The sequence below is a fragment of the Phoenix dactylifera genome, chromosome 6 (genome assembly GCF_051530095.1).
Source record: "Phoenix dactylifera cultivar Ajwa chromosome 6, Ajwa_hap1_PhDact_Kaust_v1.1, whole genome shotgun sequence".
NCBI classification, from domain to species: Eukaryota; Viridiplantae; Streptophyta; class Magnoliopsida; order Arecales; family Arecaceae; genus Phoenix; species Phoenix dactylifera.
Window position 1 is genome coordinate 27,524,900 of NC_143195.1, and position 141,718 is coordinate 27,666,617.

Below are 141,718 nucleotides of genomic sequence, written 5' to 3' on the forward strand. Positions count from 1 at the left end.
ATTGAAAATAATGAATGGATGATAGAGATATTATGATATCACCGTTGCTTTACTTGAAAATAATGAATCAATGATAGAGATTTTACGATATTGACTTACATAGGAAAAGAAATATGACTATTGCTCAAGCACATTCACATTAGGGTTTAGTGATGAAAAATCATATTACAACATAAGAAACAAAGAAACAGGAAAAAAAAAAGACAATATACTGAATTGCATTGTCTAATTGTCCAAATACATCACTTTACATCATGATAATGACTTCATCAAAAAATACATCAAGATAATGGGAGCCAGTTTATATTATACCCTTTGTATGAGTGCTTAATTATGCCAAATTACTGATAGGTCTCGATATCTTGACCATGAGGAGAACCATGATTATAGGTTTTTGGCACAAAAAAAAATGAATTCCACTTCTCTGCACTTCAAGTAATTTTCTTCATTCGGAGTCAATGAAATTTTATACCAAGCAGTTATCCACTTTTGCAATATTTTGGTACCTCCCAAGATTCAAGTACCAAAATCAGAAGGACCTGCTAGATGTGGTCCAACTTGGAGAGCTTACGCTTACTATAATCACTATAATTATTGGAAGGAAGATGTTCTTCTAATGGAGCTAAGTTTCAATGATGCTCTTTATCTGCTAAGGAGACAATAGTCTTAGGTGGCATCCTTCCTCACTGAACTGAAGATACTCCTTTGAATCCCAACAGGGAATATTGAGGATTTTGGTCAGATAATTAATATGTCATGGATCAGTGCAGATACTTAGTTGAAGCAGGGCAGGTTAGCATGGGTAGTTTTGTTAAAGTCTGCTACAAATTGGAATAGTAGGATGCCATCAATAGACAGCTTGATTTGAACATGGCAGATGATGCAAGTCAGCTATGAGTGGACTCAAGGTGCAATGATCATCAGTCATGTGCGATACATGGATGCTATCCTGTTCAAGTGAAAAATCTCATTTCCATACTTGGTGTTCTTCATTGAAGTAGTTAGGGTTTAGGTGCAGCATAGTATCTACTTAAGCGAAAAACCATCAGAATGCACTAGTATGAAGGTTTGTGGGCTCTCATAATGGTGTTCTTCCAACCAAAGCAAAAGCATGAAAGCAATGAAAATGAAAAGCAATTTTGGACTGAGTCACCAACATTGGACTATAACTTTTAGAAATAATTTATATATAATTTTAGAAACTAGTAACTAACATGCAATGGACATCTGAAAAGATACCAACTAAATACCATTATTCATGACTCGAATATAAATATATATTTTATTAAATATCAGCTTTATTATCTTATTCTTAATTTATCTCTATTAAATAATCAACAAAGTATTATTCAGTTGCCAACATCACCTTTTCTTTTTTTTGATACAGAAACATCACCTATTCTCTTTAGCAAGATGACAGAAAGGTTCAGTTAAAAAAGTAGGAACATAGAAAAGGAAAGCAGATTAAAAGCTATCTTTTAGTATAAATCAAAATGTTTGAATAGTTGGTAGAAAGATACTAATAGATGTTAAATGTGATGTATGAACATGAGATGGATTTTATCGGATTTGTTTCCTCAATAATTCTATGCAACTACAGAAGATTAAAATTTAATAATTCTCTAATAACATTTGAAAGATATGTTAAAATAGATGAAATTCATATATATATATATATATATATATATATATATATATATATATATATACACACACACCACCTTTTTGCTTCAAACAAGATGATAGAAAAGTTTATTTAAAAAAGTGGGATCATAGAAAGGAAAGTGGACAAAAATTATTTTTTATATAGAAATCGAGATGATTGATTTACTAGTAAATGATACTAGCTGATGTTAAATATGACATTGAAATATGAGATATTTTATCAAATTTCTTTCCTATATAATTCTATATATATATATATATATATATATATGTTAAAATTTAAAATTATTACAGAAAATCAAAGCCTATAAAATTACTTTTGGCATATAAATCAATCATGCGGGATCACTAGTAAATATATAAAATTATTTTTCTATATATAAATCAATCAAGATGATAAAATAGTTTATTTAAAAATATGCGATCATAAAAAACAAAAGCATATAAAATAACTTTTTGTACATAAATCAATCAAATCTAACAATTTTTACGTCCATCCCATTTATTTAAAAATATGCTAACTATCTCACATGCACTTTTTTCTATTTTTTTTACTGACTTCTTTCATAAAACTCGTAAATAAAGTAGATTCTATCTTTTTCTCTAATTTTGAATGGGACCCTACCGTTCGCTCTCTTTTCATATTGGACTTTATCACTTGCTCTCTCTCCTTTCTTATCTTGGATTTGCATGCCCAACTGCTAGTCTAATAATAAACAAAAAAAATTCCCAAAAAAATAAAGTTCATACATATGATATATTAAGATATAAGATTATCTTCTTTCTCTACTGTGCAATGTGCATGGACTAAGAGATCAAACAAGGACCAATCAAAAAGAGAGATCAAACAAAGATACTATTGTACGGAACAGCCAGCGGGGGGTAAGCTCACATGGCTGTGAGTGGAATAGTCCAACTTCGGAGCTAAATACATGGAGCCAAAGAGAGGAAGGCAAGCTCTTGAGTTCAGTTATCCCACACAGCAAGTCAGCAACGTTACATGCTTGATGGCTCTGCAGCGTACAGTTTCCTCTTATGGCAGCTGATTAGATTGAGGTTCCCCCCAGTACATGACGACTATCTTCCTTTCCGTTAACATACGTTCCATTACTAAATTCCGAAATTTTTGGATCATTGCTTCTCATCTTCTTTCTTCCATTTTCTCTTTTTTTTTCCATTTGAAGAGGCTTAGGGGTCATTTTACAGGGATGTGGACACTAGAGCTGCAACAAAGCTGTTGCTCTGCTTTGATTTAACTGGGGGGCATCTTTGTTCCCTCGAGGGACCTCTTACTGTTGTTGATTTTGAGTTTCTGGATTCCTGGATTTGTTATAAAGGAAGCTCATGTTCTTTGATTGGAGATAATGTGCATGCAAGCTATTGTGTTGGTATCGGTTTTTATGCTTCTGTATGGCATTTTTCTTTATGTTGCAGGACTCGTTTTTTTTTTCTTTCTAAATTTATTATTTTTACCTCTGTTCTTCAACTGAAGGAGTTCTGGCTTCTCCATTTTGCAGGAAGATGGAAATGGAAGTAGCCGCTGGAGCTCTTCATGATCTTTGAGACTTCCCCTTTGATAGCTCTCTACCTGTCATCACCTTCTCTTGTTTGTGGGTGGTAATTGTTTTGAGCATAATGATGGGGGTTCCACTTTCATGAAGTAACTGCTAGAATTTTGAACTTTCTTTGTTATCTATTCTTCCTTTTGTTGGTGTGCCAAACCAGGATTTCCTGAATCAAAGATTTTGTTTTGATCTTAAGGTCATGAAAGCACCTGGTCTTCTGTCGCACGTAGAGGGTGTGCTGAAGTTGTTGCTTTCTTTTTTTTATCACTAGAAGTTGCAGAAATTGCTTTCAGTCTGTTGCTATAGATTTGGAGGAGGTTAGCCTTCTGGAATCATAGAAATGGCCTTGGGAGGTGCTGTAAAAGTAGTCTTAGGCTCCGTGGCCTTCGGAATTTTCTGGGTCTTAGCTGTTTTCCCTGCAGTTCCCTTCCTACCAATTGGGAGGACTGCAGGCTCTCTCCTTGGTGCCATCCTCATGGTCATCTTCCGAGTTATATCGCCCGATGAAGCTTATGACGCGATCGATCTTCCAATTCTTGGCCTCCTCTTTGGAACCATGGTCGTCAGCGTCTTCCTTGAAAGAGCTGACATGTTCAAGTATCTGGGCAAATTGCTCTCATGGAAGAGTAGAGGTGGCAAAGATTTGCTCTTTCGAATTTGTCTCATCTCAGCCATAGCAAGTGCTCTTTTCACCAATGACACCTGCTGCGTCGTCCTCACTGAGTTCATACTAAAGGTTGCGAGGCAGAACAATCTTCCACCGCAACCTTTTCTTCTAGCCCTTGCTTCCAGTGCAAACATTGGATCTGCGGCAACTCCGATTGGTAACCCACAAAATCTAGTCATAGCTGTTCAGAGTGGAATCTCCTTTGAACGGTTCCTGTTAGGGGTCCTTCCGGCAATGATCGCTGGAATACTTGTGAATGCCGCCATCCTGATGGCCTACTTTTGGAAGATATTGTCTCTAGAGAAGGATGAAGAAGTGGCGTCGGTGGCAGGAGATGTGGTGGTGGATGATGATGTGAATTTGCACCGGTTTTCACCGGCGACAATGTCGCATGTTACTTCCATGAATTCTCAGGAGCTTGGTTCAGCGGTCGATCCTGTGCGCGCTCTCGGTCTTAGAAGTAGGGCTAATAGCGTCGATATCGACATGCCCGCTGCCTGGAGTGGTGGAATTGAGTCCATGAGAACCTCAAATGCATCAAGGGAAGTGGCAGAGGGTGCTGGAATTTCTGTGAGTAGGGATGAAGCTGTGATCTCAAGGAGTGTAGTGAGAGGTATTAACAATCTGAGAAGTAGTCCAAGAGGAGATGCTTCAGTCCAATCTTCAGATGAGGAGGGCTCAATCAAGACATGGAAGAGACTCTGGTGGAAGACAGGTGTCTATATTGTGACTGTTGGAATGCTTATTGCTCTTTTGATGGGGCTTAACATGTCATGGAGTGCAATTACTGCTGCTCTTGCTCTTGTGGTACTCGATTTCAAGGATGCGCGCCCTTGCCTGGAGAAGGTAATTTATGCGTTTGCCCATGTTTTAATCTCCTGCAACAAATTTTATCCTGGGAAGATGAAGGAGGATGCTGCTGTTACAGCATGCTCTGCTTCATGAACATGATTCTAATATTGAAGAAGTCGAAATCTTTTTCGTCAACTATCGATGTAGTGGTGTTTCCTTGTGAATAGCTCAATTGCTGAACTGATCATCTATTCCTTTTGTGATAAGCAGGTTTCATACTCCTTGTTGATATTCTTTTGTGGGATGTTCATAACTGTTGATGGATTTAACAAAACTGGCATACCTAGTGCTCTATGGGAATTTGTTGAACCACATGCTCGTATTGACAGTGCTCATGGTGTTGCACTGCTCACTCTGGTGATTCTTATCCTCTCAAATGTTGCCTCCAACGTGCCCACTGGTAAGTCCTCCTCAGCTCAATCACATAAGGATTTTTGGTGATCAGAAAGTTTGACTGGGCAACAGTTTGATCAGCCTTCTCAGGTGTTTATGAACTGCTTTTTTTAATTGTGTTACTTATACTGGAACATGTGTTTACCTTGCTTGTGTTCCCTTTATTTTGTTACTATATGATAAAAGACAAATGCATCAAAAGCCTAAATGGATTATGTTGGCTCTTGATATTCTTCAATGTTATCAAAAGCCTAGTTCTTCTTTTAATTGAGTTTTCAGAGTCATCTTTTATAATTTGTATCATTTTTCTAGGTTTTTTGTTTTCCATTCTCTGTCCTAAATAGTCCTTGGTGAGGTGATGAGGGAACAAAAGTACAAGGCAGGGTGGCTATGTGGAGCAACAAATTTTTAAGTCAATATGTAGACGGTGATATCATATGGACTTAGTAGTACAAAATAGGTGAGCACTAAGATACAAAACTATCTCAAGCTTCAAGTTAAAACATAAGGAGAAGGAAAAAAGTGGAGAATCTGGAACCAGGGGTAGTTAGGTTTTGTCAAACGACTTAAAAGTATGGACGAATAGATAGCCTTCAAATTGGATGGATTAAGGTCGAATCTTTCTGAGGATGGAAGGCTCTATAATGTTATGAATTTCAATTTTTCTACTAACTTATAGAAAAAGATCAGAAAGATTATCATTTAGTGAGGACTGTGTGAATGTATGATGAAGATGATGGATATTACCTCGTTAGGAATTCTCTAACTGATAGTCATGTTTTAGGCTGCATCCTCAGTGCTGATGGCTCCATGAAATCATCAATATGAAAAGGAAAAGTGAAGACATGATTGAGTGTTATAGACCCCTGTCATTTGCTACATAGAAAAAGAGAAACCAAGATATTATAATTTTTAATTTCAGTCAAGACAAGGCAGTCAAAAATCACTTGCACCTTTCTTCTTGAAGTTATAAGATGTCTCATAAAGGTATGATCAACATGTTTTAGTAGAAGTTTGTGGTTGTAGATGAATATAGGTAATTTTGACTAAGGAATGCGGAACCATCTTGAACCGTCCTAAACCGTCCAGTTCGTGGCATACCGAGCCGTGCTGGTGGCGGACCGAGATGGTTCGAGCATTCAAAACAAGAAACCGGTGAAGGAGAGGGAGAGGGAGAAGGAAAGAAAGGAAAAGTTAGAGAAGGGGGGAGGGAGGGCCACCAGAGAGCTATGAGGCCGCTGGAGGGCCAAAGGAGGGGCTCTGCCTTCCGAATGTTCAAAATAGGAGTCCATCGGACCCTTTTTTTCATTTTGCAAACCTTAAGTGAAGTTGGCATTAGAATCCAGGCCAAACCGGTCGCCGGCCGGTACATTCCAGTTTGGCGAACCTTGATATTATAGAATGCATTAGACTGTAGTAACAACCAATACATGATATATGGTGGTTGTATCACATAGCATGAGGCTAATAACAATTTGTGCCATATAACATGGTATGGTAGGAACTGTTCCTCCTTGCATCAAGACGCACATTGCGGCAAAGGACATGGTTTTATCTAGGAGTGAATGGAGAATCCAGATTCACAAAACCAACTCCAATAAAGAGGTAAAGTTCACAGGACTAACCCCAAGTACATGAAAGTTGGAAAGCTGATCATAGTTATACTGTGCTTATGATATCTAATTATGAAGTCACCGAACAGGTAGTGATTTCAAGCTTGTCATACAATGCTAAGTAGCAACTATAAAATCTATGGATGTCTTTTTTGACAAACAGTATAGAATTTTTCAATCCTTTGGCATGTGAACTAGCTCTTACTTAGCAGCAGGCCACTACAGCAAGTCAGCATATTCATATGTTTGTCATTCTGAAATAATCTGGCTAAAGGTAAATATTCGGAATTCTGAAAAAGTCTGACAAATTCATCAAAAGTTCGGATAAACAAAATTATGAATGAAATAACAAAATTAAAAAAAATATAAGCATTTTAAAATATTTGTTTTCTTATTTCCTTTTTGAAACTAAAGAAAGAGGGTAAAACCCACTTGGATTTGTTAGATATCAAAATTACAAGCTAGAAACAGAGAACAGAATCTGATTGGGAGAAGCTCCTGAAGGCCAACAGAACAAAGCCTACTTCTAATTACAAATTTAGGGAAGAAACATAGAGAAACTTTGAGAATTTTCCTATTCCCTAGGCTGGACCAGGAGAGAAGCATCACTTCAGATTTCCTAGGAACATCCTCCAGACAACAACATTTCTGCATGAAAATTCTATGATTTCTTTCATTTCATATGACAGCAAATTGCCATATTAAGGTGATCTCATGCAAGTATCCGATGTCTGGCTATATGCTTCTTCCTCCAAATTGTCCACATGGATTTTAAAGTAGCTTGTCATGAGTAATGTTAACTTTTGCAAGAACAAAAATCAAACTTCCTTGGTAAAACGGTAATGGAGGAAAAGGTGATCATCTGTCTCTCCAGTGTTATTACAAAGGATGCAAGTACTGGAGACCTGCATGCCTTTCTTGATAAGCTTCACCTTAGTGTACAGTTTATCATAGTTTATCTGACCTTGCACATTAAGTTCCCTTCTAGGAAAAACCTCTATACAAACTGTCAATCTTCTTAATAACCATTTGAAATCATGAAAATAGATATAATAGGTGGGAAACATTTAGGTCACTGCATTAAGCATGGTCCATCTACCAGCAAAGGATAGAGATTTGCTTTCCACATGTCTAGTTTCCTGATAAGAAACCTCCATTCCTTGTTTAGCTGTCAATCTACCAAATGTCATTCCAGATAGGTAATAGGTAAGTTGATGATCTAGCACTGAAGGGTCCGAGCAGTCGTCAGATGTTGGTCTGGGTTTCTACCAAGGATCACCATAGCACTCTTGGAGATGGCAAGTGCAGAAATCATGTTAAAACCCAAGAACAATCTTTATTACTAATAGTTGCTCTGCAAAAAATCATCGTAACATCAGCGTATTGGAGGATAGTACCTTGCTCCTGATCTTCTGACATGCTTAACCCTTCATAAGCTTTTATGATGTTTGCTTATTTAAACAAATATAGGAAAGGCAAGAATAACAAATGATAGCAAAAATTGTCTAGGACTTCGACCAGTCTCCCTTATGAATGGGTGGAAAAAAAAAATACTCCTCTTGCCCCAACCTGCAGGAGAGCACCAGTTTGCCTTTATCAGAGGTAGACAGATTCATGATAGCTTCGTGATCGTGCAGGAAACACTGAATTACTGAAAATTCAAGGTCAACCAGGCATCCTCTGTAAGATAGACTTTCAGAAGGCATACAATCAAGTGGATTGGAGTTTTCTGTTTCACCAGAATTGTTCAAAAACATTGATCTAGGGAAGCTTTAACAAATTCACCTTTACAAAATTTGTTCAACAATGGTTTAGGTTAGTATATGATTGATCTAACCGCATGTAATACCTGCCTTGTTGAAGAATGTTGACAATGGGGATATTGGGGCAGTATTCCCTGAACTTACTAATGATCCTTCATATGAGTATGAGAATGTCCAAAGTCTAGATTGTCCTCCCAAGTAATATTAGCTATACATGGTTAGTCTCCACACTCCTCTCTCTCTCTCTCTCTCTCACTCACTCACTCACTCGCGCATGCTCGCACGTGCATGTAAATGATGCCAGCTATTTCTTGTTCCCCCGACAATGACTTTGAGTTAGCATCATGTAATTCCTCAAAGATAAATGAATTTTGATGTATTTTGCTAGTGAATGTAGATATAATGTGTTACACACGCATATTTAACATTTTAAAGTCAATGTAACGTTATTCTGTATCATGATAACTGTGTGGAATTGGAAGCTGTAACTCATTGCTTAGCATCTTCAATCTATGGATGACAATGACCTTTAGATATATAAAATACCAATTAGACCTCATTATTCTTTTGGAAAGAAGCGTGCTTTGATCTTGTGATCAACTTGCTAGATTTCATGGTATAAAGATCTTCAAAGATATGAAGATTCATCAAGGTTGCCCAAAATAACTCTTAAAAGATCTTACACCCTCCTCCTTATGCGTTAACTCTTAAAAATAAAGTCCGAACTTTTCAAATATTGTCTTTCCTCCAACACCTTCTTTGAATTATATGGCTGTAGTGCATGGTGAAGAATTTCTTGATCAATGGCACAAAAATGAGTGCTGCTCCAAAACACAAAAGATATAATAACATGCCTTTGTGACAATATCATGTTTAAGGAATCGATTGAAGAAGATGCATTTTTTGTGATATTTGGTGATGCAATGATAAAGCATAATCCAAAATGCATGTAGATTTTTTACTTCTCCATGCATGGTTTTCAATAGTGCTCCTCTTCTGCTTGTTCCAGTGCTTCTTCTTGGAGCAAGGGTGGCAGCATCAGCAAAACTTACATCGCCTGATGAGGAGACCAAGGCTTGGCTTATACTTGCATGGGTTAGCACGGTGGCCGGAAACCTCTCTTTGTTGGGTTCTGCTGCGAATCTTATTGTCTGTGAACAGGCCAGGCGTGCCCAGCCTTTTGGCTACAACCTCTCTTTCTTCAGCCACCTACGCTTTGGGGTCCCATCAACCCTCATTGTCACTGCAATCGGCTTGCTCCTTATCATGAGTTACTGAAAAGTCCGATTGAGAGCCATTCAGAGAACAAGTTTTTGTAACATAGAGTTACAGAGGTTCAACATATGCAGCATTTAGCGATTTCTATTGTTACATTGTCATGAGTGAATAATGGGGAAGCCTGTTGTACTAGAGCTGTGCGTTTCTTTTGATGATGAGCCATTACTTTTGCTACAATGTACAAATCAATAGTGGGGAAATAAATCCTACGAGCTGGTGATTTCTTTTATGTGTACAACAAAAGGAGTTTGGATAGCCTCAATAGGATAAATTATTTCAGCTTTTTTTGGTGATCATTTAGCCCAAATTAGCTCGTGCAGTATCTAAGTTTACAGGGATGGAGCCAACAATCTATTCCAGGTCTATTATTGGTGGCGGAGCTTCAAAGAAGACAGTCCACAGTAAGTGTTGAGGAAGGAGCAAACAAAGTATAGGGGAATTTATGTTTCAAGGTATGCTAATCCTGAAAGGAAGAGTAGAGAAGGAAAAAAGAGAGTCTTGCATAGAATCGATCCATGCAATGTTGTTTGGGGATCTTATTGTCCCTCAATTCTAGATGTATATCCAAAATCTTCATAACATTTATATATATAGACCAAAATTCTGTTATATATTTAGAGAAAGTTGCAGAGCATGTACTTTATTATAGTCTTAATATTTTTCAAACTCTTGCCCAATGGAACTCCTATATTCCTAAAATAATTTCCCCCCTTCAACAATGTATCTAGGGAAAGTAACATGCACCAAGTTCCTCCTCTAGGAGAATTACTGCTAGTAGATAGCCTACTGCCATTTGAAGCTAGCTAATCCATTAGTGGTAGTGTTGCTCTTTTCTCCTTTCTTCTCTCCATGGGGATGAGAAGGAGAGCAGGCCATTAGACCTGGCTAGATACGGATGTGCCACTAGTGTCTGAATCAGAAAAGGGATAGATAGCAGTTGATCTTATTATCTTTACCTTCAAGGATCTTCTCTACTGGGGTGTTGCTTTAGGAAGCAATGACTAAGACCTATGAGTGACAAACTATGAACTAGGAATCAAAAATGCTAAGGATAAATTGAAAGGTAAATTGATAAAAGAAAACTAGTAATTGATTCAATTGGTGGATGAAGGGTCCCTTCTCAAGAGTATCTTTTCATATTTATACCTATTCTTCTTAACTTTTGGACACTTGTCTTCTACTATAATCAGCCATACTTATAATCAGGCTGTGCCCGCTACCTGTGGAACTCAGCCTAAGCCTAAGGCAATAACTTGACGTAGTTCAACTAACTCCTTTTAAGCATGTTTCGATCTATCTTGCATGGTACCTAGTCGAGACTTAATCGGCCTACCATTATCCTTCGACCCTCATGTCTGATTATGTGTCACCATCTTAGCTGATCTCCAGCTATCTCCCGGTTAATGACTTCCACATTTGTTTTGCCATATCAAATTCGACCCTTTTAGCCTACTTCTAATTGCTGAAACCAGTTCCTCATTATTATCCAGTCTCTTTGAATGCTACATGGTGCCTTTAGGCTCCCATTATATGTCAGGATGTAGTGTAAACAGGTATGTTGTATGGGTGTTGTTGCATCCACAGGCCTCAACCATGGTAGCCTTGAGCAGGGCAATTGCATGGATGCTTCCTAACTATATCAGTTACATTCACAATATAGAATCTATAGTTTCAGAATTTCTCCAAAGTCAGTACTGGTGCTCAGAGGGAAATGTCATCTGGAACATGAAGAATGACTAAGGTGTTTACTGCATGGAATATTTTAATTGCGGATTTCTAAGATGTAGAGAATAGGCTGTTTGGATTTGAGAAAATGTGGACCCTCAGGAAGGATCTTGATGAGGTTGTGATAGGTAGTTGAAGAGGTCAGGTAGACGGTGGTTCGGTGGCTAGGATCGATACTAGCTCAAAATTTGAAGAGTATTCGCTAAACTCAGGATATAGCACAGGAATGCGTTGGTGGGGTGAATGTTAGAAAGAAAAACTTTGTTAGATACAGTTGATGCCATTGGCAAGGTTGAAGAGGTCATGTGGAGCTAAAGATCCCGAGAATTGTGGTTGAAGGAGGGTGACAAAAATACTTCCTTTTTCCATATGGTTGCTAATGGAAGACAAAGGCAAAATCTGACTCGGATGATAGAACTGAATGGCTAGTAGGTAACTGATCCAAAGTTGATTCAAGAAACTTTTCTGTTTCCATCTCCTGCAGTTGTTTCAAGAGATGTTTAGGGCACATTGTGGTTGATTGGCAGCCTTCTCCTTTTATATTAGAGATATTGGGAGTTGGTGAAAGGAAACTTGTGCCGGCCTGCATATGAGTTTAGAAGGTTGGTGCAGACTAAGATATGCCACCCTTGTTCTTATCTCCAAGGAGGATGCTTCTTGTGTCAGAGGACTACAGGTCCATCTGTTTTCTTAATAGGCCTTCCAGAATCTTGGCAGAGCTGTTTGTCAATAGATGAAAGCAAGCAGTTGCTGATTTAGAAAGGGATGTTTAAAATGCTTTTATTAAGGATCAATATTGTCACGCCTCAGACCCTCATCCGGATCGGTCATATGATATGGCCGCATGAACTATAGAGTAGTATCTTAAAGATCATACAAGGCCTAAGATGAACAGATTTTTCAATTAACTCTAAAAATTTATATCAACTGATAATAGCCAAATAATCCAGCTAAATAAATCCACTATGATCAAATGATCCGACTTATTCAATGACAAAATTTTTCAATATTCATTTGTATAAGAAAATAAACTAGCTAGCTAATAAATCCATAACTCGAACTCCATGCCCAACCCAATCGAGACTATGTATCCTACGACTCTGAAAGAAAAAGAGTAAATGGTGTGAACTTTACAACCCAGTAAAAATTCCCCCACACTCACACCAATATAGATAAAGTAAATTTAAAATAAAGATTAGCCGTAAAACATATCAAAATGCAGGAAAAAATTATAAAACCTCATACCAACTATTCAGCATAGCTCAAAAAAATTCATATAAATATGCACACACAAATGTAGGTCATCAAGCATACATCTCATTCAAGAAAATATATCAGATATATCATTAATTTAAAACTTTTGTTTAAAGTGGTTTCATATATCTTATTTTACATTACTATCCAGATTTCTAATCAATAATTATCTTTTCGTCATGCTTTGGCCCATGACCAGCAAACCACAATCTCATGTTTCAGCCTGCAGCAGCAAATCATAATATCCACGCTTCGGCCCGTGGTTGCAGACTATAATATCCATGCTTCAGCTTGTGGGGACAAATTAAAGTGCCATAATTGGGCCCATGACCAACAATCCATAAAACCTACGCGTCGACCGTGACATCAAACCAAAATGTCACGATTCAGCCCGTGATTAGCAATCCATAACATAGCTAATCCAAATCCTTTTACTTAGTAATCAAATTTTTCAATTTCATCTATGCTATAGAAAATATAATTTCATATTATATTTCTTGCCAAATTCAAAACAACCAGCATTATATTCCAAACAATCAAAATCATGTCCTAAGCAACCAAAATCGCCAATATTTGATGCGTCTATACAATAAAGAAATAGATATTTATATATTCATATTAGAAATCAATCAACAATTAGGCGGCAAATGATGCAAAATACACAATCATCAACATGTGTTACAAAATACATATTATCTATCTAGGTGAATATATACGAGAATTCTTACCGCTAACACTGACAATTTCAAGTATAGCGAACACCGATCCACTTCACCAAAGGAGGGTCAGAGGATGGTGACTTTGATGAACTATCAACTGCAATCGCCACCACTCAAATACCTCTAATTGATAAGGAGCTTTGTGGGATAGAATGGGAGCTAGTTATTGAGTGGTAATTGCAGAGATCGGCTAGATGGAGGAGCTGGTTGCCATTGTATGGAGTTGGTACTTCTCCAATCCATCCTCTCCAACCCTTCTAATTTATTTCATGTCTTTCTTTCTATGTAAGATCAGGCTTTGAAGAGATTAGGTTCTATCGATCATGACTTCTTCTATCATGTCCTTATTTCTAATTTTCTTAGAAGAAAAATTCAAGAAGTGTTTCAACTTTGCAATGATATCAAACTCCCCCAGTCCCCTTTACATAATATGCAGTTGAGCCTAATTGTTTGGTAGGATTTATGTTTTAATCACAACAACATAGAATTTTATGACAAAATATTTCAAGGAAAAGTCAGCCCTTACTTGGTGGTCCTGCTTGTTATATGAGACATGTTACCACGTTCCATGATGAGTAATGCTAGAGGTGTCAAGTGTCATGCACACGAAAAACCCCACAATGTAGCACAGGGGGGTCTTCGTAAATTGCAATAATTAGTGTGATCTGTGGGAATTCATTGAACTCTAATTCACCAGAAAGATACTCCTAACATATAGCAGATGTACTCTGGCACTTATATTTAGTTTTGCAATGGCGAAGTCATTGGACTGCAGATTGTCTTGACTGCCAGGGAAGCAATTGAAGATATATTACGGCCTGTACAAACTCTTTATCAAGCTAGCTTCAAGGCATAATAATGCCTGTCATTGCAGAAAGCATTCATTGAACAAACATTGAGGTTATCGTCCATAAAATAATTGAACAGAATGTCAACTGACAACAGAGCTGAGCTTCTAGCTAGAGTTATCACAGTACAGCTTCCAAACTGACTGGGCACAAATTGAACTAAAATGCCAGCCCTTAAAAAGTATGGGTCATCTTATTGTACAGTTCATGGCTAGACAAATAATTACAGCTAAATCCACAGTAGTAACTTTAATTTGCTGATTTCGGGAAAGTCTCATTTCTCAAAAAAAAAAAAAAAAAAAAAAATCTGCAAATTCTCATCTCCAAAGCCAAGCCCAGAAAACCGAGTACTTCCATTTTATTTCAATTTCAGTTGGAGGTCATTAAAATACATAGATAACTAACTACATAAAGAGACAATATAACCGAACAAGAGCAAATTAATTCTATAGATAAGAGGTTCTGCCACCATTTTCTTTTAGCTGCTTCAAAGTTCACCTGTTCCCAGAGGCCGCCTTGAGGTGTCGCCTGAAGCCCAAGCTTGGTAGTCCTTAACAAGCTGATTGGACACAGTTCAGTATCGCCATTAGATTTCTAGTACACTTAAACGATAATGAGGTGGAAAAATGTTGCAGCAACTTCGTTACCAGTATCACTTAAGAGTTTAGACACCTGATATATTGAGAACCATCAAATATGAAGTAGATAGTTCGACTACAACTGAGGAGCTACTAAGGCAGCAGAAACTGATTTTAACAAATATATAGATAAATTAACCTTTAGTAATTGCCAGGTCAGACAAGTTCAGTTTTGGCTGAATATAATTTAAATAACAACAAAAGGATTTCTCAAAAAAGGAATACCATATCACGCAAAAGATTCAGAACAATATGAAGAAAATAGACAAGTTTTGAGTCTTTCATATTTAGTGATTTGTGTTCTAGGTGACATGGATGGGAAGCTAGCTCTATCTCATTTAGTAATAGTGTTTTTTTTCTTAATAACGATATGCTGCAGTTATAATTGTTTAACATTCAGGCAAATTTCACAAATGGTCATTAATAGGAAAATTTCCAACAATGAGTGTCAGATCTATTTAATCACCAATGATATCGTATGCAGATCTAAAAGCAGTGCATCTTGGTAACTACTGCAAGTAATCATGTCCTAAAATCATCAATGAAACAAATTATAACGAGATCACATCACTAGAAAGACATGATGTAGAGTAATTATGCGATTGAAACCTTGCAAAGATAGAGCAATCTAATGATAAAAAATGATAAAGGAAGGTCTTGGTGTGGTAAAGAAGAATCATTTGATTTTGATATCCATCTACATCAGTGTATAAACAGTACACAAATGGAAAGAAGAGTTGCACAAGAGTGTCTTTTCACCACAGAAACACAGTCCTAACATCACCATGATTGCAAGAGGGTGTGATAGGGGCAGAACTAGGATATTTACCTTACAGGGGTTAGAAAGATATTACACATAGTCATTGCCTAATATCAGTAATCTGGTGAGAAAGGAAGAGACAGACCATGATCAGAAGATTTCAGACTATGACATTTATTGACTATTCTATTAATGCTCATCATTTATTATTAATATTATGAAAGGAATGTGTGTATTTTTTTTATTCTAATTTTACTGAGAAGTGCAAATGTGGATCACAATATCATGAAGATCAAGGTCATATTGTAAATCATAGATGGGGCTCGATCGGATCAGATCAGATCGGAGATTCTAAGATTTCTTCCAATTTCTTCAAGCAATAATTAGAAAGGGTTAAACTATATGACAAGAAACATGATTAAACATTAATGCGAATGAATAATAAAAATAAATCACCATGTCAGGACATAAGAAGTTCACTTTTCAACAAACATAAGCTCACAAAGAATTTGCTCAAGAAAAAAAAAAAACCATATTTAATTATTTAATACAGCTATATGCCACCATATATGTTCACATAGTATCTAAATTTGTCCCAGAAAATGTATACATGCGCATAGGCTTGCAAAACAAAGAAAACCATACATGATATGTTCCCCACTATCACCACCAGCACCATCATCATCAAAACTGATATGAAATTGCCTCCTTTGCTTGAACAAAAATTTCTTCATCATCTACTATTTGAAATGTAATGCAGCACTTTGATAATAAGTTTTCTTGCCCCTACTAGCAAATTAATTTTACTTTTAATATAACCAACAAAGCATGTTTTGCTCCTCCAAATGCATCAATTCTCATTTGGCTTAGAAGATTTTAGAAGGAATTGGATTTTTAATAGCAGTAGAAGAGAGGCAAAAATTAACCCCATGTCTTGGCTCCAAAAGAACTAAATCTTTTCATTACTCTTAAAAGTTGAAAATTCCAAGGAGATAGCTGAGTTTATGTTTTGGGAGCCTAATAATGATCAATTGGTTATTGTAAGAGTGGAGATGAATTTGTAAAAGTCAAGAGATGAATGGATCTTTGATGATGGCAATCGAAATGTTTCAATATGTAACTCTATGACCTTTATTTGGATCTTACAATCCAAAGGATTGTACAATCCCCAAACCAGATCTTATAGTACATAATGTGGTTCCCACAATCCAAATTCATCCCATCCAAGGATCCTATCTGCACCCCTGATGGCAATTTTTGATTCAAATGGGGTGTAAGATCCATATAACAATGATGGATTATGTCATTTTGAAAAGTAACATATGGCAAATGAGAAACATACCTCCGTATCATGTTCTTACTTGTCTGGCATGGTATATGTCATAGAGCACAGACTGATACAGTGTGATATTAATCCTTGATGTGTTCAAAAGGGAGGTTTTGAGGAAGGGTAAAAGAATGAAACTTTCTAAACAGAATGGGAAATGACAAGGAAAATGGCATCATAACTCTTGTTTTGTTTTTCATAGTGGCTCTTCATAGGTACGCCTTTGAGTGCTTTCTAAAATCTCTTTCGGCTGATCCTTACAGTCTCCAGCAGGTATTTTACTTGGTTTTTTCAGTAACTTCCTGATGTCATTTCTTAATTAATTACTATGTTGTGTTCTTTACAAAGGCTTTATGATCTTCAGAAAACAAGTGGTTTTTTCACCGAAAAAAAAGTAGCTTTCCTACCTGAAGGGGTTACATTTTCCAATAGGGAAAGTCTTGTAGAGGCCCAAACTTATCCACCTATTTCAATGAAGCAAAATCTTTTGGCCCCTTTATCTTATGGATGTAAGCGAATTCAGGAAGAGGCATGCAGAAGTCCTCTTTTCACTTGGTTTGTGACCTTTTTGATTTTTTCCCACATTTTCTTATTTGTTTGCAGAACCATGGTGATTCTTGGATGTGACTGGAGCTAGAAGCAATGGCATGAAAGGAGTAGAAAACTATTGGACAGACATCACATTTCTTCAGACAATATATGTAAAGCCAAACTTCCAGTTAGTGGCTTGTGCTGCATTCTTTTAAGAACCATATGAGGATGTGCAACAAACAATTAACAGAACTTCAACTGACCTGCCTCAAAAATCGTGGAAGCATTATTCTTAACAACTGTTCAAGGACCTGGGTGCCAGTGGATTCAATCACTTCCACTGGTATAGCTCGAAATGCAAAAGGAATTTCAATAGAGACCTGAGTATCAAGACATTTATAACACGAGTTCAGAGTATAAATCTCGATGATGGATAATGATAAAAGTCAAAGTGATTGGGAAACCTCGATGGTTGTATCTGTTGTAATCCCCTGCATTCCCGAGTTTCGCATACCACCATTGCAGGAAACTCTATTCACCATCGAAGCTGCATTTCCCATACCAAATCAATGTCAAAGGAGTCCTGAAAAGGAATTGAATAGTTCAACTCAGATTTAAAGCTTATAAACTTTATTCAGAACATGATAAATCAAACACGAAAAAGAAATGTTCAGATTCACATAAATTGGCAGTAAGATATTTCCAAAACAAATTATTTCTAACATATGACTTCTGGCTTCCTTTTAATATGTAGACAACTAAACAACATTATCTTATAGTTTAAGTCTCTGTTAAAGCAAAATATCACCCTTAAACCCAACCAGAAACTTCTAATATTACTAAATCATTTATGTAACAATCCCTAAGTTGCCACAAAAAACTGCTGATTTTTCAACTAAACTTGGGAAGATATAGGATTGTAGATAGAGTTCTCGATTGGAAAGCTTCAGTCCCCATCCAATAGACTTAAGCTTACCCTTTCTGATGCTTAGATATATTTTGCATTTTTCTTCTCTTCAATCTTGTCGCATGACCATGCAGATATTCTCAATCTAATTTGGCTAACATAGATATTCAATTGGATCAAGAGAGACATTGATGATATAAAGAAACCATATGAAATTTACCAAAATAAAACTTCCAGTTTAAGTATTTCAATAATGATAAAGTCAATGACCAATTTGAAAATGTGCAGCAACTACAGCACAACCCACAATAAAAAAAGGAACAATAACCATGAACTCCAGCATGTAGCTTAAAATAATATATATACTATAAGGGTCTCTTTAAAACTATAGCTGCAGTAAGCAAAGAAAAAAATTAGGAGATAACTGATTTCACCTACCACATAATGGCAGTTCAGAGAAATGATGATATAGAAACATTTATAGAAAAACTATCTGTGAATAAGCAAACAAATAATTATCTTCCTCAACAAGATAATGAGTTATTCTATCCAAATGAGCCAAAGTAAGTAAAATCATATTTTTACATATTCACAGTTGTAGTAGAACTAATACAACCATAAAAAAACCAAAAAGCAATCGATGAAGTGAGAGCTAAACAACAGAGCATTTATAGAGGAGGTGCAACAAACTAATAAAAAAACCTAAAAGCAAGAGATGAAGTGAGAGCTAAAAGACACAGCACGTATAGAGGAGGCACAACAAAAAGGATCATTAGACCCTTTGGGAATCAGCTTGGGCACCTCAGGAAGGGTCTAGACTTTAAATAAGGTTTGGAAGCAAGATCAACCACATTTGAGATAAAATTGTGCATCAAAATTTCCGAAGGCCATAACTTCCTCATACGGCGTCCAACTTTAGTGCTTTTTGTTTGAAATTCAGTGCTTCTGTGAGATCTACAAGGGTGCGACTTACCCCAAGGGGTTCGTGGCACCGTGATGAAATAGGAGTTTGATGATATTTGGGCTTCGACACAGGCCAATCAAAGTACAAATTTTCATTTCGTTTAAAACTTTAACTGGATGTATCTCCTAATACGGAGTTAGGCAACATGGCAAAGAAAATAGTTGATGCAGGACTCCAGATCTAGATCAAAATTAATTTTTAATTTGACATATTTTTTCATCCTAGTAACTTACTATTTTGTAAAAAAATTATCTTGTAACTATAAAAAAAAATCCAACTCAAACTAGGGACTCGGTCCCCACTAGTATAAAATGAGGTGTTGCAAATCAGCTATATCGTATGAAATGCAAAAAGAGTCTAGAGCCCTACTTTCCCCACTCCATTATTTTATTAATTATTTTTCTTGAAAGGTTCTAAATGAGCAGATAGGAAGAATGCTTCCTTCTCTCTCTAATCAGATCAAGAAACTCCCATGATTGTCTTGGACTCAAGACGATGCAATGCAGCTCAGCTGGCTGACCAGCTGAATCAATGCAACAAGTGCATGTCTATTTAGCAATATGGATGTTGATGCAGCATACTAAACCTATATATGCTCAACTATCCAACTTATCATGAATTATCATCACCAATAAAATCCTCAGCGATCCAACTAAAGAATCACAATTGCATCTCATTTATAGCTAAAAACATTAACCTATCAATTTAGGCCACCTATCCAAGCCCAACCTACTAAACTATTGGTCATCCAATCCCCAATTCATCAGCTTCTCTAATGTGGCCCTTCAACTTCCAAGCTTGGTTACTCCTTCCATTACTCCCTAGAAAATGAAAATTTTAACTAGAAAATGAAAAATTAACTATCACAGACTTTCTTCCTAGCTAAATTAGATATGGACTTCAACATTCTGATACATGAAGATATTTTGGTTTTCTAAAGCATCTAACAAGCCTAAAAAATTTTGACTGCACTGCAACTCCATAAATAGTGAAACAAAATGCAACATGCATCTTGCGGTACCGTGATTTTAATTGTTTTCGGCTTTAGCTGAAGTGGATTTGAGCAATCCTTGCGAACAAAGGATTGAGTGATCAGCCAAATTCTAATCCAGGAAGGCCCAAGTGTTTCCTGGATTCACTTTAAATCACATCCAATTGTTATGCAATAATAGGCAGGTCTGCATATAGCATGCCACGAAGTTCCAACTTTGTAGAGATTATCTTAATTAATTATAGGACAAGAGGCATGAACACTCGAATGGAATCTTAAAACTTGATTTAATTGTAAAATGCATGCTGTCTTCACAACACAATTATTGAATATTTATTAGTTGCAATGATATATGATCATGTTTCCATAATCCTGTTTCAGAATCAATGGGATCAAGTTTGATGTTTTATATAATTGGGATTTGACATGCCTATCAAATGTGGTTGAACATATTAAGAATTCAGCCTAGGTCATCATGATAGTCGACTTTGCCAATCAACCTGCTTTAATAACATCTGACTTTGACATCCAGTTCATGCTGTTATTGGCTCGCACTGCTCAGTCTCATAGAGATTTTTTACTTGGTTAACACTATCAATCAAATGGTTTATTCTGATGGTAGCAGCTCTATTTGAGGCTTCTTGCTGCAAGCAGACTTTGTATGTTCTCATATTTATCCTATTGCATAACAACTAAGAAGCAACGATATGGATAAGGATATTCATACAACATGACATGGATACAGTGATATATAATCTTGAGAAGTATGATACAACAACAAATAAATACATAATACACATGTACAAAGCAAAGAGGGTTTCAAATTAACATAGTCTCTACTTTATATGGTAGCATTGACGTCTATAAAATCCATCATTCAATTATTTAAATCAATAGACCATAATCCATCCTTCATACAGTAATATTGACATCACAAACTCCAAAACTCAACATTAATCGTTAAATGCAGAGTCCTTTTTAAATCTCAAAAAATAGGATACTTGAAAAAAGTATCTGACATTTATCCTAAAAGTATCCCAGAGGCATCTATCTGATGATGACCCAGATTGCAACTTGATTCACATGGTATCCAAACACGGGCATTCACAAATAAATTTATTCTAAAACTGATCCAAACTAAAGAAAGAAAAGAATATATTCAACAAGAAGAGGTGTCACCGTACCTGAGAATTTCTCATTCTGAGCTTCCACAAGCGGCGAACCCTCCAGCTGCCACCCATGCAAAACAATAAGAACCACAATCACAGAGAGAGAGAGAGAGAGAGAGAGAGAGAGAGAGAGAGAGAGAGCAAAAAAACAAGAGAAAGAAGACGGTAAATTTGAATTACCTTGCAGGACAAGAGCCTGATGCAGCAACCATTTGGCTCCTCGTCGACCCGGACAACAAGAACAGGACAGACCTCGAAGGCAAAGAACTTGATGCGGTACACGTAGCAGCGGAAGGTGTTATCATCCACGCGTTCGATCCGTTCCGCGTCCAGCACCGAGTACTGGCTCGCCGGTAGGCTCATGTACTCCACTGCGAAGTGTTTTTTTTTCTCTCTATTTTACTTTCCGAGAAGAAGAGTGTAAGGAAAAAGGAAGGAAGCTGGAAGGTACAGAGGACTTAATTACCGAGAGGGCGCTGGAGCTGCTGGACGGAGGTGGACTCGGAGCGCTTGGCGACGAAGCGGGCTTTGGGGGCGGAGGAGACGGCGGAGGCGAACATGGGACCGGGGCGGGGGGAGATCCGGTGGCGTTTAATGGAGGGATGAGGGGCAGGGGTCAGGCGCACCGGAGAAGGAGAGTGGAGCGCCATTAAGAAGAGCAGAGGAGGTGCGAAAGAGAGAGGATAAGAGGGGAAGAATTATAGGAGAGTCTTTTTTTTTTTTGGGTCAAATGGAGAGTCTTTTTATGTCCTGGTTGTTGTGCAAGGGAACAGCTGTTACCGCAGCCGGGAGGAATCTTTGGATCCAAGACGTAAAGCTGGGCCCACCAGATGCTCGCATGAGGGCATAGATTCTCCACGAATTATGCTGCTCTTTTTTTTTTTTTTTAAGTCAAATCCGCATTTCATTTTATATAAGTATAATGTGAGTAAAATTACAATAGGCGTGGGATGCAAGCTAAGCTTGTCCAATAACTTTTCCAAAATGCCGGACAACATAAGAGACGACTTAGTCTGTTACATTATTCGCCTCCTAATGCACATGCGCTATCTGGCAGGAGGTCAACTCCCGCACCAATCTACGGATGTCCCGTATCAACGGGTAATTATTCCGTATCTATCCATTCTCCAGTCAATCATCATGGAGGAGCCACTCTCAAGAAATAGGCTGTCGACTATCAGCATCCATCTCGTATACAAAATACTCCAGGTTGTCCGTAGCTCCGCTCCACTACAGTCATGCTCTCTAGCTGCAATAACTCTGCCATCATGGTTCCTGATTACAAAACCCATGCCCCCAAAGACACTATTCTAGTGCCTTCATCAAAATTTACGTTAAGATAACCAATAGGTGGCAGTACCTAATTACGAGGATAGCTTCGCACAACAGAGAGCTACTATGCCTGGATAGCCGCCACGTTATCCAATTACGAGGATGGACAGCCATCAAATAGATAGCTAATGCATGCTATATACAACGCACTGTGGATGCCATACACCTTGTTATGTTTAATTGTCATCCCTCTCTATAATCAAATGATATACTATCTATCCAAAATTATACGGTTCTCTATGGTAGTAGCTGCAAAAAATTCGACATCCTTGGATTAAATCTTACGAAGATATTGCTGGCTGCGGATTGTTGGAGTAGCAAGTAGCCAAGTAATATGGAGAGAAAGAGACTAGATGCTGCATGCGTGGATTAATTCTGCAGGTAATAAGATGAAAATTTGCAATTTTACTTCCTTATTTATGGTGGAAAATTTATCCGATAAAGAGGAAGATTCATAATTTGCAGGAGGGAAGACAAAAAAAAAGGCTAAGAGTTAGTTAAAAAGGCAGAAAAAAAATCGACTAACATAAAAAATTCACAAATGAAAGACGTGAGTTGTGATGAAGCAGCAGTAAGGCCAAATAAATAAAAAGTGGGTGTCAACCAAACTGTCTTCCAGTGTGGGTGTAGATGTGATTTTTTGTCTACTGCTGATTGACATCAGCTGAAGCCTCCTTGGATTTGGAAAGAAATATCTTCTCATGAGGCTGAAGCACAATCATATCACCATCATACACCTTATTTGAAGCTCAGAGCTTGTACCTTATATACCTTATAGATCACAGCTAATTAAGTGATCTGAATGCAACTGCCAAACCAAATTAAAAGAACTAAATCCCATGATCATAGCATATCCAGGTGACCATTACAGGATGCAGTATTCTTTAGAATGCAGCTAAAAGTAAGATTACTACCAGCATATATAGGATGGCATATACCAGAGCTATCCAACAGAAACAGAAGAACCTCCATTCCTATAATGTGATTCACCCAAGGTGCTATGACATTGACAGTACCTATAATCATCAACATGATCACACAGAGTCATGTAATTTTATCGTAATCTATGGCTACGGACCCATTAGGTACAAGGAATCCACTTAATTATGCCCTAGAGGACAGTATGAAATGTCAACAACTTGAATAACCATGCTTGTTGGTCGCACAGGTTAATAGATACAGAAATTTAAAAAAATACTCTAGTTCTCTTATTTTTATGCTTGATTAATTACCGATGGATATGGTTAATTGTGAGTCATTTTATGTTAATGTATATGTTAATTGGGATATTTCTGAGTGCTACAAACAACAGTCATTGGAACTTGTGCATCGGAAGGCTTAAATATCCCTCTCAGCATGATCGATAAGCATGATCGATGTGGCTTTTGATTCTCTAACAGTCGTTACATACATTAAAAAAGAAAGAAAAAAAAAAGTTCAAACAATCCACTTGAAGCTAAACAAACCAGTTTGAACTAGCAAACTATGCTCAAAATTAGTTTTAAGTTGAGCCAAAAATTGATCCAACTCAATCCAGACTCAACTTGATAAAGTCTGAATATATTTAAAAATAATTTATGTGAATAAATATCAGACCATTAAATTAAGATTTTAATTAGCAATTTTAAAAGTTTTTGAATCAATTAAATGTTAATGCAATCTTGAAGTAAGCTTTTCAAGCTTGAATTTAATTTCAAACCAATCTTAATTAGGTCCAAGCTTAATCAAGATCGACCCAATTATACTCATAGCTTGGATTGTCAATTATGGGAATAAAAAAATAGCTATTGTAACGTTGGTAACAGGCAAGGGTATTCCCACATATTGTAATTTAAATTTGCCAATCAATGTCATAACTTACTTGCAAGATTTACTAATCACTGTGTTGTAATTTAAATTAGCGATCGAGGAGACGTCCCTACAACCTCTAGTTGGCGCAATCTACATGAATGTAAATCCTCTACAATTCTAGTTGTACAAACTTCTACAATCTAGGTATAAGCGTTGAATTTGCAACTCATACTTACAACAGATACAGAATTTAAAGTGGAGAAAAATCATAGTAACATGCTTTGAAATATATCAAAATTTGTCATCTGCTGGAGTCATGAGCAAACTTGACAGGTCACCCAAATACCATAGACACCACCCTAGTGATAGAAATTTGAACAATCCAAAACTCTGACAAGTTCTCATCTGCTGAATATTAAAGAACACCTTGCTGAACAAATAGATGATTATCATCAGGACTTTTAGAAACCAACTAGCTACCAATTGAGCATGATCTCATTCTTGTGGACTCAATTTGTTAAAAGGGCTAGGCATGGAATTTTCATGGTGTAGGAACAACATATGTATATGTGGATGGTCAGGAATACAAATAAAATGGTGATTCAGTTTGCACTAGATCCCTCACCTATAAATCTACATCAAATGCTTCTCTCAATAACGCTCTTTCTCACCACGGACCCTTCGCTGGTTCCTGTCCTTTTGAACTCTTTCATCTTGCTCATTAGCATCCCCTGCAGAAATGAAAAGTCTTTCTACCACATGAAACCAGAATACTCTTATTCACTTCACTTTGTGAGACTGGAGTGATGCTACCGTGACCCGCCATCAACCTTGATAGTCTGATAGATAAACCAAGCAATCACATCCAATTATACATGGCATTGCATATAATGAAAAGCCTAGAGCTGATCATAGCCTAGACCTCAAACCTAAACTATATTCATTTTTAGTCAGACTTTAGGCCAAGCTTTTAAAAATTTGATATTTTTTATGCTCAAGCCCGACCTATGATTAGCTCTAAAAGAGACATCAGAAACTGTATCATTTCGCAAATGGGATGTGCTTGGACAAACAATGTTGAGAATTCTGCGTACACAACATTACTTCTATCGGCACATCTCTAAAGATATTGTTGCCCAAAGTGATGCCTTACAGGCTAAATCAAAAATCTTAATGTAAAGTGGTTTGGGGTTGTCCTTTTGGTATTCACCACCTTACTTCGCATGAATCCACCATTGGATTGCCCACTGGTAGATTTATGCAGTGGATGATCCAATGGGGGATTCACGAGGTAAAGATACAACCTCTTATCACTCAAAACTTGTAAGTTTCTGGCTTCACACGTTTTGATTGATTGAAGAGGAACCATGGCTGAAAAAGAAAATTTACCCATTTCCCATAAACACCAGTACTTGCATCACAGTGGCATGAATGCCCAAACCTAATCGGGTGCGTGCTACGCTGCCGCCAATGGTGGGTGTACTTGTAGCCTTTCGGGCCGGCCGACCAACGGCATGGTATCTCCCTGCCAATAAAAAGGTGCAACGTGAAGTGATAGGAAGGAATGAATCAAAGGACAAACAGGCTGACGGTAACATTTAGAGTTCAAAGATTACAAACACAATCCCAAAAAATTGATATGAGACTAATCATGTCACAGAAATACACTTCCTTGGGGAAAAAAAATAATTGAGTACAAATCCAAACCAGACCCAACCCCAACAAGCTCCCCGCCCCGCCCCCCCCCCCCCCCCCTCCAATTCACAGTAGCCGTTAGATCCCTGTGATGCCCTGGCCTTCGCGAGCAGATTGACCTAAACCGGTTCCCCATAATTCCTGCTAGGTTCTTGTGACTCAGGACATAAATCAAACACTTCCGGAATATTAAAACTTGTTCCTTTTTCGAGGAAAAAGGAACAATTATAGTAGCATTTCTTGAAGTTTTCTTCACATGAAATCCTTTTCACGTCAATTTCTTAGGAGGCACCTGATTGATTATTTTTCATGATAAAAACCATTATCATCCAGAAACAAAAAAAAAGGTAACGTCCACCGACTAATAAAGAGTAGGGAAAAGAGACATTTTTTAGAGGGAAAACAGCCATGTAGTGACATCCGTAGTCACAGTCAGCCCGCTATGGCAGTCACAGAGATTAACATTTCCACAAACACAAGAAGAGCAGCAGAAGGGAAGAAATGAGATGGAGGGTAGGATGAGGAGTAAACCCTAAGGAAAAGGAGGAGCGATCGGAGGAAGGAAAGGGGATGAGGCGACTTGGTCTTCACTTGTGTATCATCTGGGCGGCGGCAGCGGCGGCGGCCTGGTTCTCCTGCTGCTGCTGGTAGTTGAGGGGCCTCCGGAAGAGCATGATGTGCGGCTCCGGGCGGTGGATCGCGTAGTGCACCCAACCCCGGCTCTGCTGCACCCCGATCGCTCGCCACTCGTTCTGATCAATCGATTCCACCCATAAAACCCAGCATGGGCAAGGTCAGTGCCACTTGATCCAAGTGGCCAATAGATTTCGGAGAAAAAAGGGCAAAAAACAAAAGAAATCCTACGATCGGGGTGGAGATTGGATATGGATTACCTCGGACAGGAGGCGGTTCTTGGGGAGCAACTTCGCCACTTCAGGAGGGAGAACCACGTGCCTGCGATCAAAGAACGACATGCATCGAGAAGATTACGAGAAAGAAATGGATCTTTTGGAACCTCTAGTGTTTTAGTGGTACTAGAAAGAAGAGATAAAGGAGGAGATAGCGGGGGAAAGAGGGGACCTGTATTCATAGGTATCGTCGAAGTACTTCTCCGAATACTGGATCTGGCCCATTGCTCTCTTCTCCTCGATCAAATCTCTCTGAAAAAATTAAGGAAAAAAAAGAGCAAAAAATCAGATCGAATCCATCGTACTCCAATCAAAATCAGAATAGGAAATTAAAAAAATGGAATTACGAGCACGAAAGGAGATGCCCAAACCCTAGAAGCGTATCAGAGACCCGAGAAGGAGAGGGCGGACGCTCCGTTTAACGGGAGTGGGGCTCTGTTTTTGCTCCTGGTCTGTGAATAGGGATGGGATATTTAAGGGCTGTGATTTGACGTTGACGGGTCCCGTGGGCGGCCGGCTTTGGGAAAAAAAAATATAGCGAGCGGCATTTTGAAATTTGAAGTCGCGCTGCGGAGTAGCCAGGTTACAGTGTACCTGCCACACACGGTGACTCCTCTAGTCCTCTGGTAACGGTAAACAATTAATTGGTGGATGGGTCTGCTACAAGCCTACAATGTGACCCAACTTCAGATCGAATGGGCTTGGTTGAACCATAGAACCATATCCTAATCCATCCCTAAGAACTTGAACCCATACTGGACCTAAACTCAGATTTCCCTGTTAATGGCTCCGATTTGGGTCTATATTTTAGACCTAAAGTCAATTTGGGTTTATGCGCGGGTCCAATTGGGAAAATGAACTCAAATAGATCCGCTTGCGGAAATAATCAGCTGGGATGTGCATTGACATAATCATAATTTTCCATGTCTCTCGTTGTATTCTTTGCACATATTGAATACTGGGATCGACAATAAAAACATGTCATCATAACATAGTCAATCATTGGATTTATTTTTAGAGTGATAGGCACCATTTTAAAAGCAACAAAATGCACCCGAAAAGGATTTTTTTCTCTATTTTTTTTTTTTTTTGGCTCTCAACTGTGTGATGATGCTTGATTTACACTTTGGAGATATGTTTTGTGGTGTAAATCAATTTAATAGAGCACTTCATTAACATCAAAAAGTTCATCTAATCCTTTGTAATGATTAAAATAACCTAATAATAAAAATGTGGGAGGGGAAAGGAAGATGGTTATACAGATTAAGAGAAAGTTGTTCAAAAATCTACATTGCAGTCTTTGATTCAAAAATTCATTATCCCCAATCCCCTCTTCTAGTTGGATTTGGATCTGTCAAGACTCTTACTGTACCTAACTAGCAAGATAACCTGCGCTTCCGCGGCGAATTTTGATTACAATGTAATAAAAAGAAAAGAAAAGAAAAGTTAAATATTTTGCTTATTTTTTTAACCATAATAAAGAAGTTATTTTGTGTTCAATCAAGGAGCTTACATTGATTTTATTCTTAATCTGCCGTGGCCTCTCTGTTTGAATTGCAAAAGGAGAAGAGGTGATTAAATGAGATTTTTACTATAACACTTAGGATTTGGTGATGGAACATGAACAGAGAAAGATGAAAACCTCCCAGAAAAAAAGAGTGCAGTAACAAAAGCAAATGCTAATGGTCAAAGTATATTACTAGCTTGTGCTTGGTGATATTTTTAGGGGGTGTTTGGTAACCCCAATAGGATCACCATGGTGATCTAAAATCCCTGGTGATCCGAATACTGGAGTGAATTGATCCCTAGTGATCTAAGATCAATGTGTTGGTAGGCCATGGTCCAGTGATTAAAAATTCCTGAGTATCCATGAGTAATTGTTTGGTATGGTACGGGAATCCAAAATCACTGACCACATAATACCACAAATACCCCTGATATATCTTAGATGAATTTTTTATTTATTTTTAATTCTCATGAATTAAAAATGTAAGTCAATATGCTAATTTCTATAATAGCTCCATAATTTTGTCATATATTCTACTTTTAGTAGCCCTTATCATATATTTATTAATCATATAAAATATATTATAATAAAATATTAATATATTTATCAATATATTAATTATTAATATATTCTATAAAAATATATTTATTACGCCTATAAATTATTAATCTTATAAAAATATGTTATTTTTCATTATAGAATTAATATTTTTATTTATACTTATAATGGATTTTTTAATACTAATAATTATTTTGATTAGAAAAATAAGGTAAATAGGAGTAATATAGTAATATATTAAATATTTTCATTATATAAATATAAAATATAATAATATATTTCTACTATAATTTAAAATTATCCTTCCAAACGCGGTGATTTCATCACCTCCATCCACATCATTCTTGATCCCGGGACAATCACCCCATACCAAACGCCCCCTTATAGGCATGCTTTCTCCAAAAAGTTCAGATTTAACTTGTTTTTCAGAAGCTGAAATAGGAACATTTTTTTTTTGTGACGAGCATTTATTAAACATTTAGTAAAAATTACAAAGTGATAAGTGCTTGTTAAGGAATTAAAATTCAAGTTATTCAAAAAAATCTAAATTGCAAATTTTATAGGGAAAGGAAGGAGAAAGAAATGTTTGAATAATACAAAAAATCATGAAAATTTTTTAAGAATAAGCATGGACTGCAGTTCAATAATTTCTTATTAGACATGTACAAATTTTTTTTAATCTTTATTTTGATATATATTTAGTAAAAGGATACCTCCAAGGAAGAACTAGGCTACTGGATGTGCAGCTGTGATCCAGAGATCTTACCTCTATATAAAAAATAAAGCTCAGCTCTTTTTTTATATAGATAATTCATAAGCATAATATTAGTAAATTTTGCACAAATTTGTGACATAACTTTACTCCTTACCAAGGCTTTTTCTTTGTTTATTTTGGTTTTGATTTAGAAACATCATTACAGTTTGGTCATTAATGCCCTAATTTTTTTTGTTCGTACATGGATTCTCGTAGGAATAAACCGATGCAGGGTTTGTTTGGATAATTCTATACAAACCAACAAATAGAGAAGGCCTATTTCACAATATTCATAGAATTTTTTTTTAAAGTAGGCCGACCTCAATTGTTTAGAAGATATATGTTAAATGGCCAAATTCAATTTCTACAAGAGTTTCAGTTTAATCGTACAATTTTTTTTTAATAGATCCAGCGGTCTATGCCTTCACGACCCTACCATCAGGTCATTCAGTCGGGCCGAGTGGCCTTCAGACTGCATCCGAACCCGCTTTTGGGACGGACCGGGGTAAGTTTTGTCACGGTCTCACGGATCATGGGATTTCCTGCCCGTCACAATTCATTAGGGTTTGCGCGGGTGGGTTTGTTCACGGGTCGGGTCTAATTGGGTCGGATAATTTGTTCTCAATCTCCTGTCCGACCCGTTATTTATACCACCATGGGCTCATCCTTTCCCAATTGATCTCTCTCCTCTCCCCTCCTTCCGCTATAAGGAGCCCTAAAGCGGTGGAAAGAAGGGCGAGAAGGAAGCGGTCGACCGGCGGTCCTGGACTTCGCCGGAGGTGGAGGACTCGACGCCCTACCGGTCAGTGATCAGGTAAGCGCTAGCGGTTTCCTACCCTCTTATTTTTTTCCTTCCCCATATCGTTTCCCCTCTTTTTTATGTTTTTGCTTTTTTATTTTGGATTCAATAAATAAGTTTTCTTCAGTTATTTTTGATAAGATCATTTACTTCTTGCACTTGAAGGGGTTTTGTTAATTCAGCTAATCTAGTAGAATCATTGCAGCGAATAAAACTCTTCGGGGAAAAAAATAATTCAGTCTAAGGTTTGATGAAGAAACATAAAGAACAATTTAACGAAGAAAATGATCAATGGTGATTAGAAAACAAACTGAAGATGCCTGTTTTCTAATCCCATCGAAGATGTTGAAGGTTTAATAAGTTTCTAAAAGAGAACCTTTTTGAATAAGTTGTACTCTTCCAAAGAATTTTTTTTTGACGTGCTTTCTCCAAGCATGCAATTCTACTTGGAAAACAGATTCAGAAATTATACTCTATGGCTTTCTGAAGGTATGACTGTATGGAACTTAAAAATGAACTTGTAAGATCAAATCTGCTCCTCATTCTACCATGACTCCTTAAAACAAAGTTGAAGTTGACGCCAGTGTTAACCAATGTAGGGACTCATGTTTCAGCTTGCATAATATGTATATGAATGAAGGAATATAAAAGGATCCACTAGTGCATCAATGAGTTTGAAAGAAGTGTTAGATTTTTGCACAAAAGCACGAAACAAACTGGTGGCAAGTTTTGCTACTGGTTCTCTAATCTTGCAATCTCATCTTTTCTTGATTGTCCCCATCAGTATGTGTCATATTGGCCAAGTTCTTGCGGCATGCTCTAGGCATTTTGCAGTCAATTATGTTCGACTGGTTGAACTTTCTGGGGCAGCTTGGGAAGGTCTAAAGACTGCTAAGTAGGCTTTTCGAGTATCCAATAGTTAGAGTGAAGGTGGTTCTTGTTGCTGTTGTGTCTTGGATCCATGGGCCTCATGATAATCATGGATCGGACAGCCCTATGATATTCAATATAAGCACTATTGTCAACTCATGTGATTCATTCACAGCTTCCCATGCCAGCAGAAAGGGGAAATCGATCAGCAGAACGGCTGTCTGTTTGTGGAATATCATTAAGAGCTAATGAGAATGGGATTTGAATCTTCCTCTGTTATTGAGAATTTTGGCAAATATTTGGCTGTGATGTGTGTTTGTCTTCTTGTTATACTTGGAGGGTCTTAGCCTCTCCTTGCTAGCAAAAGAATAGTAGATAATTGCAAGTGGTGTATGAGCCGTCCAATTGAAATTATTTGGTTTCACCCCTTTGCTGGATTATCCATGCTAACTTCATTGTGGCATGACCACGGTTTTTCTCTTTAGCTATTGTTTGTGAGCTTTGGCAATTTGTCACTCTTCTTTTCTATTTATCTTTCCAAATGTAGTCTAATCTTTGATGTTCATTATTATTATTGCGTTTTATGATCCATAACTGAGCATGATTCATGACTTCCTCTTTGCAGCAGTTTAAAGATTTCTCAGCATGTCTTGGTGCACTATTGAATCTGATCCTGGTAGGTTGTACATATCAACTTTATTTTTGATATTGATGTTTTATTTTTGAGTCTTCTTATTATTTTGTAAATTTGAATTCAAGCAGCAATTCTTTCTAAGATTTGGAGCTATTATTTTCCTTCTGGCAATATTTCTTTTCTCAAATATTTTTCCAAGAGTAATTGCAACTTAGAAATATTACATATGAAAACCTAAGTAAAACCCTGTTTGTCATGGCAAATTTGTTCCATTTGATGAAAACAAGAAAATGCACAGTTTTTTTTTGTCAGCTAATAGTGTTAAAATTCTGAGGTTGACAGGTGGAATCTTGATTTTGTCATGAGGTTAATATACATCTCTATTGTTGCCAGGGTCAAAGCCACTTTCTAGTGTGGAGATCCTATAGTATGATTGTTTTTTTGTTATCCTGTAGAACTATCCAGATGAAAATTATATAACAGAATTAGAATCAAATAGATGAAGTGTTGAGGTGCCTTGAGGGTGTCATGTGATTGGTGTATGCCATGACGCTTCAAGGGAAAACTTTATGAAATGGAAAAATAGCAATTGATGTATGCCATGAAGCTTCAAGGGAACACTTTATCTGATGGCAAAATAGCCCATAATATTACATTGTTCATATATTTGTGCAATAAAATAGATCCAAACTTAAGATGATCGTGGCAGAGAAAAGAATGTGGTGATGGATTGATGCAAAATTAGGACAGATGGAGTAAAGAATGAGTTCTCTAAAGGAAGTGCAGGGACTTCACCAATTAGATAACCAAGTTATCATCTAACTAAGACGGAACAAGCATGTGACTTATAGATCTAAGGATGGTTTGGTAAGGAAAGTGAAGTTCGCCTCGTCGTTAGGATATAAAGTATTTAAAATTATATGGATGGGAGTTGAGAAAAATGGATTGGAAAGCTTGCTTAGAATCGATGTAACCATGAATTATTGGTGAAGGATTCATATTCTGAAAGATGTTTCCGAATAGTTCAGACTAATCTTGAAGGCCAATGTTTTCATTATTCTATTGTATGGTTACATATTGTGTGATATTAGCCTGGTATATCTATTTTCAAGATTCTCATCCAGTAACCTTGGTTTTTATCTTAACGGTGAGCTGGGAGGAGGGTTTGGAAGCCCTGTTGTGCGTTGCAATGCATTTGGTCAATGCATGTCGATCAATCCAACACAATATTGTATAACACATTTAGAGGTTTGGGATCTTAATAATTTCTTTTAACTCCCAAATGACCTGAAATAAATGTACAATCATAAGATCAGTCATTCCTCATTGAATCTATGACTATAGGATTGAATTAGGCAATAATATAAAAGATATTCAAGTGAAATAGGTTTCTTTTAATTAATACGTAAAATGTAATTTGGGGGAATCTTTAAACCATATCATAGTGTCTCATGTTTATGGATACGATAATAAATGCTTTTGACTAAGGTTGACATTTGATTAAAAGTAATCTCAAAAACATGCTTCCATAAAAATGGTAGACATAAATATAACCTTGATAAGATGGTAGCTGATGTCTTTATTATATATTAGAAAGTTCATAGTCACAATCATTGTCGGTCCCAAAGTGCAAGTAAAAGGCGAATCTTGAAATAAGGTTGTCAAACTATGAAATATATCCTACTTTGATTTTTGTTAGTGTTTGGGAGTTCCTTAAGCATTGTGTAGCAGTTTAATTTGATTGTGTTGCAAAATCAGCACGACTGACTTGTGCACCCCCATGTAGTGCTTCAATTACTTATACCAGTACATATGAGAAGTGGAGGAGTGTATAGATTGTCCCTGGCAAATGATGGCATGCATCTGCAACTGATAATGGAAATAAACATGCAACAGATGGCTAGATTTAGGATACCTAATAAACAATGTGTTGTCCTGGTGCTTGATTGGAGTTATGAAAGAGGTACGAGGCTACAAATGAAATGAAGTACCACAGGTCAAAATAATATGTATGCAGAAGAAGACTTGGAATGTATGAGTTTAGATTGAGGAAGTGAATATGAAATGGTGAAAAGGAGATTACTTGCACGCTTATAAGAAAGCAAATGGGAGGGAATCTTAAGGATATTGGTGATAGCTACAACTTTATATGGCTGGAAGCGTAATATGAGACATTAGTTAAAGATGCAAAAAGGCCAAATGTATAGTTATAAACAGGAAAAATAATTAGACTAATAGCCCATTGCTGTTAGGCATGGAAATTGTTAATGCAATGCTTATGTACCATGTGCACAAGTAATTCAAGAAGGAAATGGATGGGCCATTGCAAGGCAGTCTAAAAGGAGAAAGGATATCTGTAGGCTGTGACTTCTTTGGTTCTTTAGGGAGCAGTAAGTAAGGATAGGGCAGGGTTTGATCATTATCAAAATGGGAAAAGAATAGCAGAGGGTATGTGTGTAAGTTTCCAGCAATTGACTTATAACAGGAGATTAAAATGCATTTTGTGAGAAGAGAAATGAGAAAATAGTTTTACTTTGAAGAGTGGATAGAGCATGTTAGAAATATAATATGTTCAAATCCAAAATAGATATATCATGTAAAGAATATACGGTGATGCCAATAGAATGTCATCCTGCACAACATTGCATAATATAAATGAATATGCATGCTAGATCTTGAAAAAGAGAAATGAAATTGTAACATGCTTTATAATGAGGTGGGAACAATGTAACATTCTCTAGAGAAAAAAAATAAGGAGAAGAATTAGAACTTGAGAATTGATCCAATTGCCACATGGTATTAGATGGCATATCTTTTTAAGATGATTTGAAGAGTTCATGGAGACAATAAAGACAAAGAATATACATGTTGAGAAATTTGATGGTGGAAAAGTAAATTTGAGAACTTGATCTTAAAAACACTCTTCCTCGTATATATGGCAAAAGTAAATGATACTTGGGACTTTGAACAATTTTAATAGTAAGGAATGATGCAAAAGACATAGTAAGATTAAATTCTTATATATATGATAGGTGAGATGCAGAATGACAGGAGAGCCACGTCATTATCTTGGGAAGTGCATGGTAGAGTTCTGCAAGAGGCAATTTGGTGGGCATGAAGTGGGAAAAAGGTTTTAAGAAGGTATAATGACTTGCTAACACCAAGTAAAAAGTAACTGTCAGAAGTGTAAATATTAGCTGAAGCCAGGAAAGCAAAATTCTTATTCAATGGACCCACACCAATGACTTGTATTAAGCTCATACTCTTTTGGGCTTGTAACAAACAACTCAACTATTGGTATCTAGGAGGTTTCATGGTTTATGTTATTTGAAAATGTTATGGTGTTAATTAGATAAGGTCCCGATAGGTTGCCAAACTAGAATTATGGCGGAAAAGCTTGGCAGGTTGTGGATCTGAAATATAGCAGAACTAAAATTAATATATGGAACGCATTTTTACTGGCAATGATAATGAACTAGTGCCCTAAATAGAATGCATTTTTAGTGCAACCACAAGGTCCACAACTAACAGATCTTTTATTGGGACTTTATCTCAACTTATATTTAAATTATCTTTGGTCGCCCCTGCTTCTTTCCTAGCCCTTTGATGCCAAGCTAAGCACATCCATGCCACAACCTCCTCACTTTGTTACATGTGCCCATTTGATCTCGATTCGCTACCACTTGTTCTCAATTAGTGCGACCATATGCTTACACTGGTTTAGTCATCCTTCATCTCGTTCTTCATAGTTTCACCTGAATTCCTTCTCTGAGAATCTCCTTTTATGTGACTGGATCCTGATCCTCTTTATATCCCAAGATCTGGACCCCACAATGTTGCAGGCTCCCATTCAACCTCTACATAGTCAAGAGGCTTATGGTTATTAAACTACAATGCAAAGACAACCAAGTCTGACAATGTTATACTTTTTCTAGTTCTGTCTCTTTCTTTGCCTCTGTTTCTTAATTTTACTGGTTGCGTTTGCTGATGGTGGATGATCAATATCACCAAGTTGGCAACCACTTATGAAGAAAAGAGGTTTAGAATATGAAATTAATCTTGCTCAGGTGTCCTGACTTTTCAAGATGTTTGGATGAAACTATACTGAAACAGTTAAAGGATTAACATCAATGGAGTTTATAGTTCTCTAGGCATAGGTTCTCTATTCACTTGAATGATTCAATGACAGAAAAAATTCAAGTACTAGGATGTAAATCTGTTGTATGGCATCCATAGGTGCAATTGCTTGTTTCCCAAATTCATCATAGTTATTTTCGATGAGCTTTGGTTGGCTCACTGTGTAGCATACAGTTGCAGCCTTATTTTTATTGACAATACTATGGGAGTTGTTAGTTCGGTCTTTCAAATTTGCAGACTCCATCATCACAAGTTTATGGAAAAGTCGTGTATTGTTGTGAGAGTAGTATGACGAGCATGTGGCTTGATAGGAATATCATGATGTTCTGCTCTTGAGAGATTAAAAATAAAAAAAGTTGCAGTCACCTAAGTAACAAAATAAATGATAGTGAATCCAGATGCATTTCGACCTATTCCATTAAAATGCTGCAATTTCGAAATCTTGTTAGTTAATCTTTTGCATAATATCTCAATTACGAGCAAATGGTCGTATGATTTTGTTTTAACTAATAAGTCTATTACATTTTCCAGGTGTTTTTACTGAACTGATACAACAGATGCAAGTAAAAGGTGTTCAGGCAAGTTCATTACTGCCCTCTGTATTAGGTGCTTTTGTTTTAAATTATTTCAAAAAATTGGTGTTTGATTATCTAATAGTGCTTGATCGGAAATAAATATTCTGCATCATATTTAGTTATTAACATCAAGAACTGATTGCATCATGGTAATGAGCTCCCTTAGTTGTTACTGATGTTATAGTTGTTAGTTGTTGTCAGGTGTTTTGTAAGTAATCCAAAAGCATGGACCCTGGTAGTAGTTATTCGCTTATAATGCATGGAGTGGGTGGCAAGCATTATTTCATCTGCTTTTAAGTTCCTTTTAGCCTTATAAAAATAATTAAAGATCAAATGGGATCTTTGAGATGCCAATTTTTAGCTGAATGTTTGATTAAAATCCTGTTGTTTAGTCCCCAATAATGTAGATATCACTTATTGTGAGAGCCTAGGAGTACTGCCTGACTGTGCTGACTTGAAACCATATTACAATCTTAATGTGCAGAATTTGTTAATCTTATACAGGTCTGGATGGTTAGGATTATCAGCAAGTTCTAAAAAAATGACTGGTGGATATTTCAAAAACCTAGGTTTCGATGCATGGCATAAAATGGAGTACACTGTGCCCTTTTTTCCTTTGGATAACAAATAGAGTCGTCGTCGTCATCATTATCATCATCATTATTTTTAAAAATGCATGTGGTGTTATAACAAGGTGAACAATTTGCACCTGGTAACTTTGATTTGCCTGTTTTGTTGCTGGGGTGCTAATGAATAATTTCAGTGTGTGAATGATTCTGCTAAAATTTTTTTGAAACAATCTCTTCCAAATTATAAGGCTGTTTACCTAAATATATTTAATTCCCATGTGCTTTAAGGAGACAAGGGGCATCTGTGTAATTTAACTATGACATTGCTTTTGTTATCATTACTCATTTAATGCATTGTAAATTAGAAAATGTCTTTTCTTAAAATGGTTCTGAATTATTAGGAATGGCACTCAGGTAACCTGCATGCTATATATGTATATATGTATTTGAATTTAGACACATCTATTAACTTTACTTTCTGTATTCAAGTATGATAGGTTACTGTTTGGGACCTTTTAAGACCGACTCTGATTTGACACTGGTGACTAACTTTGAATACAGTTATTGATTCTTTGCCAATGAAACTTTGGGCAACTGACAGGATGAAAAGGGAACTTTGGACAATCTGCCAGGCTAAATGGGTTCAATCTGGAAGGCCAGCCTACCATCGTTATTGCAGATTAAGTTCCTGCAGGTGTAGCAAGTGCTCTGAGATCCTGCTAGGTTGAGAAAGTGGCTTTTGAAAATAATTTTAACTATAAATAATAGATGTGTTAACTCCTTGACATAACTAAATCATGTCAAACAAGTGAAAGGAAGCAATGCCCTCGAAGAGAGGGCAAACTAAAAACATGTGTCTAGTAGTTTGTGGACAAGAATCAGGATATCGAAATTATTTAAGTTATGCAAAAATTATTATTCTATTGAAGATTAAAGAACTTCTAGAGATAACTCCAACTATGAGATTTGAGATTTAATGCTAGCCCTCTTTTCTGCCGGGTTCTGAGTCTTCTGAAGCTGTTCCACTTCATCAATCATATCTGTTATCCATGTCATAAGCTTGACGGTGTCAGAGAGGAGAACTATCTTAGACTGCAAGTAGAATAATGTATCTGAAAAACTTACAAGGCCGTGCAATCCAGTATAAGGGTTACAAACCAATGTTTGCAATACTCTGAAAAGTTAACATTATTTTGTTTATAAGTCTATCTTAGAAATCATACTGAGTACATACACCATTCCATCAACACAAGAGTAAATATCAGATTCCTGATTTCAAATCATTTATTTGCTAACTGTAGCTATATTCCTTAAGATCTGCTTTGTTTCTTAACATATTTTTTTTTTCTTTAAAAATTTCTAATGTGATGATTGTTAACAATGATTGATTATTTGTTGTCTTTAAGTATGTCAGTTTTAGGCAGAAAATGAGTTCAGCGGTAGTGGTATCTGTATGAAAAAGTGATAAGAGTTAGGGTGGATGTTGAAAGATGTAATATGTTGAGAGAGCATCTCATTATCCTTGCTAGAACCTTACACGTCATGCATCTGAAAGGCCCCATGTTTTGGACCTACAGTCCCATGCTTAGACTGAATGTCAGGGGAAAAGAAGTGGCTCCGTGTAACACAAAGATTGGGCCTGGAGGGGCATTTTTGGAATGGGAAAAGTGGAATCAAAGTCACAGAGGTGGAGATGTGGAAGTAATTTGAAGTCTGCAGCGTGAGTGGAGGTTGCGTATAAAAAGCAAGGTGGAGACACGTTGGCCACACCCCCGGCCTTTACGTTATACATAGTAGCAATTTTCTGAGCTTTGTTCCCTTAAAAAACTAGTTTGGCTATGAATCATGAAACATATACATGGATCCCTGGATTAATCAAACAGATGATAAACTAAATCAACATTTACATGGTTTGTTGCTTGTTTTCTTATTTATCTTCGAGTCAAATGTTTTATATAGTGTTCAACCTCAGTTTTTTTTTCCTTCTCCTTTTTAACTATAAAACCTCGAGCATTTTGGTGGGTCTAGTTTTTTGGCAATAGCTGTTGCAACTCTTTCAACATGGTTTATTTTGCTTTGCATTGGAAGCTTAATTTTGAAATTCTTTTGTCATTGAGCTTTCAACCATGGGTAGACATAAGTTGGTAAAACACTCAGGTAAAAATTGTCAAGGATGCGATTCTATCTTGAGGTTCATAATTGTTGAACTTTTAGTGGCTGTCTTTGTGTTCGTTTTGACCATTACTTGATTTATCACTGCAACATGTTTGCTATGGACGCTTCCTGATCCCTTACGAACTTCACAACTTTGATGGCTGCAATCTGTTTGCTGATTTTATATTATACTAAAACTTGATTCCTGTATTTATTTATTGATTTATTTCTTTTTCGACTATTAGGTGGAGGAATTGTATTCACTGGACCTTGACTTTCTGAACAATCTACGGTTTGTAATTGTTCCAGTGCCATGTTATTTCTGTTTATTATAATTTTATTTGTTCTCTCAATACAGTTGGTTGAATTGCTGTAATTTCTTGCAGGCCGGTCTATGGGCTGATATTCCTTTTCAAATGGCGACCTGGCGAAAAAGATGATCGGGTCGTAATAAAGGATCCAAACCCAAATCTATTTTTCGCCAGCCAGGTTAGCAGCATTAATCATTAGTTGCCATTTGGCTATCTGCTAATTACGCCCGTGTGTTATTTGGCTGATTTAGTCTGCCTTCAGGTTATTAACAATGCTTGTGCAACTCAAGCAATCCTTTCTATTCTGATGAACTGTCCAGACATCGATATTGGCCCAGAACTGTCGGTGTTAAAAGAATTCACCAAGAATTTTCCACCAGAACTCAAAGGCCTGGCTATCAACAACAGTGAAGCTATTCGAGCAGCACACAACAGCTTTGCAAGGCCTGAGCCTTTTGTCCCTGAAGAGCAGAAAGCTGCAGGGAAAGACGATGATGTCTACCATTTCATAAGTTACATACCTGTGGATGGAGTTCTGTATGAGCTTGATGGGCTGAAGGAAGGCCCTATCAGCCTTGGGCAATGCCCTGGTGGAGAAGGAGACATGGATTGGCTACGGATGGTGCAACCAGTGATACAGGAACGGATTGATCGATACTCTCAAAATGAGATAAGATTCAATCTTATGGCGATTATAAAGAATAGGAAGGAGTTGTATACAGCTGAACTTAAGGAGCTCCAGAAGAAGAGGGAGCATCTTCTGCAGCAATTGAATGATCATATGATTACAGGTAACAAGCAAAACCCTGCTGTCGAGGCAATAAATAAAGCACTTGCGGAGGTGGCCTCTGGGATAGAAAATGCAACCGAGAAGATACTAATGGAGGAGGAGAAGTTCAAGAAATGGAAAACAGAAAACATACGGAGGAAACACAATTACATTCCGTTCTTATTCAACTTTCTGAAGCTTCTTGCAGAGAAGAAACAATTGAAACCTCTGATTGAGAAGGCGAAGCAAAACTCATGTAGTCCTAGATGAACATTTTGCGATGTGGGATTCTCCAGATGACAAAGTGTTACTAATGGTTGCTAGGAAAGTTGTACCAGTGTCTCCTTTTTTTTTGTTGTGCAGTCTTATGGTAAAGGTTCGAGATTGCAGGATATTCATGTTCGAACATTTATTTATCTACTCAGAGAACTAAATCACTTTGTGTTCATGGCAAATTGTGGTCTATGAACTTGGTTAAGCCATTCCAAGTTGATTCCAGGAGCTTCTGAAACTGGTATTAATGTATACTACCTAATGGAACCCCGCCAAAACCGTTACAATGACCATTGTTTGATATGGAAATTCTTTCATTTGGAGCCTCATATACAAGAAGTACATTTCAAAATATTTTACATGCTCATAAATGCAAAGGTTGTCATGTGTGCTTCGCAACTTGTACATTTTCTTCCTATAATGAATCACAAATAAAGAATAGCTTACTATCAGGTAGGCCATAAAGGTTATTATTATGTGCAGATTTATTATTTTTTTTTTGGGAAAGGACTCACTGTCGAAGTTGATTTTTTTCAGTGAAATAGCCTTGATCTAGGGCATGGTAGTGGTGTGAAACCAAGTTTTAGTTCTGGCGGCCCTGCCAAATATGGAGCAAATTAGGAGGACGGCCAATGTTCTACTTTATAAATCAGCCATTGCCAATGAATATGAAAGTGCTCTCGGGCAATGGTTACGGCTGTTTGGGCCACCATACTGGAAACTAATGATCAACCATTTTCCATGATTTGCAGTAATTCTCTAGCGTACCAACTCCCTTTAGCCATGAGGGCAATGAATTTACTAGTCCCTCTAGTGATATCAGCCCCCTTGAGCCATGAGGGTAATGAATCCTTTACGTGCACAGAATAGTCTTCCCGTGCAGTACTTTGATGAATTGGATGAGGGCGAGAGGTTTGTTGAAAATATACATTGATTTTGTCACTTAAATTGCCCTTGTTTATTCTGGAATTGTAGTTGGGATGGTCCCACCTCTTGTCATTGTTGGGTATTTTGAAAATAATAGAAGATTAATGTTTTATTTTAGAACTCAAATAGGTGGCCGGTTGGCTTGTCAAATAAATCCGTTTACAATTTTAAATTCAAAATCCTCATGTATATTTTTTTGAAAAAAACGTGTATTTTATGTCTGTTGAGAAAAGAAAGCGTCTATCATAAAAACAATAACCACACTATAAATAGCTAATTAAACTTTCCGTATCAGAATACAACACACTATAACACAACTCTATCAAATTAACTTCATTCTCTAGACACTGATGAATGTTCATTGGTTTGACCTGTTAGTGTAGAATGTGAGCTAACATTAGGCTTCATTGTATCCTAAAGGCTTATCGCATATTCCTCTTGCATATTTGATTGGTGGGGGAAAATAAAGCCTTAAGAAAAGTGGCCGTGCTACACATTTTGAAGCCATCCTTCTTTTTGAGTTTTCCATTTTTCTCCCCTTTTTGTTCCAACAATCTTAAGGCTTTATTTTATGTTGCAACAAATGATGTTTGTTACACTTTGAGAGATAGCTGCAAACTTCCTCAAATTGGAATGTTTTGATGGAGGAAATTTTGAGGTGGCAAAAAAAGATACACTTCCTCCTTACAAATCTCAAAGTTGTTTATGCCCTCAACGCACTAAGGCTATATAAGGACAAAATTGTAGTAGAAACTCGTACCAGACAGAAGTGGGATAATGATGACTACCTGAATGAAATATTGAATGTGCTCTTTGATGCTTACTAGAAAGTGGCTACTGCAAAAGAATTATGGGAGAAGCTTGAATGAAGATACATGTCAAATGATGCAACCAGCAAGATGTTCCTTGTTAGCAAATTTAATAATTATAAGATGGTTGATGATAGATTTGTTATGGAACAATTATATGAGATAGAGAGCATTTTTAATGGTTATAAGTTGCATAGCAAACGTATGGATGAAATCATAATGGTGTCCTCTATTATTGACAAACTTCCTCCATCATGGAAAGACTTTAAAAGAAGTCCAAAGCATAAGAAAGAGGATATCTCTTTTGAGGATTTCGTCAACCATCTTCGTATTGAGGAGGAATACCGTAAACAAGATGAAAACGGAGCAAAATGCTCATCTTACCAAAGTCCACGTGGTGGAGGAAAATTAGTTAAGCAAACCTAAAAGAGCTTATTAATCTACTACTACTCACAAAAACAAAAAGAAGAAGAAAGGTGAATGCTTTTATTGTGGAAAACTTGGACACTATGAGGCACAATGTCGTCTTCCGAAAAAGAAGGGTGTACCGGCAACAAAAGTAAACTTTGATGCAACGATATCAGAAATCAATGCTCTTGAAGATGATGGAGCTTGGTGGATTTGTTCTGGCACAACCAGTCGCATATGCAAGGATAAGAATCTGTTCAAGAAATATGAACTAGTAAAAGGCGAAAGTGTTCTTTATAGTTCACTATACATGTCGAGGAAAAAGGAATCGTACAACTTGAATTTACATCTAGAAAAATATTACTCTCAATGATGTGTATTATATACTAGAAGTTAGGAAAAATCTTGTATGTGATAGTGTTCTTAATAAATTTGGACTCAAATTAGTGTTTGAGGCAAGAAAATTTAATCTTTCCAATTGTGGAATCTTTATGGAGAAAGGCTATATGTATGAGGACATGTTCAAGCTTAATATTAATAAAAATAAAGTTTCTTGTGTTATATTGTTTATTCTTCTTATTTATGGCACAATCATTTAGTTCATGTCATTCTTAGAAGAATGCATGATATGGTTAAACTAGATTTATTTCCATACTTTAACAAAAATATTGATAAATGTAAAACAAGCATGCTTACTAAGATTACTAGAAATGTTTTTCCTAAAGTAGAAAGATGTACAAAATTGCTTGAACTAGTACATAGCGATGTATGCGACTTGCATAATACAACAACCATAGGAGGAAAGAAATATATTATAGCATTTATAGATGATTATTCTAGGTATAGTTGTTTCTTTGTTGCATTCTAAAAATGAAGTGCCGGAAAAATTTAAAATTTACAAAGTCTGAAGTAGAATTGGATGGTGAAACTTCTATTAAAATTTTTTAAATTGATAGAACTATGACCCTAGTTATTTTGAATTTATTGAAATTGTTCATGAAACTTTTGCACCTTACACACCATAACAGAATGGTGTGGCAGAATAAAAAAATAGGGTGCTCATAGAAATGGTTAATGCAATGCTTTCTAATTCTAATTTAAGTCAAGGTTTTTAGGGTGAAGCTTTGATTACAATTTGTCGTATACTAAACAAAGTTTTTTTATTGAGCAATACAACCCATATGAACTATGAAAGAAAAGTAAGTCTAACCTAAACTACTTAAGAGTTCGGGGATGTAGAGCTATTATAAGAGTTTATAAACCCAAAAAAAGAAAGTTGAGAGGAAAAAGAGATTGAATGCATATTTTTAGGATATGCACAAAACAGTAAAGCATATAGGTTCATGGTAATAGAACCTACAATTCATTGGCAATACTGCGATTGAGTCAAGGGATGTCATATTCGATGAAAATAGATTTAATTCACATCCTAGACCTAAAGAACCTATTTTAGAACAAAATCATCTTCTAGAAGAGAATGACAAAGGAAAACCATGAACCTAGAAGAAGTAAAAGAGTTAGAAAGGCACCAACCTTTTGATCAGATTTCTTTATGTTCCTAGTGGAAGGGATAGAGAATCTTTTGGTAAGCATATACCCTATTGTTTTAATACAAAAGCAGACCCTGCAACTTATGAAGGGGCATTGAAATATCAAGATGCTTTCTTTTGGAAAGAAGCTATTAATGAAGAAATGGATTCTATTATGGATAATAATACTTAAAAATTACTTAAGCTCCCATCAGGTTTTAAACCAATAAGTTGTAAATGGATTTTCAAGAAGAAAATAAAAGTAGATGAAACCACCGATAAATTCAAAGGTAGGTTGGTGTCTAAAGACTTCACACAAAAATAAAAAATTAATTATTTTGATACATATACACTAATAGCTAGGATCATAGCTATTAAATTACTAACTGTACGTGCATCATTTATCAATTGGTCATTCATTAAATGGATATAAAACTGTATTTTTAAATAGTGAATTAAAAGAAGAAGTATATACGGAAGAACACGAGGGATTTGTAGTTTGTGGATAAGCACATGAAGTGTGCAAACTTGTTAAGTGTTTATATGGATTAAAACAAGCTCCTTAGAAATGGTATAAAAAAATTGATTAAATTATGTTTGGTAATGGCTATAAAATAAATAAATTTGATAAATGTGCATATAGTAAATTTTTATTAATGGAAAAGGTGTTATTATTTATTTGTATGTAGATGATACACTAACTTTTAGCGCTGATTTAGAACAAGTTGAGAAAATAGTAAAAGTTTGTCATCTTGTAGTTTTGCTATAAAAGATACAGGTATAGTTGAAGTTATATTAGGAATAAGAATTTTTAGAGATAATGATAGTTTAATTTTATCTCAAATCTCATTGCATAGAAAAAGTACTAAAGAAATTTAATTATATAGAGTGTGATCCTCCATTTGTACCTTTTTGATTCTAATCTTCAATTACTTCCAAATATTGGTAAGCATGTTGCACATTAGAATATGCAAGAGTTATTGGATGCTTAATGAATGCTATGACTTGTCCTAGGCTTGACATTGCTTTTGCTATTGGAAAGTTAAATAGATATACAAGTAATTTAAGTAATACACAGTGGCATGTTATATGTAGAATTTTAAAGTATTTAAAGAAGTATGGATTATACCATTAATTACAGCCGATATCCTTCTATTTTAGAAGGATGCTAGTTTGATTATAAATAAGAAAGATCATGCTTCAGTAAGCAAAGAAGCAGAATGGTTGAATTATCTCTTATACGAGATTCCATTATGGCCTAAACCATTGCTAGCTATATCAATACGTTGTGAGAGTGAGGCCATGCTATCAAGAGCATATAACGAAGTATATAATAAAAAGTCGAGACATGTTAGACTAAGACATAACTATGTAGGATAATTAATTACAAATGAAGTAATCATTGTTGACTTTGTAAGATAAAGTCAAAATTTGGTAGATCCATTAATAAAGGGACTTGTTAGAGATTTGGTGTTTAAAATATCAAAAGGGATGGGTGTCGGGCCTATATTTCAACATCACCGATGAGGAAATCTCATCTCAATGCTTGATACAACGTCAAGTCTGAGTTCAATGAGACAAAGTACATCATAAGAGTAATTGCAAGCACTATAATTTGATTTTAGTACTATTCTAAGGTGAAAGTGCTTCGTATCAGTAATGTATAAAGAGAAGGTACTCTTAATAAACCTATAACAGAAATTTGTTGAAGTGCTTTAGTTACGGGCACTTTCGATAATCTACTTATGTGAGTGTGAAGTAAAGCTGTTTCTCAAAGCTAAGGGCTTGACTTTTAAAGCACTCATGAAAAAAATATTGATACGAGGTCATAAAAGTGTCAGCTTATATTAAGCATTCATCAATGTAAAAATATTATATGTGAAAATATATATAGCTAATTAAAATAGAATTGCTTGTTCAAAGACTAGTTTACTATGCCATTTTTACTGGCTTTAACTTATCTTATCTTTACTAAGTGAAGATTCAAATTAATTTATTTGATCTAATAAAATTAATTTATTTTGAAAATAACAAATAATTATCGGATATTTTCAAAATAATAATAAAATTAATATTTTATTTTAAAACTTAACCATTCAATTTTTATGATGGTTGGTAGAGATTTGGAGGGCTTTGAGATCTAAGCTGGGTGCGGTTGCATGGTTAAAATTTGCTGCCTTTTTTTAAATGGTTTTCCAATCAGAAACCTGAAAGGCTTCTAGTTTGCGCGGCTTCTCGGCTGTACTCCCTCCTGCGAAGGCGAGACTCTGTATAAATACAGAACCTTCGCCAAACCCCCACAGATGGGGTGATCTCTCTCTGTGTCTGCGTACGAGACAGCCTTCCGCCATGGAATGTCTCGACATCTCCGCCGTCTCCTCTCCTGAAGCCCCGCCCGTCCGACCCCGGCTTCGCCCGGAAACCCCATCCCCAGGTGAGGCGAACCCTGATCCTCTCTTCTTGGCTGGATTTGAACTGTGCTTCGAGGTTTCCGTTAGTGATCATATTCTGTTCCGGAGGATCTTGAAATCTTTAAAGTTTTCTAGATGGAAATCTTTTATTGGAGCTCGATTCTATTCCTGAATCATCCGTTGTTACTGTTGTTATAACGAATGTGTTGTCGATAATGTTGGAGATGGTGTTTAGAGATCGATACGGTGCGGTGGATTTTCGTAGAAATTGAAGGGGAATATTATTTGTGCTGCAAACAGATCTAGATGCTAGTCGGAATCTTGAGGAGAGGATAAAATTTGGTGCTTTCTTCACTCTCCTACAGTGCAGTGTGCTGGCTCTAAGGGGGAATTGATTCAACTTATCTCTTTGTTCCAAGTATTTACCAGAAAATTCTACAGTAAAAGAATTGTTTAAGTCGGAAAATAAAGGATTGGCAAGGGATAAAACAAGAATTGTATCTCCTCGAGAAATCAATGCTAGTTGGTAAGGGGTAAAACAAGAATGGTATCTCCTCAAGAAATCAATGCTACTTGTTTGCACAAATTGAGCAGTTATCTAAATTGAGCCACTAGAATTCATGGTATGCAACAGTTCTAAGTCAGGAAAAATATTTCTCGCATTATGATTCTTGAAGCCATTTTATACCTGAAATTTGGAAGGCCTAATAAGTCTAAGAAAATGCTTGTTTTTTATGAACACTTTACTGTAATTGAGTTGATGTCAATTGGATTTTTTTTTTTTGGAGACTTTTAGTTCTTTTCTACATTTATATTTTCAGATAGCAAAGGGTTGATAGTGTGTGGAATAGTATTGCTTAGTCAAAAGTTCGGTAGAACATCTTAATATAAGGAGTTCAGCTTTAAGTTGGTTAAGGAATAGTTGTTGAATGAAAAAGTGGGGTTTTGGTTGTGAGTTGTCTTTTTATGGTCCTCTGCTAGTTATTTATTAGATCAGAAAGGTCCAAACTTATTTGCTCTTATTGTAATCTGCACAGATTGACCAACTTTGTAATTCTAGTATTGATTATTGATTAAAATATTTTCTCTCTCATGTGGGTTATCTGCATCTCTCATCTTTATTTTCAACCTCTACTCTCTATTTTAGGGTTTAATTTAGGAGTGTCCTTGATGCAATGGAAATTTAGGTGATGAAATGCCTATTCTAATTTTCTGACCAAAAGTATTACAAGAAGTTAAAGCTACAAATAACAAATTGAGTTCCTTCTGTATGTGGACAATGCCATGGTATACAGAAAGGTATAGAAAAATTGAAATATTCTGGTGAATGTATTTTCTTCAGATGAAGATGCCATGTGTAGAAAAACATTTAACATATTTTAGATAAAGAATGTACTTTTCTTTAACAGAAATCAAGATGTTGGTGTCAAACCAATTGATTTCTGTTAAATCATGTAAAACACAAATAGGACTATAGACTATAGAGCTTTATTTGATGATCACTAAAGAGTAGTAATTGAAAGAAAAATGACTGACTTCATAGTTGCACATCTTGACTTCTTGTTTGCACTGAACAACTGCCATTTTCTTCATTAATTCACCTAGAAAGCTAAATCTTGATGCTGTATTGTGTATTTTTCCATATCTATAAAGTGCTTAATTTTTGTATCTTCTATACAAACAAGTGCTTATTGGTATATTGGGCATGTTCATCATTTGATTGAGTATATACGACGGTCCTTGTGCTTGTATTGGTTGAAATGTAATAAATCTGGAGAAGAGACAAAACATAAAAGTTCTCGTGTAGAAGTTGAATGTCATGTTACATAATTAGTGTGGAATCATGTGCCTCAACATTTTTAATTAAAACAATTTTTCTAATCAAATAAATAGATTATATATCGGTAAGCAAGTTGTTGGATGCAATATATCTTGAAAGGATGCAATATATTGAAGTAAACTCATTGGATATTGAAGAGGTTGGAGAGCATCGTGTAGATAATACCATACATGAAATCAAAAGATCAACTTGTTGGCGCATTCTTGCTTTGAAACATCTTAAGCTTTGTTGCTTCAATACCTATTTGATAGGTTGATGGGCAAGGTTTCAAGCAAGGTTCGCTGTCTCGGTATTGAAACCTGTACCGATACCATCCTATTACAGTGTCGGTACACGGTTCAGTGTAGTAAGGTTCGGCGTACCGAGACACTGTGTACCAATGCCAGAAACCTATCAAGTTACACCAGAGTGTGACGGTACAAATGGTACTATATTGTTTAGGTTGGTTTCTTGCATTGGTACATAATGTCTTGGTACGTGATAGAGTTCTGTACTGTGTCGGTACCCGGTATTGTACTATTTTTGCAAAAAATCATATGAGGTCTGGTACCCGTATTAGAAATCTTCTTGGCGATATTAATGATTAATGGCTAGTTGTAGTTTCTGTTTGCCATTGAGGGTTTGACTTGCTCAGTAAATGTTTCGAGCTCTGCTGCTTTGATATCTACCCACTTGCTTAGGGAGCCTTAAAGATTAGTAGCTAATTAGAATGTTGATCTTTATTGTAGTTATAATTTAGGTGTATTTTTTTTATGCCAGGTCTTATATTTAAAGTCTAAAAAAATTGATATTGCTGCATATGGTGGCATACCTGCCACTTGTGGAGAGAGTTATAGTATTTTTAATAAGCAGATTACATATATAATAACTGTCTATCCCTCTTCTCTCTTCCCCCAATTCCCTACTCCCTTCCTTCCTTCTTGTTTCTTGCATTTTTCTTTATTTTTTCTTTCTACATGCCGTTAAGAAGTTATGCAACTTGTTCTCTCTTCCATGAAGAGACTGAAGGGTTTCAATTTACTTGTTCTATATATTGGATTTTTAATCTCAATGATTAACACAAATATTTGGATTATAACATGCTGAAACACCTAGAGGATGCCATCAGGCATAGTTGGTAAAGTCACCAGTTCTTGGTACTAGTGGCTTGGTTTCACATCCCGCCCTAACCCAATTTCGGCCATGCTTCCTCCAAGCCCAATTCTCAAATATATGTTGAAACACCTAATATGGACTTTTAAAATCAAAAGATAAGCACCTCAAAAATAGGACAGGAACGAGCATGTCAGATTGACGGACCACAACCCACCAATGATGTTCCTATCATATGTTCTAGTAAAGATGCTTAACAGAATGGTAGATGTGATGTTCGAAGAAGAAAATAATGGATACATTCCTTTAAAAGGGATTACAAGTGTTGTGAGCTTTTGATAATGCAACAAATATAAATATAAAGCAAACTACAATGGAACTGTAAATTCAGAATAAGAGGTTAGTTGTGAAGAAGTAGAGATACGTTTTTTTCCTAATGAGTAGCAAGAAAAAGACGACATTTCTTGAAGCGAAACAATTGGTAATTTTTTTTCCACTATATGATCTATTGAAGGTGCTCAAAGCTTTTGTTCAGCAATGCATAACATAGATGTGCTTGCACACTAGAAACTATACAAGCCCTTAAGCTGGTACCTTGTGTAGACTGAGTAATGGGAAAAAGATAAAAAAGAAAGGTCTTGGTTGCATATATACTCCTGCAAATATATATTATTGTATATTTACCTTTCAAAAATCACTGTTTGCATATGTAGAGGTGGACTAGAATCTGGTCGACCAGATTTCACATCAGATTTGACCGGACAGTAGGGACATAACATTGACTCAAGCTATTGGATGTGATCTACTATTTCTAACCTTCTTAGATACCAAAAATTATGTTATTTAGAGACCCCTAGCCTATGCATTCAATGGTCTAAAATAAACATTTTAAATAACACGAAACAATGCATGTGTTTTGACCACTTGATACATAGGCTAAGGGTCTCCAAATATGTGATATTTAGTGTACAGTTTAAAGATAATTAATCTTGTAATAGCTCGGATCATTAGTGTCAGGTTCCCGTCATCCGATTAGGGTCAATTGAATTTGACATGAAATCATTTTAATGGGATTCTAGTCCACCTCTCTCTCTCTCTCTCTCTCTCTACATATATATATATATATATATACATACATACATACATACATATATATATGCATACATACATACATACATACATACATACATATATATATATATATATATATATGCATACATACATACATACATATCCATATGCATACATACATACACACGCACATACACACATATATATATATATGTATATACCTAAAATCATTCCATTTTTGTAGTGATACCCTGCTTATTAGTTTTTTGGCCAATGGTGTTAAGAAATAACCATTTTAAATGTAATAACATTATTATCCTTTTAAATGATTACCTATGAAAAAAATGAAAAAAATATAACTCATTAAAATACAAATTTAATGTTAATTTTTTGAAGAATTTTTGTGCAAAAGGTTTAAAATATCATTTTATATTTAAATTGTTATTTATTAGCACCATAAGCAGAAAATCTAATTGGAGGAGTATCGTTGCAAAGCAAGGATGATTTGAAGCGTGTGTGTGTATATATATATATATGTATATGTATATGTATATGTGTGTGTGTGTGTGTATATATATGCAAATACTGATTTTTGAAGGATAAAAATGCAATAAGTCATTTTTGAAGGACTATAAAGGGCGTCGTATTGCATGAGTCTTCTACCATTGCAGGGTCTGGGGAGGGTCAGACGTATACAACCTTAATCCACGTGTTGAGAGGCTATTTTCGTGTTTTGATATTGTGGCACTCAGGTCACAGTGGAGCAACCTTACTGCCATGCCATGTGCAAAAGTTCCAAAAAGAAAATAACTTCCTATTTGCAATTTTATCCGACATCTCAAAGATTGCATATCAATTCACTCAAAAGTTGGCGAAATCTATCCTCTTTAAAGTAATTTTGATAGAATGACATGTAATGGGGCTGCTAAAACATTTATCTTAATAATGCATATGGAAGTTAATGATTTTAGAATGATTACTATTGTTTATCAACTTCTAGTGGTTATCAGTCTCAAAGATAAGTGTATGAGATTGACTTAAACTCTATGATAATAACTTGACCTTTTCCTGTTTACCATTTCACTTTTTAAGAAGTATGGAATTAACTGATTCAGTTCATTCAATACTTTACTATGCCTTTTGCATGGCTTTACCTTCTTCATTTAGCTTTTTTAAGCACTTTGTTGACATCATGGCTATTCATGTCAGATAGTAGAGAGAAACCAACCTACATTAGGTTCCTTGTCTCAAATATTGCGGCTGGATGCATCATTGGAAAGGGTGGCTCAACAATCACAGAATTTCAGTCACAGTCTGGAGCTCGTATTCAGTTATCACGTAATCATGAATTCTATCCAGGAACAACAGATAGGATAATCATGGTTTCTGGTGTCACTAGTGAAATAATAAAAGCAATGGAACTTATCCTTGAGAAACTGCTGACAGAGGTAATACTGACATTAGCTTTTGCATAGAATAATGTTTAAAGCTGATAAGTACATTTCCTGAAGTGCTCCCATGCCTGGCATAAATAGGCTGAAGAGAGTAATGATGCTGAAAGTAAATCCAAAGTGAGGCTCATTGTGCCACATAGCTCTTGTGGTGGCATAATTGGGAAATCCGGATCTACCATAAAGTATAAATTTGATCTTTACATTCTTCATCATAAAAATTGCTAAGTGTACCTTATATTCTGATGTTCTCTAATTTGTGAATACAAACTTCTGTGATTCAACTTCGTGAGTTCCTAATGTTCTAGAAGGTATATTGTCTTCATGTTAGTCGTTCTTTGCTTTTGACTACTACGACTTTCATTTTGTGACAAATTGACTGCTTTTTTGGGATTTGTTATGCAATGTCATAACTTCTATTATTGACGACTTGTTAACTACTGCACAGTTAGAAGTTGTGCTAAAGAAAAATATCTTAATGATAGCCAAATAACAAAACTTTATTACTATGTGGTGTCTCTGTAAGTTTTTCTTCATCTCAATGTTTACTTCCTTTGATAGCACGAGCTTCGAGTCTTGAAAATTTCTATTGAAGTTCACTTAGTTCTTCCTTTCAGCCTTTTCTTTTCCAGTTTTCCCTTTTGCAGTAATTAGAGGCCCTTGCCTTACATACACTTGCTTTGATTCTTTTTGCATTGACATATAGCATCATAGTTGGTATTTTATCACTTCATCCTCTAGTGCAACTTTTAATGCACCGTCTAGTATACTTGTTTGCAATTTTATTCTTTTAGTTTTCCTGCTCATCCACTTTGATGATTTCATCCTTGCATCATTTGTCTTTGCATGCTTGAATTTACTTTATCACCCAACATATCACCATGTGACATGCTAGCTTTATTGCTGTCTTATGCACTCTTCCCTTGTTCTCATTGTCATGTGGCGATAACACAACATCCTGAAGGATTTTTCCTAGGTAAATTGTTTCAGACATTTTATTATCCATTCCATTGCATTGTTATGGTGCCTATATCTTTGAAAGCAGTGTTTTATAGTTCTGAATGGGCATCCCGTTTGTCATTTCATAAAGTTGACACTGTCCTTACTTGCAACTAATTTGAATCATGGAGTCTCCATTTGAATGCTACATAGTAGTTCATTGGTGATTCCATAACAAGTATAAAGAGATGAGAACTTAGACTAATCCTCTGATTAGGGCCTACCATATCAAGAGCATGGCCCATTTGGCCATAATGGCCACTCACTTGTCCTTGCTTCGCCATACATTTGTTTAATGATCTTAGTAAAACACTGTTCTTTGGTAATGCTCTCCAAACTATTACTCACGATATTCCATCATAGAATATCTGGGATAGGACCGTTGGGTAGCAGGAACACCTTTTCTTTCATGGGATCTGACCATTGATGGGGACTCTTGGTAAACCAGAACATTTTTAATTGATCCTGAAGAGTCTATGCTTGCAAATTGGTTGGTCTAAATATGTTTATTTTGAGTCTAGTTCGTCAAAGTCAAATGTTATCTTCAGATAATATGCTATCTGGTTGGAGAATATGTTTTCATTTTTTGCACTGCTAGAGAATATTTTTTTTCCCTCTTAGAATTGATGCTTTTACTGTTTGCTGTTACATGTTTATGTGTACAATATGCATTTTGCAGGTCATTTGTTGAAGACTCGGGGGCAGGCATCAAGATATCACCTCAGGATAATAATCATGTTGGGTTGAATGATAGACTTGCTACAATAACAGGGTCTCTGGAGGAACAAATTCATGCAATATTTTTGATTTTGTCAAGGTTAACTGAAGATACTCATTATTCACAGTCCATAATCACTCCATATCCATATGCAGGTGTGATGCCAACCATGATCCTTTTTACTTGTCAGACACTCTTGTTACTGCCAGTAACTTTACATTTGCTTCCTAGTCCAGTTATACATTTTATACCAAGAAAATAATATTTTATCACAATTTTTTTAGTAATCCGTTATGCTTCATTATGTTTTCTGCTTGATACATTTTTGGGGTCTCACATTCAAGTCAGTATCATGTTGATGCCACTCACAATTTGCACTGACGGAGATCCTGGTATTGGTCGAGTTGTTTGGATTCTTCTAGATATTTCATTAATTGAATGAAGAATATATTTACGTGAATTACAAAGCTTAGAGGCAGGGTATAACTAAATCGGGGTAGCATAGTGTTGATCAATTTGTGAATCTTATTTCTTTTTTCTGTTTTTGTTTTGATTAGAACTTAATGATTCTTTATTAGCACCGAGAATTTGAAAGTATCTTGGAGGAAATTCCAACTCTTGATTGTTTAGTGAAGTAACTTCTAAGCCCTTAGTGAGCATTCATATGTATGAAGTTAATCTTCTTACTCTTCTTCTTCTACTTCTTCTATATTCCATACTTTAGGTTTCAACGTTGCTGGTGCTCATGGTATTCCAATTGGATGCATGATTCCTTCGGTGGCATGCAACCCAATAAGTGGAATGAATGGCTATGGAGGAAAATTCCCAAACAATAAGGTTAGATGTATTTTCAGGGCATAAAGAGTGAATTGCAGAACTGTCTGTTATAGTTGTATTAAAGTTGTTCCTGGCTTCCTGCATTTATTCAGTAATTCAAATATGTGGAATTATTTTTTCTAATTTACATTGTTATATTAACTCCAAGGGTAAGAGATTTATTTAGCTTACGCTAGCTTCATATGTTCACATAAATATGCAATTTTGCACAAGTATGTTTTAAAATTTTAGCATCTTAAGTTGTTTGCAAACAATTCAGAGGCTTCCATTTTATTAGTCTTTAAATTGCACGGGTGACCTCACTCAATAGAGCCTATTGGAACCTCTTCTAACTGGCAATTGCAAAGGTTTAAATCTCGGTATTGGGCCCCATCTTGGTTTGCTCTTCCGATGGTACAGAACCAAGATGGCATGATGTATGTGGTGGGGACAGCCTGAAACAAGCATAAACAAAAAAAAATTTATCCTGGTCCGTCCCGATTGTCCTGGTGCATCCCTAGTGTAGGGACACAAGTGGGCAGGACTTCCCTGTTCAATAGAGAACTAGCGTCCTGCAGATGTCTGGGGTCTCACTTTCCTGTCAGCATGGCACGATACAAATTCGTTCCAGCAGGACTCAAATCCTTGGTCAATTGGATACTACGTTCTTTTTGGTGCATAAGAAGAATTTGGTGCATGGAGCTATTGTGAAACCAAAATGTAGAGGGCAGCGACGAGCAAGCAAGGAAACAATGACTGTACACTTACCAACAATTGTCTTTTCCTGATATCTAATCTAACAGGTAAGAAATTAAATAGCACATTGTACTGAAGTGTATCTTGTTCTAAACAAGTTGGACCTGTAAAACAAATTGAAAGGAAAATATAATATATCATTCGTTTCTTACCTTTGCACCAAGGAAATCATCAAATAAGATATCTCAACAATATTTTAAGTTGTAAATGAAACGCATTGATTGGTTGTGCCAAATTATGGAAAGACCTGTAGAGAACAAGAAACATTATTTAGCAACTGATACTGGACTAAAGGAACAAAACTGACAACAGTTTGTCACCTATCACTGTAATTTACATGATTTCTTGTTCCATACATGAGTGTAGAACTGATAAAGACATTTTGGGGCTCCCTGGCTGACCATTAGACGCTGAAGGGAGAATGCAGGGGAGCTTTACTGAGAATTGTAACTAGAGAGGATGAGGAAATAGGAATAGAAGGGGAGCAAGAAATGATTTCTTTTCCCAATAAATGCAGAGCTCTCTAACATGATTATTCTGTGTATGACACTTGCCTTCCTAGATCTATATGCCCACATACAGTTTTTTTTTTTCAGTGCTGTAAGGACATAAACATGAGATTCTCAGTGGTATTAACTCCGTAAATGAGATCAACTACCATGATTTTTACTTTTTAAAACTTTCTTTCCCATTGCCAATGGGCTCCAATCTCACGGCCAAGATGGAGAATGAACAAGTAGTTTTGGACCTTTACAAACTCAACAACCTGACTCCATATGAACTCATTAAGTTCAAAGTGTGGCAATGCATGTCCTTTATTTCTACCTCCATTATCCATGAAATCCATTTACTATATTTTCTAATTCTCATGACAAAGTTTTCCACTTCAAGGGTGGTCTCTATCGTTCACTGAGAAGCTTAGGCATTGCATGAAATCTTCGGGTTGCAAACAAGGTTTGGAATCTTGGCCATATCGTACCATGTTGATCCCATATTGACTGTTATAATGCATCACACTGTCCCATATCCACATGAGGTGTCATTTGGTTTGGAGAACTGTGAGTAAATACAGGGGTGTGCCACATTTGTTGCTTTACTGGTACGTGAATGATGCATGGTCGATACATGAGTTTTCAAACCTTGGTTCTAAATTATTGTACAAGATATGCTAAAGAGGAAAAATTAACTAGTTAGAATTTTCACCTAGTGATGCTTATTAACTCAATCGAATTTAGTGTTTGAATAGGAAGACAGCATGATTCAAAAAAGTGTTCAAATGGGAGAACATGGTGCTAGAACTTGAACCTTGGTATCCAATCAGGAATTCAAAGGAACTTGAATCAAACCAGCTTGGAAACCCGGATGAACTTTGCTTAGTAATGACCTGGACATATATAGAGAAAAATGGTACAGCCATTAACATTCATTATTTGGATAAACTATTAATATTCTTTGACAAAGGCAACTCTCGACCCTCACTTATCACGAACCAAGATTCATTTACCTAGGATTCTTTCCTCTTACGCAAGCCCAAACAGAAAATTCTTAGCTTTATAATTTTTAGAAACAGAGGCATGCAAAAATGTGCTTTCTGTCCTGGTGTCTGTCACAGGGCAGAAGACATTTGTTTCATCAAAGCCCTAATTTTCCTTGATCTTAAGGTTCATGCATGCCTTTGTTGGCCAATCTTAAGTGATCCTGTATCAGATTTGATGGAGAAAAAATAGTTGAGAATTTCTTGTATTTTGGTTCTCTTAATACAATGATTTTTTGTGTTCGTTTTTAGAGTCCTCGTTTGGATATGAGTTGGTGTACAGATGTCCTAAATTAAGTATATAGTGGGATGGAATAATTCCAAAGTCATTATGTTTTAGTTCCGGACAACTTCAAGTGTCTTTTTTTGGACTTACATGGAAATCCAAATTTTGAAATTTCAAAGAAAAGGTTATGGCTGCCAATATGGGAGCTAAAATACTTGGTTATTTAAAGTCATAACTTACTTGCAAAGCTAGTCATCATATAACTATAAGCAAGCCCACAAGCCAGCTATTAGAGAAGGCATCACGGTGAATTGTTTGAATGAATAAAAAGATGTCCGTTAGGCAGATTCAACCTGATTTGTTCTTTGATATTTTCTTTCTTCACTGCTAAGTGATTCACCCATGCTCCTAACATCTGTTAGATTCTCTCTTCTTCTTCATCTTTCTCCATTAGAGTGCAATGTATTCCTTAAAGCATACACTAGAAATCTTCTCAATATATTGCTGTAGACAGGAAATTGATGTCAGGCTTTTTCCATGGCTGTAGCTTATTAATACTTTGTGTGAATTTCTGTTTCCTTTATGTTATAAATTTTTCCTTAAAGTCAGATTTCTTTCATTTTATTTTCTGCACTAAAACAATTTCTGCAGTCTGAGTTTTTATTAGATCTTGAACAGATGATATCCAGTTGCCCTAAAACTCTAGATACAATTTCCTATTAGCTTTGCCTGGATGTAAGTCAAAAAGCAGAAATTTCTGATATTCAATATTAAATTAAAGAGGATACAAGAGACATATCATTTAATCTAAATGAAGATTGTGCAGGCAAGAACATAAAGGGCATTGTTTGTCAGTTGGAAATGAGCTATGGGCCTGATGAGATGATGTAAGGAGGGCGGTTTTTCTGATACTTAAACAATTGATCATGTGGCATTGTATACACACACACTTAAGGGTGGTTGGTTGCTTGCTCCTAGAGACAGCTGATCCACCAAAAGCTCAGTAGGCCTCGTCATAAATCAGTCAAGTTATGACACAATCCATTCTGTTCCATTGGATGGTGAATCTTCAAACCAGGAGTGAAATCATTAGTTTAGGATGCTCTTCATTATGTATACATGTTTGAATACTTGAAATGTTTCTTCCGGGTCAGTAAGGCACATCCCATACTGCCCTGTACGGTACATGGTACTTCAAATAATATAAAGTTCTCTATATGTTTCATCAATACCATCACTTTCTTAACTTTTTCAGCCTCTTAACTTTAACTCAGATTGAACGCTAATCCCCTGTCTTGTTTGAAACCTTTCTATAATCCAGGTGATTCTTCTCATATCAAATTCTGCCCTTTTCTATTGTCATCTAGATTTCGAAACCTAGGACCCACGGAGGGTAGCTTTTTGGTTACCAGCCTTATACCTTTCAGTTTGCAATCAGTAGATTTGGCTTCTTTTGTCCTCTCTGTGTCAGTCAAGCCCCTCTCTTGGCCAAAGATGCCTTGGCTAAAATTTCAAGAGAGGTTCAGACGGATGATTTGAAGCTGAGATTCCATTGAATCATTAAATTATACCTTTTCTTAAAGTGGCCTATATAGATGGGATAAGGCTTGTTAAAGTATTGACTGCATCATTCTGAAGAACTGGCCAATGATTTTTCTTCTTCCTGTGCATCTATTATCTTTTTCTCTTGGTTTAGATATCACTTTACTGTATTTTCTTTTGCAATTTAACTTTTTTCTTACAAAAAAGAGTAGTAAAGAAGTAATAGGTGAATTTATTGGCAACTGAAAAATGATATCTAAAGAAAATAATTTAATTTAAATGCACCAGTTTCAACCTTGAGCCACAGGAACAGGTTAGCATCTTTAGTTTTGATTTCCTTAGTGATTAGCATCTACATGAAACATCTTAAGCCAGGTTGATTTTATGTTACGGGAAAGCCACACTCTGGCAAGTCATGCCGTAAGATTTCATGTCCTTTTCCGAGATCTACCGAGCAGACTTATTCTCTTTTTGTATTGCTTTTTTCTCCAAAATTTATTGCCTTGGATTTGTGATAAAAATATCTAAGACTTCTCTCTTGGTGTTGGATTCTTTATGTTTAAGATTATCTGTTCAATGCCTCTGTAGGTTATGACATCAACTTTTGTCTCTACAAGGTCATCTGCTGGGACCTCTGGAAGCCGAGGCAACTCTTTGATGATTGGTGTTGCAGATGAGCATATTGGAGCTGTTGTTGGTCGTGGAGGAAGGAACATAATGGAGATCAGCCAGGTGTGCATTATAGGATTAGGTCCTTTAATTTATTTTCTTTTATTGAAATCTTCTAATTCATAGAATAGTATATTTCAATTTTAAATTCGATCAGGAAAAATTTATAAATGGTTCTCTGAAAGAATTACTCAACTTGAAGTAGATCTTGACATCTTATAATGGAATCTTATGTAAAAGAGAAAAATAGTCCATGGTGATAGTTAGCGGTTTGTATTTTGTTCTTGCTAAGGTTAACATTAGACTCCATTATTCAAAGTTTTTTTGAATAAATAAAATCCAATATTATTTTTAAAGAACTAAATTGTTCCAATGGATAATAAATAAAAATTTCTATCATCATTTGTTGATGATTTAGTTAGACCTCTTGTTATTAGGCATTGTAATGTTAATTTTGACATGGATGATGCCATGCTCCATATGAATGTACACATGTTTTTCCATACACTATGTAAATCATGCATCCGACCAGAAGTCTATTCTCTCCCCCAATCACCCTATATTAATTAAAAACAACTAATTTCTCTGTCACATTCAGCCTCCCCCTCTGGTGAATCATATGGTTAATTAGGCCGATGTTTGGTATGACTTGTGCGAGAAAATTTGTATGTGGTCTAGGTTATGGACTAGGCCGTGATGTTTATTCGACAGTTTAGTAAAGCGTAGATTGTTTCTGAGTTTTATGCTATTTTTATCTGGCTTTATTTTAATTTGTTACAATTTTGTCAGACCAACTCTGACTTTTCCTTTAGGTTTGGGTTCCAAATCCAATCCATCAGTCAAAATTTTAGTTCTTTTCATGTTCAAATCATCATAGCTTAAATTACGTTTGATAATATTATGTCAATCTAATTTCTATCGTAATTTTGTCTTCCTGCCATGATTATAGTTATGAGAGTCTAAAAAATTAGAGGTTATGGGTTGGTTGATTCTTATAATAATAGACTTAATGTGCTAATGTTGCAGGTTAGCGGAGCAAGGATTAAAGTATCAGATAGAGGTGATTTCATTTCTGGTACATTTGAGAGGTAATGCTCTTGCATGTACTTATTTTCAGACTGGCGAACGCATTGTTCAACTTATTCTGATTTTTTTTTCTTTTTCTTATCATTGGTGTCAACAGGAAGGTCACAATAACGGGTTCCTGGGGAGCAATCAATGCAGCTGAATCGATGATCATGCACAAGATATCATCAATTTCTGCAAGATGATAGCTTTTCATTTGTGACTTGAGGATCTTTTTGCGGTATTCTCATGGATAACTGTTGTTGCTAAGATCTGTAGTTATGATAACAAGGAAGGACAATGTATATGTTGTCAAGGGCTGAGGAAATGAGGCTCTTTCCGAACTTGGATGGGCAGGATAATGTAACCATTTTACTTGACTGTTACTAGATTCTACTGTATGCAACATTGAGTTTTTCAGATCAAGTGGGCTCTGCATCTAGTATTTTTATCAAGTTCACATATATGCATTGTGGTAATATTTTGCTCAGGATGGGGAACAATATGTCCCCTTTTCCTCTTATGTGATTATACTTTATCTGTGCAGATTTTTCTTAGTCTGATTTTTGGTTAAATAAATGGCTGGGCCGTTCTGCTGCAGAGAGGGACAGCTACATATGCTTGTGGACTTGTGAGACTTCGCCTGTTGTATTTATAAACAATATTGGCTTCCACTCGATCTATTCATGGTTAAGAGTCGTTCATGGTGTAGTACATTTCGAGCCTGCTGTGTTTACCTTGTAGTACTGTATCAATGGGTTAAGATGGCACGTGTAATTTGGAGTATATTGTCTTAGTCTCCTCTCGACTAAGACTTTGCTTAAATTACAAACAATTAATCACCCTCCCATGCTCTCCTATACAACCAACAGAAATCCATAGGTACTGCAATTGGAATCCCTCGTGACTGCAGTCGTATCTCCGAATCAAAACCAACAGAAATCCATAGGTACTGCACCATTGGCCAAACTACTCACTAAATGGATGCATATCATAGGTGCACACAGTTGCACTATTGCCCAAATATCTGTAACAAGGCAGACCTCACTCAGAAAAGCTAGCCTCAATATATTATTTAGGTTTTAGCTGATGCGGGATTAAACACAAACTTACATGAATTCTCACATATTCTCTCCATTTTAAGCTCTAGAATCCTCACAAGCCTAAAGGTCCAAATACATTATTACTATAAATCTAATAACAAATACCACGATCAGCTTGTGGTTAGCCTAAATAGATCCATATTATAGTATTTTTTGGTTCACATAAGTAGTTGGCTAGATTCATTTTGATACAATTTGTAACAATTTAGGATTTTATCCAAAAAAACTCATCAAAAAATATTATTTAAGCTTCTTGGTCTATACTTAAAGGATGCACCTTTACTAACCCACTGTATAGTGCGGAGCGCCTCGAGTCGGGCTCAGCCCAGCCCCATGGGTTCAGTGACTACAGTATGACCCATCCTACTACCCAAGGCTGCATGCTGGCAGGCGGCAGGACCTGTTGGCTCCATGCTTGTACATTTCGATCACGGGATGCCATTTGCATCGGGGGGAGTGTACAAGACCCTTTCAAAATCACTAACATACATATATACATGCAGGGGCGGCCCAATACATTTGGGGGCCTAAGGCGAATCCAATAGATGAGGCCTTTTTTTTAATAATAAAATTTTAAATAAGTATAAAATATTTTTTAAAAATGATATAAAAATAGATAGTAATCAAGTATAATATTCCAATAAAGATACACGAATCTAATAACAATAGATAAGAAGTCTTTTCAATTTAATATAATTTTTGAATAAAAATATAGAAAAGTAATTAACCTAAGAAAAGAGCCATGAAACTGATTAAATAACTGAGATAATGCTTAATAATACTTTTATTCTGTCAAGTAAGAGTAGAATAGGAAAAGATCATCCTATGGCACTTCATGGTCAAGATAAAGAAATTATGGGAATTATGGTAAAGCAAGAGCAGAATTTGTCCAACCTTTTCTAGAAAAGAAAGTAGGGGCATTATGAAAAATTCACTCGATCTAATTAATAAAAATCCCATCCCACCATCTCCCTTTCAAAGTGAGTACCCTTACTTGGTGAGTACCGAAGCAGCTACTGCAGCATCACAGCACAGCAGCCATTCAACACCCCCCCCCCCCCCTCTTCCCTCCTTTTCTCTCTCTACCCTCCAAGAAGTCCATCTCCAATCCCCCTATCTTTCTTCCCAATGGCCCAGGTGGATCAGGAGTATTGTGAGGGAAGGAAAACCAAGACCAAAACCAAAAAAGAGAAGGGATGAAAGATAAGAGTGGCTTCAGGCGGGTATCAAGCCAACCAAATCCCTCCTCTCTCTCTCTCTCTCTCTCTCTCTCTCTCTCTCTCTCTCTCTCTCTCCACCCAAAACAAAACTACTGTCCCCAACTTCCCAAATTGATCCTCTGCAGGCCAGAAAACTCTCCACCTCCCTTCCATCAAGGGGGAAGACTCGTAGCGAGCTCCTGTTTCTGTTTTAAAAGGGGCCTTTGCTTCCTTTTGATCACGGTGCCAAAAACTTCCCCCTCTCTCTCTCAATTTCTTTTCTCCCTTCACCTCCCGGGGCCTTCCATTGGCCCGGGGCCTTAGGCGACCGCCTCGATCGCCTAAGGCTCGGGCCGGCTCTGTATACATGCATGCATATAAACATACATGCATATTAAAAGAGCATTATAGCTCTATGGGCACTGCAACAAAAATGGTTTTTGGCAGCAAATTGCTTGTGGTATTTTTTATTTTATATAGTTAGACTTTTTTTTTTTTTTTTTGCTTCATCATAGTTTGAATGTCGCTACCTTTGAATAAGTATTTTTTATTGATGGTTCCATTTTGTAAATGGCGTTATGAATTTGTATTCTATGGGATATAACTTGGAGTGTTGAAAATTAGAACCACTATTACAACATTTAGCTAATACACCGAGAAATATTATCATAATTTATGGAATTTTGGAGTCGTGCTCATAACCTAATAATAATTGAGAATTTTTAAGGGCTAGCCTCAGGCAATGGTTAGTCTGTTTGATCTACGGGTTGCAACGGGTTACATCAGTTAGAACTTGACTCGGCCAAACCCAAACTTTACTTTGGATTGGGTTTGACTGAATCAAGACAATATAAAAACTACCTTGGCTTGGAAGATGTCAATTAGATATTCAGTTAGCTGAGGCTTGGATTGGAAGCTCAAACAACCCAACTTAAACCAAATCCAACCCGAATATAATGAGGTTCTTGCTCCGAACATACTTGGATCATATAAGAAAAATAAGTTTGAACATTGCCCCACTGAAATTATGCTTTGCGGCAACTGAATGCGTCACATCTGAGGGTCCACATCTTCGATCTTTCTCTTGCACTACCAGTCTACCACCTCTCGAAGCTTCCGCCAAATGCGAACGGTGCGTGTGACACGTACCCACAGGGCACCTACCCTCCAAGGCCGATAATGGCCATCCTAATCATCCTAGGAATTGGATAAGACGCATGAGAAAGATAGGAAGCAGCTACCAAATAACCAGTGATCTGATACTCGCCCCACGAGATAACATGCGAGACTCGAACCACACTCGATGGTCTAAAACATCCACTAGTGCCCGTAATGGTAGGGCCGCCCACTTCCCTCTTGATAGGAGAACCACTAATGAGGAGATGGGTCTCCCTAGCTACGTGGGTGAACTCGGGTCATAAGTTCCTCCAAAAAGTGGGTGCAAAGCGGGCCTGCCCCGCGCCACGACTACGTCGAAGTGCGGCACACCTGGACTCCCCCGTTTGTCATTTTGCTCCCAAAATATACCGAATAAAATTGCATGCAACGGCTATAAATACTCTTACCTAGTCATACTTTGTTTGCCCGACCCCGCAGAGTCCCGTTGGCGCGCGAGTCCTTTAGCATGGCGAGTTCGAAAGTTGTAGGTGTTGCAGTACTCCTGCTATTGCTCGGTGTGGAGCTCATAGCTGCCGCAAGGGTGGTGATTCATGCTACCGGTGGCGGTGGAGGTGGTGGTTTTGGCGGCGGAGGTGGCGGTGGCGGAGGTTCTGGGTTAGGCTCAGGCTATGGTTCTGGGTATGGCTCTGGAGAAGGCCATGGGTATGGTGGTGGTGAGGGAGCTGGGGGAGGCTACGGACGTGGCGGCGGTGGTGGTGGAGGAGGTGGGTCTGGTTATGGAGCCGGTGGTGGCAGTGGCTCCGGTTATGATTCGGGGTATGGCTCTGGGGGAGGAAAAGGAGGGGGTGGGAGAGGTGGAGGCGAAGGTGGTGGTGGTGGTGGTGGAGGTGGTTCCGGGTATGGGAGTGCTGGCGGGAGTGGCTCCGGTTATGGGTCGGGATATGGTGGTGGATCAGGCTACGGCAGCGGTGCTGGTGTGAATGGAGGACATGGCGAAGGAGGGGGAGGAGGTGGCGGCGGCGGCGGCGGCGGCGGGTCGGGATATGGATCAGGCTCTGGAGGGGGGTCTGGATACGGATCCGGGTACGGATCTGGATACGGATCCGGGTACGGTGGTGGGCAAGGGTGAGCACCATCAGTGTAGTTCCATACCATGGCTGAGCTCAGTATGTTTTCCCCGGGCTTAGCCATGGTGATCATGCTGCTCATGGGGTTGCCTTGCTTTTGTATCATTGAATAAGGGCATCCCAGTTAGTTCTATATAAATATGCACAGATATGTATTGACATGCAGCACCGAGTGTTAAGATATAATATTACTGTTGATCACAGTGTGTGTTCTTATTTACATGTATTAAACTAGCGTGGTTTCCTTCTTGCTCTTCTTCTTGCTATAACTCTTTCTCAGACTGGTGGATTGATTGTTTCTACCGAAGCAAATGAGTTCGGATCCTCATATTTCCATCAAGTTCTCTGGTTGAAATGGTCCTATTAATCATCAGTGGATGTTTGCAGTGAGAACATGTAGAGTCGTAGGCCCTAGCATCTGTCCATCTCCAATATTCATTATTGAATCATGGGTCCAAATTAAATTGACAGTGAATGATTTGACGGAAATTAAACAGAGATATATGAAATTCTGAACTTCGTAAAGAAGAGTATAGTTCTTACATCAGCATCATTTTTACCCATCAAAGCCTGCTACTTAATCCTATGGCCTGGGCCGTGAAGGATTCACTACTTTAATGTTCTGTTGGCGCATGGATGTCTGCATGCAGATGAAACGCTACTCTTCAAAACATAATATTTTGGGTTAAAGTCAAGACTGCATGAGGTATTAACCGTGGAATAGTTTTGGTTGTCTCCTAACGAATTACATGCTAAATTACCGCCTTAGTGAACGACTTCAATCATCGATTCATCATACGAATCAGAACAGGGCTTCTAATTGGATTTTGTAATATGATTGTTGTCTAGGGCTTTCAACTTCATCTCCACGCAAGGAATATCATTAATTGTTTAGTTGCTTCCAAGTCCTTGCCTTGTTTGTCTAATATGTTTTATGCCCCTCCAAAGCCAACACCTGTGGGAAAAAGCCCTAAGAAGAAGAATGCTAAAGTTCTTTGGGTTATGGAGTTGCATGATCATATTTATTAGGATATGGGGCACTTGTCATTATCAAATTTGGAGCATGGTTTAATGCAGCAACTTGTATAGTCAGGTATTAGATGTATCATACTGTATCAATAAGGCACCGATATTGTATCCAGGCTCGATACATTATTGCTCCGAAATATATACAGCTCTTATTTCTTCTCCAACAACTTATAATGAGTTGGTATGTGGTTATACCAAACAGTACCTATAAGGTACTGGTACAGTGCTCTGTACCAATATAGCAAACCTTTCTCTAGAGGGAATTATTCTGAATTTTTTCTTAGGGCAGGATGCAATCCAAAAGCGTTATATAATTCGAACAACTAATGCGCTCATAACTCATGATACAATCAGGGCTACTCTGTTGGCATGCACTCTATTTTATCTTTTCTTCACCCCCCCCCCCCCCTTCTTTTTTCTTGTTTTAATTTGGGCACAATTTCTTGATAGAGGAGTGTTAATTTTTTAATTGTTTCAATCATTCTGAAATCTTTGATAACAGAACTATAAAAATCTTTGAAAAATCAATTAGATGTTAATGCACTATGTGATGCTTGAATGTTCATCGACAATTTAATTATCCTAACCACTTAAATGCCTGCAAAAGTGAAGCGCAATTACGTAAAACTATATGTAGATATGAATAATGTATATAACTTACCATTATATCAAGCACCAAGTAACAACATATAATTTATCATTTATATAGTATTGAAATACGAAATAGAACATATGCGTCATCAAAATTATTTTAATGTTTAAACTAATATGCAGCAAATCTGAACATAAATCTTGAGAATCCACTATTCAGGGGCTCAGTTTACTGCACAAATCAACCTTTTATTCACTTTGCTCTTAAAGAAATCTCTCAAAAATCCCAGAAGTTGTTTTTCATCAGGTAAAAGCTACCTGACACTTAGATTTTTAGTACCAAATCCAATTAATTCCAATTTTTTGAAAATCCACAAAAGTTCCTGTTTTGTTCTGAGAAAATAGTTCCCTTTGTCATCTGTGAATGATATCCCCTCTTTCAATTGGGAAATAGAAAAGAAAGGCAGCCCAAAGTCGACATTGTATTTATGACCAGTTTTTGCTGAAAACACTGAAACTAGGCTTAAACCATTTCAGTTTCAACTGAAACTGACAAGAACACAGTACTGAAACAGAAGCTTTAGGGGTCCCTTCCGGCTCAGTCTGGTGCAAAAGGATTGGCTTTGGCCAAAACTACAAACCTTGTAGAATACAATACATGCCATTAACTCATCATGCATTTATAAGTATTAGACTATGAGCTCATTTACTACCAATTCTTAGGTTTTCTGTAAACTTTGTATGAAGATGCTCAAAGCCCCTCATGAAACGTTTGATTAACATGTTGAGCTCCTTCTCTCCGCCTCCTGCTCCTGCTGCAGAGTTTTCTTCCAGTGCAGTGAAATAAGTGATTTGGCAGTGAGGGTATCACAACTCAGGACCTCATCCAAAAAGGCTACTCAGAGGGTATTTTTTTTTTAAGTTCCTTAGTCCTGTATAAGTACCCAAGATTTTCTCGGCAAATAACCGATATGAGACTAAACACACACCCGCACGTATCCTCACATACTCCCTCCATTCAATCCCTAATGTCTTCATCATGCTAAGAGTTTAAATTCATTCAAATCTAATCACAAGCACCACGATAGGCCTGTGGTCAGCCTCTACGAATCTGTACTGTAGTGTCTTTAGTCCACATAGGCCATGGACCGAGTTCGCTCTGATACCATTCGTTACAAGCCAAGACCTCATCCAAAAAGACTAACCGGAAGATATTGTTTTTAGGTTCCTTAGTTCTGTATAAGTATCCAAAATCTCTTCGACGAATAATCGATATGAGACTAAACATGCCTGCACGGATCTTCTTAGAGGTGTAGTGCAAAATGAGGCAGGCAATGCTAAATCCACCCTTCTTTTCCTATGGCATGCGTGGTAAGGATGTGGTTAGCAACTTGGGAAACTACAAACCAGTTACAATGATGCATGACAGGGTGATAGCAGTGGCTCTACAGTGCGCGCTTGATCGTATCTTCCTCTGCTCTGATTCTGGCAGCAAGCTTCAAAATGGGGTATTTGGATCTGTTGATACATGCATGGATATGGTTCGAGGCCGAAACTTTAACGAAATCTCTTCCATGGGAAGATGGACTTTAGATGCAGAAGTACATATTCATGTTATGTCTTATTGAAAGTTCTTGCTGCCTGCCTGTCCATTTGTGGCTGAATGAGTGTTCATGTTTTCCATTGCAAATCACCCTATTGCTCTTTTGCCCCCCTATTTATTATACCTCCATTTTTTCCATGTATTCTGCTATGACTATGAACTTGGGTGATCTTCAGATTACACTTGTTTGAGTACCCTTCAATATACGGGACTGATTTAAAGCTTCCAAAGGGTGATCTTAGCAAGCAGTTAAATGTTTATATTGAATAGATTGTAACCTTTTTATATTCCATTTCCTAAAACAATATTTTTTCATAAATATTAAGAATACATTCGTTACTCTAAACAAATCTCTCTTTAATTTAAGCGGCATACGAGACGTCGAGACGAAGAGAAGAAACTGAAGAAGATAAAAAAACTTCTTTTTTTAAAACACTTGTATATATGCCACTTTCTAAGAAAAGACTATGAGGTGGCTTTTTCTTAAAGCATTTTGGTTGAACAGCCATCAAATGCCTTTCTTTCATGGAGTGAATCAAGAGTACTTATTTCCCACGCTCTCGTGCTATTTTTTCTTTCTTCTGGTCTTGGATTTTCTTTAAAGTGGGAGGGCCGGGAATGCGTTTGAGAGAGATGCCCACAACAATAGGAAGGGCTTGTGAAAGCAATGTACATTGCACACAATGGTTCGCGTACTTTTGGAAGGTCTACAGCATAAGGATTAGGAAGAGTAGGCAATGCGTTTGGACAAGTTCAGCAGGAGGACTTTTGGAAGGCTTACAAATGATTCTGGATTCTGAAAATATGCTTTTGTTGCTTGTAGATCTTTTAATTAATAAGAAAATCTTGCTGATTTATTTCTGTTACGGGGGAACTAAGCCGCCATGCTCCACGTGACCGGCACGCGCGCCCATGAAGACTACGGCTGTCCTTTGATCCAGCAATCCGACCCCGAGTCGGACATCTTCGGCTTCGCGGCCCGACCTCGAGTCGGCTGCCCTTCGATCCAGCAGTCCGGCCCCGAGTCGGACATCTTCGGCTTCGCGGCCCGACCCCGAGTCGGCTGCCCCTTAATCTAGCAATCCGACCCCAAGTCGGATATCCTCAGCACCGCAGCCCGACCCCAGGTCGGCTGCCCCCTGATCCAGCACTCCGACCCCGAGTCGGAGATCTCTTGATAACGACAGGCTGCTTCCCAGAGGCACGCCGAGGCCTCCTGCTCCACTACTCCCTGCAACGGCTGTATCCGATGCTGTTCCACGATCTCCTGTATCAGCCGTACAAAGCGGAACTCCACTACGCCCTGTCATGGCCGTACCCAGCGCTGCTCCACGACGCCCTGTAACGGCCATGTCAGTGGCCACTCCGCCGCGCCCACGATGACAAACCCCCCTCAGAGACCCCCCAGCCAGGTATATATGCGGCTGGGGGGAGAAGGGGGGGTAAGCAATATCTTCCAGAGCACTCTCTTGCTTGCGATTATTATCTCTCCTTCTCCTCCAATCTCCTCTGACTTGATCGCCGGAGGGCCCCCACTACCCCAGTGGTGGTGCGAGGCTTGCTCGCAGGTTTCCTGGTGGAAGGTGGAGCGTAACCAACACCAACCAAGACAACTCAGACGGAACCCCGTTCACACCGCTGTGTCAATCGTTCTCGGTTTGGACCACCAGCAACAGTTGGCGCTAGAGGAAGGGCTTGATCTCAGAGCGATCGTAATGGCACGGCGAGGTGGTCGTGGAGCTTCCAATGCCTCCGGTCGCGGGGCCTCTCGCGCCTCCGGCCGGGAGGCCGCTGCGTCTCCAACACATTCTCAGCAACACTCCACCATTCCACCCCCCATTCAGATGGTCGAAGCCGCTCAGTTCGACCAGTTAGCCCAGCAGGTTCGCACCCTCGCGGAGGTAGTGCAGAACCTGCAGGGTGTGATGTCTCGAGCGCCACAGCGGGCCCAGGAGCCGCTGCCCCCCGAGCGCTCACCTGTCTTCCTCAACCCGCGCTCCTTCCTCTCTCATGGGGAGGAGCGCCGGCGCGAGGAAGGTTCTCGAGCACGGTCCATTCTGCCAGGACCTTCTCATCGAAGCTGCGCGGGGTACGAGAGGCGGACCCGGGCGCGTTCTCCGACCCCCCAGTCCTCGAGGGGCCCGCACTCCAGTCGGTCCCCCTCGCGCCGCTCCTTGTCTCCCACCCACCGGTCGCGCTCCCTGGACCGGCGGGTGAACGATCTCCACAGACAACTCCAGGTCCTGAAGGGCCACTCCAAAGATCTCTTCGCCGACTTGGAGATCTCCTCCCAACCGGCGCTTGCCTCGAGGATCCTGCGGACCCCAAATCCGCCGGGATTCAAAATGCCGGCGATCGAGCCCTATGACGGGGCGGCGGACCCGCGGGATCACGTGGAGAGTTTCAGGACTCTTATGCTCCTCCATGGAGCATCAGATCCCCTCCTCTGCAAGGCCTTCCCGGCGACCCTCCGTGGCCCAGCCAGGGCATGGTTCGCCGGCCTGGAGGCTGACTCTATCCAGTCCTTTGACCAGTTCACTCGCCTCTTCATCAGCCATTTCGCCGTCAGTAGCCGGCGGCGATTGGTTTCCGACTCCCTCTTTGATGTCCGGCAAAACGAGGGAGAAAGCCTGCGGGATTACCTTACCCGCTTCAACAAGGCTACATTGGAGGTCCGGAACCTGAGCCAGGAGGTGGCTCTCTCAGCCCTGAAGCGTGGCTTCCGGAAGGGCAGACTCACCTTCTCCCTGGACAAACGCCTGCCGCGGAGCTTCCCGGAGCTGTTGTCTCGGGCGAACCAGTATGCAGACGCCGAGGAGGCAGCCGCCCACCGGAACAAGGAGGCCGCCGAGGCCCCTCTAAAGCTCGGGAAGAAAAGGCGAAAAGAGGCACCCCAGAGGAGGAGCCCGACGCCTCAACATCGGCGCAGAAGCCCGTCACCGGCGAGGAACCACGGCGCCCCACGCCCTCGTTCTCCGCACCGACGCTTCAACCGGTACACCCCACTCTTGGCCCCCCGGGCCCAGATCCTTATGGAGGTCAAGGGGCGGGAGAACCTCCCGGTCCCGAGGCAGATGAAGAAAATCCCTGGGAGGAGGCCCTCTCGAGCGTACTGTGAGTACCACCGAGACCACGGCCACGACACCGAAGACTGCTTCCAGCTTCGGGACGAGATCGAGGCTCTCATCCGCCGAGGGCGTCTCGGTCGATATGTAAACAACCGACGTCCCCCGGCAGACCCGCGCCCGGCCGACCCGGCCCCTCAGGAGCCTCGGGAGCAGAATCGACCCGTCGCGGGCGTGATCCACACCATCACTGGGGGCTGCTCTCGGCCTGTGAGGAATGCAGGGGGCTCGGTGGAAGCATCAGGGGTGGCCGTCGCGAAGAGGCAGCGGGTCGGAAATGTAATCACTTTTTGTGATGAGGATGTAAAGGGGGTTCAGACCCCCCATGATGATGCCATGGTGATCTCCCTCACTATGGCGAACTATGATGTAAGGCGTGTTCTTATAGATAGTGGAAGCTCAGCTGATATTTTGTTTTACGAGGCCTTCCAAAAGATGAGCTTGTCCCGACAAGTGTTGCACAAAACATCCACCCCGCTCATAGGATTCACTGGAGACGCTATCTCGGCCGAAGGTGTCGTTGAGCTGCCTGTGACTGCGGGCGTTGCACCCGCAGAAGCCACGGTGCGGCTCGGGTTCTTGGTCGTCCGTGTTCCCTCGGCCTACAACGCTATCCTCGGACGACCCGGACTGAACGCCCTTCGCGCGGTAGTCTCTACATACCATTTGCTAATGCGGTTCCCCACGGCGGCCGGGATTGGAGAGGTCCGAGGTGACCAACCGACCGCACGGCAATGTTTCCTAGCAACTCTCAAAGGGAAGAAGCCCGTGGAGGCCCTAAGCGTCGAGTCCCTTGACGCCAGAGACGAGGTGGCTTTGCGGCACGGGGAGCCGGCCGAGGGTGTGATCGAAGTTCCCCTTGAGGAGGGTCGCCTGGACCGTACGGTCCGGGTCGGTGCCAACCTCGACTCGGAAGCTCGGCTCAGGTTAGTGGAATTCCTCCGAGCCAATGCTGATGTATTTGCCTGGTCGGCGGCCGATGTACCTGGGATCGACCTGGAGGTCATTTCTCACGCCCTCAACGTCGACCCAACCCACCGACCAGTAAAGCAGAAGAAGAGACACTGTGCCCCAGATCGGATCCGAGTGGTCGACCAGGAGGTAGACAAGCTCTTGGAGGCAGGATTCATAAGGGAGGTCAGCTACCCCGAATGGCTGGCAAATGTCGTACTTGTCCGGAAGGCGAGCGGGAAGTGGAGGATGTGCGTCGACTACACCGACCTGAACAAGGCGTGCCCCAAGGATAGCTTTTCGCTTCCACGGATAGACCAACTGGTCGACGCGACTTCCGGATATCAGCTGCTGTCTTTCATGGACGCCTTCTCCGGCTACAACCAAATAATGATGGCTCCACAAGACGAGGAGAAAACTGCCTTTATAACAGACCGGGGGCTGTACTGTTACAAGGTAATGCCCTTTGGTCTGAAGAATGCTGGCGCCACTTACCAGCGCCTCGTCAACAAAATCTTCAAAGGGCAAATCGGCCGGAACATGGAGGTGTACGTGGACGATATGCTGGTGAAGAGCCGCCATGCCGACCAGCACATCGCGGATCTGGAGGAGACTTTTGCCACCCTGCAGAAGTTTCGCATGAAGCTGAACCCAGCGAAGTGCGCCTTTGGCGCTTCGGCCGGGAGGTTCCTCGGTTTCATTGTCAACCAGCGGGGGATCGAAGCCAACCCTGACAAAATCAAGGCCATCCAAGATATGTCCCCTCCGACCAAAGTGAAGGAGGTTCAGGAGCTCGCTGGAAGGGTCGCCGCGCTCGGACGATTTGTGGCAAAATCGGCCGAACGCTGCCAACCGTTCTTCAAGGTGTTGAAGCGCCCGAAAGACTTCCTTTGGACGGCCGAATGTCAAGTGGCATTCGACCAACTCAAGGAGTACTTGGCGTCTCCTCCCCTGCTGTCCAAGCCGCAAGAGGGAGAGATGCTCTACCTCTATCTGGCGGTCTCCCCAACCGCAGTCAGCGCAGTACTGGTTCGGGAAGAGGCAAAGCTCCAGAAGCCTGTGTACTACATCAGCCGGGTCCTACGGAATGCCGAGACGCGGTATACGAAGGCGGAAAAGATCGCCTTCGCGCTGCTCACCGCGGCCAGGAGGCTTCGCCCCTATTTCCAGGCTCATCCCGTCACCCTCTTGACCGATCAACCACTGCGGCAGATCCTCAGCAATCCTGAGAATGCGGGACGGCTGGTGAAGTGGGCAGTAGAACTTGGTGAGTTCGACATCCGCTACCAGCCCCGACCCGCCATCAAGGCCCAGGTGCTCGCGGACTTCCTCGCTGAGTGCACTGTGCAGGAGGCGGAACCTAGGCCGCCGGAAACACCCAGCCTCGACCTCCCAATCTGGACGCTTCACATTGATGGGTCGTCGAACCCCGAAGGTGGAGGGGCCGGGCTGGTCCTTACCAGTCCCGATGGAGTGATAGCCGAGTATGCCTTGAGGTTCGGATTTCCAGTGACCAACAACGAGGCGGAATACGATGCCCTAGTCACAGGACTCAAACTCACCAAGGAGCTCGGCATCCGGCGTTTGAAGGTCTTCACCGACTCCCAGCTGGTGGTCGGGCAGGTCCGAGGGGAGTTCGAGGCTCGGAGCCCGACCATGCAGAGCTATGTCTGGAAGGTGCAAGCACTCATTCCCGACCTCGGCAGTGTTGACATTCAGCAGGTCCCAAGAAGCGAAAATGCCAGGGCCGACAGGCTGTCCCGCTTGGTGGGCGCAGACGCGCACAACTTGTCGAGGGCGATCTACCTGGAGACCCTGGATGCCCCGAGCATCGGCGAGGCCGGAGCGGTGATGGCGATTGATCCGGAGCCATCTTGGATGGACCCGCTCGTCGCCTACCTCGCCGAAGGAATCCTCCCAGAGGACGAAGATCAAGCTCGGCGACTCGTCATGAAGTCCGCCCACTACGTACTCTATGAAGGGAGGCTGTATCGGACCTCGTTCACCGCCCCCCTCTTAAGGTGCCTCCGCCCCTCGGAAGCGGCCTACGCCCTCAGCGAAGTCCACGAAGGCATCTGCGGATCGCACCTGGGGGCTAGGTCCTTGGCGCATAAGATCATGAGGCAAGGCTATTATTGGCCTACCTTGTTGGAGGACTCAAAGGATCATGTGCGGAAATGTGACGCCTGCCAGCGCCACGCCAACGTCCAGAGAGTCCCTTCTGTCCCCTTGGCGCCAATCACTGCACCCTGGCCCTTCGCCCAGTGGGGAATGGATATCCTCGGACCATTCCCCGTCGCTTCAGCTCAGCGGAAATTTTTGATTGTTGCAATCGACTACTTCACCAAGTGGGTGGAGGCAGAGCCGCTGGCCACTATCACGGAGGTGCAAGTCCGGAAGTTCGTGAAGAAGAACATCATTGTCCGATTTGGGGTACCTCGGGTCCTCATCTCGGATAATGGGCGACAGTTCGACAACAAGCATTTCCGTGACTTCTGCGAGGAGTTCGGGATCGAGCATCGGTTCACATCTGTGTCGCATCCCCAAACCAACGGCGAGGCCGAGGTCACGAATCGGACAATCCTCCAAGGAATCAAAGCGCGAATCGGTCGGACGGGGCAAGCTTGGGTCGAAGAACTCGAGAATGTCCTTTGGGCGTATCGGACCACGCATCGGACCCCTACCGGGGAGACGCCTTTCAGCCTAACCTATGGCACGGAAGCCGTTGTCCCGGTGGAGCTCGGACTCCCCTCACCTCGGGTGGCCGCGCACCGACCCGAGGCCAATTCGGAACAACTCCGAGGGAACCTGGATCTCTTGGAAGAAGCGAGGGAAATGGCGCAGGTTCGGATGGCGATGTATCAGCGGAGGGTGGCCCGATATTACAACTCCAAGGTCCGACCGAAGCTTTTCAGAATCGGAGATCTGGTGCTAAGGCGAGCTAAAGCATCTCGACCTGCGGAAGGTGGGAAGCTAGCGCCAAATTGGGAAGGCCCATATAAGGTTCGCTGGGTAAACCGACCTGGCTCCTACCAGTTGGAGGCCCTAGATGGTCGAGAAATTCTAAGGAGCTGGAATTCCGCTAACCTGCGGATGTATTACCAGTAGAACGACAATGCCAGAAAGACAGTTCAAAAATGTATAACGCTTTGCATTTCAATAATTTCTGGTTACAAGGCGTGCTCGTGTGATTACAAGGAATTCCCAGGGGGGAATTAGGGTGTAAAGAAAGTAAAGAAGAGGTGGAGACTCCGAGGAGCTGAAGATCTGGGATCCCGAAACCTCCATCTGAAGCGGTTGCAATCCCGTCGGAAGTGGGTGCTTCCAACCGGAGGCGCCATCGGCGTCTCACGAAAGAGACGAAGAGCCGGCGCGGATGAAGAAGAAGTGGACGAAGGAGAAGTCCACACTGCCTCCAACCGGAGGCGCCATCCACGCCCCACGAAGAGGATGAGGAGCCGCCGCCGACGAAGCTCCCGCTGCCTCTAGAGGAACGCCACCTCCAAGGGATATTCCGGTCCTCCCCAGTGTTAGGGGAGAGAAGGAATACGAGGGGGAAGAGCATATGGAGGCGCGGTCCCGGATCAGGCGCCTGGTGCAGAGCTCAATCGGGAGGCTGAACTTCAAGGAGGGGAGATGTGATCCCGGATGAAACGCCTAGAGCGGAGTTCCGCCGGGGAGACCCTCCTTGCTGATCCCAGATGAAACGGCTAGTTGGCTGAAGTCGCGAGGGGCGCGCCTCCCGTTCCTTCGGCAGGAGTCTCTCAGCCATGCGCCAGAGAGAAGGTCCACGATCCATGGCAACTTGAACAGCTCCGGCTTGGCAGGCTCCATCGCACCTGCACCTATATTTATAGCCAAACTGCGGCCCCCCGGTCGTTCCGATACGGGTGGCTCCAATAAATGCGGGCGCATTGAATCCGGAGCCGATCCGGCTCTCAAGGCGTATCTTCCCGCGATTTTCTAAGTGTCATTCTCCTTAATCACATTTTTTGTGCAGGACACTCCGGGTGCCCTGTACCCCTAGGTCCACGTATCTCCGCCCGCGCCCAGGCCGCATCCGCCTCGAAGAACGCGCGCATCGCGGCCGCTTAACTGACACTCCTCGCAAGCAGCAACTGGCGATCCGATTTCCCAGGTAACGCATCAATTAGCGTTTAATGCCCTTCTGGTGTTCTCCAGGCAACGCTTGGAGAAGAGGAGAAACACGATCGCAGCTGGCCACGGAGAAACCCCGTCGGGCTGCAAGCGACAGGCGCATGGCCAACGAGCGGAATTTCCCGAGGCACGGCCCTCGGATGCCAGGCTAACCCGATGATCATCCCGGGAGCAGACTAGCCTGAAGCCCCGACCGGTCGCCTCGGCTTGCGCCAGCCTTGGCCGACCAACGAGCGGAATCTCCCGAGGCTCGGCCCTCGGATGCCAGGCTAACCCGATGATCATCCCGGGAGCAGACTAGCCTGAAGCCCCGACCGGTCGCCTCGGCTTGCGCCAGCCTTGGTCGACCAACGAGCGGAATCTCCCGAGGCTCGGCCCTCGGATGCCAGGCTAACCCGATGATCATCCCGGGAGCAGACTAGCCTGAAGCCCCGACCGGTCGCCTCCGCTTGCGCCAGCCTTGGCCGACCAACGAGCGGAATCTCCCGAGGCTCGGTCCTCGGATGCCAGGCTAACCCGATGACCATCCCGGGAGCAGACTAGCCTGAAGCCCCGACCGGTCGCCTCGGCTTGCGCCAGCCTTGGCCGACCAACGAGCGGAATCTCCCGAGGCTCGGTCCTCGGATGCCAGGCTAACCCGATGACCATCCCGGGACCAGACTAGCCTGAAGCCCCGACCGGTTGCCTCGGCTTGCGCCAGCCTTGGTCGACCAACGAGCGGAATCTCCTGAGGCTCGGCCCTCGGATGCCAGGCTAACCCGATGATCATCCCGGGAGCAGACTAGCCTGAAGCCCCGACCGGTCGCCTCGGCTTGCGCCAGCCTTGGCCGACCAACGAGCGGAATCTCCCGAGGCTCGGTCCTCGGATGCCAGGCTAACCCGATGACCATCCCGGGAGCAGACTAGCCTGAAGCCCTGACCGGTCGCCTCGGCTTGCGCCAGCCTTGGCCGACCAACGAGCGGAATCTCCCGAGGCTCGGTCCTCGGATGCCAGGCTAACCCGATGACCATCCCGGGACCAGACTAGCCTGAAGCCCCGACCGGTCGCCTCGGCTTGCGCCAGCCTTGGCCGACCAACGAGCGGAATCTCCCGAGGCTCGGTCCTCGGATGCCAGGCTAACCCGATGACCATCCCGGGAGCAGACTAGCCTGAAGCCCCGACCGGTCGCCTCGGCTTGCGCCAGCCTTGGCCGACCAACGAGCGGAATCTCCCGAGGCTCGGTCCTCGGATGCCAGGCTAACCCGATGACCATCCCGGGAGCAGACTAGCCTGAAGCCCCGACCGGTCGCCTCGGCTTGCGCCAGCCTTGGCCGACCAACGAGCGGAATCTCCCGAGGCTCGGTCCTCGGATGCCAGGCTAACCCGATGACCATCCCGGGAGCAGACTAGCCTGAAGCCCCGACCGGTCGCCTCGGCTTGCGCCAGCCTTGGCCGACCAACGAGCGGAATCTCCCGAGGCTCGGTCCTCGGATGCCAGGCTAACCCGATGACCATCCCGGGACCAGACTAGCCTGAAGCCCCGACCGGTCGCCTCGGCTTGCGCCAGCTTTGGCCGACCAACGAGCGGAATTTCCTGAGGCCTAACCCTCGGATGCCTGGCTTAGCGCCGGAAGAATTTCCTGAGGCCTAACCCTCGGATGCCTGGCTTAGCGCCGGAAGAATTTCCTGAGGCCTAACCCTCGGATGCCTGGCTTAGCGCCGGAAGAATTTCCTGAGGCCTAACCCTCGGATGCCTGGCTTAGCGCCGAAAGAATTTCCTGAGGCCTAACCCTCGGATGCCTGGCTTAGTGCCGGAAGAATTTCCTGAGGCCTAACCCTCGGATGCCTGGCTTAGCGCCGGAAGAATTTCCTGAGGCCTAACCCTCGGATGCCTGGCTTAGCGCCGGAAGAATTTCCTGAGGCCTAACCCTCGGATGCCTGGCTTAGTGCCGGAAGAATTTCCTGAGGCCTAACCCTCGGATGCCTGGCTTAGCGCCGGAAGAATTTCCTGAGGCCTAACCCTCGGATGCCTGGCTTAGTGCCGGAAGAATTTCCTGAGGCCTAACCCTCGGATGCCTGGCTTAGTGCCGGAAGAATTTCCTGAGGCCTAACCCTCGGATGCCTGGCTTAGCGCCGGAAGAATTTCCTAAGGCCTAACCCTCGGATGCCTGGTTTAGCGCCGGAAGAATTTCCTGAGGCCTAACCCTCGGATGCCTGGCTTAGGGCCGGAAGAACTTCGAGAGTCAGGAGTCGGCAAGACGCCGCCAAGAGTTAAAAAGAAAAAAAAGAGGAGGACGAAAGCGAGATGAAGAAACATTCGACTTGTATTAATTTTCATTGTTTCAGGGCCAAGGCCCATACAATTTGGCAAAATGCCGACATACAAAAAAAGAGGACAACGAAAGGTACAAGAGGTCAGCTTGGAGGAACCCCCGGGTCGGGAGTGTCGGGCTCGTCCGCAGGGGGTAGGGAGGCGGTAGGAGAATCAGCAGGCGATGGCGCCGGAGAGGAGTCGAGAAGGGAAATCCCACTCAGGTCAACTTTGGGGTACTTAGCCGACACCCTTGCCAGGCGCTCCTCGAAGCCTAAGATGAAGGATTCGGACCCCGCGTCCGACGCGTCACGGACGAACTCGTCAGACTGACGATAGGCCCATACCGCCTCCGACATATCACGGGTGAACTCGGCGGACTGACGATAAGCCTGTACTGCCTGGCGCCCGATCTCCGCACTCTTCTCGGCCAGCGCCGCCTCTGCTCGCTCCGTAATCTGAGCCTTAGCCTCCAAGACCTTCGCCACAATCCGGTCTTCAGCCTCGGAGGAGACCCTCAGCAGATTAGCCTGAGCCTCCTTACGCTCCGCCTCGGCAGCAGTGCGAGCGGCCTCAGCTTCCTCCAGGCGCGAACGGAGCTCTTGGTCGTTCGCGCGGGACCTCTCCAAGGCTGACTCCAATTCGCCCAGTTTGGCTTCAAGAGACCGGGTTCGGTTGCGGGCGCTGTCGGCAGACCGCTGAGCCTTCTCCCACCTCTCTCGATAGTCCGCGACCTTCCGGGACTGCTTTTCAGCTCGTTCCTCCGCCTTCTTAACCCTGCTTTCGAGGCCCGAGGCGGCTTTGAGTTGCTCCCGAGCTTCCAACAGTTGCTTCTCGAGGGCGGCGAAGCCGAGTGCCCGCTCTTCGGCCTCCCGGAGCCTCGCCTCGAGGTCCCCGGTCGTCCTGCCCGCCACGGCCTGGCCTCCCTCTTCCACTGCTTTCAGTCGGTCCTCGGCCTTCGCCAGAAGCCCTGCCTGTTCCTTGTAGCACTCCTCTAGACGGATCATGTACTGGGCGAGCTAAGAGATAGGAAAAGTGAGGGCGTCAGGCGGAGAACAACAGAGCTAATAAATGGTGAAAAGCGGCCAGAAGAATACTCACCGACATGAGACAGACACAGCTGGCAGCCCCGACGTCAGAGACCCCCAACTCCCGGACCCGCCGACGGTCCTTCTCCAGCAGCACTGTTTCGATGAGGTTTCGGGCGCCATCGGTAGTGAAGGCCGACCCCGATTTCTCCCCGGAGCCGGATGGTGGTTCTGCAGCCTTACCCTTATCCATCGCCTGGGAAAGAGTCCTGCTGATTGTGCTCGGGGCGGGGGTCACTCCAGGAATTGATAGGGCCCCGCTCGGCCGGGGCCTCGGCGCGTCCCTCCTCGGATCATCAGGAGCCGGCTGAGTCGAAGGCCGGACCGGGGACCGATCACGCCCGACCCGTCCGTCTCGAGCGGGCTCGGATGATACCTCCGGAATAGCGGCAGTCTCACCACCGGAGGGCTGATACAGCGTCAGCTGCCGGTCCGTGCCCACGGCATCTCCCTGATCGGGGGGCCCGGACTCGTCGGTCGGCGTCGGAGGCACCTCCTTGCGGGACTTCTTCGCCGGCGGGGCCCCGCTCGGAGGAGCTCGTTTCCTCCTCCGGACCGCTTCCAGTAGGGACGACCTACCAACAGCCGGTCCCTTGTCCGACCGCATAACGTCGTCAATCTCTGCAACAAGAACGAGATGGTCGAGGGCTGAGAAACCGAAGGAAAGAACGAGACGAAAGAGGAGAAAAGAGTCAAAAAAGAAATGGTGGCGGGCTCACGGTCGGTGGGGACCGAGCTCAGACCGACATTCACCAAGGTATCCTCGGAAATAAGGCGGGCCACCGGGGGGAGCTGGCCCTCGGCAACCAACCCCTTCAAGGCGGCCAAGCCATCGGATTCCTCCCTCGACAGTCTCGATAGGCCGATCGGGGACTTCATCGGCGTCTCCCAGGTCGCCCTGATTTCCCAAGAGGGATCTACATCGATGAAGAAGAAACGCTCCTTCCAGCCGTGAATGGAGGAAGGAGCCTCTTTGACGAGGCCGCACCCTCGCCGCGCCGCAAAGCACCACCACCCTTTGTCCTGGGGGTGGCCACTCAGGCTGTAGAACTCCCAAAAAATATTCAGAGTGGCGGGAATCTCGTGCATGCGGCAGAGAACCTGGAAGACCGTCCGGGCACGCCACGAGTTCGGCACCAGTTGCGTCGGCGCAACTCTTAAACCCCGGAGTACCTGCACGACTAAGTCCGAAGGGGGAAAGCGGAACCCGGCCTGGAGAATGCCCTCATTGATGGCGATCTTCCCTGGAGGAGGATGGGACATCCTCTCCTCAGGCCCCGAGAGCGTAACGTTGCAGGCCTCGGGAAGGTGGTACCGAGCCACGAGTTTGTCTAAGTCCTCGGCGACCAGCTCCGACTTAATGCGGTCTGCTCTCACTTCGCCCATTCCTAATGGCCAATAAACCTACGGTCAGGACGGGGACAAGAAGGGGGGAAAGACCGGAACGACTGGGGTACACTAGTACAAAAGGAGAAAGTACGAAGAGCCCTAAGTAGAAGAATGGGGTAACTCACCGGAAGAGAAGGAAGAACGGCTCCGAGAGCGTCAAAGGAGAAGCAAGCGAACAGTCCGACGGCAACAACGGCAGCGCAAAGGGGAAACTCGAAAATGTCTGTAAAGAGGAAGACGGACGGGGGAGGGCCCCCGGTTAAATAGGCGGAAAGGCGGGTGATGCCTCGATGACGCTAGAGGACGCCTGGCCGCCGAAGGGTCGCTCGCGCCCCAAAGGCAAATCGACACCATTAAGGAAGGATGTCCGCCGAAATCCTCAGACTGCCAGATCAGCAACAACCGCCATACGCCATAAAGAAGGCAGGGAGCTCGAAGCGCGCGCGCCTCTCCAAGGGATGGCGGCAATCTCGAAGCATCACTCCCTTCACCCGTTCCCCTTCTGGTTCCAGGCTCGGAAGTGGGGGGCTACTGTTACGGGGGAACTAAGCCGCCATGCTCCACGTGACCGGCACGCGCGCCCATGAAGACTACGGCTGTCCTTTGATCCAGCAATCCGACCCCGAGTCGGACATCTTCGGCTTCGCGGCCCGACCTCGAGTCGGCTGCCCTTCGATCCAGCAGTCCGGCCCCGAGTCGGACATCTTCGGCTTCGCGGCCCGACCCCGAGTCGGCTGCCCCTTAATCTAGCAATCCGACCCCAAGTCGGATATCCTCAGCACCGCAGCCCGACCCCGGGTCGGCTGCCCCCTGATCCAGCACTCCGACCCCGAGTCGGAGATCTCTTGATAACGACAGGCTGCTTCCCAGAGGCACGCCGAGGCCTCCTGCTCCACTACTCCCTGCAACGGCTGTATCCGATGCTGTTCCACGATCTCCTGTATCAGCCGTACAAAGCGGAACTCCACTACGCCCTGTCATGGCCGTACCCAGCGCTGCTCCACGACGCCCTGTAACGGCCATGTCAGTGGCCACTCCGCCGCGCCCACGATGACAAACCCCCCTCAGAGACCCCCCAGCCAGGTATATATGCGGCTGGGGGGAGAAGGGGGGGGTAAGCAATATCTTCCAGAGCACTCTCTTGCTTGCGATTATTATCTCTCCTTCTCCTCCAATCTCCTCTGACTTGATCGTCGGAGGGCCCCCACTACCCCAGTGGTGGTGCGAGGCTTGCTCGCAGGTTTCCTGGTGGAAGGTGGAGCGTAACCAACACCAACCAAGACAACTCAGACGGAACCCCGTTCACACCGCTGTGTCAATCGTTCTCGGTTTGGACCACCAGCAACAATTTCCATGTCTCGATCCATCTTGGGAGAATGCGGCATGTGATTGAGTACATGGACTAAGATCACCGTCTCGGTACCAGATCCATATCGGTGCTACATTAGCATAGTGTCGGTATGGTACGGTATAGAGTTTTTTTACTCAATACGCCACTCATATTAGGTATGGCCGGCACCGAACCGGTACAGTACGGTATATCCTGTACCGTTCAGTTCAGATCGATACGATATACTATGATATGGATTGTATACATAGTTGGCATATCTTTTGCTACACATAGCACACTTATAGCATTGTAACTATAGTATATACGTAAAGTACATAGAAATCTCACCTACAAAAGGGTAAAAAATGATACATCTAAGGATGTATGGAAGTAAACATGTACTAGCATATGGGGAACACAAGTTGTTCTCCAGGATATATATCAGGTTTGGATCCAACAAGGCCCTAAGCAACAGATAGGATCGACGTTAAGCTTCCTGCATCAAATTTGTCAATCAAAATCTATAATTTTCTTTGATTAACATATTTAATCCGCTTCACTATTTCAATGGAATCTGTGCTGAATTAATCTGACACAGTCTATAACACATTTCATGCACTAGCTAGGCTGGGCTTGGTCTAAATCTATAGACCCAAACTTTGAGCACAAAGATTTATGTTTTCCAAAGATTTTGGTGAACTCTTACAAAATATCCTGTAACTTTTCATTTCAATCATGGCTCATAACGTTGTGGAGAATCATGAGTAAAGAACTAGCCATGGGAATACTTCAAATTCTTACCCTTGTTAATGTTGACGATGATACATTTCTTGGAACAGTTGAATTTGGTGGCTGTCATACAGTGAATCTAGAGGTTGATGTGTGAGATAGCCATGCCAAGCCTACATGCATGTGTAGACTGAGAACACTTAATACTATGTAAATCTTAGACCCTAAACTCTAAACCCTTATAATACTGTCGAGAACCATAAGTAACAATTAGCTAAGGAAATATTTTCAATTCTTACTCCTGTTAGGGTTAGCAATTGAAGCTTGTTCGCTGTCATCCAAGGAGTCTAGAGGTCGATACTTGTTAGATGATGGTTAGGGACGAATTAGCAGTTTAATTAACTAAACAAGGGTCGAAAATAACTTGTTATTTTTAGTTGGTTAGCATTTCAAAACGCAACCAAAGCCGGTAAATTTATGGGAACGGTGAAATAAAGTTGCTTCTCTTTTTACTTTTTCACTTTTTCGGCAATTTTGTTTTACTAATTTTTTAAAAATCAACTAAATAGTAAGTAATTTTAGTTTATGACTATTGGAGAAGAAGATGGTTGTCAATGATTAAATACATTTATCTTGCGGTTAACTATACTCGTAGTTGATGGTTGTCGATGAAAATCTAGTAGTTAAAACCTCAGAAATATGAACCTTGCGCTCTTGGCTGAATCTAGTAGAAGTTATTAGCCAGCTCAGGTACATTATAGTTGAATCGAATTAGTAGCAACTAGTCAACGTATTGCCAATCTGAAAAGATGTTAGTAAGGATCTAGATCCTTTTTGGAGCTGTACTTCTTTCAAATTGGGAAATAGACATACCATTAGATTTTGGGAGGATATCTAGATTGGTTATGTGCCATTTGCTTTTCTTTTTCTTGACTTGCTCTCTAGAGTTGCGAAGGAAAATGTTTCCATGGCATTCCAATGGAATTGATGATCTCTTTGTTGGAAAATTAAGTTTGAAGGACTACTTAGTCAACAACAAATGATGCAATTAGAAAGTTTGTTGGATCTACCCTCCCTTGTCAAACCATCGAGGTTAGCCAATACTCCAATATGGAAGTTCAACCCAAATGGATCCTTTCTAGTGAAATTATACTGTTACAACCCAGGACCTCACCCAAAATAGCTAGCCGGAAAGTTTTATTTGGATTCCTTGATCCTGTATAAGTACCCAAAATCTACCCAGCGAATAACTGAAGGACTAAACACACGCTCGCAGGGGTCCTCACGTACTTTCTTCATTCAAGCCCTGACGACCTTGTCAGGTTAAGAGTTCAAATCTATTCAAATCTAATCACAAACATCATGATCGATTCGTGGTCAGCCCCAATATATCTGTGCTGCAGTTTCTCCTAGACCACATAGGTTATGGGCCGGGACCACACTGATACTGTTGCTGGTGGTCCAAACCGAGAACGATTGACACAACGGTGTGAACGGAGTTCCGTCTGAGTTGTCTTGGTTGGTGTTGGTTACGCTCCACCTTCCACCAGAAAACCTGCGAGCAAGCCTCGCACCACCACTGGGGTAGTGGGGGCCCTCCGACGATCAAGTCAGAGGAGATTGGAGGAGAAGGAGAGATAATAATCGCAAGCAAGAGAGTGCTCTGGAAGATATTGCTTACCCCCCCTTCTCCCCCCAGCCGCATATATACCTGGCTGGGGGGTCTCTGAGGGGGGTTTGTCATCGTGGGCGCGGCGGAGTGGCCACTGACATGGCCGTTACAGGGCGTCGTGGAGCAGCGCTGGGTACGGCCATGACAGGGCGTAGTGGAGTTCCGCTTTGTACGGCTGATACAGGAGATCGTGGAACAGCATCGGATACAGCCGTTGCAGGGAGTAGTGGAGCAGGAGGCCTCGGCGTGCCTCTGGGAAGCAGCCTGTCGTTATCAAGAGATCTCCGACTCGGGGTCGGAGTGCTGGATCAGGGGGCAGCCGACCCGGGGTCGGGCTGCGGTGCTGAGGATATCCGACTTGGGGTCGGATTGCTAGATTAAGGGGCAGCCGACTCGGGGTCGGGCCGCGAAGCCGAAGATGTCCGACTCGGGGCCGGACTGCTGGATCGAAGGGCAGCCGACTCGAGGTCGGGCCGCAAAGCCGAAGATATCCGACTCGGGGTCGGATTGCTGGATCAAAGGACAGTCGTAGTCTTCATGGGCGCGCGTGCCGGTCACGTGGAGCATGGCGGCTTAGTTCCCCCGTAACAGTAGCCCCCCACTTCCGAGCCTGGAACCAGAAGGGGAACGGGTGAAGGGAGTGATGCTTCGAGATTGCCGCCATCCCTCGGAGAGGCGCGCGCGCTTCGAGCTCTCTGCCTTCTTTATGGCGTATGGCGGTTGTTGCTGACCTGGCAGTCTGAGGATTTCGGCGGACATCCTTCCTTAATGGTGTCGATTTGCCTTTGGGGCGCGAGCGACCCTTCGGCGGCCAGGCGTCCTCTGGCGTCATCGAGGCATCACCCGCCTTTCCGCCTATTTAACCGGGGGCCCTCCCCCGTCCGTCTTCCTCTTTACAGACATTTTCGAGTTTCCCCTTTGCGCTGCCGTTGTTGCCGTCGGACTGTTCGCTTGCTTCTCCTTTGACGCTCTCGGAGCCGTTCTTCCTTCTCTTCCGGTGAGTTACCCCATTCTTCTACTTAGGGCTCTTCGTACTTTCTCCTTTTGTACTAGTGTACCCCAGTCGTTCCGGTCTTTCCCCCCTTCTTGTCCCCGTCCTGACCGTAGGTTTATTGGCCATTAGGAATGGGCGAAGTGAGAGCAGACCGCATTAAGTCGGAGCTGGTCGCTGAGGACTTAGACAAACTCGTGGCTCGGTACCACCTTCCCGAGGCCTGCAACGTTACGCTCTCGGGGCCTGAGGAGAGGATGTCCCATCCTCCTCCAGGGAAGATCGCCATCAATGAGGGCATTCTCCAGGCCGGGTTCCGCTTTCCCCCTTCGGACTTAGTCGTGCAGGTACTCCGGGGTTTAAGAGTTGCGCCGACGCAACTGGTGCCGAACTCGTGGCGTGCCCTGACGGTCTTCCAGGTTCTCTGCCGCATGCACGAGATTCCCGCCACTCTGAATATTTTTTGGGAGTTCTACAGCCTGAGTGGCCACCCCCAGGACAAAGGGTGGTGGTGCTTTGCGGCGCGGCGAGGGTGCGGCCTCGTCAAAGAGGCTCCTTCCTCCATTCACGGCTGGAAGGAGCGTTTCTTCTTCATCGATGTAGATCCCTCTTGGGAAATCAGGGCGACCTGGGAGACGCCGATGAAGTCCCCGATCGGCCTATCGAGACTGTCGATGGAGGAATCCGATGGCTTGGCCGCCTTGAAGGGGTTGGTTGCCGAGGGCCAGCTCCCCCCGGTGGCCCGCCTTATTTCCGAGGATACCTTGGTGAATGTCGGTTTGAGCTCGGTCCCCACCGACCGTGAGCCCGCCACCATTTCTTTTTTGACTCTTTTCTCCTCTTTCGTCTCGTTCTTTCCTTCGGTTTCTCAGCCCTCGACCATCTCGTTCTTGTTGCAGAGATTGACGACGTTATGCGGTCGGACAAGGGACCGGCTGTTGGTAGGTCGTCCCTACTGGAAGCGGTCCGGAGGAGGAAACGAGCTCCTCCGAGCGGGGCCCCGCCGGCGAAGAAGTCCCGCAAGGAGGTGCCTCCGACGCCGACCGACGAGTCCGGGCCCACCGATCAGGGAGACGCCGTGGGCACGGACCGGCAGCTGACGCTGTATCAGCCCTCCGGTGGTGAGACTGCCGCTATTCCGGAGGTATCATCCGAGCCCGCTCGAGACGGACGGGTCGGGCGTGATCGGTCCCCGGTCCGGCCTTCGACTCAGCCGGCTCCTGATGATCCGAGGAGGGACGCGCCGAGGCCCCGGCCGAGCGGGGCCCTATCAATTCCTGGAGTGACCCCCGCCCCGAGCACAATCATCAGGACTCTTTCCCAGGCGATGGATAAGGGTAAGGCTGCAGAACCACCATCCGGCTCCGGGGAGAAATCGGGGTCGGCCTTCACTACCGATGGCGCCCGAAACCTCATCGAAACAGTGCTGCTGGAGAAGGACCGTCGGCGGGTCCGGGAGTTGGGGGTCTCTGACGTCGGGGCTGCCAGCTGTGTCTGTCTTATGTCGGTGAGTGTTCTTCTGGCCGCTTTTCACCATTTATTAGCTCTGTTGTTCTCCGCCTGACGCCCTCACTTTTCCTATCTCTTAGCTCGCCCAGTACATGATCCGTCTAGAGGAGTGCTACAAGGAACAGGCAGGGCTTCTGGCGAAGGCCGAGGACCGACTGAAAGCAGTGGAAGAGGGAGGCCAGGCCGTGGCGGGCAGGACGACCGGGGACCTCGAGGCGAGGCTCCGGGAGGCCGAAGAGCGGGCACTCGGCTTCGCCGCCCTCGAGAAGCAACTGTTGGAAGCTCGGGAGCAACTCAAAGCCGCCTCGGGCCTCGAAAGCAGGGTTAAGAAGGCGGAGGAACGAGCTGAAAAGCAGTCCCGGAAGGTCGCGGACTATCGAGAGAGGTGGGAGAAGGCTCAGCGGTCTGCCGACAGCGCCCGCAACCGAACCCGGTCTCTTGAAGCCAAACTGGGCGAATTGGAGTCAGCCTTGGAGAGGTCCCGCGCGAACGACCAAGAGCTCCGTTCGCGCCTGGAGGAAGCTGAGGCCGCTCGCACTGCTGCCGAGGCGGAGCGTAAGGAGGCTCAGGCTAATCTGCTGAGGGTCTCCTCCGAGGCTGAAGACCGGATTGTGGCGAAGGTCTTGGAGGCTAAGGCTCAGATTACGGAGCGAGCAGAGGCGGCGCTGGCCGAGAAGAGTGCGGAGATCGGGCGCCAGGCGGTACAGGCTTATCGTCAGTCCGCCGAGTTCACCCGTGATATGTCGGAGGCGGTACGGGCCTATCGTCAGTCTGACGAGTTCGTCCGTGACGCGTCGGACGCGGGGTCCGAATCCTTCATCTTAGGCTTCGAGGAGGGCCTGGCAAGGGTGTCGGCTAAGTACCCCGAAGTTGACCTGAGTGGGATTTCCCTTCTCGACTCCTCTCCGGCGCCATCGCCTGCTGATTCTCCTACCGCCTCCCTACCCCCTGCGGACGAGCCCGACACTCCCGACCCGGGGGTTCCTCCAAGCTGACCTCTTGTACCTTTCGTTGTCCTCTTTTTTTGTATGTCGGCATTTTGCCAAATTGTATGGGCCTTGGCCCTGAAACAATGAAAATTAATACAAGTCGAATGTTTCTTCATCTCGCTTTCGTCCTCCTCTTTTTTTTCTTTTTAACTCTTGGCGGCGTCTTGCCGACTCCTGACTCTCGAAGTTCTTCCGGCCCTAAGCCAGGCATCCGAGGGTTAGGCCTCAGGAAATTCTTCCGGCGCTAAGCCAGGCATCCGAGGGTTAGGCCTCAGGAAATTCTTCCGGCGCTAAGCCAGGCATCCGAGGGTTAGGCCTCAGGAAATTCTTCCGGCACTAAGCCAGGCATCCGAGGGTTAGGCCTCAGGAAATTCTTCCGGCACTAAGCCAGGCATCCGAGGGTTAGGCCTCAGGAAATTCTTCCGGCGCTAAGCCAGGCATCCGAGGGTTAGGCCTCAGGAAATTCTTCCGGCGCTAAGCCAGGCATCCGAGGGTTAGGCCTCAGAAAATTCTTCCGGCGCTAAGCCAGGCATCCGAGGGTTAGGCCTCAGGAAATTCTTCCGGCACTAAGCCAGGCATCCGAGGGTTAGGCCTCAGGAAATTCTTCCGGCGCTAAGCCAGGCATCCGAGGGTTAGGCCTCAGAAAATTCTTCCGGCGCTAAGCCAGGCATCCGAGGGTTAGGCCTCAGGAAATTCTTCCGGCGCTAAGCCAGGCATCCGAGGGTTAGGCCTCAGGAAATTCCGCTCGTTGGTCGGCCAAAGCTGGCGCAAGCCGAGGCGACCGGTCGGGGCTTCAGGCTAGTCTGGTCCCGGGATGGTCATCGGGTTAGCCTGGCATCCGAGGACCGAGCCTCGGGAGATTCCGCTCGTTGGTCGGCCAAGGCTGGCGCAAGCCGAGGCGACCGGTCGGGGCTTCAGGCTAGTCTGCTTCCGGGATGGTCATCGGGTTAGCCTGGCATCCGAGGACCGAGCCTCGGGAGATTCCGCTCGTTGGTCGGCCAAGGCTGGCGCAAGCCGAGGCGACCGGTCGGGGCTTCAGGCTAGTCTGCTCCCGGGATGATCATCGGGTTAGCCTGGCATCCGAGGGCCGAGCCTCGGGAGATTCCGCTCGTTGGTCGGCCAAGGCTGGCGCAAGCCGAGGCGACCGGTCGGGGCTTCAGGCTAGTCTGCTCCCGGGATGATCATCGGGTTAGCCTGGCATCCGAGGGCCGAGCCTCGGGAGATTCCGCTCGTTGGTCGACCAAGGCTGGCGCAAGCCGAGGCGACCGGTCGGGGCTTCAGGCTAGTCTGCTCCCGGGATGATCATCGGGTTAGCCTGGCATCCGAGGGCCGAGCCTCGGGAGATTCCGCTCGTTGGTCGGCCAAGGCTGGCGCAAGCCGAGGCGACCGGTCGGGGCTTCAGGCTAGTCTGCTCTCGGGATGATCATCGGGTTAGCCTGGCATCCGAGGGCCGTGCCTCGGGAAATTCCGCTCGTTGGCCATGCGCCTGTCGCTTGCAGCCCGACGGGGTTTCTCCGTGGCCAGCTGCGATCGTGTTTCTCCTCTTCTCCAAGCGTTGCCTGGGGAACACCAGAAGGGCATTAAACGCTAATTGATGCGTTACCTGGGAAATCGGATCGCCAGTTGCTGCTTGCGAGGAGTGTCAGTTAAGCGGCCGCGATGCGCGCGTTCTTCGAGGCGGATGCGGCCTGGGCGCGGGCGGAGATACGTGGACCTAGGGGTACAGGGCACCCGGAGTGTCCTGCACAAAAAATGTGATTAAGGAGAATGACGCTTAAGAAATCGCGGAAAGATACGCCTTGAGAGCCGGATCGGCTCCGGATTCAATGCGCCCGCATTTATTGGAGCCACCCGTATCGGAACGACCGGGGGGCCGCAGTTTGGCTATAAATATAGGTGCAGGTGCGATGGAGCCTGCCAAGCCGGAGCTGTTCAAGTTGCCATGGATCGTGGACCTTCTCTCTGGCGCATGGCTGAGAGACTCCTGCCGAAGGAACGGGAGGCGCGCCCCTCGCGACTTCAGCCAACTAGCCGTTTCATCTGGGATCAGCAAGGAGGGTCTCCCCGGCGGAACTCCGCTCTAGGCGTTTCATCCGGGATCACATCTCCCCTCCTTGAAGTTCAGCCTCCCGATTGAGCTCTGCACCAGGCGCCTGATCCGGGACCGCGCCTCCATATGCTCTTCCCCCTCGTATTCCTTCTCTCCCCTAACACTGGGGAGGACCGGAATATCCCTTGGAGGTGGCGTTCCTCTGGAGGCAGCGGGAGCTTCGTCGGCGGCGGCTCCTCATCCTCTTCGTGGGGCGTGGATGGCGCCTCCGGTTGGAGGCAGTGTGGACTTCTCCTTCGTCCACTTCTTCTTCATCTGCGCCGGCTCTTCGTCTCTTTCGTGAGACGCCGATGGCGCCTCCGGTTGGAAGCATCCACTTCCGACGGGATTGCAACCGCTTCAGATGGAGGTTTCGGGATCCCAGATCTTCAGCTCCTCGGAGTCTCCACCTCTTCTTTACTTTCTTTACACCCTAATTCCCCCCTGGGAATTCCTTGTAATCACACGAGCACGCCGTTGTAACCAGAAATTATTGAAATGCAAAGCGTTATACATTTTTGAACTGTCTTTCTGGCATCGTCGTTCTACTGGTAATACATCCGCAGGTTAGCGGAATTCCAGCTCCTTAGAATTTCTCGACCATCTAGGGCCTCCAACTGGTAGGAGCCAGGTCGGTTTACCCAGCGAACCTTATATGGGCCTTCCCAATTTGGCGCTAGCTTCCCACCTTCCGCAGGTCGAGATGCTTTAGCTCGCCTTAGCACCAGATCTCCGATTCTGAAAAGCTTCGGTCGGACCTTGGAGTTGTAATATCGGGCCACCCTCCGCTGATACATCGCCATCCGAACCTGCGCCATTTCCCTCGCTTCTTCCAAGAGATCCAGGTTCCCTCGGAGTTGTTCCGAATTGGCCTCGGGTCGGTGCGCGGCCACCCGAGGTGAGGGGAGTCCGAGCTCCACGGGGACAACGGCTTCCGTGCCATAGGTTAGGCTGAAAGGCGTCTCCCCGGTAGGGGTCCGATGCGTGGTCCGATACGCCCAAAGGACATTCTCGAGTTCTTCGACCCAAGCTTGCCCCGTCCGACCGATTCGCGCTTTGATTCCTTGGAGGATTGTCCGATTCGTGACCTCGGCCTCGCCGTTGGTTTGGGGATGCGACACAGATGTGAACCGATGCTCGATCCCGAACTCCTCGCAGAAGTCACGGAAATGCTTGTTGTCGAACTGTCGCCCATTATCCGAGATGAGGACCCGAGGTACCCCAAATCGGACAATGATGTTCTTCTTCACGAACTTCCGGACTTGCACCTCCGTGATAGTAGCCAGCGGCTCTGCCTCCACCCACTTGGTGAAGTAGTCGATTGTAACAATCAAAAATTTCCGCTGAGCTGAAGCGACGGGGAATGGTCCGAGGATATCCATTCCCCACTGGGCGAAGGGCCAGGGTGCAGTGATTGGCGCCAAGGGGACAGAAGGGACTCTCTGGACGTTGGCGTGGCACTGGCAGGCGTCACATTTCCGCACATGATCCTTTGAGTCCTCCAACAAGGTAGGCCAATAATAGCCTTGCCTCATGATCTTATGCGCCAAGGACCTAGCCCCCAGGTGCGATCCGCAGATGCCTTCGTGGACTTCGCTGAGGGCGTAGGCCGCTTCCGAGGGGCGGAGGCACCTTAAGAGGGGGGCGGTGAACGAGGTCCGATACAGCCTCCCTTCATAGAGTACGTAGTGGGCGGACTTCATGACGAGTCGCCGAGCTTGATCTTCGTCCTCTGGAAGGATTCCTTCGGCGAGGTAGGCGACGAGCGGGTCCATCCAAGATGGCTCCGGATCAATCGCCATCACCGCTCCGGCCTCGCCGATGCTCGGGGCATCCAGGGTCTCCAGGTAGATCGCCCTCGACAAGTTGTGCGCGTCTGCGCCCACCAAGCGGGACAGCCTGTCGGCCCTGGCATTTTCGCTTCTTGGGACCTGCTGAATGTCAACACTGCCGAGGTCGGGAATGAGTGCTTGCACCTTCCAGACATAGCTCTGCATGGTCGGGCTCCGAGCCTCGAACTCCCCTCGGACCTGCCCGACCACCAGCTGGGAGTCGGTGAAGACCTTCAAACGCCGGATGCCGAGCTCCTTGGTGAGTTTGAGTCCTGTGATTAGGGCCTCGTATTCCGCCTCGTTGTTGGTCACTGGAAATCCGAACCTCAAGGCATACTCGGCTATCACTCCATCGGGACTGGTAAGGACCAGCCCGGCCCCTCCACCTTCGGGGTTCGACGACCCATCAATATGAAGCGTCCAGATTGGGAGGTCGAGGCTGGGTGTTTCCGGCGGCCTAGGTTCCGCCTCCTGCACAGTGCACTCAGCGAGGAAGTCCGCGAGCACCTGGGCCTTGATGGCGGGTCGGGGCTGGTAGCGGATGTCGAACTCACCAAGTTCTACTGCCCACTTCACCAGCCGTCCCGCATTCTCAGGATTGCTGAGGATCTGCCGCAGTGGTTGATCGGTCAAGAGGGTGACGGGATGAGCCTGGAAATAGGGGCGAAGCCTCCTGGCCGCGGTGAGCAGCGCGAAGGCGATCTTTTCCGCCTTCGTATACCGCGTCTCGGCATCCCGTAGGACCCGGCTGATGTAGTACACAGGCTTCTGGAGCTTTGCCTCTTCCCGAACCAGTACTGCGCTGACTGCGGTTGGGGAGACCGCCAGATAGAGGTAGAGCATCTCCCCCTCTTGCGGCTTGGACAGCAGGGGAGGAGACGCCAAGTACTCCTTGAGTTGGTCGAATGCCACTTGACATTCGGCCGTCCAAAGAAAGTCTTTCGGGCGCTTCAACACCTTGAAGAACGGTTGGCAGCGTTCGGCCGATTTTGCCACAAATCGTCCGAGCGCGGCGACCCTTCCAGCGAGCTCCTGAACCTCCTTCACTTTGGTCGGAGGGGACATATCTTGGATGGCCTTGATTTTGTCAGGGTTGGCTTCGATCCCCCGCTGGTTGACAATGAAACCGAGGAACCTCCCGGCCGAAGCGCCAAAGGCGCACTTCGCTGGGTTCAGCTTCATGCGAAACTTCCGCAGGGTGGCAAAAGTCTCCTCCAGATCCGCGATGTGCTGGTCGGCATGGCGGCTCTTCACCAGCATATCGTCCACGTACACCTCCATGTTCCGGCCGATTTGCCCTTTGAAGATTTTGTTGACGAGGCGCTGGTAAGTGGCGCCAGCATTCTTCAGACCAAAGGGCATTACCTTGTAACAGTACAGCCCCCGGTCTGTTATAAAGGCAGTTTTCTCCTCGTCCTGTGGAGCCATCATTATTTGGTTGTAGCCGGAGAAGGCGTCCATGAAAGACAGCAGCTGATATCCGGAAGTCGCGTCGACCAGTTGGTCTATCCGTGGAAGCGGAAAGCTATCTTTGGGGCACGCCTTGTTCAGGTCGGTGTAGTCGACGCACATCCTCCACTTCCCGCTCGCCTTCCGGACAAGTACGACATTTGCCAGCCATTCGGGGTAGCTGACCTCCCTTATGAATCCTGCCTCCAAGAGCTTGTCTACCTCCTGGTCGACCACTCGGATCCGATCCGGGGCACAGTGTCTCTTCTTCTGCTTTACTGGTCGGTGGGTTGGGTCGACGTTGAGGGCGTGAGAAATGACCTCCGGGTCGATCCCAGGTACATCGGCCGCCGACCAGGCAAATACATCAGCATTGGCTCGGAGGAATTCCACTAACCTGAGCCGAGCTTCCGAGTCGAGGCTGGCACCGACCCGGACCGTACGGTCCGGGCGACCCTCCTCAAGGGGAACTTCGATCACACCCTCGGCCGGCTCCCCGTGCCGCAAAGCCACCTCGTCTCTGGCGTCAAGGGACTCGACGCTTAGGGCCTCCACGGGCTTCTTCCCTTTGAGAGTTGCTAGAAAACATTGCCGTGCGGTCGGTTGGTCACCTCGGACCTCTCCAATCCCGGCCGCCGCGGGGAACCGCATTAGCAAATGGTATGTAGAGACTACCGCGCGAAGGGCGTTCAGTCCGGGTCGTCCGAGGATAGCGTTGTAGGCCGAGGGAACACGGACGACCAAGAACCCGAGCCGCACCGTGGCTTCTGCGGGTGCAACGCCCGCAGTCACAGGCAGCTCAACGACACCTTCGGCCGAGATAGCGTCTCCAGTGAATCCTATGAGCGGGGTGGATGTTTTGTGCAACACTTGTCGGGACAAGCTCATCTTTTGGAAGGCCTCGTAAAACAAAATATCAGCTGAGCTTCCACTATCTACAAGAACACGCCTTACATCATAGTTCGCCATAGTGAGGGAGATCACCATGGCATCATCATGGGGGGTCTGAACCCCCTTTACATCCTCATCACAAAAAGTGATTACATTTCCGACCCGCTGCCTCTTCGCGACGGCCACCCCTGATGCTTCCACCGAGCCCCCTGCATTCCTCACAGGCCGAGAGCAGCCCCCAGTGATGGTGTGGATCACGCCCGCGACGGGTCGATTCTGCTCCCGAGGCTCCTGAGGGGCCGGGTCGGCCGGGCGCGGGTCTGCGGGGGGACGTCGGTCGTTTACATATCGACCGAGACGCCCTCGGCGGATGAGAGCCTCGATCTCGTCCCGAAGCTGGAAGCAGTCTTCGGTGTCGTGGCCGTGGTCTCGGTGGTACTCACAGTACGCTCGAGAGGGCCTCCTCCCAGGGATTTTCTTCATCTGCCTCGGGACCGGGAGGTTCTCCCGCCCCTTGACCTCCATAAGGATCTGGGCCCGGGGGGCCAGGAGTGGGGTGTACCGGTTGAAGCGTCGGTGCGGAGAACGAGGGCGTGGGGCGCCGTGGTTCCTCGCCGGTGACGGGCTTCTGCGCCGATGTTGAGGCGTCGGGCTCCTCCTCTGGGGTGCCTCTTTTCGCCTTTTCTTCCCGAGCTTTAGAGGGGCCTCGGCGGCCTCCTTGTTCCGGTGGGCGGCTGCCTCCTCGGCGTCTGCATACTGGTTCGCCCGAGACAACAGCTCCGGGAAGCTCCGCGGCAGGCGTTTGTCCAGGGAGAAGGTGAGTCTGCCCTTCCGGAAGCCACGCTTCAGGGCTGAGAGAGCCACCTCCTGGCTCAGGTTCCGGACCTCCAATGTAGCCTTGTTGAAGCGGGTAAGGTAATCCCGCAGGCTTTCTCCCTCGTTTTGCCGGACATCAAAGAGGGAGTCGGAAACCAATCGCCGCCGGCTACTGACGGCGAAATGGCTGATGAAGAGGTGAGTGAACTGGTCAAAGGACTGGATAGAGTCAGCCTCCAGGCCGGCGAACCACGCCCTGGCTGGGCCACGGAGGGTCGCCGGGAAGGCCTTGCAGAGGAGGGGATCTGATGCTCCATGGAGGAGCATAAGAGTCCTGAAACTCTCCACGTGATCCCGCGGGTCCGCCGCCCCGTCATAGGGCTCGATCGCCGGCATTTTGAATTCCGGCGGATTTGGGGTCCGCAGGATCCTCGAGGCAAGCGCCGGTTGGGAGGAGATCTCCAAGTCGGCGAAGAGATCTTTGGAGTGGCCCTTCAGGACCTGGAGTTGTCTGTGGAGATTGTTCACCCGCCGGTCCAGGGAGCGCGACCGGTGGGTGGGAGACAAGGAGCGGCGCGAGGGGGACCGACTGGAGTGCGGGCCCCTCGAGGACTGGGGGGTCGGAGAACGCGCCCGGGTCCGCCTCTCGTACCCCGCGCAGCTTCGATGAGAAGGTCCTGGCAGAATGGACCGTGCTCGAGAACCTTCCTCGCGCCGGCGCTCCTCCCCATGAGAGAGGAAGGAGCGCGGGTTGAGGAAGACAGGTGAGCGCTCGGGGGGCAGCGGCTCCTGGGCCCGCTGTGGCGCTCGAGACATCACACCCTGCAGGTTCTGCACTACCTCCGCGAGGGTGCGAACCTGCTGGGCTAACTGGTCGAACTGAGCGGCTTCGACCATCTGAATGGGGGGTGGAATGGTGGAGTGTTGCTGAGAATGTGTTGGAGACGCAGCGGCCTCCCGGCCGGAGGCGCGAGAGGCCCCGCGACCGGAGGCATTGGAAGCTCCACGACCACCTCGCCATGCCATTACGATCGCTCTGAGATCAGTCCCTTCCTCTAGCGCCAACTGTTGCTGGTGGTCCAAATCGAGAACGATTGACACAGCGGTGTGAACGGGGTTCCGTCTGAGTTGTCTTGGTTGGTGTTGGTTACGCTCCACCTTCCACCAGGAAACCTGCGAGCAAGCCTCGCACCACCACTGGGGTAGTGGGGGCCCTCCGACGATCAAGTCAGAGGAGATTGGAGGAGAAGGAGAGATAATAATCGCAAGCAAGAGAGTGCTCTGGAAGATATTGCTTACCCCCCCTTCTCCCCCCAGCCGCATATATACCTGGCTGGAGGGTCTCTGAGGGGGGTTTGTCATCGTGGGCGCGGCGGAGTGGCCACTGACATGGCCGTTACAGGGCGTCGTGGAGCAGCGCTGGGTACGGCCATGACAGGGCGTAGTGGAGTTCCGCTTTGTACGGCTGATACAGGAGATCGTGGAACAGCATCGGATACAGCCGTTGCAGGGAGTAGTGGAGCAGGAGGCCTCGGCGTGCCTCTGGGAAGCAGCCTGTCGTTATCAAGAGATCTCCGACTCGGGGTCGGAGTGCTGGATCAGGGGGCAGCCGACCCGGGGTCGGGCTGCGGTGCTGAGGATATCCGACTTGGGGTCGGATTGCTAGATTAAGGGGCAGCCGACTCGGGGTCGGGCCGCGAAGCCGAAGATGTCCGACTCGGGGCCGGACTGCTGGATCGAAGGGCAGCCGACTCGAGGTCGGGCCGCGAAGCCGAAGATATCCGACTCGGGGTCGGATTGCTGGATCAAAGGACAGCCGTAGTCTTCATGGGCGCGCGTGCCGGTCACGTGGAGCATGGCGGCTTAGTTCCCCCGTAACAGATACTATTTATAACAATTTAGGACCTTATCTAAAATGGCTAGCCGGAAGGTTTTATTTGGATTTCTTGATCCTGTACAAGTACCCAAGATCTATCCAACGAATAATCGATGTAGGACTAAACACATACCCGCATGGTCCTCGCACATACTATAAGTCCATTGAGATTTAAGAAGGGCGGCTTGCTTTATCCTTACTATAGGTTATTTGAAAAGTGGTGGCACCGGAGAAGGTGAAGATAGCGGCTAGTGCCGCTAGTCTTGACAATAAGCTCCATGTGGAAGACGTGCTTGCAAAAAAGGGAACGGCTGGTGAGTGGGGGTTGTCCGCTTTGTAGTTGTTGAATCTGTCTCCCACCTATTTCTCATAAGTCCTTTTGTTAAATCTAGATGATGTACCTCGAAGACTTGCTTGAACATTCATGAATAGCCAGCTAATCTCCATTTGGACTCATTGGCGATGTAAAAAAAAAACAGCCACAAGTTAGAAAAGCTTGGGATCAGTTATTAATGATCATATTCTAGCATATATGGCAAGAAAAAATAGAAGGATCTTTCTACTAAGAAAAAATTCTATTTATGTAACTCTTCACAAAATTCTTCACACTTTTAGACTATGGAAGTAGCTGGGTGCCGAAAAAATTGTTGAAAAGCATCAATGATTTGGGGCTCCTCGTCATTCTTAATTTCTCCACAAACCTTTTAGATATGCATTATATTTAATTTTCTTTGTAAGCTGAATTTATATTGGGACACTCTTGTGTCTTTCTTTCTTTTTTTTTTTTTTTTTTTTTTAAACCTCCTCCCTCGCACCCCAAAGGTCATAACCAACAAGAATTTTTTTTTTAGCTTGAATACTTTTATAAAAAATTTAAATTTACGTGAATATCCTGTTAAAATTTATATTTATTTATGTATCCTCATAAAATACTGTTTTTGCATAAATATTCCTAACGGTTCATCTAACATTATTAATAAAAACTTTATTTATTTAAATTAAAAATAAAATAAAATATTAAAATTATTTTTTTATTTTCCATCGTAATCGTATATTTCTTTTGGCACACGTCTATTCAAAGAATATTTTAGTTATTTTAATTTCAAACCGTTAATTTTTTAACAGCATTAGATGGTGTGGATATATATACAAAAATAAAAATAAAATAGAGTAGAATAGCAAAATAAGTATTTTACAAAGGTATATGTATATAAATATTAATTTTTAAAAAATATTTATATAAAATTAGATATTTAGAAGGATATTTATGTGTGTGTATATATATATATATATATATATTTTTTTTTTTTTTTCCAACCGCGATAGGTGTGCTAATCTCCAAGCATCCAATCGGCGCTATGCCCGCGTGTCGATCATCTGCAGTCTCGTGCGCCGCCGCTCCCTCGATGCTCGTCCACGGCCTTCGTCCATCGAAAACTGAAAAGCAAGCGGAACAAAGTCCGAGTACCCGCTGGTCCTCTCGCGTCTTCTGCTCCCTTCTTCGCGGCCGGCCAGCGACTGCCGCTCCGTCCCGGCTTTTCTCCCTCTTCTCTCAGAGATCCAGGTGCGTCAATCCCCGCCACGTCCTCGATCTTTTTCCGCACTCCACTTTTTCCATCTTGTGTTTTTCACTCATCTGATCTGTTTTTCTTACTCAATCCATAATTTTTTTAGCGACCCGGCCCACAAAATTGAATCTTTCGTCTTGTTTCTAATGTATTATTTAATATCAATCGTAGCCTCTTTTCATGGATTTTAGATGAATTTCGTTAGATTACTTGTATAAATTTCTATTCGTTCATGTGCTGCGATGGATGGATTTTATTCATTGATATCTAGCATTTTCAGTAGTTTTCTGCTGCATTGGAGCCAAATAGATCCTTTGAATGATTAAGCTGATGGTTTGACTATCAAAACACAAAGAGAAGAAGCTACGGATCATAGATTGTCATAGATATTTTTTTCTCCTTCTTTAATTTAGTATCAATAGAAATAAATAGATATTAATTATTTTAATGTATAGGTTGATTCAAAGAGAGATAGATTGCTCAAACTGCTGTATTTTGCACTGGGGAGCTTCCTGTAGTTGCCGTTTAAACCTTGTACTTTGTTCAGAGTCAAGCATTGTTACCCAGTACATTCCGCCCACAATCTAATTGAGCCATTATAGTCAAGTTCCCTTAGTTATAAGTTGTTTCAATTAACAGGGTAACAGAAGCCCAGAATTTCAAAAGCGCTATGCATCTTGCACTCTTACAGGCTGCCCATGGGAACGGTAGGTTCTAGGCAGGGGGGCCAGTGGTTGAGTGCCTGAAGTTTCCTGCGTAATCGAAGGAGAAAGGGTTAAACAAACCAAAAATAATAAAAAAAAAGATCAAAAAAGAAAATCCAAATATGAAATTTGTATAATTTGAATCAAAGCAATAATTAGTTGCTGTGTCAAAATAGTAATTTTTATAGTTGCGCAATGCAATAACGACTTACAAGATCTCTACTTGTAAATAACAGCTGCATTTGCAATTGGATATATTTGCAAGTCTCTAAAGCAATAAGGCAGCAGCAATCAATTGAGGTTTCTCGGTTCCATTTATGATAATGCAAAATCATCCAGGGTGATGTTAAATAAAATTAACCTAATATAAGAGGGGTGTGTGAGGGTCCAAGAGTTAAAAGTCCCTCCTGGTCAGGCCACACATGTAGACTAATTAGGCTAGGAAGGCCCTTGGGTAGCCATATGCATTAAGCAAGCACCTAGGTTGTCATGTGGTCCATTTTTGAAATATTATTATAAACAAGGTTCGCCGTACCGGTATCGGACTCCGTACCAGTGCCAGGACGGTATGGAGTACACCATCGGTACCAGGACGGTACGGTACGGTACGTCTGGTACCGTCCAGTACGGTGTGGCATAGCATATCATAATTATAAGTTGATATATAGTTTCCGGTTGATGTTATTAATATCTATCAATCATTGTTCAATTTTTTTTTTGTGTCAATTAATTATAAGTTGGGGCTTTCTGATTTTCTTCAGATGGTTGTCCTTCTATAGCTCCCATAATCCACAATATTTTGAAGTCCTGCCCATGGACCTTCATTTACAATTTTAGAATTATGTTTAGGTATAAATGGCTTTAAGGGTCCAGTTGTCCTCCCATTCATGGACAATATTGTCTAGGATTGCTTGCATTTAAGAATATACCGCTACGAAAACCGAAGCAAAAGGCATAAAGAACCAATTATGTACCGACCTCGCATATTTTCGCAACAGCTTGCAGAAAAGACCTATCTTCCATATCTCATGCTTTGAGCATCTAAAATTATTTCTTTATATTCCTTTATGTATAATTTGTTTATATGAATAAAACTGAAAGCATTTTATTTGGTAGTTGTTTGTCATTCAACTACTTTCTGATGAAGAAACACTAGTACGAACAAATTCCATTTGTTTGCAAAGGTTCATTAGTTTCATTGGTATTACTTCATGTGCCTTGGTGAAATATCTTATCATTCAAAGTTATATTATTCATGGAAGATAACGACAGCTTGAATGCCCAAATGTTTTCAACCATTTTTGCAGAAACCCACAGAGCTAGCCAAATAATAACAGGGAAAAAAAACTTTGGTGCATGTATTCAATTAGTATCTAGCTTTAAACAAAGTTTAAATTAAAAAAAATCAAAAACTGTACATTGAATCATGTCCTAACATATTGGATGGTAGTGTCATCTTCTAAGGTCAAATTTATAGTCACCAGAGCAATGGATTTTTTTGCTATTTGTATCTGATCTTGAATGTAATGAAGGTGGAAGCTGTATAATGGTTTCAACATACAGTTTAGGCATTCGATAGCATGCCTTATACTTCTCTCATTGCTTGTTCCCTTTGTAAAACATGGGGAGCCCTTTTACTACTATGAAGGTTCCTAGAACAGAACTTGAGGCAAAGCATAATTTTTGGTTTGATCTGTAAAAAATTATTTTTTTTGAAAAGAGAAATGATACAACACTCCTCCAAATTCCTGTTCATAGCAACAAGTTATTTTCTGTACCATGTGTAGGTGCTATACCAAAAAGGTACTGCACCTTATCCGATGTTTTATCTGATAGGAACACCGTTCCCTCTGTAGTGTCCTTCAGATATATGAATGGTGACTTTAAAAAGGCTCTGCTGGACATGTTAAAAGCACTAGCCTGATGATGCCGCGAGTGCCTATCCTTTGCATTTCGAAACTGCTTACCATAAGATATTATTGAGAGGCTGGGTTATGCCAGAAGTTTACTGAACTCTTGTCACATTTCTAAATAGTATATTGACCTTCTCATGCATCAAGGTTCATCATGAAAAGAATCTCAGCAAGAATTTATCATGTCATGATAGCTACATCCTTCATGATCATTTTGTAGAAACTTCTGATGCTATGACTCCTAAAAGGAAATCTGATGGATAGGATCTTTTTAAAACTTATTTTACAGGATTTGGAAATTTCTGGTTTGTATGACAAGATCTTCTAATTTTAATACCAAAATAATTTTCAATTTCTCACTGCATCATGTAAGGAAGGTGCTATGCACCTTACTCTTAATTCTTTTTAGAAGTTATGCCTAGTTTGTTTGATGGAAGAAATTAACATAAATACTATGCAACAAACTCATAAAAAATGAATTTATGATATCGAGCAGACACTAATAGTTATTAATGGTCTATAAGATTATTGCGTGTTTAAAAATAAAATCAGGATAGTGCATTATGTGTTGATTTTGCATCCTCAAATTTATGATATTTCTGTTCTCTAAAGAAATGGAGGGAACAAAAGCTATTGTTGTTGTTGTTGTTGTCGTCGTCGTCGTTGTCATTCTGAGATAGGTTGTAGTTATTGATACCCTTCCCAAGTCTATTATGATGGGTTCCTTGATATATTGTCCTTCTAATTTATACTAATGACATGACCTGAATATGTGTATTCCCAGGGTAGGATTTGGTAATGGAGACGCAACGTGAAAACAGTGCATCCAATCTCCTTGGTGGTGTTTGGTGCTTTCTCCGTAAATGCCTCTTTTTTGTGCTCTCTTTTGGTCCAATGCCTAACCATATTGCGTTTATCATGGATGGAAATCGTAGATATGCCAAGAGCAGGAGAGTCAAACAGGGTAATGGTCACAGGGCTGGTTTCACAGCTCTCACATCTGTTCTCCAATACTGTTATGAGATGGGTGTGAAGTATGTGACTGTATATGCTTTCAGTATTGAAAATTTTAAACGACAACCTGATGAGGTGCAGTCGTTGATGGACTTAATGAAGCAAAAGATCGATGAATTGCTAAAGGAAGAGAGCATTGTGAACAAATACAGAATTAGGATTAATTTTTGGGGAAACCTGAGTCTTTTGAGCGAGCCGGTAAGATTAGCAGCTGAAAAGGCAATGGCAAGCACTGCCAGGAACACGGGACCAGTGTTTTCAGTATGTGTGGCCTACACGTCGACGAATGAGATTATGCATGCTGTTGAAGAATCATGTGTAGAAAAGAGGGGCAGAATACGGAAAGGGTATAATAATGGTTATAAAGATGAATCAGTTCAGGCAGATAACAAGGATAGTGTGATTTCAGTCACTGATTTGGAGCGGCACTTGTACACGTCTGATTGCCCTGATCCTGATATTGTGATCAGGACATCGGGAGAAACTCGGCTGAGTAATTTCCTTCTCTGGCAAACTACTTTTAGCCACTTGCAAAATCCAGTCCCTTTATGGCCAGAGTTCTCTTTTAGGCACCTCGTTTGGGCCATTTTAGAATACCAGAGGATCTACCCTTATCTAGAACAGAGGAGAACTTCGAGTAAAGAGAAAAATTGAGAGCTATGATGTTTAGCTTCAGAAGTTGTGCCACATTTCATTAGATTCAATTGTGTTGCAATGATATGAGCTTTATCTGTTTTAAAATGAATACAATGCTGTACTTGCAATTTTGTGCTGGCATGATTGTTTGAGGATGGTACTCGTGATAAAGAGGTTGAAATTTGAAAAAAAGGAGGGTATTATACTTTTTCATGAAAATTCTTGGTTTTGGTGGAGGCAATGCTCTTTCAGCAGGAAATTAGGTGATTTGACATGTAACTTCTGTGTCACAACGGTTCTATTGTTTTCCATAAGCATATGCCCCTTCATTTTTACTGCTTTGCTGCTGCTGCTGCTGCTGTCACCATTTATTTTTGTTGTTGTTGCTGCTGTTTTTGTTGTTATCAGCTGCTTTCAGTTTTTATAAAGCAAAATTTATTATAGGTTCCAAAAATTTAATACAGTATCTTGGCTCTAAACATTGCCATCACAAGTGAACATTGTTCTTTGATATGTTTTAATGCCTTCAGTCAATCAGCATATGTTTATTCAAATACCTTTTTTTCTGCAACAGGCTGCAACAGCTGCTGTACCTTTTTTTTTTCTGCAACAGCACTGCTGAAAAGCCTGACCAACTAGGAGTCACCTGAGTGCCATTAAAAAAAAGAAAAAATAGAGTGGATAAATGTTGGGCATGGATGGTTTCCGAAGAAATTTTAAATAATTGGTATCGCATCTACATACACTTCCTGTAGAGAGACAACATAGAAGCATATGTACATGTTTTTGAAGGGCAACCAAATTAATTAGTGTTGCTGGAAATAGGGCCTGGGGGCGACCGCTCGGCCGAGAAGGAGGAGCTTCGGCGGGTGGCGGTGCGTCGGCATGCTGCGTCCTCCGGGGGACCTGCAAAAAAGCCAGTGGGCGGAGTTTCCTGCGCCGGCTCTTTGATGCTTAAGTCAGAAGAGGCTTTTGTAGAGAAACAGAGAGTTTTGCATATCGAAGTTAGAGTTTTCAGATCAAGAAGAAGAATCCCTCTTTTGAAGAGGAAGAAGTTCACCTTTTATAGGAGAGATAAAGGGTTACATGTGATGTGATCGGACGAATTAAATAAGTTTCCGTCATGATTGAGTACGATCGTGTGAATTAATGCATTGCCGTGGAAGACCAGACTAGAGCCAATGAGTTGTCATGGGTGATCGGACGTAGTCGAGTGAATCAACTAGTTGCCGTGGAGGGCCTGAGATTTTGGGTAAGCCGGAGATCGTGGATAGCATGCGCATTAATTATTGAGTGAGCCGGAGATCTGCAGAGGCCATGCGCATTAATTGTTGACAGCGGTAGTAGGGCATGGTCCTCAGTTGAGCTGGCAAACGGAGCATGATGCGGTGGAGCTGCAGAAGGATGCGGCCGTAGCGGGTGGATGATAAGGTTGGGCTTCTGAGGTCAAGAATGCCGAGGTCGGGTGCCCTGGTCGGATGCCTCGAAGTCGAGCGCCTGGTCGGGCGCCAGGTCGGGCGCCTTGAGGTCGCTGCCGCTTCACCCGTCGTCATGTGCCGACAGCAGTCCATTTTTTCTCCAACACTACCCCCCGACCTTCCGAGTTTGAGTAGCCCACGACCTCGGACGAAGGAAGTAATTCCAGGTTGGCGGGACCGGGCAGTTTTAAATTTCTCCGCCATTCTACGCGCTTCGGGGCGTCCTTAAGGAAAGGTGACGCCCCTTCGCTTTTTGAAGCCGTTTGAAGCCGCAGGTTCATAATGAGGTCCCGAGATTCGACGGGACGCCGCTTTGATTTTGCTTTTAAAGCGTTGATCCAGGTTGATATGCCGCTTTGGTTTCCGAGGTCGACACGTGGCATAATCCTGGTGGAAAGTGGGATCCGGCTCTATCAATCTGGGTCGTTGGGAGGGTCTATATAAACCCTTATTCTGGCCCTAAGGGCTCTCGTTTGGCCGCCGCTGTTGTTGTTTCTTTTTCTGCTTTCTTCCCCCTTGTTCTTTGATCTTCGTTTAGTTTCTTTCGGCAGTGTTCCAAGGCGTTTTCCAGCGATCATCTTGATCTTCCACCTTTGGGTCGTCGGCACTTTTGGCGGAAATCTCAGTAGGTGCTTCCCCCTTATTTGTTCGGAGGGTTTTTGTCTTCTTTTCTTCTTCTTTTTTTTTTTTGGGAGATGGGTTGTGGCCCGGACGAAGTCGGGTCCACTTTGGTCGAGGAGGAGTTGGATATGATCGGCGAGTGGATTTTTCCTCGGCGCAGGTTTTGTCTTGAACCCACGGGTCGGAGGATCAGGTGACGAGGCCTCTCCCAGGTCGGATTGGGGTGTACGTAGAGACACTCTAGGCCGGCCTACGATTTCTCTTGCATGGTTTCGTGAACGAGCTTCTGGCGACATACCAGCTTGTCCCGGCGCAGCTCGCACCGAACGCGTGGAGGACCATCATCGGTTTTCTGTCCCTCTGCCTTGCGCACGGGATACCGACCTCGGTAAATGTCTTCCGTCAGTGCTTCATGTTGAAGTCCAATCCGGCGGATGGGGAGTGGCTTTACCTTGCCCTTCGGGGCGGTAGGTCATTCTTCCGGGGTGCTCCTTCCTCCATTCGTGGGTGGAAGGAGAAGTTTTTCTTTCTTTCCTCTGAGCACACGTGGGGATTCGACCCCAGGTGAGGGCAGCCCCGGCTCAAGGCCGCCAACAAGCTCCCCAGACTTTCAGAGAGCAAGCAGAAGATCCTCGGCGCTCTTTACAGCCTCGAGGAGAACATTCTTCTGAATGACCTCCTGAGTGAGGTGGCTTTGGTGAATGTCGGCCTAAGCTCGGCGCGCCCTCAGGGTAAGAGCGATTATGTGGCTCTGTTCTGTCGTCTTTTGTCTTATTTGTTGTACTTTTTCTCTTTTTCTCTCTTCCCCCCTTCCCTTTCTTCTTTAGTGACAACCTGACATCCGGGCTTCTCTTTTTTCGTCTTTTTAGATATTCCGGGGATGGTGACCAGTAATGCAGCTCTTTACACCCGGTACAAGAAAAGGACGGCCGAGGCCGGCGGGGTTCCACCCGAGCCCAGGAAGAAAGCTAGGTCCTCGACGGCCGCGGCCACCGAAGCGAGTGCCCCCGGGACCGGGACTTCTGACGCTATCCAGAAGGAGGTTCCGGGCATCGAGCGCGCCGGCTCGAGCTCTGCGAGGACTTCCGCGGCCCTCGCTTGTCCAGCCCCTATCTCTTAGCGTTCCAGTCGTCAGGTCATCCGGTTGCGGCGCTCGGGCCCCGAGCCAGGGAGCGGCCTAGGGGTCCCGAGCTCATCTTTGCCGAACTCGGTGAGACCCAATCTTCCGGGTTCTTCAAGGGATGAGGCCCATCCGGAGAGGAGGCCCTACTGCCCGAAGTGGACCGTCTTCGAGGGTGACTCAGCTCTTCACGACGGCCAGATAGTGCGTCAAGTATTCCGCGTCGCGCTGCTTCCGGCCGATCGAGCCGAGTTCCAGGCTGCAGACTTAAACAGCCTCATTGATGGAACCTTCTGCTCCGCCATTCGGGTAAATTTTTTGCCTTAACTCCCATATTCGACTCTCGGTCTCGGCTCACTCCTTCATTTTTTCTTTTATAGCATCTTCACGAGGTCGATATGTTGATCTCTGTGGCAGCCGACTATCGAGATAAGGCTCGGAGGAGCCAGAGTGCGCAGAAGGAGGCTGAGAAGAGGCTTGGCGAAGCCGAGGCCTCGCAAAGGGAGGCCCTTGCAAGGACGGAGGCCGCCGAGGCCGAGCTACGATCGGTGATTGCGGAGCTCGAGGAGGAGAAGGCCGTGCACGCTTTGGCTAGGTCAGAGGTGCGCGCCTCCGAGGCGCATCTAGCCGAAGCTCGCTCTGCGATCGTTGGCCATCAACATGAGGCGGGGGTCGCCCGACTGAAGATCGAGCAGCTCGAGGCTCGAAAAAAGAGGACTTTGGAGCAAGCCCAAAATGCGGTGCAACTCTTTCAGGAGTCGGAAGAGTTCCGTGACTTGATGGAGGAAGAGGCCATGGACGGGCTTATCCATGGCATCGACGACTTCCGGAGGCAAATGCGGCGGATCTGCCCTCAGTACGATCTCGATAGTCTTCAGCCCGGCGGGGGGATCGTCGAGGGCGAGGGCGAGCCCGAAGGTCCGGCGGATGGCGGCGCAGCCAGCGGGACGCCTGCGGGCCCTGAGGCCGAGCAGGAAGCCGTCGAGGCCGAGGTCGAAGTGGTCGAGGAGACCGCTCAGGAGGCTTCCCCTGGAGAAGTTGTCGGAGGCGCTTCTGAAGGAGCGTCCGAAGTTGCTCCCGAGGCCGCTAGCGGCGTTCCGACCGAGGCTACTGTAAATGTGCCCGGATCGGTGGAGGACCCCGAGGAGGCTCCGGCTGAAAATTCCGAGGTGATTTTGTGGACGACCTCAAGGTCGGCGCCGAAGCTGCAGCTGCCCCTTAGGACGCTTTTTCTTTATTTCTGTAGATGAGGTCGGCCTCCTCGTCGGGCTTTGTAATTGGCCTCAGGGCCCTTTACTAATGAAGGCTTTTTTCCCCAGTCTTATGTTTGCTTTTATAACGAACTCTTACTTTAGCTATTTAAGCTGAACTTTTGTTTGGTGAATTTTCACCAAGTCCCTGGGCTCGGCTTTTAGAAAAATTCGCTAAGTGCTTGAGCTTGGAACCCGCCAGAGCCCGCCGAGTGCTTAGGCTTTAGGCTTTAGATTTTCAACAAAATTTCGCCAAGTCCTTGGGCTCGGTCTCCGGGGGGACTTTATTAGGTCTTCGGATTGTAGACCGAAGCCGAGTTGTCGTCGAAGCTTGTATGCTCTTTGGTCCCGAGCTTTGTCGAGGTGTTGTTGGGTAGAATCTGAAGTTGAATTTGTGGTCGATGAGAGTAGGTGTCCTCGAGCTTGGCCGGGACATTATTAGGTAGAGCTCAGGATCGACGTAGTAGGACGTTTCGAACCGGTCTAAGGCGTTTGAACCGGGACAGGCCTCCGAGCCGAGTCAGAGGGTCGTGCGCGAGGCTGAGGGAGCTCGGGCTTGCAACTGGCTCAACGGGACATCCCAACCTTGGTCGGGGGATTCCGAGCCTAGCTGAGACTTTGCTCTCGAACAATCGGAGCTGGATGGGTGTCTTGGGTCGAGCTAAGCGACTCCACTTCAAGATCGACTTTTAGCGGCGTTCTTCGGCCTGTGGTCGACCCGGCGTGGTGCCTTTGTTCAAATTGGGGCATATTACTGTAAAGGGGGCGTCGAACAGTGCCGAATGTCGTCGAAGCATCATGGAGATATCGCGGAGATGTCGCTGCGAGGTCGAGGGAGACTTGGCTCGCGGTTGACTTGGCGGCGTTTGGCGGTGCTTTCCGAGTTCGTGGGAGCTTGGGCTCGCTGTTGACTCAGCGGGGCATTCCGACCTTAGTCGGACGGGGCCGTGCACGAGATTGAGGGAGCTCGGGCTCGCTGTCGACCCCGTGATGCTTCCTGAGATCGAGGGAGCTTGGGCTCGCTGTCGACTCAGCAGGGCATCCCGACCTTAGTCGGAGGACCGTGCACGAGGTCGAGGGAGCTCGGGCTCGCTGTCGACCCCGCGACGCTTCCCGAGATCGAAGGAGCTTGGGCTCGCTGTCGACTCAGTAGGGCATCCCGACCTTAGTCGGGGGACCGTGCACGAGGTCGAGGGAGCTCGAGCTCGCTATCGACCCCGCGATGCTTTCAGAGATCGAGGAAGCTTGTGCTCGCTGTCGACTCAGCGGAGCATCCCGACCTTAGTCGGAGGACTGTGCACGAGGTCGAGGGAGCTCGGGCTCGCTGTCGACCCCGCAACGCTTTCCGAGGTCGAGGGAGCTTGGGCTCGCTATCGACTCAACGGGGCATCCCGACCTTAGTCGGGAGAACGTGCACGAGGTCGATGGAACTCGGGCTCGCTGTCGACCCCGCGACGCTTTCCAAGGTCGAGGGAGTTTGGGCTCGCTGTCGACTTAGCGGGGCATCCCGACATTAGTTGGGGGACCGTGCACGAGGTCGAGGGAGCTCGGGCTCGCTGTCGATCCCGCGACACTTTCCGAGGTCGAGGGAGCTTGGGCTCGCTGTCGACTTAGTGGGGCATCCCGACCTTAGTCGGGGGCTTTGATGGAGATCGGGACTGAGCTCGATGTCAGCGCGGCATCCCAAACTTGGCTGGGGCATCCGAGCTTGGTCGGGCATCTCAGCTTGGTCGGGCATCCAAGTCTGGTCGGGTATCCTGAAGTTCACAAGCGTCCCAATATCAGGAAGAGTATTGAACAGTTAAGGGAGAACTGTGAGTAGATTGAAAAGAAAGAAGGGAGCCATAGTGTCGGTTGTGTTTCCAAACATCGGAGACCCCTGAATGTTTTACTGATAATACATTCAAAGATTGTTGGAGTTCCAACTTCGGAGAATGGGGATCCCTTCGAGAGATTCCATCTTGTACGCTCCGGACCGTTGGACTCGAGCAATTTGGTATGGCCCCTCCCAGTTTGGGGCAAGCTTTTCCTGCTCGGCAGGCTGAGAATCTTCAGTTCTCTTGAGGACAAGATCTCCCACGTTGAAAAGCTTGGTCTTTACTCTGGAGTTGTAGTACTGTGCCGCTTTCTGTTGGTACCTTGCCATGCGGACTCGGGCAGCCTCCCTCATCTCCTCAACGAGGTCCAAGTTGCTCCTGAGGTGAGAGGAGTTGGAGGCTGCATCGTAGTGCTCCACTCTTGGTGAGGGGAGTTCGATTTTCAGGGGGATGACGGCTTCTGTTCCATACGCCAAGTTGAAGGAGGTCTTGCCAGTGGGAAGTCGAAATGTAGTTTTGTAAGCCCAAAGAATATTGTAGAGGTTCTCGACCTATTGCCCTTTGGATCGGTCGAGCCTGGCCTTGAGCCCCTAAAGGATGGTGCGGTTCGTCATCTCAGTTTCTCCGTTCGTCTGTAGATGGGCGACCGAGGTGAAGCAGTGGTCGATGCCGAGCTCGGAGCAGAATTCTCTGAAATGAGTGTTGTCGAACTGACGACCATTGTCAGATATAAGGATGCGGGGGGTCCAAATCTGCAGATTATCGACTTCCAGACAAAGTTTCGCATCTTCGACTCGGAGATCCGGGCCATTGGTTCGGCTTCGACCCATTTGGTGAAGTAGTCGATGGAGACAACCAGAAATTTTCTCTGCCCGGTGTCCAGGGGGAACGGTCCCATAATATCAATCCCCCATTGGGCAAACGACCAAGGAGCGCCGATCGAGGTCAGCGGGGCTGAGGGTTGGCGCTGAATGTTGGCGTTCCGCTGACATCGATCGCACCTTCGGACGAAGTTCAATACGTCCTTTTGAAGCGTGGGCCAATAATATCCTTGGTGCAAAATTTTGTGGGCCAGTGCTCATCCTCCCAAATGGTTCCCATAGATCCCTTCGTGAACTTTCCGCATGGCATAGCTTGCCTCTGATGGGCGGAGACATCTGAGGAGGGGAGAAGTGAACAACCTTCGGTAAAGCTTGCCTTCATATAGTATGTATCGGGAGGCTTGACGCCTGATTCGGCGGGCCTTGAGCTCATCATTAAGGAGGACTTCGTTCTGCAGATAGCTGACGAGCTCGACCATCCAGCTCGGCTCGGTCTCGATGCAGAGGGTTGGCTCGGGCTCCTTTGTGCTGGGCGTTTGGAGGTATTCGAGCACTGTTGCCTTAGGGAGCTCGCTCATGCGGAAAGTCACCAGCTTCGACAATTGGTCTGCCCTTATGTTCTCTGTTCTGGGAATGTGTTGGATGTTGAAGGAGCCCAAGATGGACGTGAGGTCTCGCACCTTTTGGAGATATCTCTGCATCGATGGCTCTCTTGCTTCAAAGTTTTCCAAAATCTGGTTCACGACCAGTTAGGAGTCACTGAAGACTTTCAGGTCCTCCACTTTCAGCTCCTTTGCCAATTTGAGCCCTGCAATGAGTGCCTCGTACTCTGCTTTATTGTTCGAGGCAGGAAACTCGAAGCGTAGAGCCTGCTCCGCGACTACCCCGTCTGGGCTAGTGAGAATGAGGCCTGCTCTACTACCCCCCGAGGTTGAGGAGCCGTCCACATGTAGAACCCATGTTGCCTCGGGGTCTCCTCCGCTGGTGTGCGTGCGAGCTCGGGATCGTCCGGCAAAGTGCACTCCACAATAAAGTCAGCGAGCGCTTGGGCTTTAATCACCAGCCTCGGACGGTATTCAAGGTCGAACTCTCCGAGCTCGACTGCCCACTTCGCAATCCTCCCCGCGCGATCCGACCATTACAGAATTTGCTTCATAAGCTGGTTGGTCAGTATGGCCACAGTGTGGGCCTGGAAGTAGGGTCGGAGCCTTCGAGCCGAGATGACCAAGGCAAAAATTATTTTCTCTAGCTTGGAATATCGGGTCTCAGCATCCCTCAGGACCTGGCTGGTATAATACACCGATCTTTGAAGCTTGTTATCTTCTCGGACCAGGACCAAACTTACCGCGACCGGAGAGACGGCCAGGTACAAATAGAGGAGTTCACCCTGCTGGGGTTTTGTGAGTAATGGAGGGGAAGCAAGAAGGCGCCTGAGCTCTTCAAAAGCTTGCTGACATTCCTCCAACCATAGAAAGTTCTTCGGCCGCTTGAGGATTTTGAAGAATAGGAGGCACCGCTCGACCGACCTGGAAACAAATCTTTCCAGAGCTGCAACCTGCCCAGTGAGCTGTTGTACCTCTTTGACTGTCTTTGGTGGCACTATCTCTTGCAGCGCTTGGATCTTCTCAGGGTTTGCTTCGATTCCATGCTGGGTTACTACGAAGCCGAAAAATTTGCCCGAGGTGACCTTGAATGCGCACTTGGCAGGGTTGAGCTTCATTTGGTACTTTCTAAGTGTGAAGAATGCCTCATTGAGGTCAGCTACATGGTTTTCTATTGTTCGGCTCCTCACCAGCATGTCGTCCACATAGACCTTCATGTTTCGGCCTATTTGATTTTTAAAGATTTGGCTGACCAACCTTTGATATGTTGCTCCGGCATTCTTCAACCCGAACGGCATCACTTTGTAGCAATAAAGGCCCTTATCGATGATGAAGGCCGTCTTCTCCTCGTCTTCTGGCGCATTCGGATTTGATTATGTCCCGAGAAGGTGTCCATGAAGGTCAGCAACTGATGTCCCGAGGTGAAGTCAACGAGCTGGTCGATGTTGGGGAGAGGAAAGCTGTCCTTTGGACAGGCTTTGTTCAAGTCGATGTAGTCCATGCATATGCGCCACCTTCCGTTAGCTTTTTTCACGAGGACTACGTTGGCGAGCCAATCTGGATAGGAGACCTCCCGGATGAAGCCGGCCTCGAGAAGTTTGTCTACTTCCTCGGCCGCTGCTCGTTGTCATTCCGGCGCGGAGCTCCGTTTCTTCTGCCTCACAGGTTTGTAGGTCGGTTTTGCCTGAAGTCGGTGAACCATGACCTCGGGGTCTACCCCAGCATGTCCGTGGGCGACCAGGCGAAGACGTCCATGTTGGACCAGAGGAACTCGATTAGGTGGTCTGTTTCGCGAGAGCTCCGGCTGGAGCCGACCTGCACGGTTAGCTCTAGGCAGTTTTCTTTTAAGGGGATTTGGATAAGAAGCTCACCAGGTTCTACCCGTTCTTTCCGGGAGGCGTCCCGCACTTCCAGGGTTTCAATGGGTAGCATCTGATCTAACGTTTGGGTTGGCACCTCGGCTGATTGTTCCGTTTGGCTCGGTGCTTCAGCCGGTTGCTTTGCTTTGTGAGTCGCCATATAGCATTGCTTAGCTATTGACTGGTCCCCACGAACCTCGCCTACTCTTCGGTCGGTGGGGAACCGCAAGAGCAGGTGGTAGGTCGAGACCACAGCTCGGAGGGCGTTAAGCCTTGGTCGTCCAAGAATGGCGTTGTAGGCCGAGGGCAGGCGGACCACAAGAAAATCCCTCCTCACGGTGCTCTCTCGAGGGGCGAGCCCGACCTGACCAGTAAGCTGACCTCACCCTCTACCGGGACCGAGTCTCCGGTGAATCCGACAAGCGGAGCGTTCATTCTCTGGAGCTGGTCCTCTGTCATCCCCATTTTTCGAAAGGCATCGCAGTACAAAACATTTGCTGAGCTTCCATTATCGACCAAGACACGCTTTACATCAAATTTATTTATGATCATGGAGATGACCACAACGTCATCATGAGGAGTCTCAACTCCTTCTAAGTCCTCGTCCGAGAACGAGATTGCTTCAGAGGTGCGTGGACGCTTCAGAGGGGTTCTTCTCCCGGTTGGTTCTCCACCTGAACTTCCTTCAGCCGGGCCCCTCCCGATAGTGTTGATGGTGCCGACAATGGGCTTGTTGTCGTTTGGGTTCTCGGACGGCGCAGCATTTTCTACCGGTCTTCTTTCCCCGCGCCGGTTCTGCACAAACCGGTCGAGTACTCCACGGCAAATGAGCGCCTCGATCTCATCTCGAAGCTGAAAGCACTCCTCCATGTCGTGGCCGTGGTCCCAATAGAAGCGGCAATATTTCCTAGGGTTGCGTTGAGCCCCTATTTTCCGCATCGGGGGTGGGGGTCGGAGATAGTTTCGGCCTTCCATCTCCATAAGGATCTCTACCCGGGGTGTATTGAGGGGAGTGTAGCTCTCGTATTTCCCCCGGGGCATCCGCGACCGCAATGGAGATCTCGATCGAGGTAGGGACCTCGGTCGGAGCTGCGCGCGCTATCGAGGTGGACTCCTTAGCCGAGGCAGGTTTTTATCTTGGCGGGGGGATCGGCTTCTCGGGTGGCCACGCTCCTTGCGGCGCCTATTTTGCTTCTTCGAGGCTTGCTCGGTCGCGCCCCGCTTGGAGGTGATAGCCTCCTCGGCCAACATTGCAATGAAGTTGGCGGAAAAATTCTTCTCAATAGAAAAGATGAACCTGTAGGATCGAGCCCTCGTTTTTAGTGCCGACATGGCTATTGACTGGTCGAGCTCGCGGACCTTCCAGATTGCGGCGGTAAAATGGTCGAGGTAGTCTTTCAAGGACTCTCCCTCCTTCTGCTTAATGTCAAGGAGGGAGTCCGACGTTCGTCGCTAGCGTCTGCCGGCAGCAAAATTGGTGGCGAACTGCCTGCCGAACTGCTCGAAAGAGGATAACGTGCTTGGTTTCAGTCTAGAGAACCAAAGCCGAGCCGTTCCTCGAAGAGTTGCTGGAAAGGCCTTGCAGAGCACAGCTTCCGAGGACCCCTGCAACGCCATGAGGGCTCGGTAACTTTCCAAGTGGTCGAGGGGATCAGTAGTCCCATTGTAGGGCTCCACTTGGGGCATTTTGAACCTCGGTGGGATCGGTTCATCTCAATCTGGCGGGAGAAAGGCGACTTGGTGGTAAACTCAAAGTCACATTCGTGCCTCGTCTTCCTGCCGTGGAGCGCCTCGATCTGGCGCTCGAGCTTCTCGACCTTTTTGTCGAGTTCCTCGCCCCGAGGGATTGCCACGATAGTCTGTTCCGGTGCGGGTTGACCCGGGGCTGACTCGGCTTCCGATAGCTGCGGCCTTCTATCCAGGCCTCTTTCTAGCGGCTCTCTCCGGGAAAACGCTCGGGTTGAGCCTTGGTAGTAGCATCGTTCTTTATTATTGGTCCTCGAGGAGCCATAGAGATTTTGGCCTTGGGGTGCCGGTCCGTCTGGAGGGAGCACTGACTGGACCTGGACTTGTGGAGGCGGCATGGGGGGGCGCCACACGTTGCAGGCCTTGGACCGCTGCGGCCAAGGCTTGAACTTGTTGCACCAGAATGTTGAACTGTTCCGGTTGGACTTGGGGGGCTGGGTCCACCAGAGGTCTTTGTGGTGATTTCTGGACTGAGTGTCCAAGATTTAATGCGGGACGCCTCGAGGCGTTGGAGGCTCCTTTGCTCCTTAGCTTCATGGCCGCAACTCGATCCCTTTCTTTAGCGCCAACTGTTGCTGGAAATTGGATTCGGGGGCGACCGCTCGACCGAGAAGGAGGAGCTCCGGCGGGTGGCGGTGCGTTGGCGGGCTGCGTCCTCCGGGGGACCTGCAAAAAAGCCGGTGGTCGGAGTTTCCGACGCCGGCCCTCCGATGCTTAAGTCAGAGGAGGCTTTTGTGGAGAAAGAGAGAGTTTTGCATTTCGGAGTCAGAGTTTCCGGATCAAGAAGAAGAATCCCCCCTTTGAAGAGGAAGAATTTCTCCTTTTATAGGAGGGATACAGGGTTACCTGTGATATGACCGGACGAATTAAATGAGTTTCCATCATAATTGAGCACGATCGTGTGAATTAATGCATTGCCGTGGAAGACCAGACTGGAGCCAATGAGTCGTCGTGGGTGATCGGACGTAGTCGAGTGAGTCAACTGGTTGTCGTAGAGGGCCTGAGATTTTGGGTAAGCCGGAGATCCGTGGATAGCATGCGCATTAATTGTTGAATGAGCCGGAGATCTGCGGAGGCCATACACATTAATTGTTGACAGCGGTAGCAGGGCATGGTCCCCCGGTTGAGCTGGCGAACGGAGCATGATGCGGTGGAGCTGCAGAAGGATGCGGCTGCAGCGGGTGGATGACAAGGTCGGGCTTTCGAGGTCAAGAATGCCCTGGTCGGACGCCTCGAAGTCGAGTGCTTGGTCGGGCGCCCTGAGGTCGGGCGTCTCTGAGGTCAATTTCACAGAAAATATGTAATTCTCGAGCAAAAATTTGAGAACAAATGTTGCCCCTTGCATCGAAGCCATCACTGTTGCGTAAAAATCCACTGGCTGGCTGTAAACTTCCCATGATGGCCTGTGAGATGAAGGGACTGGGCATTGTATAATACTAGAACTATATAATAGCAATGTTAACGGTGTTAATTATCATGCCCTGGCCTACCAGCATGAGCAGGTAGACGCACATCCTACAAGATTTGACCCATACAACATAAAAAGCCTGTTTGAGATTTTTGATTTCCATATGAATTATGCATAATAACAGGCAGTGGTAAAATTAAAGCATCTAGAAAGTTTCAAATGTTATAATTTTATAGCCAAATTTAATCCAGTTGCTTCTACATTTTACAAAATGTCATTACATAGCATTGTTCTAAGGTAAACTTTATTCAAATCAAGAAATTTACTGAGGCCTATCTCTCCTTTTTCTCTTCAAATTAGTTAAATATCATTGAAAGATTGACGCTGAAGAGCATTTGCATAAAACTTCCGCTATTCATTTTAGTTTCACTCTTTTTCCAAAGCGACCGAAAGCTCCAAAGTTTTTACAAAGAATTGCAGAAAAAAAAGGTTTCACTGTCATTTGTTGTTCTCTAGATATTTTTGTTCTCAGATTTTTGAAAACAATAGTTAGGCAAAAATTAAAATAGCAATGCCCTATAGACCTTGAACTCTGAACTTTTGGTCTGGGCATTGTGCATTAGGCCCAAGCCTGTAGTTAAGAATCAAAATCGGACTTCAGTCATTAGCTTAGCATACGCGCATTGATTCTATCAAAAAGTCCTGTTAAGGGTTGCCCTATGATCCTGTATAAAGAAAAACAGAATAGTTACTGGAAGAAGAGAGAACTAGGACAATCCCAAATCCCAAGTATTTTTTTTAAATATCCTGATAATTTTGGAGTTGCATTGGATACATGCAAACAGTAACCAATTTTATTTTATTTAATTTTTTTAAAAAAATATAATCAATTGTATGGTTAATTTGCCATATCTCGATTTTTAGACTAAGTTTATTTTTAAATCTATTTTTTCTACGAAGTGACATCGCTTTTGTTGGTGCAGCATGATAGGCATACTCGCTGCAACTCAAGATGGATCATTATCTTAAGAGTGGATCGTGTACTTATAGCTTTCTCATAGCTGATTCCGTCTTTCCCCTTAGTAAATTCTAGATTAGGCTAGTATCCTGTTCGTTAAAACTAGGGAAAGTAAATAGCAAGAGAACTAGAAAAAAGTAAAGTGGTTGAACAACACTTAGTATTCAATCTAGTATCGTGGAGACTTGCGTCACAAATGAGAACCCCCTCTCCTGTTTATAGAGTTAGGCTAGTAATAAAAGTGATCACATAGGATGATGTCTCTTGTTATCCATTTAGTAGTTAGAATAATATTTTAGACATTGTAAATATCTTGCTCCTAGAAGAATATAGGAATTTTCACGAAATATCTAAAAATATTCCAAGTGTTAGAGAATTCTGGACTTTTCAGGGAAACTCCAGATTTTTCCCACAAAAATCTTTGCAACTCGAGTTTCTTTTAGAGTTTGAGTGCATTTTTTAACTCAAATTGGTAGAAACGTGTGACTTTCCTTCCTACGAGAAATTATTCCCCACAATCGGACGTTTCCTTTTACATTAGATGAAAGGGTAAGTACCATGTAGCACCATACTAAATTACCCAGCAACAAAAAATGACGTACTATAAACTTTTCTTGAGTTATTATTTAAGCAGGAAAGCTGCCTTCCATACAGTAGTAGGCATAAAAGCGCAAATTTATTCTCAACTATATCGAGAGCACGTTATGGACCCATTATGCAAGGCATATTATAAGATAGGGATTTTCCTCCAGTAGTGTCAGTTTCCGCCCCCACCACTTCCATAGCCGGAACCGTAACCGTGCCCATAGCCGGAGCCGGAGCCACTGCCGGACCCGCCGCCGCCTCCACCGCCGCCGCCACTGCCATAGCCTCCGCCATGGGCACCGCCGGCACCATACCCGGTACCACCTCCTAAGCCGTATCCCGATCCACTCCCGCTTCCATGCCCTCCGCCGGAGCCGCCGCCAGCACCACCACCTCCGCCACTCCCGTAGCCTCCACCATATGCACCCCCGCCAGCACCGGACCCATAGCCCGAACCAGAGCCGTACCCGGACCCAGAGCCCGAGCCCTCGCCACCGCCTTTTCCACCACCTCCACCACCACCGCCTCCCTTCCCGTATCCTCCACCAACTCCTCCGCCAGCACCCTCACCGTAACCAGACCCAGAACCACCGCCAGAGACGCCGCCGCCGCCGCCGCCACCACTTCCACCGCCACCACCACTGCTGATTCCGGTGAGGGATCTAGCGGCAGAAGTGAGCCCAACGCTTAGGAGGACAATGAGGGCAAGGGCCAAAAGCCTAGTGCTACTACGACTAGCCATGGTAGTCAAGGAGCGGAGTAAGGGATGCCAAGGTAACGGGGAAGATGGGGGGTATTTATAGGGTTTTTTTTGCATGGCTAACGGACGAAATCTGAGGCCATAATTCACGTTGTTTTCGAGAGGGCCAAAGCCGTGTGAAATGAGGACTCCAAGGGCGTCGGCTGGTTGCTCTTTTTTGACACTTTGGCTCCGATGTGTCATCAGCTTCTTTTCTCACTTTATTAGTGGGATTCTCTCGATTATACCCACCCAGCGTCGCTCATCCACCTTTTTTTTCACTTTTATTTTATCATCGATATAATATACGTTTTGCTTTCCTAAGGTAGCCAGCTTTATGCCTAAGGGGAGGATTCACATTTCATCGCACAAATCTACTATTGGATTATTCATCGTGTATATAGATAGGTGAATGATAGAGTTTGGAGTGTGTTGATCAAACAGTGCATTCATGTGAAAAAAGTTGGATCTTTCTTTCGCATAAAGTATATATACACCCCCGATCCCTCCTACAGAGTTAGAATGCTCACAATATATATAGTGCATGCTTAATGCTTGCTTATTCCATGCACAACAAAGCAGCATGCTATAACTTCTTATACACGCAGTTCTCTCCAGCGCACTAGCTAGCAAGGATGAAGTAGTGCAAAACTCAAGTCATTTGGATTTGAGTGAATAATGTCCGGTCGACTCAACCCCCTGATCAATGCAAAAATAAATAAGATAATACAATAAATAATAACATAGAAAATACATAGAAAATATAGAATAATAATTATATAATTTTGGCATATAATAGATATAGAAAATAAATAATACGGATTTACTTAAGTCGGATCATGCTTTAATGAAAAATTCAACCAAGTTATTAAGTTGGATCACCAAATTTTGGATTGAAATGTTTACCTGAAATTGAGTTCAATAAGTGATTTATCCAACAGTTCAACTGGCTCGATCTAGATTAAATTGCATAACCCTTGGTATTTAAAAAAATAATATGAAGAAATTATAGTAGGTTCAACCATTTTTGCCATTTTGTTTCTTGGTCTAATATAGTATGGATGTGTATCAAACATTGACATGCACGGGATGCACAATATGGCTGTGCTCCTTAGGTATCTTGCTGTGTGATGTGTTAGCCTATTCATTGGAGCTAACTTGGCTCCAAGGATCAACTAGAGGTAATCTTGTCGAACCAGCATTTGGCATATGCAAACACATGTCATTGTTTGTTCTATAGCAAATTTTAGATTTGTTCATGTAAAAATGTGCATAGGCATACGTAGATCATAATTATACTTCTCTTTTATCTGATGGAGATATACATGTTTTTTTTGTTATTTTGTCAAAAAAAGAGCTTTGCAAATCATTTATCAGGAATGTTAAAAGGCATATTCACAGCTGAAGACATGTTCAAATGTTTGGAACTTAAAAGAGAAGAGAGGTGCCACCACTGGACTATAGCCTTGTTCTCTTGGACGATACGCAAGTTTGAGAGAGAAAACAAAAGGATACTAGTAAAGCTTATAAATGAACATCGACCATGGTGCATCTTTTGGGTACTATCAAGCTAGATATGTTGGTGCTCAGCATACTATTTTTTGCTATATTGATCAATGAATGTAAGTAAATAAAGAAAAAGTGATGAAACTAAAATCTAGTCAACTTGGGTTTTTCGCTATTTGTAGTCAAGCTTGAATAGGCGTAACTAGGGATGGTGCATTCTTGTGCAACATAGAATTTAGTAAAGAAAAATTTTTTTCCCTCAAAAGTAAAAGTTGAAAAGATAATTTCAAAGCAAAATATTGACTTTTATATATTTTATATTTAAATTGAGGAATCGAAAGTTGGATTTAGTTCTCCCCACCTGAAAAAAATATATTCAAATTTAAGTCTCACTCAATCTATAAAATTGATTCTTATTTGATGTTTGTCTTTATATCTCTAAATAAAATTACTTATTATTTTGCCTCTTCAAAATATTTTAATATAATTTTTATTTTGCACAACCTATTAATTCAGTGAATAAAATAAAATAAATGAAAGGAATAATTTTCTTTTCAGAAAAAATACCCCATCAATGTTATCTTAATGGCCTAATCCTTACCACCATGTAATAAATCTATCATTTTTTTGTTACTAAAAATGTATTGTGCAGGCCCCTATACCAAATAATGTAAATTGTAGTAACTATATATATAAATTTTCATTTCAAAAGAAAGCTGATTTTGAAAGATACATACAATCATTTTAAGTTGACACATGGCAGGGGACACACATGCATGAACACATGAGCATAAATGCACAACATATGTATTACTCACACAGATACATGCACATGTGCATACGAGCATACACATGCACTCACATACATGCTCGATCGTACAGGCGGAAGCAAATAATTTTCTTCTTTAAGTCAAGAATCTTCGTTTATTATTTTTAATCTATCTAAGAAAAATTATCCCACCGACATGTTAAGCTGGGAACAACTAATAAGAAAAAGAAAAAAAGGACGCTTATATACGGATGCCTACTTGCACTAACTTGTGCATTCTCTCGCGATCTCGCCCACAGGCAAGCGGCCGCGCTTGAAGCACTTCAAAACGTTGTAACATCACACACCACAACCACTCCCTCCCTGCTGTCGCGTGGACTTATCCATCTCTCGTCCACCGAGAAACCAATCAAAATCCTGCGTCAAATTCCTCCATGACCACCAACCATTCGCCCTTGTCGCCTTGTATGACTTCTTTACTCCATGAGCTCGACCTCGATCTACAATCCCAACGTCACCAACCCCACCAAACCTTAAGTTTCTACTTGCCTTCGCTCCAAAGCTTGCATTAAATCTTTCATATCGACCTGGCACTGGAAGCTGCTTTCTCTGACCGCTTGCAGCTACTGCATTGCTCGCTTAGTTTGCGATTCAGATATGTATTCTCTGACTTTTTTCGTTCTATTTTGTTTCCATCATGAAAGGTTCGATACGACGATATCGAGGTGAAGCTGCTATTCTTTATCGTCGGCGGTGGTGGAATTTGCGAGCCAGTAACTCATTGTGATATTCTCGCTGGCTTTGGTTGCGTTTTTCAACATACCGTTTGACTAGCAAAACGAGATCATCAGCTTCCTTCTTTTGATGTTGAAACTTTTCTGTGGTATGTAAATTATGGAAGGAACCCGTTACAAGCACAGCAACGTTAGCGATTTAGCTTCGTCTCTCGATGCAACTGGATGGGCGTCATGAACTCATGGGAGTCATGGAGCGGAAATCAGCAGCCCTATGAATTGCATCGTCATTTTACGAATCAGGAGGATTCGTTTGATTCTTCTTGAAGCCATGTTGGACTATTCTATCTCCATATGTTAGTTTTCTGAAAACGTCGGAGTTAAATTAATTAGTTTATACTAGAGCAGTATATGCTCTCAGTATTGACAATTTTAAACGACAACCTGATGAGGTGCAGTCGTTGATGGATTTAATGAAGCAAAAGATCGATGAATTGCTAAAGGAAGAGAGCATTGTGAACAAATATAGAATTAGGATTAATTTTTGGAAAACATGAGTCTTTTGAGGTAGCCGGCAAGATTAGCAGCTGAAAAGGCAATGGCAAGCACTGCCAGTGAGTACAGGACCAGTGTTTTCAGCATGCGTGGCCTACACGTCGACAAATGAGATCATGCATGCTGCTGAAGAGTGAAGAATCATGTGTAGAAAAGAAGGGCAGAAGACGGAAAGGGTATAATAATGGTTATAAAGATGAATCAGTTCGGGCAGATAACATGGATAGTGTGATTAATTTCAGTTACTGATTTGGAGCGGCACTTGTACACATCTGATTGCCCTGATCCTGATATTGTGATCAGGACATCGAGAGAAACTCCGCTGAGTAATTTCCTTCGCTGGCAAACTACTTTTAGCCACTTGCAAAATCCAGTCCCTTTATGGCCAGAGTTTTCTTTCAGGCATCTCGTTTGGGCCATTTTAAAATACCAAAGGAGAAGTTCAAGTAAAGAGAAAAATTGAGAGCTATGATGTTTAGCTTTCAGAAGTTGTACCATATTTCATTAGATTCAATTGTGTTGTAACGATATGAGCTTTATCTGTTTTATAATGAATACAATGCTATTATTGCAATTTTATGCTGGCATGATTGTTTGAGGATGGTACCCGTGATAGAGGTTGAAATTTGAAAAAAAGGGAAGGTATTATAGTTTTTCATGAAAATTGTTGGTTTTGGTGAAGGCAATTCTCTTTCAGCAGAAAATTAGGTGATTCGACATGTATCTTCTGTATCATAACGGTTCATTATTTTCCATAAGCATATGCCTATTCATTTTTACTGCTTTGCTGCTGCTACTATCGTCGTAGTTTATTGTTGTTGTTGCTGCTACTGCTGCTCTTATTATTATAAGCTGCTTTCAGTTTTTATAAAACAAAATTTATTATAGGTTCTATCATTTAATACAGTATCTTGGCTCTAAACATTGCCATCACAAGTGAACGTTGTTCTCAGCTATGTTTTAACCTTCAGGTATTCGACAAAAGACTGCAACAGTTGCTGTACCTTGACCAACATGGGCATCTAATCAGATGGGGCAACAGCGCTGCTGAAAAGCCTGACCAACTAGAAGTCACTTGAGTGCCATAAAAAAAATAAAAATAAAAAATAGAGTGGATAAATGTTGGGCATGGATGGTTTCCTAAGAAATTTTAAATGATGGTATTGCATCTACGTACGCTTCATGTAGAGAGAAACAACACAGAAGCATATGTACATGTCTTTGAAGAGCAAGCAAATTAATTAGTATATCCAATATCATGTGCTTAAGCAACCTGGTCTTTCAATTTCACAGAAAAAATGTACTTCTCAAACAAAATTTGAGAACAAATGTTGTCCCTTGAATCGGAGCCATCGGTGCTGTGAAAAGATCCACACTGGCTGGCTGTAAACTTCTCATGATGGCCTGTGAGATAAAGGGACTGAGCATTGTATAATACCAGAACTATATAATACATTTGTCTTAACCAAAAAACCCTAAGAGCTCGTTTGGTTCGCAGGAAAAAAAGGAGGGAGAGTATGGTCAACGGGAAAGTAATTAGATGCCTCTTGTTTGGTTGGAGTTTTCAAAGGAGAAAGATGGAAAAGTTGTATTTCCGTGAAAATATGATTCCCACATCTCATGGGAAAATCTTTCCCATGAGGCGGAAATCACGCAATTTTTATTTTTTTCCAAAAATACCCTTCAGCATTAAAAAAGCATTAAAGAGGTATTAAAGACCTAATATTTATTAAGGGCATAGTAGGAATTATATATAACTTTTCCAGAAAAGTGATATCCAAACAAAGATAAGCACTTTGGAAATTTATCACTTTTCCATGGTCAACTAAACATGCCAAAAGTACTTTCCTAGGCATCCTCTTCCTAGGAATTTGTTCCTAGGAATTATATTCCTAAGAGAAAAAATGCTTCCCGCGAAACAAACAAGCCCTAAAAGAACCCAGGATAGAAGTGGGACTTGTGCTGCTTGAAGTTGATTATGCTAGGTTGGTGATCCTTAATCGCCTCGACAAAAGGTGTCGTGAGCAATAATAACACCAAATTAAGCAGGCATGAGGAGGTTAATTATCATGCCCTGACCTAACAGCATGAGCAGGTAGGCGCACAGCCTACAAGATTTGACCCATAGAACATGAAAAGCCTGCTTGAGATTTTTGATTTCCATATGGATTATTCATAATAACAGGCAGTGGTAAAATTAAAGCATTTAGAAAATTTCAAATGTTATAATTTTACAACCAAATTTAATCCAGTTGCTTCTACATTTTATCAAATGTCATTACATAACATTTTTCCAAGGTAAACATTATTCAAATCAAGAAATTTACTAAGCCCTATCTCTCCCGTTTCTCTTCAAATTAGTTAAATATCATTGAAAGATTGACGTTGAACAGCATTTGCATAAAACTTCCGCTATTCATTTTATTTTCACTCTTTTTCCAAAGCTACCGAAAGCTCCAAAGTTTTTACAAAGAATTGCAGAAAAAAAAGGTTTCACTGTCATTTGTTGTTCTCTAGATATTTTTGTTCTCAGATTTTTGGAAACAATAATTAGGCAAAAATTAAAATAGCAATGCCCTATAGACCTTGAACTCTGAACTTTTGGTCTGGGCTTTGTGCACTAGGCCCAAGCCTGTAGTTAAGAATCACAATCGGACTTCAGTCATTAGCTTAGCATAGGCGCATGGATTCTATCAAAAAGTCCTGTTAAGGGTTGCCCTATGAACCTGTATAAAGAAAAATAGAATAGTTACTGGAAGAAGAGAGAACTAGGACACTCCCAAATCCCAAGTATTTTTTTTAAACATCCTGATAAATTTGGAGTTTCATTGGATACATGCAAACAGTAACCAATTTTATTTTATTTAATTTTCTTAAAAAAGTATAATCAATTGTAAGGTTAATTTGCCATATCTCGATTTTTAGACTAAGTTTATTTTTAAATCTATTTTTTCTACGAAGTGACATCGCTTTTGTTGGTGTAGCATGATAAGCATACAGAACAGCCACTGCTCACTGCCAATCAAGATGGATCATTATATTAAGAATGGATCATTTACTTAGAATGCTTTCCCATAGCTGACTCAGTCTTTCCCTTTAGTAAATTCTAGATTAGGCTAGTGTCCTGTTCCTTAAACTAGGGAAAGTAAATAGCAAGACAATTAGAAAAAAGTAAAGTGGCTGAACAACGCTTAGTATTCAATCTAGTATGGTGGAGACTTGTGTCGCAAATGAGAACCCCCTCACCTGTTTATAGAAGAGGATGATGTCTCTTGTCATCCATTTAGTAGTTAGAACAATATTTTAGACATTGTAAATATCTTGCTCCTAAAAATATTCCAAGTGTTAGAGAATTTTAGACATTTCAGGGAAACTCCAGATTTTTCCAACAAAAATCTTTGCAACTCGAGTTTCTTTTAGAGTTTGAGTGCATTTTTGAACTCAAATTGTTAAGAACGTGTGACTTTCCTTCCTAAGAGAAATTATTCCCCACAATAAGATGTTTCCTTTTACCCAACATCAAAAAGAGACATACTATAAACTTTTCTTTAGTTATTATTTAAGCAAGAAAGCTGCGTTCCATACACTAGTAGGCATACAAGCGCAAATTTATTCTTAACTACATCAAGAGCACGTTATGGACCCATTATGCAAGGCATATTATAAGGTAGGGATTTTCCTCTAGGAGTGTCAGTTTCCACCCCCACCACTTCCATAGCCGGAACCGTAACCGTGCCCATAGCCGGAGCCGGAGCCACTGCCGGACCCGCCGCCGCCTCCACCGCCGCCGCCACTGCCATAGCCTCCGCCATGGGCACCGCCAGCACCATACCCGGAACCACCTCCTGAGCCATATCCCGATCCACTCCCGCTTCCATGCCCTCCGCCGGAGCCGCCGCCAGCACCACCACCTCCGCCACTCCCGTAGCCTCCACCATGTGCACCACCACCAGCACCGGACCCGTAGCCCGAACCAGAGCCATACCCGGACCCAGTGCCCTCGCCCTCGCCACCGCCTTTTCCACCACCTCCGCCACCACCACCTCCCTTCCCGTATCCTCCACCAACTCCTCCGCCAGCACCCTCACCGTATCCCTCACCATATCCCTTACCGTAACCAGACCCAGAACCACCGCCAAAGCCGCCACCACCACCACTTCCACCGCCACCTCCACCGCTGATTCCGGTGAGGGATCTAGCGGCAGAAGTGAGCCCAACGCTTAGGAGGACAATGAGGGCAAGAGCCAAAAGCCTAGTGCTACTACGACTAGCCATGGTAGTCAAGGTGCGGAGTTAAGGGATGCCAAGGTAACGGGGGAGAGGAGGGCTATTTAAAGGCCTTTTTTTGCATGGGTAACGGACGAAAGCTGAGGCCATAATGCACGTTGTTTGCGAGAGGGCCAAAGCCGTGTGAAATGAGGACTCCAAGGGCGTTGGCTGGTTGCTCTTTTTTGACACATGGTGCCGATGTGTCATCAGCTTCTTTTCTCACTTTGTTAGTGGGATTCTCTCGATTATACCCACCCAGCGTCGCTCATCCACCTTTTTTTTCACTTTTATTTTATCATCGATATAATATACGTTTTGCTTTCCTAAGGTAGCTAGCTTTTATGCCTAAGGAAGGGATTCACATTTCATCGCACGAATCCACTATTGGATTATCCATCGATTGCTTTGAAATGTATACAGATAGATAAATGATAGAATTTGGAGTGCTTTGATCAAATGGTGCATTCATGTGAAAGAAGTTGGATCTTTCTTTCGCACAAAGGATATATACATCTCTGATCCCTCCTACAGGGTTAGAATGCTCCCAATATATATAGGGCTCGTTTGGTTCGCAGGAAGCATTTTCCTTCCTAGGAACATGATTCCTGGGAAACAAATTCCTAGGAAGAGAATGCCTAAGAAAGTACTTTTGGCATGTTTGGTTGACCATGGGAACGTGACAAATTTCCAAGGTGCTTATGTTTGATTGGTCATCCACTTTCCTAGGAAAGTTATATATAATTCCTATTATGCCCTTAATAAAAATTAGGTTTTTAATGCCTCTTTAATGCTTCTTTAATGCTGAAGGGACTTTTTGGAAAAAAGTAAAAATGGAGTGATTCCCGCCTTATGGGAAAGTTACTTTCCCATGTTTCTCATGGGAAAGACTTTCCCATGAAATGTGGGAATCACATTCCCATGGGAATACAACTTTTCCTTCTCTCTCCTTTGAAAACTCCAACCAAACAAGAGGCATATCATTACTTTCCCGTTGACCACACTTTCTCCCTTTCTTTTCCCGCGAACCAAACGAGCCCATAGTGCTTTATGCTTGCTTCTTCCATGCACAACAAAGCAGCATGCAATAACTTCTTGTGCACGCAATTGGCTCTTGTGCACCAGTAAGGATGAAGTAGTGCACATTGAAACTTAATTTATTTGAATTTGAGTGAATAATGTCAGGTCGACTCAACCCTCGATCAATGCAAAAATAAATAAATAAAATAATACTATAAGTAATAAAAATTAAGTTGTAATATAACACCAAAAAATAATTAAAAAATACATAGAAAATATAGAATAATAATTATATAATTTAGGTACATATGATGGAAAATAATTAATACTGATTTACTTAAGTTGGATCACGCTTTAAAGAAAAATTCAGCCACGTTATTAAGTTGGATCACCAAATTTTGGATTGAAATGTTTGCTTGAAATTGAGTTCAATAAGTGATTTATCCAACTGTTCAACTGGCTAGATCTAGATTAAATTGCATAACCCTTGGTATTTAAAAAAATAATATGAAGAAATTATAGTAGGTTCAACCATTTTTGCCAATTTGTTTCTTGGTCTAATATAGTATGGATGTGTATCAAACATTGACATGTACGGGATGCTCAATATAGCTGTGCACCTTAGGTATCTTGCTGTGTGATGTGTTAGCCTATTCATTGGAGCTAACTTGGCTCTAAGGATCAACTAGAGGTAATCTTGTTCGAACCAGCATTTGGCATATGCAAACACATGTCATTGTTTGTTCTATAGCTAATTTTAGATTTGTTAATGTAAAAATGTGCATAGGCATATGTAAAGATCATAATTATATTTCTCTTTTATCTGATGGAGATATACATGTTTTTTTTTTTAATTTTGTCAAAAAAAGAGCTTTGCAAATCATTTGTCAGGAATGTTAAAAGGATTATCCATATCAAACATTTGAAGAAACATGTTCAAATGTTTAGAACATAAAAGAGAAGAGAGGTGCCACCACTGGACTATGGCCTTGTTCTCTCGGACGATATACAAGTTTGAGAGAGAAAAGAAAATGATACTAGTAAAGCTTATAAATGACTCTCTTTTTTAGTTTCCACATATTTCAAAGAAGGGAGAGTATGGTTTAGTTCCCCACCCCCACAAAAGAAAAGAAGGAAGAGAGAGAGGGAGACTATGGCAAAACAAACAACATAAAAAGGGAGAATGATGACTCTGAAGCAACCATGTAGTCAGACAACAGGAGAGGAGTTTATGTTATACAAAAGCCTATACATCGACCATGGTGCATCTTTTGGGTGTTATCAAGCTAGACATGTTGGTGCTAATTAAGCGTACTAGTTTTTGCTATACCTATCAATGAATCTAACTAAATGAAGAAAAAGTGATGAAACTAAAATCTAGTCAATTTGGGTTTTCCGCTATTCATAGTCAAGCTTGAATAGGCATAACTAGGGTTGGTGCATTCTAGTGCAACATAGAATCTAATAAGAAAAGATTTTTTCCCCCAAAAGTGAAAGTTGAGAAATTAATTTCAAAGCAAAATATTGACTTTTATATATTTTATATTTAAATTGAGGAATCGAAAGTTGGATTTAGTTCTCCTCACTTGAAAAAAATATATTCAAATTTAAGTCTCACTCAATCTATAAAATTGATTCTTATTTCATGTTTGTGTTTATATCTCTAAATAAAATTATTTATTAAATTTTATTATTTTTCCTCTTTAAAATATTTTAATATAATTTTTATTTTGCACATACAACCTATTAATTCAGTGAATAAAATAAAATAAATTAAAGGAATAATTTTCTTTTCAGAAAAAATACCCCAACAATGTTATCTAATTAATGGCCCAATCCTTACCGCCATGTAATAAATCTATCATGCATTTTTTTGTTACTAAAAATGTATTGTGCAGGCCCCTATACCAAATAATGTAAAAACTATATAAATTTTGGTTTTGAAAGATAAGGTACAACCATTTTACGTAGACACATGGTAGGACAAACACATACATGAGCATATGAGCACACGTGCACAATATATGTATATTCACATAGATATGTACCAATGGTGCATACATGCATAGTTGCATACACATAAGCAATCGTACATATGCTCGTACAGACGTATGCAAATAGTTTTCTATTTTAAGAAAAGAATCTTCGTGTATTATTTTTAATCTATTTAAGAAAAATTATCCCACCGACATGTTAAGCTGGGAACAACTAATAATTAAAAAAAAAAAAAGACGCGCCCGGATGCCTACTTGCACTAACTTGTAGATTCTCTCTCGATCTCGCCCGCAGGCAAGCGGCCGCGTTTGAAGCACTTCAAAACGTTGAAACATCACACACCACAACCACTCCCTCCCTTCTGTCGCGTGGACTTATCCATCTCTCTTCCACCAAGAAACCAATCAAAATCCTGCGTCAAATTCCTCCATGACCACCAACCATTCGCCCTTGTCGCCTTGTATGACTTCTTTTCTATATGAGCTCGACCTCGATCTGCGCTCCCAACAACCCCACCAAACCTTAATTTTCTACTTGCCTTGGCTCCAAAGCTTGCATTAAATCTTTCATATCGATTTGACACTGGAAGCTTCTTTCTCTGACCGTTTGCAGCTACTGCTTTGCTCGCTTAGTTTGCGATTCAGATATGTATTCTCTGACTTTTTTCGTTCTATTTTGTTTCCATCGAGAAAGGTTCGACGCAAGGATATCGAGGTGAAGCTGCTATTCTTTATCGTCGGCGGTGGTGGAATTTGCGAGCCAGTAACTCATTGTGATATTCTCGCTGGATTTGGTTGCATTTTTCAACATACCGTTTGACTAGCAAAACGAGATCATCAGCTTCCTTCTTTTGATGTTGAAACTTTTCTGTGGTATGTAAATTATGGAAGGAGCCCATGCATTACGAGCACAGCAACGTAAATGATTTAGCTTCGTCTCTTGATGCAACTGGATGGGGGTCAAGAACTCATGGGAGTCATGGAGCGGAAATCAGCGGCCCCATGAATTGCATCGTCATTTTACGAATCACGGATTCGTTTGATTCTGCTTGAAGCCATGTTGGACTATTCTATCTCCATATGTTAGTTTTCTGAAAACGTCGGGGCTAAATTAACTAGTTTACACTAGAGCAGGTTTATGGAAGGAGGACATGTCGCTGCACCAGATCCACAACCACCGCCAACATCTTTATCTCTGCAAATGTCAATGCCACAGCCCCAATACAAAAAAGATATTTTTTAAAATATCGCACTACTCCACATAAATTAAATGTGATAGTTCAGAATTCAAAAAAAATACTAATTAAATCAAACAATAATAGTAGAAAAAATATTGGAGAGATAAAAATAAATTTGTTCAAAAAAAATAAAACAAATTAAATCAAGCAAGTATAGTAAAAAATTGGAGAGATAAAAATAGATTTATTTTAAAAAAATAAAGACTAAAATAATGAGTACAGTTTCTCTAACTATGTAGCTTCAAGCCTTTTCTAGAGGCCTCTCTCCTTCTCTCAAAGATACAATTTTCTTCTACCACAATTCATGTATTCTTTTTTCCTCCTAACAAGACTACACTCTCTCTTCCACTAAATGATGAAAACATTATTTTTTTCATACTAAAAAGACAAAAATATCACTATTATACTTTCACTAAAAAATAAACTCAAATATATTGAGCTTGAGACTCAACCTGAATTAAAATAGACTAGAATCCTAAATTTATTATAATTAATGACCAATTAAATAAATTCTAATAAGAATAGGACTTGGCAGTGAATCTCAATACTCCTCTTTATTGTCAAGTCCACGCCAATAATATTAGACTTATCGATATCATCAAATATCACAATACCCATTGCTATATATTATTATCGTAGTAATATCAATATGCAATGACTTGTCAAATGAATAATTAAATAATGTTCCTTTTTTATCTACTTGAATAATAACTCTTTTACTGGCTCATCCTCTTTTATATATGTATTGAAGTCGACGATGTTCTGCAACACTTTCTCTTAGTATTGGTTGTGCGATCATTATGCCGAGGCTCCATTGAGCATCCAACTTCTGCTAATGAACATCAAGTTGCCGATTGCGATCATTACTCACCATAGCATTGGCCATTCTATGCAAATAAGTAAAATCAACAACAAAACTTTGGCCACATTCAAATATCTCCAATTGAACAACTCTATACTAGACAGCTCTTTCATTTTAGGGATAATGAGATCGATATATAATTTATTTTGCATTAGTACAATCGCATATATCTGCTTGTAGTTACCTCCTTCTAATCATGAAATCAAATCCTCATGCATAAAATCTTCTAATTGTCCAAACTCCAAATTAGTTTCAAAATTAGTTAGTGCACCAAAACCATTGTTGAATACCAAAACACAATATAAATCATCTATACCAAGCATATCTTCTTATTACTTGATCTCTAAAACTACTTCATAATTAATTGACTCTTCGTCTGTGTTTCTATCTAATTCTCCAAAAGAAACATCCATGTCTTGGATAGCATGAGCACAACATTCTTTTGCATGATTTGACTCCTCAATAAAGATCACTATGATTGGATCAATCGTAGCATCCTTTGATTCTTCTGATTAATTTCAGAATCAATTGGTTCTTCAATCATGATCTCTTCTAAATTTGATACAATATCCGTATGATCAAACTTCTTTTGTTCCAGATTTTCTTCTAAATTTGGTTGATTCTAGAGTTGATCAACCTTACCATGCTTTAAGTTTCAGAACTTGATCAAATCTCTAAGTAATCAAACTTTTCCTACTTCAAATCTTCATTTTTAAACTAATGTTGCTCTTCTTTCAGATTTTTGGAGAAACCTAAAATCAAAATCCACTCTTCATGTAACTTTTTTTTTTAGAATATCTTAATTTCTCATTGCTAGATTTTGAGTGGAGAGATGCAATATCATATACTTTTTTTTTGACTCCTATACATCCTAGATATGGAGATAATTAATTCTATCCATCATAACTTGGATAATCCACATCACCTTTTAAGATTATAGATTTCTCTTTTTTTTTCAACCTCATTATTAAGAGTATATATTTCATCATATCTGACTCTCCCAAGATATCCCACAAATATTGTCCCAACAATTATGATTTAATAAAAGACTTTCAAATTGGAGAATAAGTATAATTCAACTTATTAAGATAAGTCATTGAAGCAAAAGCAACCATGTCGATGTTGGTGAAGTTGGCCACCATGATCCGAATATCGAATTATCTTCAAAACCATCAACAATCAAGTCGTTACTCCAAAAATTATGCTTCCGATAACTCATTGAAGCCTCACACCTCTTGGCCACACTCCAACCTTGTTTTGATATCATGTAGCATAACATTGATGTACATTACATGTGTCGACCTAGGATCTAAAATGAACACCAATTGAATCTAGCAATAGTAGTGAGAGAAAAAAATTGGAGAGACAAAAATATATTTATTCAAAAGAAATGAATGCCTGAAAATCCTCAAATCTCTCCAAGATGCCTCTCTCGCTCTATCAAAGATATCTCACAAAGATCTCCCTTTACCACAATTCACAAAGATCTCCCTCTCTTACTAAAACCATACTCTCTTCCAGTAAAAGATAGAAACATTATTATCTTCTACTGAAATTTAAAAATATCACTATCCTTCTTCAGCTAAAAAATAAACTCAAATATATTGAGCTTGAGACTCAACTTAACCTAATATGGACTTGAATCCTAAATATTGGAACTAACAACCAACTAAACAAATTCTAATGAAATTGTGACTTAGCTATGAATCTCAACATGTTCAAGATTCCATCGAAGCACTCATATACATTTAGGATATTTATGATAGATTCCTTAAATGTACATCTACGAAGGTGGATCTTCTAAAAGAAATGGAGGATAAAAATTGAAGTCCAAGAAAGCCCAGGTTTGAGCTAAACTTGAGTCAATGGTAGTGATTGTTTTGATTTGTCCAAGGTAGAGACACCTCAATTTGATAGGAAATTGAAGCAGAGAAGTGCAGGAAAAGAGTATCGTTCAAGTGTTAAACATTTTGATTATGATATAAATAACTAAAAATATCTAGAAAATTTAAATACTTTATTTTAGATATTTCTAGCCTATGCATTAAGGGGGTAAAAAAATAGAGAGTTTTAATAGCTTGATATAATCTAAAGCATTAAAATCTATTGAATTTTGATCTACACTTTTGTCAAAATGCATGAATTATATCCAAAATATTGATTTTCAATTTATCTGTCCTATAATATAATTTAACTCACCAGCACAATGAGTATTCTCCATTTTTATACCCACTTGTTAAATAGGTAAATAGTGGAATATATGGCTTTTGATTTTATTGTTTCTCATGTAGATCATTATCAATGATATAGATCTCTAATTTAAACAACCCATTATTAATTTTAATTTGTTAAATCTTTTTTGAAAAATAAAAATTTCGTTGTTCAATATTAACCTAATTCAATCCTCCAGAATATACAAGAAATCAAATTCTCGTTCAATTAAGAAACATCATAGCTTTTGATAATCTATTCACATCATAATTTAAATTATCTATTAGTCGAACTAGTGACCTAAATGACCAATTCCTTAGCAACTTATGTATCCCTTACAGTCTGCATAGTAAATTTTGTTCATATCCCTGCAATTGCATAAGTGAAATTAATTTTATCATTAAATTCTCTAAAATATAATTTGTACCGGAATTCATAGGCTTATACCCATATTTGGACAAACATATGGATATAAGTAATATCTGACTTGTGCCTGTACCCGTTTACAATAAATATAAATATCCTTAATATTCGATCTATATCCGTGTCGATTTAGAACTAATATAGATATTAATTTTAGCACCTATTTAATACTTATATTATTATATATATTTATAAAAAATATAAATATAAATATACCAGTGCTCGTTTGTCATGTCAGTTTTCAGACCCACCTAACATTCGTTGCTTTCAAGTCATGCAAGCGCTTGGATTTTGCTTTGTTTGACGTGGCAAGAGAAAGGTTTCTCGAGTGAAACAAAGTAGAGGATGGACTTTGGCTAGTGCGTTATCTTGACCAACATTGATTCACTGCATAGCCTTAGTACATGATTGATCCGTGGATTGACTCCGGGTACTGCTCGACCCCAAGGTGCTACCGCCCATCTTTTTCGGGTCGACACGTCTCTCCCGTCCCTAGACCTACGTGTCGACGCTGCTCTCGATTTCTAAAGCTACACAGTTTGCGTTGTTGACTTGTTTAGCCTAACGAAGGGCTGGTGGGATCGCCCATTGCCGTAAAAATCAATGGGGAAAGTAATAAAGCAATGCTTACTCAAGAAAAACCACTAAAAAAAGTTATCTTTCACCAAACAGTTTGCTTCATTAGATGACACGCTTCACGGTGTCAATTCAAAGGGAGCAACGAGGATAAGCCACACCAGTTGAATGATTTTTGAGTAAGATATATATAATTTTTGGGTAAGTAGTGGTATTTTTGGGTTAAGCTTTTCCTTCCTTTTTTTTCTTTCTTTTTTCTTTTTTTTAAATGGTATTTTATTTCATATACTTCTAACATGGGTACAGTCTGACATATAAAAAAAATTAAATAAAATAAAAAATGTGGGATGCAAAGTGATATTATTAACCACGGGAAGCTTCGGACTGCCGATACGTAGCTCACAAGTGTCAAAGAAAGATTTGCTGACTATATCACAGAGTCGTAGTCAAATTACAGGACAGCACTTCTGGTTCAAAAACACGGCTCCTGGCCCGAGTTTTTCTGTATAAAACCTGGAGCTTATCTTCTAACTTGCTTATCTTCCGCGTTCTTCCTCCCCAAATAAATTAATCCAGTTCATTTCCTCTCACCGTACATTAAATTGGGATAAAATCCATGCGACGTGTTATCTAATCAAGTACGTAGATCTTAGCAAAGAAGAAAAAATATAGCATTGTCAATTAGGAAAAAAAAACAGAAAAATCTGTCTCCCGAACAATGCCAGCCTCTGCGCGAGTACTTGTGCAGCCAAGAATGAGGACTGGAAATAACCTAGGTACAAGAAAATTATTGAAATAATTGCAAATTGTATCCACGATCAATCTGTTTTTCGTAATATGATTTTAGTATGCCTTCTTAAGGATGAAAAATAAATTGAAAGTCTATTGAGGTGTAAACAGTGCCTAACCAAAACCTATATTTGCAAATGATCGTCGAACACCAAGCGAAAGGTGATAGAGTATACAAATGATTGACAGTCATGTAGCTAAAGTTCGAGGTGAGGCAGGACTAAATCAATGTTATCTGATTACCTTTATACGGGGTATGGATGTAGCCACTTAGTCTACAAGGAAGAAAAAGAACAAGAAAACAACGACTAAATTATCTGGTTATAGAAATTATATATAGCCGGATAAAAGTCAGGGCACCTAGAGAGGAAGCTCTTGATCGAAGGGTTGAACTAATCTAGAAGCTTAAGCTGGTTGGTCTCTCAAGATATTTAGACACATTACATGTTAAAGATAATTCATAGTTAAAGATATTTCATATTTTCTCTTCATCAGTGAACACTTGCATGCTTACCAATTTTGGGGATTGGCTAAGATTTTTGAGACCTTGAAAAAAAAATTATAGTAAACTGGTCAAGTTGGATTTAGGCAGCAAATACTATGGTAGAAATCTTGGGTAGAACAGGGGTGACGACCACTCACTGACCTCTTTGAGTAAGCATGCATGGCAGTGAAGTCAAGCTATATATCTCTTTACCCGAGACGCAAGACTATATCCACGCACCATCTCATTTCGACAAACCCATTCAAATTAGCCACATTAAAGCTCATTCCATTTAATAAAACCGTTTCTCATGCAATTTTCATTATACGATCTTGTTCTTGTTTCAGCTGCTGCTACCGCACTTATCATGTTTAAACTTTCAAGTAGAACTTCTACTTACATTGTTATTAATATAACTTTACCTTAAATGAAATGAAGAGAAAGATTGTTTAAAGCTTGTTTCTTTGAGACATATTGTAGGCAATATCAGGCTGTTGGGTTGACTTTGCTCTTGCTGCAGAAGATGAAGAGTTTGTCTGCACCATAACAATATGTGAGAAAAGAAACTAAGCAAATACTGATGGATAATTCCCATCTTTGCATTAAAGAAATATGGTAGTCAAGGAAATCCATAATTTCATTTCCGTAAAAGTAACGCCACTTTATTTAGGAACAGAAGCCCTTCGTTTATTTATCACAACGGGAAACTAGTTCCCGAACCTTTAGTCATTACAAACTACTCTAACACACGCTTATATTATTAAAAGAAAATTACAAAGACACACGAAGAGGAGAAGCAGAAAGAACACGTAGGGCTTCATGCAGCTGTTGTTGCTCTATGATTCAAGGGTGACCGTGCCCCCCACCACTCCCATACCCGGATCCGTAGCCTGAACCGTAGCCCGACCCAGAGCCAGAACCACGACCTCCACCGCCGCCGCCTCCGCCACCCCTTCCATACCCTCCTCCATGAGCACCGCCTCCCTCACCGTATCCAGCCCCCCCGCCGGACCCATATCCTGACCCACTCCCGCGTCCATTCCCACCGCCGGAGCCGCCGCCACCACCACCACCCCCGCCTCTTCCGTATCCTCCGCCACTGGCCCCCGATCCACCTCCTTCACCATAACCAGATCCGGAACCATAGCCGGACCCGGAGCCATTCCCAGAACCGCCACCTCCACCGCCGCCACGGCCCCCGCCCCCGCCCCCGCCCCGAGCTGCCTCAGAGAGAGCAATGCTTAACATAACTACGAAGGCAAGAGCGACAAGCTTAGTGCAAGCCATGGCTGTCAAAGGAGAGCCAATGAGGATTGAGTTGTGTGTTTTTTTTTTTGCTAAAGGATTGAGTTGTGTGTTCGAAGGGAAGATAGCATGGGTATTTATAGCGTAGCTTGGGTGGCTCTCGGGGCATGCAAGCGGGCTCATTCTACTTTATTTACGCGGCGAGAACGAGGTTTCCAGTGTGAAACCAGGGAAAATCTTATTGGCTAGTGGGTTGCCTTGACCAACGTTACCGCGATCTTTCACTAATTCTAACTTTAACATACGATCGAGACGTGGTTTGATTTCATGTATTTTTCTCGGACCAAGGTGCTGCCACCTATCTTTTCCACTCTTGCCTACGCGTCGGCCAGGCTTAAAGTTACCATCTTTATAATTTTACCTAACCTTTTTGAAGGTTGGCAGGCTTGAATTGTCCATTCTGGTAAGGATACATAACAACAGGAGATATAAAATAATAAGTATGATGGTTGCTAGATCATGGTTAATGTAATTTAGCCTGCCACTGTAGTGCATGGTCCAGACCCAAATAAGCCCAACAGAACAAACTATTTAACCGGTACAAATAAAGCTTACTAAAAACTACCCCCAGTCCATTTTGGAACCCAACTCCATCAGATTATACAGCCTTTTTGGATGCCAAGGTTGAATTTTGAATGGCTTTCTTAGTGTCTTTTTCATTGTAAATTTCTCTTGAATTACTTAGGTAGTTGGTAGTCATGTAGGATTTGTAATTCTTTTAAAAATGCATAGAGCTGACTTGCTCCATCCTATACTAGTCGCATAATTAAAATTGTAGCATTTGAATTTAATAATTTCAGAGAATCTAGTCTTTAAATTTGAAGTTCCTCTTTAAAATTTCTTCCTCCTACTTCCTTGATAAATTCCTTTGTACGCAAAAAGAGTTTATCGAGGTTTCGCTTTTACCACCTAACCACGAATTTGACATTCAATACCCTAGCTAGTTTTATGTCAATAATGCCAAGAATAGATAGCACTCTGTTGAAACACCATGCGCCATTTGCAATTTGTGATCTGCCACCAGTTTGATGTTGAGAATATTAGATAGGAGCAAAGTGGAAACTGAATTGAACTAGTTTCACAATTTCGTCCAATTGGCGCTAATGGGTTGGAATCACATAACCAAATCGATCGAATATAATTACTCGCTCATTGTGAAATGGTGCTAGCGAGCAAGCTAGATATTGTTCTGCCGTAATGTTGTTTCAAATATGATAAGGTTAATGTTATGGCTTAGTAAGGGCCAAATCAATCTATACTTGGGTCGCCCTTCTATAGGATATGGACGTAGCGTATTAGTTCAAGATGATTCTCCATCAAAGACATTTTCTTAAAAGAAAAAGTAAAAACATAACAATGGCTCAACTAAATTATTTAGTTTTAGAATAAATTTTACCACCAAATTCCAAAAGGAAACTCAAATTTCCTGAAAGCAAACTCTCTATTGAAGGATTGGGATAATTCTACAAGATTGAAAAGGTTGGTGTGCACGAACATTAATTGGGATTTCAATGACCCTAGGATTTATGTGTTGATTCCTTAAAAGTGATAGAGCAAACGTACATTTTCAAAAAATAATGCCAGGAAAGATGAAGAACATAGAAAATCATGAACATAGAGATGTACAGCTTTGTTTCACCATATTTAGCTAATCACAGATATTTTAGATCTTTTCTCCAACAAAAAAAAAAAAAAGAAATAGCAAATCATCTTAGTTATACCCAACGTCGTAAGTATCATAAGAAATACTTTTTCTCTGCAGGCATTGCTCGATTTATTCGGTCCTTTAAAAATCTGCATACTTTTCAGATGAGGGAACACTTATGCTTAGAGTAGCAGATCAAAGGGCATCATAAGATTTGGAGTTGTTTTCCCTCTTTGATTCACTACAAAAGAAAGAATATCTTCCGGCGGTTTTTTTGGTCTCTACCGACGCTTTTAAGCGTCGGCGAATTTCCAGCCCACGCACCTCAAAGCGTGGGTCAGACGTCAGGCAGGTGGGTGTGGGTCCGGTTTTTGCCGACGCTAAGAGAAAGCGTCGGCAAAAACTGGGCTTTCCCGACGCTAAAAAAAGCGTGGCTAAAAGAGTCAAAGCCGACGCTTATAAGCGTCGCTAAAAGGTCAGTTTTGAACGACGCCTTTTAGCGACGCTTAAAAGCGTCGCTAAAAGAGTCAAAGCCAACGCTTATAAGCGTCGGCGTTAGCCACCTGTTTTTTTTTAAAAAAACAGAGTAGCACTAATTGCCTTAGCCTCTGCTGCCGAGGCTTCAACCAAATATTCCACACCTTTGCTCAGTCTCCTGCACCAAAATCAGGCATCCAAATCTGGAAACCCTGCTGTTGGCAAAACTGGAGGTGGGCTTGGAGTAGCGGTGGGGACGGCGAAGGGGGATTTCCCGCTACCTTCGGATCTCGGACGATTTCGGCCCCGGTGCCGGTGTCATTCTACTGTTGGGTTGGCGGTGGCGGATCGAAGGTGGAGGCAGGGGAGGCTTCGGTTCGGACCGGAACCTGCTGCTGCAGCGGCGCCGGATTTGGGGAATGAACGGCTGCCATCGGGTGATGAACCGGAGCCGGTGCCGGAGTGGAGATCTTGGCTGAGTCAGATCGGGCGTCGAGAGAGGCCGTGTGGAGGGTAGCGTTGTGGTACCAGATGCGGAAGTGGATGGACATGGCCTTGGAGGAGGGGATGATGGAGTACCTGCTGCGTTCCTGAACGACCTCAAATCCCCATTCAATCACAATCAACCCCTCTTCATCAAAAACTAACGACCTCGTTCTCCTCCAAAGAAATCAATAATGATTCACGTAATTTAAATCCAATAGCCAATTTTCTTTCAAGTGATACACGATCCAAGATTTCGACAATCAAACCCCAAAACAACAAAAAAGGCCAAAGAAATCCACGCCAGAGAAAGTGGCAACGAAAAAAATCCAAGAAAAAAAAAAGAGAAATGGATAATCTTACTTGCATCAGAGACAGTGTAGTTGACGATCGACGCCTTCCAGAAAGGCTGCAAGAAGGCGAGGCCGATACGCTTGAAGACCTCCTTAGGGTTCCCAGAGGCCAGACAGAGAGGAGAGGAGAAGGAGAGGAAGAAAAGGGAAGAAAGAGAGGGGCTTGTCCGTTTTGGTACAACGAACCTAGGCCCTGTGAGCTCGGACAATTTATATTGAGTTTCGGCAACGGGGTATGATACTCCGGCCGGTGGATTTAGCAATCGTGCGACCGTGACATTACGAAAGCGATGTACGGTGTGTGGAGAGGGAGTGTTTTTGGTTGCACGCCACGTGGTGACCTTATCGTTCACGGCGAACGATTACAAGTTATCCCGAGGGCATCAATCGAGAGGGTTGGAAAGGATTTGGCCTACGCCGACGCTTATAAGCGTCGTCGTAGGTCCCGCTTACACCGACGCTTAAAAAGCGTCGTCAATTTTAAAGATGTACCGACGCTTTTAAAAAGCGTCGGTAAAAAAGTGTCGGGAAATCTACCTTTTCCTGTAGTGATTACTCCCTAAACAAGATAATGGGTTGTAGCTAGAGAAGTTACGATGATTTTTTTTTCTCTTTCTTCTGTTTCTCCTTTTTCTTCCCACTTGTGCATTCATTCGTTGATCTAATAAATTGGGGAAAGTGACTGACTTCCTCCTTACTTCCAATTTGTTAATTTTATTTTTTGATGCAAATGAAAAAAATATAGTTGTTAATTTTTATTAAAAAATACATTTGAAACGAGTAGCGAGATAGATCAATAGATAATTCAATAACCATAAAATATAGTAATGATTTCAAAAATAAACTATGTATATTGGACATAGCATGTTACAACTGTCACAACTTAGGACTTCACTCAAAAAGGCTTGTCGGAAGGTATTATTTAGATTCCTTCACTACAGCAAAATTGAAAAAAGCTGACTCATCAATGCCGATGCTAGGGAGTTGCATCGTTAAATTTGTCTCCCGCGCCAAATTTTGCCGACGCTAATAATGAGCGTCGGTAATCTAAAAGA

General features: G+C 42.9%; 9 protein-coding genes and 1 pseudogene across 19 annotated transcripts; 5 read left to right on the plus strand and 5 right to left on the minus strand.

Moving 5' to 3' along the window:
- The first annotated feature begins 2,616 nt into the window (after positions 1–2,616).
- LOC103710354 (silicon efflux transporter LSI2-like) lies at positions 2,617–10,039 on the plus strand. Of its 6 annotated transcripts, none has more exons than XM_039126700.3 (6): positions 2,617–2,721; positions 2,850–3,073; positions 3,183–3,325; positions 3,427–4,743; positions 4,960–5,149; positions 9,528–10,039. In XM_039126700.3, exons 4-6 carry the CDS (start codon positions 3,571–3,573, stop codon positions 9,794–9,796), a joined length of 1,632 nt encoding a protein of 543 aa, XP_038982628.3. In that variant the 5' UTR covers positions 2,617–2,721; positions 2,850–3,073; positions 3,183–3,325; positions 3,427–3,570; the 3' UTR covers positions 9,797–10,039. The 6 variants fall into 6 exon arrangements, with proteins under 6 accessions (XP_038982628.3, XP_088579669.2, XP_088579666.2 ...); XM_088723543.2 differs by having other exon boundaries at positions 2,850–3,053; positions 3,183–3,282; XM_088723542.2 differs by having other exon boundaries at positions 2,631–2,721; positions 2,872–3,053.
- A 4,641-nt stretch (positions 10,040–14,680) lies between these two features.
- Positions 14,681–22,361, minus strand: LOC103710353 (uncharacterized). Of its 2 annotated transcripts, XM_026805902.4 has the most exons (7): positions 22,096–22,361; positions 21,810–22,000; positions 21,645–21,690; positions 18,063–18,145; positions 17,862–17,978; positions 14,990–15,014; positions 14,681–14,901 (listed from the first exon to the last, which is right to left on the minus strand). In XM_026805902.4, exons 1-7 carry the CDS (start codon positions 22,277–22,279, stop codon positions 14,894–14,896), a joined length of 654 nt encoding a protein of 217 aa, XP_026661703.1. In that variant the 5' UTR covers positions 22,280–22,361; the 3' UTR covers positions 14,681–14,893. The 2 variants fall into 2 exon arrangements, with proteins under 2 accessions (XP_026661703.1, XP_008794252.1); XM_008796030.6 differs by lacking the exon at positions 14,990–15,014 and having other exon boundaries at positions 22,096–22,359.
- Positions 22,362–26,819: 4,458 nt separating this feature from the next.
- On the minus strand, positions 26,820–27,837 carry LOC103710352 (cyclin-dependent kinases regulatory subunit 2). Of its 2 annotated transcripts, none has more exons than XM_008796029.6 (4): positions 27,727–27,837; positions 27,528–27,607; positions 27,341–27,401; positions 26,820–27,199 (listed from the first exon to the last, which is right to left on the minus strand). In XM_008796029.6, the coding sequence occupies exons 2-4, from the start codon at positions 27,578–27,580 to the stop codon at positions 27,035–27,037; spliced, it is 279 nt and encodes a 92-aa protein (XP_008794251.1). In that variant the 5' UTR covers positions 27,581–27,607; positions 27,727–27,837; the 3' UTR covers positions 26,820–27,034. The 2 variants fall into 2 exon arrangements, with proteins under 2 accessions (XP_008794251.1, XP_008794250.1); XM_008796028.5 differs by having other exon boundaries at positions 27,703–27,824.
- Positions 27,838–30,842: 3,005 nt separating this feature from the next.
- Positions 30,843–41,440, plus strand: LOC103710351 (ubiquitin carboxyl-terminal hydrolase 2-like). 3 transcript variants are annotated; one of them, XM_008796026.5, is made up of 6 exons: positions 30,843–30,988; positions 32,469–32,519; positions 37,146–37,192; positions 40,158–40,204; positions 40,299–40,401; positions 40,486–41,440. In XM_008796026.5, exons 2-6 carry the CDS (start codon positions 32,489–32,491, stop codon positions 41,260–41,262), a joined length of 1,005 nt encoding a protein of 334 aa, XP_008794248.3. In that variant the 5' UTR covers positions 30,843–30,988; positions 32,469–32,488; the 3' UTR covers positions 41,263–41,440. The 3 variants fall into 3 exon arrangements, with proteins under 3 accessions (XP_008794248.3, XP_008794249.3, XP_089780089.1); XM_008796027.6 differs by having other exon boundaries at positions 30,851–30,988; positions 32,472–32,519; XM_089923963.1 differs by lacking the exons at positions 30,843–30,988; positions 32,469–32,519; positions 37,146–37,192 and adding an exon at positions 37,778–38,452.
- A 5,695-nt stretch (positions 41,441–47,135) lies between these two features.
- Positions 47,136–61,588, plus strand: LOC103710350 (protein BTR1-like). The gene is made up of 8 exons (XM_008796025.6): positions 47,136–47,372; positions 52,562–52,800; positions 52,888–52,988; positions 54,482–54,675; positions 55,245–55,357; positions 59,983–60,126; positions 61,090–61,151; positions 61,247–61,588. Exons 1-8 carry the CDS (start codon positions 47,288–47,290, stop codon positions 61,332–61,334), a joined length of 1,026 nt encoding a protein of 341 aa, XP_008794247.4. The 5' UTR covers positions 47,136–47,287; the 3' UTR covers positions 61,335–61,588.
- Positions 61,589–99,463: 37,875 nt separating this feature from the next.
- Positions 99,464–106,767, plus strand: LOC103711167 (dehydrodolichyl diphosphate synthase CPT3-like). 2 transcript variants are annotated; one of them, XR_016395770.1, is made up of 3 exons: positions 99,464–99,638; positions 103,044–104,636; positions 104,735–106,767. XR_016395770.1 is itself a non-coding variant. In XM_008797216.5 (2 exons), exon 2 carries the CDS (start codon positions 103,058–103,060, stop codon positions 103,925–103,927), a length of 870 nt encoding a protein of 289 aa, XP_008795438.1. In that variant the 5' UTR covers positions 99,464–99,638; positions 103,044–103,057; the 3' UTR covers positions 103,928–106,767. The 2 variants fall into 2 exon arrangements, 1 of the variants encoding a protein (XP_008795438.1); XM_008797216.5 differs by having other exon boundaries at positions 103,044–106,767.
- An 11,481-nt stretch (positions 106,768–118,248) lies between these two features.
- On the minus strand, positions 118,249–119,025 carry LOC108511444 (uncharacterized). Its single transcript, XM_017843798.5, has one exon. The coding sequence runs from the start codon at positions 118,974–118,976 to the stop codon at positions 118,407–118,409; it is 570 nt and encodes a 189-aa protein (XP_017699287.3). The 5' UTR covers positions 118,977–119,025; the 3' UTR covers positions 118,249–118,406.
- A 1,491-nt stretch (positions 119,026–120,516) lies between these two features.
- LOC120108358 (dehydrodolichyl diphosphate synthase CPT3 pseudogene) lies at positions 120,517–123,148 on the plus strand (annotated as a pseudogene).
- Positions 123,149–126,069: 2,921 nt separating this feature from the next.
- Positions 126,070–126,860, minus strand: LOC120108359 (uncharacterized). Its single transcript, XM_039121940.3, has one exon. It carries the CDS (start codon positions 126,810–126,812, stop codon positions 126,228–126,230), a length of 585 nt encoding a protein of 194 aa, XP_038977868.3. The 5' UTR covers positions 126,813–126,860; the 3' UTR covers positions 126,070–126,227.
- Positions 126,861–137,016: 10,156 nt separating this feature from the next.
- Positions 137,017–137,776, minus strand: LOC149753384 (uncharacterized). Its single transcript, XM_089923965.1, has one exon. The coding sequence runs from the start codon at positions 137,685–137,687 to the stop codon at positions 137,244–137,246; it is 444 nt and encodes a 147-aa protein (XP_089780091.1). The 5' UTR covers positions 137,688–137,776; the 3' UTR covers positions 137,017–137,243.
- Positions 137,777–141,718: the final 3,942 nt, after the last annotated feature.

What these genes read in the sequence shown, in the direction of transcription:
- LOC103710354 (XM_039126700.3), top strand. Translation starts at nt 3,571, where the DNA reads ATGGCCTTGGGAGGTGCTGTAAAAGTAGTCTTAGGCTCCGTGGCCTTC. An exon ending in CGCGCCCTTGCCTGGAGAAG is followed by an intron (nt 4,744 to 4,959) that starts GTAATTTATGCG and finishes TGTGATAAGCAG; the next exon opens with GTTTCATACTCCTTGTTGAT. An exon ending in TGCCTCCAACGTGCCCACTG is followed by an intron (nt 5,150 to 9,527) that starts GTAAGTCCTCCT and finishes TGCTTGTTCCAG; the next exon opens with TGCTTCTTCTTGGAGCAAGG.
- LOC103710353 (XM_008796030.6), bottom strand. Translation starts at nt 22,279, where the DNA reads ATGGCGCTCCACTCTCCTTCTCCGGTGCGCCTGACCCCTGCCCCTCAT. An exon ending in TCAGGCTCTTGTCCTGCAAG is followed by an intron (nt 21,691 to 21,809) that starts GTAATTCAAATT and finishes CATGGGTGGCAG; the next exon opens with CTGGAGGGTTCGCCGCTTGT. An exon ending in TCAGAATGAGAAATTCTCAG is followed by an intron (nt 18,146 to 21,644) that starts GTACGGTGACAC and finishes TGGGAAATGCAG; the next exon opens with CTTCGATGGTGAATAGAGTT.
- LOC103710352 (XM_008796029.6), bottom strand. Translation starts at nt 27,580, where the DNA reads ATGGGCCAGATCCAGTATTCGGAGAAGTACTTCGACGATACCTATGAA. An exon ending in GACGATACCTATGAATACAG is followed by an intron (nt 27,402 to 27,527) that starts GTCCCCTCTTTC and finishes CTTTGATCGCAG; the next exon opens with GCACGTGGTTCTCCCTCCTG. An exon ending in AGAACCGCCTCCTGTCCGAG is followed by an intron (nt 27,200 to 27,340) that starts GTAATCCATATC and finishes TCGATTGATCAG; the next exon opens with AACGAGTGGCGAGCGATCGG.
- LOC103710351 (XM_008796026.5), top strand. Translation starts at nt 32,489, where the DNA reads ATGTCTTGGTGCACTATTGAATCTGATCCTG. An exon ending in CACTATTGAATCTGATCCTG is followed by an intron (nt 32,520 to 37,145) that starts GTAGGTTGTACA and finishes TACATTTTCCAG; the next exon opens with GTGTTTTTACTGAACTGATA. An exon ending in ATCTATTTTTCGCCAGCCAG is followed by an intron (nt 40,402 to 40,485) that starts GTTAGCAGCATT and finishes GTCTGCCTTCAG; the next exon opens with GTTATTAACAATGCTTGTGC.
- LOC103710350 (XM_008796025.6), top strand. Translation starts at nt 47,288, where the DNA reads ATGGAATGTCTCGACATCTCCGCCGTCTCCTCTCCTGAAGCCCCGCCC. An exon ending in TTGAGAAACTGCTGACAGAG is followed by an intron (nt 52,801 to 52,887) that starts GTAATACTGACA and finishes TGGCATAAATAG; the next exon opens with GCTGAAGAGAGTAATGATGC. An exon ending in ATTTCTGGTACATTTGAGAG is followed by an intron (nt 61,152 to 61,246) that starts GTAATGCTCTTG and finishes TGGTGTCAACAG; the next exon opens with GAAGGTCACAATAACGGGTT.
- LOC103711167 (XM_008797216.5), top strand. Translation starts at nt 103,058, where the DNA reads ATGGAGACGCAACGTGAAAACAGTGCATCCAATCTCCTTGGTGGTGTT.
- LOC108511444 (XM_017843798.5), bottom strand. Translation starts at nt 118,976, where the DNA reads ATGGCTAGTCGTAGTAGCACTAGGCTTTTGGCCCTTGCCCTCATTGTC.
- LOC120108359 (XM_039121940.3), bottom strand. Translation starts at nt 126,812, where the DNA reads ATGGCTAGTCGTAGTAGCACTAGGCTTTTGGCTCTTGCCCTCATTGTC.
- LOC149753384 (XM_089923965.1), bottom strand. Translation starts at nt 137,687, where the DNA reads ATGGCTTGCACTAAGCTTGTCGCTCTTGCCTTCGTAGTTATGTTAAGC.